Genomic DNA, 141,092 nt, shown 5'->3' with positions numbered 1-141,092 from the left:
ATTTATAATGAGGTAAGAGCTCTACATGCCATATGCTTGGCAAGAGGGGCTGTTCTGTGTTCTGCTGCAGCCTGCTAGAGAGCGAGAAAGAAGCTGATGGGCAGTACAGTAAAAGGGAAAAATGTCTGTCTGCTTAAATGTCTGTCCTTCTGTAGAAATGATGTGGTGATAGCTCCATATTAATATTGATTCTTCTCTAAAAATAAACTGGGATGTTATTTGAGCTTGTCCAAAACATAACATGCAGAAACTACGAGAAGCATTAGGACAGAGCAGCGAAGGAGAGAGAGAAAGATCAACACACTGGTCACGTTTGGAGCTACAGTTGCTCAGATTGTTCAGTAATTCTTCTTAGAGCAAGACCTCTGTTTTGTCTAGCTGGAAAGTAACAAGCATCCATCTCTGAAGAGCAACAGATTGACCTTTTTGATGATTAGGGTTTTTCAGCACTCGAACAAAACTGTGAGCGGGAGGGACATAACCAGCTGGAGGATAAGGAATGAATCAGGACTATTACTCAACACTCCCAAACAAAAGTAGTTTCCCTCAGTTTTTCCAGCTTCCTCAAGTTTCTTTGGATTTGTGTCTTACATATGGCAAAGTATTGATCTTTCTGGAGTGCCCTGAGAGCATAATGCGTTTCCCCAATTTTAGGTATTAAGGTTTGGGCCTCACGTCATAGAAACTTGCAACAGTAATTTGTAAAATCTGGATGTGATTCTCCTTGATGGCTAGCAGCACTGGAGCAAGCGATTAAATATGTAATCTGAATGACATGCTGAACTCGAATGGGCAGGAACCTGACTTGGGCAGTAAAATCGAAAGGTGCATATTTCGCGGGGGCCGCGAGATGGCAGTAACGTAACTCTCACCACTGCAGCTGCTTGGAGCTCCTGGAGGAGATGCCGGGCGCTTCGCAGCCTTCCGGGAACCAAAATGTTTCACTGAAACTTCGCACTCACCTGACAGCTCGCCTGAACGTCCTCATCACCCAGAAGGCGTGCAAGCGTGCCCTGAACTGTCAGACTTCGGGGTTGGTGCAAATTGGGCTGGAGCGCTGCTGCGGGAGCACTGGATGTTTTCTGTTCGGCGGGACAGCCACATGGGCTGGCTCTGCTCCCTGTTTGCAGCTGGTATATATCACTGAAAGCCATCTGAAAAATAATTAAACACTTTCCTGAAGTTACTTTGCCATGAAAGCAATTAAGGTAGTTGCAGCAAAGGTACTACATAGCCATAGTCTCCAGCCTGACAAATTTAAGAACTGGTGAGAGCACAATCTCTGTGCTAGGATTCGACCAAGTCATGAATTTCTTTACGCCAGCATGTCCTTGAGAATTGTATTATGAAGCGAGAGGGGTGGGGGAGGAAAGAATTCTGCAGAAGTTCAGTCTCGGTTTCTCCTGGGCTGGTGAATTTGCCAGAGCAGGAAGGAAGATCAGCTTCTGAAATGATAAGTGGTCTGCAGAGAATACCACCCAGATGATGACTTCAATTTTGCATATTTTAACTGCTAGCTCTTCTTCTGAGGAGACAAATTTTCCTGGCCTGTTGATATTGTCTGGTGTTAGTGATGTGCAATCCATGTGATAATGACTTTACTACACAGTCAACATTTTTCTTTTTTTTTTTTTATTAGAATATTTCCTGTTTGAAAATTTTCAATTTCCAGCACCATAAAATATCATTCTTCCTAAGAAGAGTTCCTCGAAATACTGTTCCTCATTTGAGGAGTTTCTTTGTTTGTGCTAGCAGTTATGCTTTATAGACACTTTGCTTCAGTGGGTCAATTTAAAACATAAACATGGGGTCATGATCACAGGCTGACATGATATGCTACAGCAGAAAAATTACTGAAGAGGAAGAAAAGAAAAATAGGTTTAAAACACTCAGGAAAAATATATATATGAGTGTGCATGCTGAGAAGATGAAGAAGACAAGAGCAAAGATAAGAGTATTAAACAATGATAAAAGGAAACATTATCTAGTAGCTAAGCCATGAGTCTGTAAGTCAGAAGCCTCATGCTTTTCGAGCTGTTTTCTCACAAGCCCAGGCTATGGAACTTCAGACAAAGTCTCTTAAAACTTTGCCTGAAGAGTTGTCACTTTTGCCAAGGGACCTGTACCAAAACATGCATTTATAAGATGATAGACGATAACAGTGTTGACTCACATTTGTTTCTTGTACTTTTAAAACATGCTTGAAACACAGCTGGGGGCTTACCATCGTAGCAAAATGCAATTGTTTTGTAATGGTGTTACAATAGAAATAGGTCAGAGCTGAGTCATTTGGCACTGGATCATGTAAAGGCTAGACATGTCACTAATTTCACCCATTTAAAATGTCAGTTCTGAGGCACTACAGAAAAACAAGGTTATGCCACAGTACCGAAGGAAGATAAAAGGGGAATGAAATAGACCCAGTGCTGTATTAAACATTTAATTTATCATGTGGTTTTAAAATGCTAGAAAATGAAAGAATTATGTTTTAGTCTTCATTTATTTATTTATTTATTTGGGTGGGGGGTTAAGACATAAATTGGTTTCAAAGTTAGGTCAAATGTCTAGGCAACCCAGAAAAATTTCTCCAATAACTGATTTTTAGATAACATTTTTTCTTTCTGTTGTGAAATCCTAAAGCAAATACACTCAGCTCTCTGACCAACTAATATTTTGGTTAATTAGATCATCTGTAAACCATAAAACTTCAGCTTTCTGAGGTGAAAAAGATGATCTGTGGTTGGTTCTTTTGTAACTTTGTCCATTTTACCAGCAGTCAAGTCATTGTTCATTGCTTGTTACAAATCATCCTCAGCAAAGAGATTAAAATATTAATATTAAATACTATTTTCTCAGTCCTTTTGTGTTATTATAATTTCTTGGGTGTTTGTGTTCACCCTTAGGTGACTTCTCCATGTCTTTCCTTGCTTTTGGAAACCATAAAATACATATTACCTGTTATCCTACCCTATATCAATAACAGAGACATGATTTGACCAAATTTTTATAGTTAATTTCCCCAAATGACAGCATTTTAAATCCTTACTATTTCTGGCTAGTAGGACCTTTTCCTGGGGAGAATATCTTATTTCTGTGTTAATAAAAACACCTTCTATGTAGTGCTGTTGCAGTTTGCCAAAATATAAGTGTATTTTTTTCATGATTTTTTTTTTTTTTTCAAAAACAGGAGGTAAGGAAGGAACAGCAAAACAAACTTCTATTTTTCTAAAACTTCTTTTCTTTTGCTTTGCTCATCCATACTAGGAAAAGTGAAAGTCAGAATGGCAAACCCTAGCAACCGAGGAAAGAATCCCTTTACTCACACAGGGAACAATGCATAAGCAACAAGAATGTCAACTACAAAATGAAGATGCATCTTCCCACTAATGTTGTCAATTGGCCCAGAAAGAATACTACTAGGCAACAGAGCTGATTTATTTTATCTAGATCAGACGTCAGTTTTACTCTTAAGTCTGCAAACACCACTGTAATACAGGGCGTGGATAAGAAGTTGGTAGGTAGGTGGGTGGCAATGTTCAGTTTAGTTTTGCTCTCCTCTCTGCTCCTCTTCCCAGTTCCTCTTCTCTGTTATTTCTCAAGAATGATGGTGGCTGTGGAGCAAAAGTGGCTTCCATCCAACAAGTCAATCTGCAACGGTCTTAATATGAAATTCATCCAAGATTCTGGATGCCAAAATTTTATTCCACCAATCTCCCATCTAGATCCCAGGCACTGAAATGATTTGGGTAAATAGGGCCTGAAGAAGATCACAATCTGTCTCATTTTTCAGAAAATGTAGGGAGGCTTTGGACTGCATGAAAAGAAGCATGGACAGCAGTTTGAGGAAGGTGATTCTCCCCCTCTTCTCTGCTCTTACGAACCCTCACCTGGAGTACTGCGTCCAGCTCTGGGACCCCCAGCACAAGAAGGACATGGACATGTTGGAGTGAGTCCAGAGGAAGGCTGTGAGGATGATCAAAGGGTTGGAGCACCTCTCCTGTGAAGACAAGAGGGCTGGAGATGTTCATCCTGGAGAAAGCTCCAGAGAGACCTTATAATGGTGTTCTGGTACGTAAAGGGGGCCTGTATGAAAGATGGAGAGGGACTCTGTAGCAGGAAGTGTAGTGATAGGACAACGGGTAGCAGTTTTAAACTAAAAGAGGATAGATTTAGATTAAATATTTGGGAGCAAATTCTTCACTCAGAGGGTGGTGAGGCACTGGAAGAGGTTGCCCAGAGAAGTTGTAGATGTCCCTGCCTATGGCAGGGGGGTTGGAACCGGATGATCTTTAGGGTCTCTTCCAACCCAAACTATTCTACGACTTGTATCACACAAGACCAGGTTGGCTCCAGTTGTTGTGGAAGTCTACAAATGTGCCTATATCACCCACTTTTTTGCCTTGTGATCTGCCGGTCTGGAACAGTTGTTTTGAAACCAGCCCTCTCTCTGCTGCTGATCACTGAGAAAATATGATTTGGCTTCCAAGACTTTTAACCAAAACTTGTACTAAAGCATAATTTACCCACTACTGATACTACAAGCAAAGTCCTGTTGTCGATTAGTGTTCTTATTTTAGTTGATAGAACAAGTCTGAACATCAGCAAATATTGTGTCTTTTGAAACCTAATAAACTTAGTCAAGCTTCTTGTCCTAGAATCATGAGATTACGTGAAAATCAGTGTTTAAGATGAAAGCCACCCAATTATAATTGTAAAGTAAGAATATGTGCATTGAGACCTTAAATGATGTTTCAGACAGTATATGTCTTCAATTTAATTGTTATGGGGATTTGTTAAGAAGAAATATTCTACATCCGTAGCATTTTAAGGCCTGGTTGGCACAGCCCACGCCTCCGCTAGATGATGCACCTGCTGCCTGTAGAGCAGCCGTTCCCCTCAAACACACTTTCTCCTGCCAAACACAGGTTGAGCCCGCGTCTAACCCCACAGTCCCTGACAAACAGTAAGGTGATGAGCGTGCTGGGGCTCCCAACGTATTCCAAGAGGTGGAAAAAGCTCGTGGCTGAGGCACGAAACTGTGCCTCGGTGGCGCTTCTCCTTGCGGCGGGTTGTTGGAATGGAGGCAGAGGAGGTTTTGGAGGCAGAGAAGTTTTTGAGGAAAAAAAAGTTCGTATAGAAAGTGTATTTTTTAGAAAGTGTCTTTTTTTTTGGGGGGGGGGGGGGGGTAGGCTTTTGTTTATTGATTGATTGTTAAATTTATTTATTGATTGATAGATTTAGTGAAACGAGCCGAAGGCTTCCCTCAGGAGCCACCTTCCCGTTCCGCGCACCTCAGCAGGAGGTGGAGGAGGAGGAGGAGGAGCAATGGCGGCTGCCGCCCCGTGACGTCACCGCCGGGCGCCGCAGTGCGGGCCCCGGCAGCCGGCGTGGTGGTGGCGGTCCGTCATGGTTCGCTTCGGGCTGACCGTTGTCCGGCAGTGAGTACCGCCGCCTCCTCCTCCTCCTCTTTCTCCTCCTCCTCCCTCAGGGAAACAAAGCCTTCGTTTCCGCCGCCAGCCCTTCTCCGGGCGGGAGCTCCGTTAGCCCCACGGCCCTCACCCGCAGCCGGGGGGGTGGGGGTGGTGGCGGGGGGGGCTCTGCTTCAGGCAGGCGGTGTCAGGGTGGTTCGGGATCGGCCGAGGTCCGGTGTTAGACGTAAATTTAGTAAGGGCTATTTATGAGCTCCTGGGTCTTGTGACCGTCCTCCTGCCAGAAGCTCTCTGGTGGGGTGGCGGGTTCGCTCCAGAAGGGTAGGGTAACCTTTCTGCTGCGAAATGTTACGGAACTGGCATTTGTGGCTTCTTCAAAAGCGCTGAGGCGAGCTGCACTTTCAGGCTGTAGTGGATATGGACCGAGACCAGTGGTTAATGGGACTAAGCTGCTCCAGCTCCCTCCAAATGAAAGTCAACTTAATTTAAGTTAGCAGTTAGCAAGCTAGCTACAGCTCCCTCCAACTCACAGTAGTTCGCTGCCTAACTTTATGAAAACCAAACTTTCATTTCATCTTCAGCATAATATGGCTTAATACTTGATTAGTGCAATTAGAGCAACAATTTCCTGTTTCTAATTTTCCTCTTAAACAGAGTTATTCTTCCCTTCCAGACCTATCTCCCATGACTCGGTGCTCTAGTTGCAGCATTATTTTTACGTCATTTAGAAAGCATCAAAGCCAGAAACAGTTTGTTAAACTATCTTCAGGTGGGACTGTAGGAGGCACTTCGGAAAGATACAAGTCATTCATCAGGAAATGGGTTGGTGTTAACTTAGGCTGTGCTCGTGTGCGCTGCACTAAGTCAGTGTTACTTGGAAATTGGGGATGCTGCTGTTCCCCACCCCCAAGATGATGACCAGCTGGATGGACTCCATCCACCCTGATGTGTTTTCCTCAGGAGGCTGAAAACAGCTGTCAGGGTGTGGATAGAGTGTGAAGGATTAAATTGTTGCCCTGGGCGCAGGGATGTTTAAAGTGTGCTGTAAAATAGTGTTCTCTCTTAAAATACTTGCTTTCTGTCATTGGTTACCTATTTGGGGCTCATCTTAAGGACTTCTGCCCAGCAGTGTTGATAGCTATTTAAAAAGCAAGCAGCACATTTGGCCCTCAGTATTGCAAAAAGTTAAGCATGTGATATTTCAGTCAGGTGAGGCGTCTCAACAAACCATGCTTAAATTTGTTCATATTAAGTTTTTCCTCCAAAATATATCTTCTTGTGGTTTTAGTTGTTCTTTTCTTGCGATACCCCCAGTTATGATTTTCAAGATTAAATATTCTAATTTAAAAAGCAGGTTATGTTAATTCTAGTAGTTTTTCTACAGCTCCAGCATCTTATACTGTGCTTCTTCAAGGTGTGCAAGCAGCTCTGCTGTCAACGTTGATAATTGCTTGAGTTGGCTTCATTCTAAAGCACAGGGGTCCAGTTGAGTAGTAAATACCTCTCTTAAGAGGACTACAGAGTCTTCCTACTTCTCTCTCTCCAATATGACACTGTAATAGATAAATTATGCAGCATTTATGATGAATTTAAGAGATTGCTTTCCTTCTCTTTGTTCCAGGTAGGTTTGTCTTAGTAAATATTGATAGTGTGATTGAGGCTGATTACTTGAAAATGGTTTTGTTCTATAGTAAAATCTTCAAATACATCTGTTTTTGAAAGTAAGCTGTGCTGTACTGTGCTGTACATTGCTTTTGATATTCAGACTCTTCTTTTCCGTTTTGTTTATAATATAATAATGTTATTGAACTTTGACTAAATTATTGAGTCACTTTTTTTGTCTAATGTCTTTCAGTGGAGAAACAAGATACAACAAAGACAAGATACTGCAAGGTTAGTGTCAGTTATTCTACTAGCTTCTTGGAGATTGAGAACTACTTTTCCCTACAAAATGAAAAATCCCAGAATCAACTGCTAAATATTACTACAGAATAATATTGAATACCTTAGGCTATTAAAATATTTTTATTTGTAGATGGGAATGTTAGCTTGATAACCGTAGAAGACTACAAAGATTCTAAGTCAGTCTCTGAATAATGCCACCAAATAGTGGTACTTTTCTGGTATTGACAGAAGCGTTACATTTCCTTTTGCTAAACAAGAAAAAAAAAAAGTTACCTGTAATTGAATAAAGTGATAGCAGCACCTGTTAAGACAGTGGTCTGTGACATTCTGGCATCCTTAAGTCTCAGGAGTTAGTATCAAGACTGAGAAAAGGGCTTATGGGACTTGCATGCGTAGTGAGAGCAGCAGCTCTGATGAAGAAGCAGCTAGGTACACCTTCATGCAACGTCTGGAGTTAGTAAGGAACCACAGAGGCAGGAATAAGGGTTATGTTGTAAAGGATGTTGTTGCCTTCAGGTGGTAATCTGTCACCTGCAAGGAAAAAAGAAAAGTGAAGATTGCTTAAATGTGCTTGAATTGTTCAATCCCGGCTCTTTCTATGACGACAGTTTTTAGAAAAAGCATTTAATTAGCGCTGGCTGACTCATGCACCCAGAACTGAAAACTGTGAGCTGTTTAGATGCCAGTTGTAGGAAAACTGAGGCTTACAGCTACAAAGAACCTTGGAGGCTTTTACTCTGAGTAAATATGTTTTTTTTCAGTGCTATGTGTTGCAAAGAAGAATCGTGCTTCTGGATTTTCCTATCTCAATTTTGACATTGCAGCTTAAAGTAGGCAATACAAGCACGGACACAACAATTTCTTACAGGTTGGTCCCTCTGCCACACTTTTGGGTGTATGAGTCAGCCAGCACAAAGGAGCACACCTTTGTCATTAATGTTGGGTCGCCAAAGTGCTTGTTCTCTCAGCATTGTCCTAGTGCTCTGTGGCCAGTTAGCTTCACAGACTATTCCATCTGAAAACCATTTTTGTAAGGATTACTTTTCAGCTAGATTTGTTGCTGTGCACACACTTGCTGTGCAGCTGTATGAGTGTTAGTGTCAATATGCGAGGTGGAGCAGGGGAGAGGAATAGACCACAACAGATTGTGTTTACATCAACTCTAAAATTCTTGTGAAACTGTGTCTTTGGCAAAGAGTGTGTGCTGCTTTCCACATTACACAAAATCCCATCTTGTTGCATCATTTCTTCAGGGCATTGTCGATATTAGGGAATGGGGAGGAACTACCATTTCATATTTGTTAGGACTTGCCTCTCCTGATGTGCATGTTTTTCCGTGTGTGTATTTTAGTATCAACAGCTGTATCTCAATTGTATTGTCTGTTTTTTATAATTTACAATGAAGAAACATTTTCAGTTTTAATTTCACTTGAGACTGACCCCTCTAGCAAGGAGCCTACCAGAGTCTACTCTAAAAAGGACAAGTGAGTTGAAATGACCACTCATGTTTAGAAAATTTAGGCTTCTGTCTTATGTTTAAAAGCTTTTAAAAAAATTTCTTATCTGAATACCTTAATTTCAATATCATCAGTAAATGATCCTTCTGCCTTTCTAGTGTGTGCTCCCTTTCTTTATACTGTGTGACTAAGTTTAAGAAAGACTAGAGTAATAGTCTCTTTTACAAATGGCTGGCTTTGCTGCAGGAGAGGCATTTTATAATGACTGAGTAGGTTCTGTCTGCCATGTTTGCAAAGCTGATAAATGATTTTAAATTTATTTGTCTTAATGGTGATGGGTTTTTGTTTTGTAGGTCAAGGAGTAGATGAGCCACTCTCTGCAACTGGTTTCAAACAAGCAGATGCTGCTGGTTTATTTCTCAGCAATGTAAAGTTTACACATGTCTTTTCAAGTGACCTCCTTCGAGCAAAGCAGGTAAATGCATCTTGAGGCTGAGTGTAAATATGAGCTTCAGATTTTGGTGTTTGTTATTGATGATACAAAAATAATACAGTGAAGGAAGGCCAAAGGCTATTTTAATGGATTTAAAACTGAAGTTTGAGTTGTGTAGAATTCCAGAAGGCCTCTGTGAATATGGGAATTTCAGTGCAAACAGCACACTGATGAAGGCCAGCTTGCAAGATGACATGTAGTGTTTTTCTTATGGATTTTCCATTATTTTGTGTGTGCATAGGTTCTTGTTAAAAGAGTGATTGGGATTCAGAGGTAACACAGACCAAAGTTGTTTTTTTTCTTTGAAGAAACAAAGCAAATTGCTGTATGCACTGTCTTATGCATTGTAACTACTTGCCTTTTTTTGAGAAAGGCAGACCAATAAAGGCAAGGTCAAGTTTTGCTGTAAAGTCAGTACGGGAACCATTAAATGTATAGAGCTGTTGGATTTTGGCAGGAATGTGATACCATACCTCTCACCTTATGTACTGTTTTAATAGATTATTTAAAGACGTAAAATAGATTATTTAAAGAGCAAACAATGTTAGTTACTGAGTGGGTTTACGTATGGCTTTGTATACAAGATTACAAAATGTTCAAAAAAGTTAGGGAAACAGAACTTTTATACATGTATGTAGAGGTGTCGAGCTGCTAGCTGTTCTAGGAAAGTCACATCTCCTATGGGAGTCCTACCCTTAATTCTGTTTCCTGTTACTGATTCTGTGATTTCAGGAGACATAAGACTTCACATGGTTGAAACTAAGAAATTTATGATAGCCCTAGTTTCTTGCTTTTTCCTTAGTTGTACTGCTACAAAAATCTTTAAAGCCTTGTAAACCAGATCAACGAAATCTAGATTAAAATTTCTTCATTTTAACACAGATAATCTTGCTCATCTGTTTTTGCAGCACATAAACTTGTGAGACCAGTGACTCATAGGCTTGTAGCAGGATAACTTAAGCAGAAAGCAAACTAGAGAGGTAGGGAGGATGCAGTAATTAAATATTTATAAAATGCATAATAGTGGCATCTTTTATTAGAGAAAGCCTTTTCCATGGGAAGCATTTGTGCAATTCTAAAGTAGAAAGCTGACCTGAATTTGTCATTTGCATAAGGGCAACATGTTTTACCATTCTTTTGAAAAGCTATCTAGACTTTGTGGAAGCTTTTCCGAAGACGTGAAGAGAGCTTCAATTTCTGTTTGCTTGTAACTCCCTTTTTTGGCAGCTGCAGATCTATGAAGGGTGCCCTTTACTACACTGTCACTTCACTGCTCAAGTATGAGAGGAATGTACAAGTTCCTTTGAAAAAGGGGTGGGGGTGGGGGAACACTCAAGCCTGAGCAGGGTAGGAGAAATTGGGTATGTATGCAAAAAGAATTGTACTAGCTGAGCAGGAATCTTGAGCGCTAGAAGAGATGCACAGTGAACAGGTATAGGACAGGCAGAGAGAGAGAGGCTTTGCAGAGGAGCATGTTTGACAGAGTTAGTCTAGTAGGGAGGGGTCAAAGACTAGCTCCAGAAATTAGCAGTGTGGAAGAGAGCAGACAGACCTGGAATGTGAAAATATAAAACTCAAGACATCAAGACATTGTTAAAAATCAAACTGAGCCCTTTGGGTTTTCTCTCTCTCTCTTTTTGGCCATGCTGTCAAAAAGCAGGTGAGTATCATCTGTTTTTTTTCCAAGTGTATAATCCAGTGTGCGTCTCCTTCCTGAGCATCAAGACTGACTTCTGTTTATTGCCAGCAAACACCCTTCTTCCTCTTAAGTGCTTCAAGAGTATTTGATTTCTGAGGTGTATTAAGTAGCTATTTGCCAGAAAGTTACTTCATTCAATAGATGATGGCAGTTGGAGTAACTGATCAGTTTTTAGGAATGCACTGCTTGCAAGCATGACCCACATACTACAAGCATGTGTTGGCATGATCACTTTGTGAATAGCAGTATACTCAAGAGGAGATGTGGTTTTTATCCCAATAAATTGTGCTGCTGATGTGCATCTAGCTGCCCACCTTTCATGGGTGCTAAATGTCTCTAGTTGTTATGGACTTTGAATTGGGAAATAAAAATCTGCCTTTTTAGGCATGACACAGGCCATATATGCAATTCTGACAGACGCTATTAGCTGGAAAATTCTTAATCTTGTGTACTTGGGTTTTTGGGTACTATTAATGCAATTCACTTAGACTGTGGTTTTGTAAGATCGTTTAGATATTGATGTGACTGTATATTCACTTTTTAGACTGCTGCCACAATTATAGGAAAAAATAAGTTTTGCAAAGATTTGGAAATCAAGTATGATGCAAGACTTCGAGAGAGAGTAAGTGCCAAAAGAATTTGTTTTAATATTGAACAATTTGAAAGTGCAACTTACTGCTAATCTTAACTTTATTTAATAGATTTAACAACGAAGAGCACTATGTGATGTATATTTAATAATTAAGAATTGATTTTTTATTTATTTTTTTTTTTTTACATTGGGTACTATAAATAGTTTGCCTGATTGCAGAATTCTGAAGCAAAGCCAAAAGCTAGTGATAGGGCTGTAACTGGTGTTCTGGTGATTTCAGTATTGAATGACTTGCATGTGGAGGGAGTTACCTTATATGTAATGAAAAGCTTAGCTATGCATTCTAGCCCCATATGTAAAACATTAAAGGTGCTCCCTTTGCTTCCCTTCTCTAGTCTGGTGGCACAATCTGATGTTGTTTTTTAACCTGTTTATACCTTCTCATTTGCATGAAGACTATTGGAAAACTTTCTGCTGGTCATGGAACAATCTGCTCTCCTGATTAGCCCCTTTATCTAATTACAGGCGTAATAGTACCTCCTGTCTGTTTTTAACTATGTCTTGATCAGAATAAGCTCAGATGCTGGCTGTTTCTGCTAGTATGAGTCACCCTTCAGATGCTACACTGACTGTGTCAGCTGAATTTTAAATACTGAAATGCTACAAAACCAAAAGTGGGACTGCATATTGCCTGCAGGCAAGTAAGTGTTTAAAGAGCAGAACTTGACTGTAGCATTTCCCATTTTGATCTCTTTCTCTGACAGAAACTCTGGTTCACCCCCTGAAATCAGCAAGTTACATGCCTCTCAGTCTTCTTTAATTGCTTAACTACCTGGTGTTTTCAAAAATATTGTGGGCTGTGATACAGTTTTTACAAAGAATAATCTTAATTGTACTTTTTTTTACTTTTCACGGTGTTTGTATTGCAGTATAAAACTGCCAGTATGGTTTCTGCAAGCCACAAGTTGTAAGGCACTTCTCTGGATAACTGAAATTTAAGTTTGAATAGTATGAGAAGAAACTTAAGCTTAAAGGAACATATGTCATCGATCCTATTAAGAAAGCTTTATTATCTTGTTACTTGCTTTCATGGGAGAAGTCTGGAAAAATCTTTTAAGATTAGGATTTCCTTTTTAGTAGTTTCAGAGCTTTTATTTCTTCACATTTTAATGTTCTTAAATTGCAAGTTTCCCTTTAGAGAAGGGAACTGACAGTAGACTTGTTTCAGTACACATAAATTCCTAAGACTATAATAAATTATTATGGCTGCAAATTCCATGTCCACAGCATAGAAATCAAAATATCAATGATAAGCATGTATCTGTTTTCCAGTTGTCAGTGTCTGGATCTATGGAACATGGGTAACTGAGAGTTTAACAGTACAGCACAAGTCCTTTCTCAAAATACGCATAACTCTACTGTTTTCACTGTCTTCAGTCCTTCTAAGAAAGGACCAAAGCTTTCTGGTTGAATGTATTTTTCATCTGTTAGTGGTAGTGAGGTATTAATCTTCAGTGGGAGAAGTATTAATCTGTTTTGCCACTGTTAAGAGATGTACTTTGGAAATATTTTCAAGGTAAAAAATGGTGGTAGACATCCACATGTATATCTTTTAAAATATATTATAGATGATAAATATTAATTTATAATGTGACCACTAGTGGTCCAGAATGACTAGTTGATATATACGTGTATATGGATTCTTTTTTCTGTTTCTCATATGGGCCTTGCCTTTGGAGGTCTCAGGAATAAGTGTGTCATTGAATATCATTAATTGCATGTTCTGAGTCCATTGTCATATGTTAAGATCATTTTCTCCTTCCTTGTTTTCTAAAAACTCTGTCCACAGCAATAATGTGTGCCCTGAAAAAATGGGGGTGGCCCTTGGGTTATTTTTTAATAGATGTAATACTTGTGGTGTTTTAGTTTACTCTTTGTCCTTTTCAAAAACTTTGTTTGTTTGTTTTAAATGGATTAATTCTGTCTTGTGACAGTTACAGAATTCTGTAGATTAAATATTTTTTGCTTGTGAAAAATAATTCCTTGTAGTATTTCTGCAAATGAAAAGTAAATGGAGTTTATCCTCCTATATCCTCCTATGAACAGGTATGTACAGAGGTATTTGCAATGCAACCTCAGTTATGAAGGCATTAATTTTGTATACTGAGTGTCAAGAATATAAGAAAAAAATCTCTAGTCAAAGATCAGGCTGAAAGTAGTGTTTTGAATGCTAGCCCTTTAAATGAGATGCTACTCTTAATGTATTTCTCTACCCAATGTATATATACTTCTAACCTAAATAGCAGATACATTTAATTCCAATGTTGGGGGAAAAGGTAAAAAGTAGTTAAATCTGCACATTACGCTTGAGAATCTAGAAAACAAAGCTGGTGGGAGATGTTTGCATTGGAAGTGATTGTGAAGATTTATCTTGCTAAACCTAGTCTTTGTAACTTGCCTCTCATAGAAATACGGAGTTGCAGAAGGAAGGCCATTGACTGACCTCAAAGCTATGGCAAAAGCTGCTGGAGAACAATGTCCTGCATTCACACCTTCTGGAGGAGAAACGCTAGATGAAGTATGGTATTTATGTATTTGTGCCCTGGTTTCTAGGCAATTTCACTAGTACAGATACAGACACTGCTTACTTAGGAACATCTTACTGAAAGTTTAGTCCAACCAAAGGACTTTTTCCAACCATTTTTCCAAGCTAAAAACACCACTTGACCTAATGGTTGTCCATTAGGGAGTCTCTTTAGAAGTAAAATATTCATTCTGGGATTGACTCTTCATTAAGCTCGGGATGGTGGCAATTGCTCTCAACCTTGGCTTTGAAGGGCAGAGCAGTTTTCACAGCATTCACTAACCAGTGCTTTCAGACTCTTGTCTGTGATAAATGTTTATATTTTATCTGAAGTAGTTGTATCTGTTTTCTGAAAGCTAAAATATCTTGCATTCTTCTCAATGTACTCTTCTGACCTTTAATTTCTTTTTAGGTAAGAGAACGTGCAAAGGATTTTTTTGAATTTCTATGTCAGCTAGCTGTTGAAGTGGAACAGAAGGAGCGAGAGATGCATGGTGCAGCAAGCAGAAGCTCAGGAACATCTGAAGAACAGTCTGTTTTTCCTTGGACAAATCACTGCAGTCAACCAGGACTTAGCTCTAACGGTGGAACTTCTAAAATATTAGATGCCAATATCTTAGTGGTGAGTCATGGAGCCTACATGAGGAACTGGATTGGTTATTTTGTTTCAGATCTCAAGTGTACTTTGCCAGAAAATTTAACAAAGTCTCAGTTGTCTTCTGTCAGTCCCAATACAGGAGTTAGTCACTTCATTATAGAACTTCAAAGTGGAAGTAGATTAGAACCTGAAATCAGGTGTGTTTGTCTTAATCAAGACTCTCACCTGGTGGATGTGGGAGCTGAATGTGTAGCTCAGAAAGTGTTTTAAGAGTTTTTATAGGGGGGAGTGGTTTTCAGTCACCATTATACTAAGCTTGGGAAAGGTATTTATACTGACTGGAGTTATTGGCACTAAACTGCAAGGTTGAAGACACACAACTGCCTACCATCTTAAAATAACATTCAGTTTGCATGCTCCTAGTACATGTAGAAGTTGGTGCTAGAGAAACAACACATGTTCTTTATGAACAGTAACATCCAACCACTTGCATGCCTGCTCCTACAATGAATATTTTTAAAAACTGCTTTTTGTTAGTCCATAAATATTTTAGTTATCTTCAGGTAAAGCAGTTGGGGTAGGGGAGAGTAACGGTACATAAAAAAAAAGAACTATACTGTATTCTTGTTTTATTACAAAATGCTATACTGTAGTATTAACATGTTTTGAAATAATTTTTTTGAATGCAATAGTATAACTTAAAAAGGGGTATTGCCTAGTCGAAAAGGTTGGTACAGAGTCAGATGACGTGTTCCTGGTTCTGTTACTAAATAACTGTGAGACTCTGGGCAAACCTCTTTTCCATTTTCCCAATGGGGATGATGATATACCTACCTCGCAGGAGTGTTTTGTAAGAAATTGTTAGTGTGGTTGAGACCTCTGTTGCAGAGCACTGTACACAAACATAAAGTACTTATTTTTAACTGTAAGCAGAATGAGAAACCTTACGCGCACATAATTGAAACAATGGCTTCTATTCCAAAAAGCAACCTTATCAATATGATAAATTGTACCTGACTGGAATCCTGTTATCCATTGCAGTCATACACTTAATGGATGAATATTTTTGCCTAGAATTAGGCAAGTTTGATTGCTTGATTGTTGATGACTGATTGCATATAGCTGCTGTTAGTGCTGCATACCTTCCCCACTGGGGTGTTTGTAGCGTTACTGTGTAAGCTTATCTGATTTATGTTATTTATAATCTCAACATACCTTTTCTTCATTTGCATATTTAAGCCTGTAAAAATGAATTAAAGGCTCCTGAACAGAACTCCATTTCTTTTGTATTTCCTTTGAAATAAATGTTCTTGTTAATAATACTCTATGAAGCCTTGCTCAGATAATATAGCTTCTGTTTTTTTCTGAAAAACTCCAGGCTACTTTTTTAATAATTAAATAGAGCTCTTGTTTACTCATGAAGGGCTGATGGATTAGTGCTAACCTAACTCTTCACAAGAAAAAAAACACTAATGTTAAAATGGTAAGGATACACTTAAACTACTTCCAAGTGTATGGAATTAACTGTTTGACTGCAGTTTTAATTTTTTTTTGTATTTTTTTTAATGTGCTGTCGTGTACTTTAACCAATTTGGCACCTTTGTCTTGAAGCAGACACTTGAATTTTAAGGAGCAAAGAGAGGTTGCCATTGTTTGGTTGAACAGGTCAGTACATATACTAAAATGCTGTCCTGCTGAAAACCAACAACGGAACTGTTTAATCTGACTCTCATGACTGTATTTTGCTTCTTAAATTCCTGTGACTGTGGTTCAATAGGTATGTTGTCTTGATTCCTATGTAAACACTGATTAGGGGTCTACTTCTGTTGTGTTGTTTGTCCAATGCTAATACTACTGAAATATGGAGGATAAAATGTGAAGTGTTCTGCCTTGTGATAATCGGAGTTAGCGTTGTATGGCAGAGTTCTCCAAGACAACCAAACCTAAGGCTTTTACTTGCAATGGGATTCATTTATCTAGTAAATGATGATGAAACCAGCTAGCTGCTGCTGTGTCTGACAGCTAAACCACAGAGAGGAAAGGCAGTGTGCCTGATGTGTGAAAATGGGTACTAGTAACACGTGTCAGCAGGGATTAGCCTTTTGTCCTGTAAGGCATTACATAAGAATTGGACTCTTAAAGTTGGGTTGACAAATTTAAATCAGAGGTGCGTATTGAACTTACGCATTGGTAAACCTTGTTACTGATTGATCAACTGCTTTACTTTATTTATAGATAGAGAAGAAAACCTCTTCCTTATGGCTCTTGTTTTCCAATTTGAGGCAGTTCACAAATGTACAAGTATATCTGGTCACAGTTTTATGAGTAAGGTTGTTCCAGCAAAAAAGAAGCCTTCATAATACATGATCGTGGCAAACTTAAGATTTCTCAATAACACAAAAACAAGCTGTAGTCAAAATGACTTTTATATAAGCAGTCTTTGTTCAAAACAAAGGTGTTCTTAAGTGTTTGGTTTCATGGTTTCAATGTTATTCAGAAGTAAAATTTTTTGAATTCAGATTGTCACAGTAAAATGTTTAGAAAATATATATATATATATTTTTTTTTTCCAGAGAGCCAGCCAACTGGAAAAACACTTGATTAGCTAGCCATTATTGACATTATACATGAATACCACTTGAATGGTAAATTTGTATTTGTGAAATTATAAAGGGCCTGTTTCAAAAAAAAAATAATAATAATACACATATGCCAGTGGTAGCTTGAGGAACTGTTCAAGACTCTTATTAAGTGCTCAAAGATTTTAAAAGAAATAGTTCCTGATTTCTTGACATATTAAATAAAATATGTGATGTACATATGATGGAAAAATGGGAATGTGGGCTTTTACACAAAAGCTTTTTGTGAAATGCATCTTACTAGATGGCTCCTGAATACTAGATCATCGCAACTGAAGAAGATGGGCAAGTTTTAATTATGTCTACTAACACAGTTTATGGAAGAGGGTAGAAGGAGAGTTCATTCTTAATTTGCTTGTCTCTGATAGTTCATGTTTATTTCATGGAAGCTAGTTACATAGTGAGAGGCTATCCTATTGGTACTTTAAATAGCTTGAGCTTTTCTGTAATTGCCATGTCCTGAATTTTGTCAGCCATTTCCATTAACACTTCTTTGAACCAAAGTAACCAAGTTAAAAGTGTATATCCTTCCACATCTAGGAAGTGATTGGGGACCCAATACACTTTCCTCCTGAAGTCAGTATGTTTTGTTGGATGTTTTAAAATATGCTGATGAGATGTGCTTTCCTTAGCCTAGAAAGTCTTCTTTTACTTTCTTCCTACCCCCAAACTTAATTACACTTTGCTTTTGTTGATGAGGTAAGTATCGGAAAATCTATTTACTGGTCAAATCCTTTGCTGCTACTTGTGAAATACTTTTCCCTTAGAGATTTTTGTCTCTATCTCTACAATATGTTTTACCATCTTGAATGTATTTGCAGGTGTTTAAAATGTAGTCCCATGCTGTTGTTGGAGACAGGATACCGGCCTAGGTGATCCTATAGCCTGTCCTAATTGTGGAACCGTAGAATCGTAGAATGGTTTGCCCTGGAAGGGACCTTAAGGACCATACAGTTCCAATCCCTCTTCCGTGGGCAGGGACACCTCCCACTAGATCAGGGTGCCCAAAGCCCCATCCAGCTGGGCTTTGAACACCACCAGGGATGGAGCATCCACATCCACAGCTTCTCTGGGCAACCTGTTTCAGTACTTCACCACCCTCTGAGTAAAGAGTTTCCTCCTAACATCTAATCTAAACATACCACCTCTTAGTTTAAAGCCATTGTTCCTTGTCCTATCACTACACCCCCTGACAAAGAGTCCCTCCTCAGCTTTCCTGTAGGTTGCCCTTAGGTGTTGTAAGGCTGCTACAAGGTCTCCCAGGAGCCTTCTCTTCTCCAGGCTGGACAACCCCAACTCCCTCTGTCTTCCTAGGAGAGCTGCTCCAGACTCTTAATCATCTTCATGGCTCTACTCTGGACTAGCTCTTTCTCATGCTAGGGGCCCCAGAGCTGAGTGCAGTGCTCCAGGTGAAGAGTAGAAGGGGAGAATCACCTCCCTCAACCTACTGGCCATGCTTCTTTTGATGCAGCCAAGAATACAGTTGGCTTTCTGGGGGTGCAAGTACACGTTACTGGCTTGTGTTGAACTTATCAACCAGCACCCTCAGGTCCTTCTCATCAGGGCAGCTTTCAATCCTTTCTCTGTCCAGTCTGTATCTGTGTATGTAATACCACAATACTTTTTCTTTCACTGTTGTTACATTGTATGCATGCATTAAAAAGTAAATCAGTAATTTTGATAGCTTCTGAAGTAAATCCTAAACCTTTTATCTTTACATCTGTGTATAGTATTGGTCTTTTAAGTCTTGAAATTGATGCGAAGATTAAATCTTCTTGTTTTTGTAAGCAAATCATTATCTTGTACATTTGTACAGTTACTGTACAGTTTATTAGGATAATGGGAAAGGAGAGTTGAAGTTACAGATAGTTCCATTAGGAATAGTAGCAGAACATAAATATTTGAGGGATTACTCAGTAGTGGAAAATGAATGTTTTGTCTTTGTGAAATGCCAGTCTCTAATTAGCAGTGGGAGACAATGCCTTAACTGCAGGTTGGATTTTCAGTAGTAGCTGCCAAGATGTAAGAGAGACTATGAAAACAGATTGCGCTGTTAAAGAGGTTACTAGGATGATGAGAATTTCAAGTGATAAGAAAAAGTCACATTTTTCCTACTTCTGTAGGAAAACAGAACTGAAATAAATGTCAGAAGTATCTCAGCTTGCCCATTTAATGGCCTTTAGTGAGCTCTGAGAGAACTGATGCTTATTTAAAATTTATCTTTTAAACTGGTGAAAATTAAAATAAAAGCTGTCTTGGCAGCCTTTCCCAGTTGAACAGGAGAAGGAAAGGGTGACTATGGCAGTTGCCAAGATCAAGAAACTTAGTCCCCTCCTTAAGCTAATGTTTTATTTTGCTGTTTATTTGTTCAATGATACTCTACTCCCAATAAAGTTGTGCTTCAAAATGTAGGGAGTCCCTTGTTCATGCTTAAGCATTGCTTTATGAGGCCAAGCTTGATTTGGAAAAGGTGACAGGAGAGACAAAGGTGAGTTCAAAGTTCCCTTATGAGTTCAAAGTTCCACTTATTCCTTAGTTTGGGCTCCAGCAACACAGTCTCCTAGCAGGTATGCTTAATGTCTAGCAGTCATCAGGCATGCACTTTAGCAGAGTGTGCTGATAGTATCACGGTTTCCTTCATCTAAAATAAAGACCTTTTTTCCAGACACTTGCTTTATTCCCACAGTTCTCTGTTAGTGTTGTTTTCCAGACGTAGCCCCATAGCAATAGTTTGGAATAGTTTGGTTCTCTCTCTCTCTCTCTCTCTCTCTCTCTCTCTCTCTCTCTCTCTCTCTCTCTCTCTCTTTTATTACAGAATTTAGATCAGATGCATTCTTCATCCAGGCTTTTGGTATTTCATGAAACTGCCTCGGATGCACAGCCCACATGCCTGGGCTTGAAATATGTCAAGTTTTCCCTAGATGTGTCCCTCTTGTGAGCGCATTGGCCATAAGCCTGAGGTTTTTGGATATATAGTAATCCCAAGCAAATAACAGCTGCATGAGCACAAATCAACTGTGCAGTATGTGAACTGATTCCCTGACATCTGTGGATATGACAAACCTGTGTGGATGATCTGTATGTGCGTGGTAAATCTAGCACTGTTCAGGCAGGTCTTATGCACTGAGATAGCTCTAATGTCACTTGTAAACATCTCTGGGATTCCCTAGCATGTAGAAGGCCATGTTTGAGTCTTAGTATGTCCTACCTGAACACCAGAAGCTTGTAGTGGGACCCCTGAGAGCACAATCAGAGGTTAATAGCACAGGCCTTGAGAATACAGGCAGAGAGGGTGATACCAGGAGCCCCAAGGATAAAAAGCATGCGTTTGGAATAGGTAATTACTTTCACTGAAGTAGCGTATTGGAGTCCAAGCAGAACCTATGTGGGAGCATGATGGGACATAGTCTTTTACTGTGGCACCAAGCTGCTTTATCAAGCCATAACTAAACAGCAGTGTGATGTGTTAGACTTAGCACAGTTAAGTCATGTTATGTAGCCTTGGAGAACTAACTGAATTCACTTAGAACCTTCCTTACCTTATCTTTTAATTTATTTCAAAAAGGGAGATGTCACAAAATTAGTGAGGTCAGCTTAATACTTAAGAGCCTTAAATGAACATAATATAAAAGAAATGGGGGAAAGTTCTGTTTAAATGAACTGAATGTAAAAATTACCTAGAACTTCTGTCCCAATTGGCAACAATTATGAGGAAGGTCTTCAGGCCCAATTAGATGAATAATCATTTCAGAAAGAGTTACTAGTAGTGGGAAGAGACCCTATAAAGTGTAGGAAGAAAGCTGTATTGTGCAGAAAGACGTATCTTAGATATGAAATTATGAGAATTGGCATAACGCAACAAGTAGCAAAAAGAGCTTGAAATACATATATATCTAAATATAGAGCAAGGGAAGGAGTTTCAGAACTGTTGCCATGTGTGGAATAGAGATTAGGTAGTTTTGAATTGTATCTCCAAAATGCATTGCTTCACTTGCAGTAGTGTTGAACACTAGGGTTAAAAAAAAAAAAAAAAAAGGGATAATGGAATTGAGGATAGGGAAAATACCACATTTAAAGCCAAAAACTAAAGAATTTAGCATGCTTCTGTCAGGGGAAATGACTAATCTTTATTCCAGAATTCTGAAAGCACATCTAAAATTACATGTCTGAAAGCAAGAATTTTAAATAGATCTGTCAAACTGGGTGTGGAACTGTATGACTAGAGAATAGGAAATAAAATATTTTTTATTAGAGAACAGAGGACAAAGTAATCCTACAGAACAGTTAGTTTGACCTTAACATCCAAAGCTTTAGAACAAATTCTGAAGGTGAATGTAATTACAAGCAGAGTGGTAAATGAAACCTGGGATATACTTAAATAAGGTTTTGCTATAGGTAATTAACATTAAACTGATAGTTCTTTGAAATAACTGATGTCTAGGCAAGGGAACAGTGATAGAATGTGATTCAGATGAATTTTAATTGATCACTTGATACAACACAATGGCGTGAACCCTCAGCTCAACTGGAAAAAAATAAGTGTTACTAGGGAAAGAAAGTGAAATAGGTATCCAAGCAGTTTCCAGACATATGATTAAGTAATAGCATTAGAGGTTGAGCACTGAGAGTAGGTTCCTCATGGGGCTTTTTTTTTTAACGACTTTGAGTAAAAATACTAAAGAATGTGGAAATGTGGGGAAGCATTATCAATAAGTGGATCAGAATATCATGTAGGGAAATAAACGATGAAATTGAGGCATGGGGTTAAATTGCTGAGACCAACAGAGGAGAATAATTTGTGTAATATAAATCTCTTACTTACTATGGGTAGTTGGTGTTGTTGTATTTAGAAAGATAAGCCTAATCCTGAAAGATGACTCCTTACCTTGACCAGAGACATTAATGCCATTGTATGAGCACTGATGAGATTGCACCTGCAATAATAATTTTTGTCACCTTTGAGGAGGAGCTGAGAAATGTAACTCTACCTTGAAAATGCAAGCCAATGACACAAGTTAAATCAAAGCCCTTCATTACTTAAATAAACACCAACAGCATTTTGTAAAAGTTTGCCTTTTATCAATAGGTCCAGGAGTTGGTGTTTAATGCATGTTTAGTTTTGGGAGGAGGGGGCAGACAATATTTTGCTCAATCAGATAATGACAGCACAAGGGGAATGGTTTTAAATTAAATGAGGGAAGATTTAGATGCAATGTTGGGAGGAAATTCTTCACTCAGAGGGCAGTGAGGCACTGGAACAGGTTGCCCATAGATGTTTTGAATACCCCATCCCTGGAGGTGTTCAAGACCAGGATGAGTCCCTGGGCAAACTGATCTAGTGGGTGGCATCCCTGCCTATGGCAGTGGGGTGGAATTAGATAATTTTTAAGGGCCCTTCCAACCCAAGCCATTCTATGATTTCACGTAAGAAAACTCCTCTTTCTAAACTGTACCTTCCTAGGTAAGTTGCTTACCCTGAAAGCTAAGACAAGAATGAAGTTCACTGATGTGCAGATGAATATTACAAGTCTTGCATCTTGTTTACATGCTCAGCGTAGGGTTGGAGGAGAGGCTTACTCTGCAGAAGAATTTCCAACAGTAAAGCATCAAAAATCATAGAAATTAAGGTTACCTTTAGTTATATTGCTGGTCTTACTACTTCTTAGGTCTTAAAATCAGTTCTGAAAACATTTGTGCCGTGTCTAGGATTGTTCCTTTGCCTCAGCAAGCAGTCTCCTGGCTTATGCACCAGAGGTTGTTCAAATGAAGTGAAGAACTGTTGGGGATGAAGTTTTGCCCAGAGTTCTGGAACAGGTTCGTGCTTACTCAGTCTGCTGCTTGCAGTCTGGAGTTTTCCCTTGCTTGGGGAAAACTTGGGATCTGGTAGGTCAGAGAAGACTTGGAAAATTAAAAGAATAAAGGAAATACAAAAGTTCTGGCTGGGATGTGAATCATCATGCTTTAGGATCTAAAATAAATGTCATCAGGGACAGGAGTCTGAACCAGTTGTGAACTTTCATGCTTCATCTTCCTCTGCTGGAAGGACAGTAACTCCAAGTAAAAAACTTCAGGGTTCTCATATTTGTTTGAGTAGCCTCATTACCTTCATTGGTATTGAATGAGGCCTGTGACTAGCAGGCTTTTTTATTTATGCTGCTTTTGTTTTTGAATAATAAAAATAAAACTTCGTTCATGCCTGTGAAAATCACATGTGCTTATGTGATAAGGCTACAGAAATGTTTTTTGTCTTCCAACTTCAGCATAAATCCTCCCAAAAGCCTCCTGACTGTGGACTTTCTCAGAGGGTCTGTGATCTTCTGAAAAGCACAGAATCAGGCAAGTAATCAAAAAAGAGTGAATCCCTGTTAAATCAAGGCAAGGGTGAAGACAAGGGTAGGGAAGACAACAGAATGGTGGGTGATGAAGAGAACTCAACCACAGCCTGCATAGCAGGCAGGAGAGTAGAAATAGTGGCTGCAAGAGCTTGTGTTTTATGCTCAGCAGGTGTGACTCATGCTAGGAGGTACTTAGTGCTTCTTTATTAGTCCAGTGCAGAGCCATGAGGACAATTAAGGGAGTGGAGCATCTCCCTTATGAGGAAAGGCGGAGGGAGCTGGGTCTCTTTAGCATGGAGAAGAGGAGACTGAGGGGTGACCTCATTAATGTTTATAAATATGTAAAGGGTGAGTGTCAGGAGTAAGGAACCAGGCTCTTTTTGGTGACAGCCAATGATAGGACAAGGGGCAATGGGTGCAAGCTGGAACATAGGAGGTTCCACTTAATTATGGGACAAAACCTTATAATGCTGAGGGTGACAGAACACTGGAACAGACATTAAGTTCCCAGGGTGCTTGTGGAGTTTCCTTCTTTGGACACTTTCAAATCCCATCTGGAGATGTTCCTGTGTGATATGATTTAAGTGTTCCTGCTCTGGCAGGGGGATTGGACTAGATGATCTTTCAAGGTCCCTTCCAATCCCTAACATTCTGTGATTATACCTAAAGCACTAACAGCCTTTGATCTTGTGCTGGCAAGTCCACCAACAGCCTAGCCCATACCAAAAGGAAACTGAGGGGCTTATCAACATTTTGCAAAAACTTTTGTTGGCTTTATGCTGTCTGTTATTATTATTAAACTAAGAATGAAGGAAAAATTTGTTGGAAGTCTTACAAGCTTGTTGCTGTATCCATTTTGAAAGTTTGGGAAGAGGAAAGGATTACAGGATTATTACAGAAGAGTAGTTTGTAAAATTACACAATTTACAATGAGATGAAATACAGCAATAGGCAGAATAGCTGGGGGCTGTGTAAGTGTCTAGCTTAATCCCTTCTTCTCCTTGTCCTTGCATCTGCATCTGCTCTGGAGAAGAGAGCACTGGCCAAAGGCAGTATGAGGACCTCTAGAGAGAAGGTATAAGAAGGTTACATCAAGCTACTATAATTCCAAAACCCCACCCAGGCAAACGAAGTAGGCCACTTTATTTTTTCCTTCATAAAAGGGTACTTTAATGCAATACCAAATGTGAGATTCTGCCTGCTTTTTTCTGGTATATCCATCTACTGGAAGCAGAGCCTGTACTGCAGACATTAATTTCATAACCCAATGCTGAGGTCACAACATGGATATTTGTGTATTTGTATTTCACTTTAAGTGGGTCCAGATTCATCCCAAACTCTATGGAACAGCTCAGAATATCATTATTTATTTATTTTTAACCAGCAGGTAATTACTTTTCCCTCTGATGTATCAACTTAATTTTTCTCTGTGTTTTAATGGTTTAGAAGAATTTTGCACCACACAGCACATCCACAACTATCCTGTGATTTCCATCTAAATATTGGTCGTCTATACTAAAAGGAGTCAAACCACAGACAACAGTATGGACTTCATCATGACTTGTATTTCATGCATTGTTCTCAACTGTGGTGATCTTCTATTGCGACAGATATTCCTGTCCATGTGCTCCTTATACCACAGTGCCTAACTACTGTACCCTTCTTGAACCTCTACAGCATGCTGGTACTGATGCTATGTGTTCCCTTCCTTGGATTTCCATGCTATTTCTCTCATTTCTGCTTTCCTGTCACACACTTACTTCATTCCTTCCTCCTCCTCTGCAAGGTTCCATGCTCTGAAGGCAAATCCAGCTTGAAATTGTCATGCTGCGACAAACTGCCAAGCTCTGGGTAATACCATGTAATCAGATGGTCACCTGCCATTTGTCAGCCACTCCCCTTACTTCTCCTTTTTCTCCTTGTCTTTCATCATCATGTCAGGTCTGTAAAGAAGCAAGAGGTAACTTCACACCAGGGTGATCACGCCCTGTGGTCGATATGGGGTCAGGCTCCTTGATCTCCTACTAAGCTGACAGTGTTTTTGCTGCAGGTGATAGTCTATGCAGCAGTGGTACGTGGGGTCTTGTCCTACCAATATGCCCTGAAAGCACCCAGAGTACTGTCAAACCTGTGAAAATACAATCAAGTATTTCAAGCATGTAACAAAACTGTTTTAACCGATTCGTACATGAGGAATAAAAACAGATGTAAACCACAGCCATAGGACATAGTCCTGAAGGAGCTGTTGACAAGAAACAGTATAAGCAACTGATGTCATCTATCTGGACTTGTGCAAAGGACTATCTGGACCACTCAGTAGAAAAGGAATTTGCTGAATAGCTGCACACAGGGAATTGCAGTCAACAGCTTTATGTCCAGGTAAAGACGAGTGATGAGTGGAATCATAGAACAGCTTGAGTTGGAAAGGACCATAAAGATCATCTAGTTCCAACCCCCCTCCTACTAGAATAGGTTGCTCAAAGCCCCATCCAGCTTGGGCTTGAACACCTCCAGGGATGGGGCAACCACCACTCTCTGGGCAACCTGTTCCAGTGCCTCACCACTCTCTGAGTGAAGAATTTCCTCCTGACATCAAATTTAAAATGGGGACTCATGAGGGCCGAGCAGAGGATGACAACCACCTCCCTCGACCTGCTGACCACTCCTCTCTTGATGCAGCCCAGGACGCAGTTGGCTTTCTGGGCTGCAAGCGTACGCTGCCAGCTCACATTGAGCTTTTTGTCCACCAGAGCCCCCAAGTCCTTCTCTGCAGGGCTGCTCTCGAGGAGCTCTTCACCCAGTTTGTACTCCTGTTGGGATTGCCCCACTTGCAGCACCTTGCACTTAGACTCATTGAACCTCATTAAGTTCACATGGGTGCACTTCTCAAGCTTGTCCAGGTCCCTTTTGATGGAATCCCTTCCTTCTGTTGCATTGACTGCACCACTCAGCTTGGTGTCATCTGCAAACTTGCTGAGGGTGCACTCAATCCCATTGTCTATGTCGTTGATAAAGATTTCAAGTGTACCAGTCCCAAGACAGGCCCCTGAGGGACACTACTTACCACTGGCCCCCTCCTGGACATAGAATCATTGACCACCACTCTCTGGGTGCAGCCTTCGAGCCTATCCTTATCCACTGAATGGTCCAACCATCAAATACATATCCCTCCAATCTGGAGATCAGGATGTCATGTGGGACTGTGTCAAAGGCCTTACAGAAGTCCATGTAGGTGATATAAATTGCTCTTCCCTTGTTATCTTATGCAGTCACTTCATCATAGAAGGCCATCAAACTAGTCAGGTTCTGCCTAGGATATGAAGATCTGAAAAACTGTGTTTCTTATACACTGGCACACTCCTGTCTAGAACATTTTAGTGCTCCCCAGAGTGGGCTGCCGAGATCCAGCCTAGATTCTGGGGGGCTCTGTATCAGCAGCAATGGTGTTCACAGGGGGTTTGTGTCTTGCTGTAGAACAACCCCATAATGAGAGGCAGGGAGGGTAAGCAGCAGGGCTCCATCCTTCCCCATGTTCTCACTGCCTTTATCATCTCTTTGCATCACCCCAGAGCCTAGGGGTCCTGTTCTGTGAACACTGTGTATTATATTTGATTTGAAGCTACTTGGGACAACATGATAATCCATGGCAAGCATGTGGCACATTGACTCATATGACCCAACATGAGGCATGTTCTCTATGCACATCTGTGTGACAGACGGGAGAGTCAGAAGAAATATAATTTAGATTCAAGCCACATTGGGTTAGATTTCCTTTCATCCTTACAGAAGTAAATAGATGCTCCATTCAATTCACAGTTGTATAGAAGAAGATAAATCCACAGCTGAATTTATGTGGGAGCTGTTGTTCTATGTGGGCTTGTGAGTAAGCAATAATGAACAGTGAGAAAAATGTTGTAAGACTAATTAGGTGATTATTGTGCCACATTATCCTTCTCTGACACATCAAGGCTGAATTCTGCTCAGATCCAGAAATAACCCAGGGGGAACAAAAGACTGGGAAGTGACAGATGCCGTAAACTACACAATAGACCAGTGAGATGGTAAGCCTGAGGTGGGATGGGTTTCCTTCTCTGTGTCTGGTTTTAGAAAGAAAGTATGCATGGTGCTGCAAAAGGAAGGAAGGAACCTCTCCCCATGATGCAGGAGATTGTGTGAAAGATAATCCTTTGAGAGCTGAAACAGTCACTGATGGGTGCCTGTGGGCATAGAATCACAGAATCCCTAGTCCTCTGCCATGCTATTTCTGATACACACCAAGATGCCATTGGCCTTCTTGGCCACCTGAGCATACTGCTGGCTCATGTTCAGCTGGCTATCGACCAGGGCAACTTTCTGCTGGAGTACATCAAGAATAGCTTTTTCAGAATCCCTCATCACCTGTGTGAAGAAGTTATCCTCCATACATTCCAGAAATCTCCTAGTCCATTTCTTCTTCATGGTATGGTTGCTCTTCAGCATGCTTCTTTTTATTTCCCTGTGCACACCTTACTGTGAATGAAGCTCAAAAGGTCCCAAGTCAGTATGGAGATTTCAAATGTGTGTAAAACTAAATGATACAAGCTGATTTTTTAATGAAGTTTCTATAAAGTTTTTCATGTGCTTCAATGCTTATTGAATATTTCTGCTGTGTTTCTTCCTCTTTCAAGTACACAGGTTTAAACTTACAGCAATGGGAGGAGAAAGGGGTCTTGGAGGAGAGAGGAGAGACCCCCACCTACCTGATACCTCTCTCCCACTGAAGACCACTCTCTTCCTGGTCACAAAGTGCAACTTTTGAACTTTTGTACTGTGGTACAATATATAATATATATATTATAATATTATACATATATATAATATATATATATTATATATAATATAATATATGTAACTAACAGTGAGTGTACAGTACAGAGAACCACAGAGTGTCTGTGGTGAGGGAGCACTACAAGGAGATAATTTATCAGACCCATGGGCCCTTTGCCATTTTGAGGGTGTCTGTTAGGTCTTTGTGGGCCTGGATACCATTGCAGAAAGGGAGTATCTGCAATTTTTTTCAATCTGTGACCTGTTTGCTGCAAAACAGCCTGATCATGGCCTTAGGAATGGAGAAAGAATACTTTGTATGAGCAGCAATAAGATAGAAGTAACAGTAATTTACCTAATGCCTTTTATTATAAGATCGAGTCAGGATCACAAGCATTTCCCAGTAGGACTGAACTGCTAGACCAGCAGTTTTCCATTACTTCTGTGTTGCACAAGCAGTTTCCCAGTAAAGGTGACAATCTCTTCACAGTCAGTTTAGACCCACTAAGGCTTTGTTTTTCTCATCATCTTTCACACAACTTTCGCAGGTGTGGTACATGAAAAACCCAGGAACCTGCAATCTATGAAGCTGAGAATCACAGAGGACAGTAGGACTCACTTATCAGACACAGGTAGTACCATTTGTCCATTCAGGTTTTTTCTGAAATGGGGGGCTTGAACAAACAATGCAAAATCCACCACTCTGAGAGAAAGAAAAGTTTATTGGTATTTTATAAAAGGAAATGGTCACTATAATACATTGATATAAATATTTATAAATATTATGTGGGATTTCAGACCCACTCCAATAAATAAATAAATATTGCAATATTAAAATATAAAGTAATGCTTTCTTACTAGCTGGTGATGGCCAGCATCTCCTTTGAACAACTAATTCTTTTGACACATTCACTACATTTCTTTGTAATTACAAATATGTTTTTGATGCAAAAATTACTGTGCATTCACTCTTAGCATAGGGACTAAATCTCCTGGCTACTCATGGAGTGAGCAACCCTTCTTACTTTGTTATGATGCATACATATAGAGATGGCATAGAGATATAACCCCACAGGATTTTGTCATCAAAGCTCGATATGGATTGAGACAGAATTTTTCACAATTAAAACTGTTGTAAATCTATTGACTCATAGTCCTGGAGCGCTCTCTGAAGCTTAGAACAATTTATGCAAAATTAAACTTTTGCTTGTGTGATTGCAGTCCAGAGGTGTCAAGGAGAAAAAGCCAAGAAGAATGGTAAAGAAATAAGTAAAAATATTAAACTGAAACACAAATAAAATGATACCTGTTCACCACATAAACAACAAGGTAAAGAGTCTTGTGATTTTGAATAAGCAAGAAAATACACAAACCCTGCTCTTCAATTCTCCCAGTCCATTATAATCTCTTATTTTCCTTAGAAGATAATTATAAACATGATGAATTTAGAGGATGAAAAATAATAAATTGTGAGACCCAATTCTTGATCTAATCCTAATCATTTGGATTGTCCTGTGCTCCTGGGTACTTGTATGAATTGAGAATCATGCCAAGTGGCAAAACTATTGTAGCAGCAGAATCAGGCCTTATGATTATCCTAACATAACTACCTGGAGGTTGTAAATAAATAAATATTTTGTATGTATATCACTATATATGCATATATAAATATGTTTTAAATGCTGTCAGCAGGACAGACCCTGTGCTAAATCCAGAATTTCCATGAAAAAAAAGAACTTAGTGGGTCTTACTTTGATCTTGTTACAGTGATGCAGTTCCAGTCACTTCAGTGAATTACTTCACCAGACAGTAGGAAGAACAGAACCAGAATCTAGCCTGACATATTTTGTGTTATTGCAAATAAAACTGGCCAAATGTACTATTTTCAGAATGGTGTCAGACTGTTAAATATACTAAGTAAACAAAACAGAAGGGTCTGCATCTTGATGGAAAGCACATGCACACCAAGATGTAAAACCCTTCTCATATATCCACCACACTGGATTTTTCTCCAGCTGTTGATTTCTGATGCTATTGATTTCTGCTGGAGTACATCAAGAATAGCTTTTTCAGAATTACTCAAATTTACTCCCAGGAAGATGGGATTAAAAGTAAAAGAAATAAAGGAGAAAAATAACTAAATATGTGTACAATTTTGAGTCCTGAATATAGCTTCATTAAAACCAGTGAAGCTATACTGAATTCTGCCAGTTAACAGTTTGACACCTAAATTACAATGAAAAGCTCTGCTCTGCACATATCTCATCTTAACTAAAGATTTGTAAATGTCAAATGTATATATTGAGGTTATATTTTGACAAAGAAACTTACCATAACATATTCCAATCTAGATGTCTAAGTTTTGTCAACATTTAGAGATTTGATCATATTAAGGTCATTTCATTCTTACAGACATAAATTATCTGATACCTGCTCAGAATTAGATAAAAACATTGATGCTAAACTTAGATTCTCCTTTTCTAAATACACAACTCATTTTCACTTATTAGATGAGAGTCTGCATTAACTGTTAATATTTTAATGTCTATGAGGCATAATTTGCGGAGACTTTTTTCCCCAAACACTGTGCAGAGTTAAGCACTGTGCAAAACAAACAAACAAACAAACAAAACAACCTATTTGACACATTATTGGTTATTAATATTTCTGTTACTTATGTCTCTGTTGGAAATATGCAAAATTAATGAATGTTTCCACATTATATTTCACATCATTACAACTAAGTGAATAGAGAGGTGTGACAGAAAAGGACTTAAGAAAATGGTGAAATCAGCTCCTCTGTTTCTAAACCTCAGCTTGGAATCAAGATGTGTCAGAAATGACTCTTCCTAAACAAAATTATTTGATCCTTGTTCTCCTGTCAGTTGTTACATTTTCCATGCATGCTGTGTGTTTTTTTTTGTTTTTTTTTTTTTTTGTTTTGTTTTGTTTTGTTTGTTTGTTTTTAACAGCAGAGTGGTCACTTTTCAACTCTTACAGGCATGAAAAGAGACAAAGTTCCAATCTTAACAGCTAAAAACATATATAATAAATTTTATATAATAATATAACACACCATTGGTTAGTTAGTCTGCTGTGCTTGCAAGTGAGCTGGTAAGAGGATTCTCTGCCTCTGCTGGAATATCAATTGCTCCAGGGCCCAAGTCTCTTCCAAGCTACATCAGTTTCCCATTCATTCCAGTGAATTTTGTTTCTCACTGATAGATACCAAGGGTAATTCAGACCCTAGAATATTTGGTTTGTATTATCCTTTTTGAAAATATCTTCTTTCCAGTAAAGCAGAGTGCAACTCTATTTTTTTTTCTTTTCTTTTTTTTTCAGTAAGCTGTCATCTGTAAGGACAGAATTTGAAATACAGGATTTTTTCCCAGTATCTTTCAGTTTTCTAATAGCCATCTTAAGGGTCAGAAATTGAGTGTGCTAGGCACCTCCTTTTGTCTATTATATTCACTCACGCATGTCATCAATTTGCAGGTGGCCCCAGTTATCTTGTAATATAAAAGCGAGGACTCGCATACCTCCTAGCATCCATCATGGCATGTGGGTCATCTGGGTTCACCACATCATTCTGATTGATTCTCATGGGTTCCCTGGGCATGTGGGAAAAGTCTGTTTGTAGCTGCAGCTGAGATCCTAATGCAGAGACCTTTCTCTGTGGGACCAGGATCTGGTGTGGATCCATTGGATCAATATCTGCACTTCTAGTGTTTCTGTGGGGCTCAGGTGTGTTGAATCGAAACAAAGGGATTTCATTTCTTCTGGACAAAAACTGGGAGTACGGTGGTGGATTCATACCAGGAAAGAAAGCTTGTTTAACTCTGCCTAAACTAACCAGAAAGTTGTGCTTGGGAGATTGGTACACATCATATCCATTTTCCAGTGTCCTATGGTTGAACACACAGTCCTCTTGACTGAAGTAATGCTTAAAAAAAAAAAAAAAAAAAAAAGACAACTGTGACAACTGTGATCAAAGGTAATTGGTAAAAGACAAGTACCAATTAAAGATGGAAAGAGGAATGAGCTCTTTCAGCAGGGTGTTTTCAGGCTCATTTAAACGCAAATCTATTATGGGTGCCTACATTTTCAACTTAGGTATTATTCAGATAGCACTGTTTTCTTTCAGAGGTCTGCATTGTTTGAGCTACTCCCAACCTGTGAATCTACACTACAGCAAGACTGTAAGATCTCATTGGATCTCCTTCTGCTCTCATTTATCCCAGCAGGAATTCAGCTCTACAATTTAACACAAACAAAAAAGAGAGGAAAGTTTAATTTAAATGGCAGGTTGTCAGCTTGCCTAAGCCTGAATCCGCCTGCTGTAGCTATACAGATTTGCCCTAAATGAGTCTTAGTAAAGGTGGCTCACCGATCCAAAGATGTTTCCTTTCATGTCCATGCATAGGTAGCGTCCACTCTTCACACCTGTGATTATTACACAGCCAGCACCCTCAGACTTGATCATTAAGGCACCTGTTTAAGAAAACAAAGATGTCAAATCCAGGACCCAGTTTGACACTGCACATTTGCCTTACTGGTCCACAGAAATGGTGACTGGAAGTGTCCTCTGAGGAGTCTGAACCCACTTACTGTGTGAATTGAGACTATTGTGCACCCTAGATCTAGCTGTGGCTTTGTCTGAGCTTTGGACAGCTCCCAGGGTGGAAATGCTACCAACTCTCTGGGTGCCCTGTACCAGTGCAGTAGTAGAATCTCAAAGACAATTTTTTTCTAACATCCTAAGTGAAGTCCCAAACCCCAATCTGGGGCTATTACCCTTTCTTCTGTCACTAGCCATGACAACGAGGAGTTTGGATCCTCATCTTTATGACTGCCCTATAGTGACTGCTATGTGGTATTAGATTATCTTTAACCTCCTTTTTGCTGTGTTAAAAAGATCACCTCCTTAAATCTTTTGCAAAAGTTTGTGCTCAAGGTGCCTGGGCAATCTGCAAACCCTCTGCTAGACCGTTTCCAGTTTCTCCACATGCATCTTGAACTGGGGTTGCTATAGTACTCCAAGTGCAGTTTCCCTCATGACAACTAAAGGGGGAAAACTAACTTCCCTTGATCCACTGATCACAGTAGATGGCTTATCATCTTCTAAAACTGAGTGTGCTGTATTTGATTTGGTGTATTCTGTAACCCTTAGGTCCTACCCAGGAGAGTTGTATACACCCAGCCTCTGCCCAGTCTGTGCAGCACTTTGGACTTATTTACCTGGTGTCTGAGTGGCACTGTGGCGACCTGGCAGAGATTCAGTCACCTTCCCTTTCATGACCTTTTTGTCTGATTTCCACCTTCCCTATTCTACCATTCCAAATATAGGTGGTTTTGTTTCAAGGCAGACATTGGCAAAACGTGATATTTTGCTGGCTGTTATTGTCGACAATTTCTCCCTGGTTCTTGACCAACATACTTAAAAGTGAATTTTATAAAACCTATCAATATGCAGGAAGAATAGCAGCAAGAGAGCACAGGCATTCCTAAAAGTGTTTCATCAGTAATTCCTTAAAAGAAAAAATAGTGAAACTTGATCCCTTTTTCTCCTTAACAAATTACAACTTTTCAAAATATCTTTTTTTTTTTTCTTTATATACTTCTACACAAATATCACAAGATGTGTTTACATTTTGCATTGTGTGGGTGAAGAACATGCTATGTGGTAATGATATAAAAGACTTTATAGTGCATAGCTACTTGTGATTTGAGTGATGCTAGAAGAGAAGTAATTTTGGAATCCTATGAAATAACCCCATGTCTTAAAAAAATAAAATGTAACAAACAAATAAACAACGAGAGCAACAACATTTTTTTAACTAGTTATGCTGTTTGGGCCGGCATTCAGCCAAGGATACCTGAATTTTCCATGAAAATAAACTATGATAGAAGATTTTAGTTACAAAAGTGGATGTTTACTTCTCATGAACTGCAAAAGCGTAGCTCTTCATTTATGACAGTCTGGCCTTCTGCAGTTTCCCCCCATTTAATCAAACATGTCATGCTTATTTACCTATGTTCTATGCATTGCTGAATTAGTGCCACACACCTTCTTCAGACATAAGAATTTGAAGGTTGCCTTACAAACCAATTTTAAATAAAGAGATCTACGGTTATATTTGAAAGGACATGACCTAGTTTTAGTATTTAGCAGCTCTCTACCCCAGAATAAAGATTCTGTGGACACAATCAGTTCCCCAACTGGTACTGCGATGACTTTCTTCAGTACAATGCTGTCACTGCAACATGAAGTAGCTCTTTGGGACATATCACCAAATTCTAATAGGAACTTCCACAAGAAACTGTAGGTAAAATCATGCAGTGAAGGATAATTCAGGTAGTTTTTGCTTGAAGAGGATTACAACAACCATAGAAATGTAGTGCTCTGAGACAAAGAAAGAAATTTCCCACCTGCTATATTTCTTTGAAGCAATTTTATTTGTTAATCAAAAGAAGCATTATAATTGTGTATGTTTTCCAACCCATAGCTATACTCCTCTGTCCCAGTGCCTAACAAGAGGATGGAATTTTCTGCAGGTAGCAAGAAAACAAAAGTCTTGTCCTCCCTCCCCTGTTCCCATAAAGACCGAGGGTCCGTAGTAAGCTACTTACTGTATATGGTTTGATGAGGAACACCATCAATGTAGCCATCAGCATTGATTTGGAGATGGAAGCTGTTCCTCTCTGAAGATGTATACAGGTGCATCAGGCGATCTCCATTCCCCCAGCTGGGATTCAGCAGTGGAGAGGAGTTGGGAAAGGCGACTGTAGCCTTCAGGCTACAGAGTACAAGCAGCATGTGCTCCAGGCAGCAGTAGGGACTAGTCTGTTGCATGGCTCTCTGCTCGTCGTGGCTGGTTGGTATCTGAAACTTGATACTCCTCTGTGCTTCTTGCTTTCCCTTGTTTGCATGTGCCTGGAGTGAGAATTCTCGGATAGGTTCCCTTCTTCTTTGCAGAGGCTTATAAAGGGCAGCAAAATGACATCACACAGGAAAAACTTCTCCACATCCTTGATTTTTGTCAAAGCAACATTTTAAGTGTCCCAAAACCTCAAGGGAAGGAAAGCACGTAGGATCTCTGGGTAAGGTGCGGGGGGGAAAAATGTAAGGTTTCTAAAGACAGCTCACAAAAGCTAATCATATGTTCAAATGTTATCTACAACCCTGTGACATCTGAGAGCTTCCCACGCCCCTACTGTTAAATCCAGGAAGAGCACTCCACTGTCCTTTCTGTGAAGAGAAGGGAATGACCCTTTAAACTTCAGTTATCTTTTTTTTTTTTTTTTTTCCTCATAGATGTTTATTTAGATTCCCACCTCCCTCTCAGTTTCCAAATGACATTCTGATTTGGTGAAAATACCAAATGCTACTAAAAATTTCCACAGCTGTATCAAAAGCTGACATTAGGTTGGTTTGGGCCTGATTCCCTCTTCATTATAGTATAAGTTTAGCAGTGACCTTGTTGGACTGATACTTGTGCTACCCCATTTAAGCAAGTGAAACTTGAAGCAAGTGCAGCCCATTTCAAATAAGCTCTCCCTTTTCTTTCTCCTATTTGAGTCACTAATTAATTTGAAGTTGGCCAAACATTAACTGCAAAACTAATTAAAATTAGAGGCAAAACACTTAGAATCTGCAAGAACCTGCACTGCAGATTTAGCTGACAGTCTTTTATAGAGCCATATTGGTTAGCATGGCCAGAAGATCTCAGATCTGAATCAAGACTAAAACATTCATATTGTCACATTTTTATTACTTTAGGTACAGCAAGAAAGCTTGGAAGAACTCCTTAGAGACATGACCAAACTGAAAAAGTAATAAACACGTAAAGCAATGTTAAAAAACACTCCAAGATATGAAACTTGCTTTTCAGTTGTCCTGCCGGTGTCCTGTGGTTTTACAAAAAAAAAAAAAAATTAAAAAAAAATGCTGTACTAATGGGAAATTGAGTATACAGGTAAAACGATGATAGGAATAACAGGTTACAAACTAGGCAGTGTTTAGATTTCTTTTTAAAATGAATATAGAACTGAAAAGAATACTAAACAATAAATTGGTCACTTTTTAAAAGGAAACACGAGGATTTTAAGTGTAGCAGTCTTAAGTTCACCAATTCCAAGCACAGATATCAGCGAGTTAGTCTTTAGTTAGACACAGTGTGCAAAATTTTTAATTCTATGAAGAACCTGTGGAGCAGTGCCATCATCACAGAATATGTTATAGCTTGACACAACTGTAAAGGTTGATGTGATTCTTTTTTTTTTTTTAAATCAGCAAAATATTTCTGCCAAATACTTCTGTCACACCTGTGTAAATCTAGAGGCTTGCGTCATTGTATATACACCTGTGTAAATGACAGCATTTTTTAGCCAAAGTGTATAAGGGTCATATCTTAAGCTGAGTAGATTGACAAAACTGTCTTCACTGAGAGACAATCTAGGCTACAAATCTTTCACTGGTTATAACATCTGAAATGCTTTGCCATCTTAATTGAAAAAAATAGCTTATAAATAAAGGAGTTCTTGTTTTGTTTTGTTTTAAGTGATGCATCTATTTACTGTTGAAATTATCTACTGAAGCTTTTTGGTCCAGCATTCAAACAAAAGTATTTTTTGTTTGTTCATTTGCCTTTTGCTCCCTTTCATTAGACTACCATGGAAATGTGGATATGGATACTTCAGAAGTAGTTGTAAAATTTTCCACAAGAGGCACGTATAGGGTACTGAGTCCTCTTGGAAATTTTTGTGATTTTTTTGTTAATGCATTTTTTCTGGTTTGATATTTCGTATTCATCATGAAGTCTTCCTACGCTTACCATTATGCATTCATTTGATCTCTCTTTGGTGTCTTAGCTACAAAGAAATGGTTCTCAGGTGTTTAAAAAATGCATTCAAGCCCTGTGGTAGCACACAGCAGTTGTGAGAACCTGATTTTTATTTTTATTTTTTTAATGTCTCAAAGAAGCAAAGAGTTCTTTAATATGCTTAAATTGTTAGGCATTTTCAGAAGCTTCTCAGAGAGTCAGCAAAACCCCTGACTTTGCTGAGTTGTGTATTAGCAACTGGGCTAAAGTGAATATATTAAACTCTCTACTTTTGAGGGTGATAATGTAGGTTTTGCCTTTTCATTTACATTTCTGTTTTAAACCTATCAATGTACACTGTTGGTAGTTTGTTTGTGTGTGTGCTTTTTCTTTTCTTTCTTTCCTTTTTTTTTTTTTTTTTTTTTTTTTAACAATACATTTCTTTTTTATTCCTGGTTGATCCATTTATTTTCTCTTTTGGTATGCCACTTAACTTTCCTACCCATTCAACTCTTTGCTTGATTTTTCAACTGCATCAGTTAGAAGTAGTAACCACCTTATTTCTCTTTTATCATTATGCTGTTATATCGGTAGTAACAATATTTTTGCAACTTCTACCACATATATTGATATTGCTTTTTTAGCTCTCTGTATTGTTCTGAGATGTTTGACCAACCAAGACAGCTTTTGTCAGTGCCGGGCTTGGCTTGCAGGTGCTTGAGAAAATTTCTGATGCTCAGCACCCTACTGGATCCTGTTCTCCTCCTTCCCTCTGCCATGCCTTCCTCCCAGGCCTACTCCTGCTGCCTCCTTCCTGCTGAGGCAGCACAGGTTTGACTGTGCTAGATGCCTCAGCTGTAATGCCTGAGTGCCTCACCAGTACAAAGTGTGATCTAAGTGTGACAACAGCACATGCAGCAAACAGTGGACAGAAAACACTAGATATCTGTAAATTAACAAGATAACTTTCTGTCCTGAGTAAAGTAAATGTATGGTGGAAAGTTCTGTAATTTAAGTAAATTATACACAAGACTGTAGACAAAGGGAAGTGTGTTAGGTTCATGGGAGCATCCTAAACTCTGACTTCCCCCTAGCTTAATGATGTTGTGTTTCAGCCTTAGTTTTTTTTTTTTTTTTTAAATCAAAATGTATATGTTCAACTCTATAAAACCCTGATCTCAGCAGCTGTGTGTCATTTCTTCTTCAGCTGCTAGCAAAGTAACTCCTTTCCTCTATTGTTTATCACTTTAGTCAACTGCAGAGGATTTTCAGGGGAAAGGCAAGCTTTTTATTACAAATTTAAGTTACTACAACTTATTTGCTCTCAGTTACCTTTTACAGACACCTTGGAAGTACTTTATGCACCATCAAAAAAATTCACATTAAAGAGAAGCTATTTAAAAAAATCAACATAATGTGGTTGCCTTCCAGGACTCTCCTATAAGTAAAGAGGCATGTTCCCTCACAGTGTTAGACCACCTTGATCACGTAGGAGCACCTGTAGCACTGTTGCTTAATAAAGCATATTGACCCTTATTTAAACAGGTGTGTGGCTTGTCCCTTTGCAGAACTCTGGCTATCTAGGGACAGAGGGATGTTCACCATCCCTGTTCACAGTCAGCCTGTCCCCCTGGCTAGGAGCCACGTGGTAAGTGTGTGAGGCTGGGCAGGAATTGCCCCTGCAGTTCCCAGGTATCTCAGATGGCCTCAGAAAGCCTTGTGCTCTCTACTGTTTCAAAGATTGCAAGGGAGTTTGAGTTGACAGATTTGAAACTACCTCTGCTTTTAACACTTTTATTTGCATTGCGTCACTTCAAAAACATGAGAGAAACTGGGGTCTTTTTTCCCTCCCTCCTCTTCCTAAAATCACTGTAATAACTGGCTCTGGGACAATCACATCTTCAGCATTGAAAGTACAAGGGTGGAGTGCCTCTCTAGTAGTTATTCTAGGAATAATGACGCACCAAGTCGACAGTATGTACAGTGGATGCTCTGTAAGTATGTGTGTGCATGAGCCTTCACCACAGACTTTACCCAGCAATGTTAAACACATCCTGAGGGACCTTATTTGGACATCCCATTCTTGTCACACAGCCCACGACTAAAGCAAACATCCTGGCCATCCTCACCTACGTGAAACAAATGAAGTAAGAACAGCCCACTGGGTTTGGGACCGCAGCGTGTACTAGCAGTTTCTGCCATGTACTTCCAAATATATTGTCTTGGCTCTTCTATTTTTTCCCCTCAACCTTTTCTCTACATAACAGACATTTTGGAAATCTGTTTCCAGTTGTAGAAGTGCTAAATCACATGTGTCTGAAGCTCTGGAGCAGCTTCTTTGATGCCTGTGTTCACATGATACAGGATATATGGTCTTCATGAGGAGTGCCTGTCTTTTCTTCTAGGCTCTTTTCTGTCCAGTCAGACAGAAGGCTGGCATAAGCTTTTAGCTCTCATTCACAATTCCCAAAGGGAGGTAGATTTTTACCAGTGGCTTTAGAGATTATGGGTTTTTAAAATGTAATGCTACAAAGATGGTCAGAAGCAGAAAGCCCCAGTACTTCACTATATTCTGAGGAGGAGGTTAATAAGAAATCAGACTTCCCGGTCTGCAAACATCCCACATGGGCATTTGTGATGCTGTTTGTGCTGTTTTACTCTAACTGACTGAAATGAAGGGCCTCATTCCTCCCCCAGCTGAAATCTTTGGCAGAGCTCCCAGTCAAAGCAGAACGAGTCCCTAAAAGGTTGTGTTTTCTGAACAGAGACTGTTTCTGTCATTTTAAAGGGTCTGAATTTTCTTAGGTATTGTGGAATAGAGAGTGGTCCCAGTCTGAAATGACAGCTGCTGATACTCTCCATTTCCAAAGAGATGCTTCCAGTTCCTGAAATGGAGTTTCTCAGGCTGTGGTATCTGTTCCTTTGGGGGTGGGAAAACCCTTCCATATGCAGAGACCTGCTTCTGAACCTCAGGTCAGCACCTGGGCACAACCAACCCAGCTAATATTCTTGGTGGTAGGTAGATGAGAGGATGGACTTCGCCTAGGGTGAGAGAAATGAGAAAAGTTGGGATTTGAGGGTGAGACCCAGAACGGGAGTATGTGGGAGGCAAGTGTTCAAAGTGAGCAGTACAAGTGTGAGGGGTACACCAAGAAGGAGAAGGCAGAGAGCACAAAGACAGACCTCTTTTCATACTTGGCTGCAGGACCTGCTGCTCTTTGTCCATGAGCAAACTCTGAGGTAATCTGCTTGAAGGACACAGGTGGCCAAACTAGGTCTAGGTGTCCTTTCCCAGTGTCTTGTGCTAGTAGCTTCTCCTGATAGTCTGTGGCTTGAAATACATATATATATATATAAAATATGTATTTACTAAAGATATGTATTTTGACTCCTCAGTCTGCACCTTGTAATTTCATATAAAGTACCACAGCAGTGAAAGTCTTTCAAGTTAATGCTGTTCTGACACACATACTTGTAGTAGCTCTTGGGTGTTTTTTCTCCTCAAAACTAGACAGCTGAGTCAATTTGAGCTCTCATGTGGAGATCTCTGCATGCTTCCACTGAGTGTCCTTGGATGGTTGCTCTTACTCACTTCCTAGTCTGAATACTTATCTTCAGTTCAGACCACCCTCTATAAAACAAAATGCTTGTGACCAGCAGTAAGAAAATGAAACATCTGTCCATCCATTGTTTCAATTCATGTTCATTTCTTCCCAGGATATGTCTCTGTTATTTCCTATATTCTCTACTTGTCCAGCTTAACTAAATACATGCTCTTGATTAGCTGATTACTCCAGGCAGTAATGCTCAGCCAGGAAAGCCTGAGCAGTCCAGAAGTCCCAAGCAAAGCCGGAGCAGAGCTTTGTACATGTGAGATGAGACAGCAGGGTGCTGCGGCCTGTGGGACCTGCACAGGTGGCCAAAAGAGCTCACCTGTGGCTGCAGACTGGACTGGATGTCGCTGGCAAGGAGGCTGCGAGGAGCTGAGGTGTGAGAGGTGGCTGGAGGAGTAACAAAGCTCTCTTTGTGATACGCAGTTTTTAAGCTTAATTATAATTCCCCCATCCCCCCCCCACCTCACCTCTCATAGGTAAGTACAATAGCTTCCCCTTCATCTACAGGGCTGGGGAGCAAAAATATACACTGCAGCCTCTAAAGGGCTCCTTTTGGATACACAATAGTTTAAACGCTGGCGCTGAGCTCTTTGTGAAATGTTTTGCCCCCAAAGGCTGTTGGCTTTCACTTCCATTCTTCTTAGTACTGGAAACAAAATCAGTATAAAAAGAAATGCGCCCATAGAAAATCCTCCTTTTCCTGTGCCATTTTCCATACTTGATACAAAAGCATTTGGGTGTTCAGGGCTAAAGGGAATGTTCGTTGCTTGATGCAGTTATCACATTTAGTGTTTGATTATGGGTGCTAAATTGAATTCAGATCCTCATAGCCAAATGCTACTGAAAGTGTTGTTATTAAACTGGTCAAGGATTTTTTTTTTCCTCCTGCATATCAGCACACATGAAGTAGATAACTCAGTTTTCTGGATACTTGCTTTGAGGTGTGAACTCATCTCTCTTGTAAAAACCTATTGGGGTTGTTGGCACTTAAATTGGAGTCCAATGTTGTAAAATGCAGTTTGCTAGCATGGCAAATATTTTCTGTCTTTGAAGAGCATTTCAGTTCTCAGCTGCAATACAAGTTTGCACTTGAGAAATGCATACTCTTGCACATGGGGCTAGGAAGGATGGAGATGGCAGCCTTATAAGCAGAAGCAAAAGGTTTAAAAGAGTTTGCTTTTTTTTTTAATGATTATTTCTTATTTTGTTTCCAAACCTGTTTTGGAGAAGAAATAAATTGGTACAGTATTCACAAGCCTTAAGATTTCAGCTTTACAGCAATGATATTAGATCTAGACATAGCTGAAGGTAGTGTCTGGGCAGCCCAAACTCACCACTTTATCTCTACAGATTTGCACCTGAGTTTTAGTGATTATGAAGGTTCTTATTTATTTATTTTTTTTCCTGAAGAACAGCTAACATTTTTTAAATGGACCTATCTAGCATCAGCTTGGTTTCAGATGTCAAGAAGCAAACAAGATCCTCTCAAAATTTTGAAGAAAAACTGGTATTACAAAAAATTTTTGAAATGCAACTATAAAGCATTTCTGAGTAGTGTTTGTGTTATAAATGAGGTCTCAAGTCAATCTGAATTTTGTAATATTTATAAAACAAATATTTCTAAAAGGTATAAAAGGCAAGTAAACAGCACTGGGTGTGCGGGGAGTCTACACTCCACCAACACGCACACACAAACATCGAACATTCTAAATATACAGAACATTGCTTGACATACTAAACCTGAGTATGCCTATACATACATACAATCAGGAAAGGTAACAAACAACTTACTAAAATCAAGTACGCCTATACATACGTAAAATCAGAAAAAGTAATAAACAATCCTTTAAGTTCCATGACTTAACAAGTCTCCATTTTCCATTCCTTCTGAACAATCTGTCTCGCTTTAAGTTGTCAAGCAACTCGGTCTTCAGGCCTTATGTATCCCGTTCTCCCTGGATCGAAGAAAAGCATATCCATCTTTTCAAGGCCAATAGGCCTGGGTCAAAAGGCACGTCCAGGTCAGCAGGGGGCGGAACAGCAAAAGCCTTCGATGGCTGTAGCAGCAGAGGGGCCGATGGCGTAGCAGTCGGATCAGTAAAGGAGCCCACAGCTCCCTCACTGTCTGGCAAACCATACATGTCTTACTGTGGTCCCACATGGCTCTTTAAGGCCTCAGAGACTGCTCACCAGGTGCCGAGCAATCCCACTGCAACCTTGTCATTTTTAGTTGCAGAGTCCCACACCTTGACCTCAGTTTGGTCCCATGTTTCAGGCTCATAAACTGTCCGATCGTTAATAAGGAGAATAAGCTGTAAGGTTACCAGGACAGTCTTTGTTCCTAAGGACGTATGAGCTGAAGGAGCTGGGCTTGTTCAGCCTAGAGAAGAGGAGGCTCAGGGGTGACCTTATTGCTCTGTATAAGTACATTAAAGGAGGCTGTAGCGGGGTGGGGGTTGGTCTGTTCTCCCACGTGCCTGGTGACAGGACGAGGGGGAATGGGCTAAAGTTACGCCAGGGGAGTTTTAGGTTAGATGTTAGGAAGAATTTCTTTACTGAAAGGGTTGTTAGGCACTGGAACGGGCTGCCCAGGGAGGTGGTGGAGTCACCATCCCTGGAAGTCTTCAAAAGACGTTTAGATGTAGAGCTTAGGGATATGGTTTAGTGGGGACTGTTAGTGTTAGGTCAGAGGTTGGACTCGATGATCTTGAGGTCTCTTCCAACCTAGAAATTCTGTGATTCTGTGATTCCCCATAATGCACAACTGCTTACCAGCAAGAGGCAGTTGTGTGCTCAGGTCCGCTTCTCTCAGCTCGAGCTTCTCTCCAGCTCCAGTGCGCCTGTTTCCAGCGCCTTTCAGTACGAGCTTCTCTGAGCAGTTTGCTGAGTCTGGCCGAACCTATCTTCATGAGGCGATCAAAGTGCCTGTTCCCGTCCTGGTCTCCATTCTGTCAGCCTGTTCCTCTTCACTTCTTTTTCATCGTGCTGCCTTTTTTTTTTTTTTTTTGAGGGCAGGCTCCCCTCTTATACCCTTCTCTCCACAGCAGTTCTTTTCAAAACAACTTTTCATTGGTCAAACAACTTTGAATGTAACAACAGCAAACACCCAGAAACATCCATGCCTTAACGACTGGAGAACAAGAAACCATATGGATAACAAGAAACTGGAGACTGCATGGAGTCTCCTGAATCACCCTTCTTTGTTCCCTCTAAACTCTTGTATAGTCCTGATGGCCTCGTCATTAAGAGCTTAATGTTATCTCAACCACGGGGCTTTCCAACCCCCATGGCTACATTACCAAATCTCCCCCTTCTTTATTAATATCAACCATTTTCTCGACACGAATTACCACTCCATATATAACAGTTTGCAAACCAAACTAAGTAGCATTAGGTGCTGAAAAGAGGAGGAATCAAAACTAAATAAACCAGGAACAGAACACACTATGTAATTTTTAATTTGGTCTGGAAAAAAAAAAAAAAGAAAAAAAAAAAAAGTTTGATCTCCATGGATAATGCTTTTTTTTTTTTTTTTTTCAAATGGTCTTCTCTAACAATCTTCTCTAACAGTCCTTTGTAATGAACAATTTCTGTACTAAAATCCATTCAGTTTCGGTCTATTATGGTAAAATATACTACACAAATTGCAAAAATGGAAATTTCACTTGGAGAAAAATTCAAAATTCTTCCCATAAGAGTGATGCAGCACTGGAGTAGATGCCCAGAGAGGCTGTAGCTCACAACCCTGGAGATATTCAAAAGCTGACGGGGCAAGGTCCTAAGTGACCTGATTCAGCTTGGCAACTTACCCTACTGTGATCTTGGGCTGGACTAGAAAGCTCCAGTGTCCCCTTCCCACCTAAATCTTTTTGTGATTCTGTGACATTGGGTATGGTAATGTATGCCATGACATTTGCTGGCAGCTTCAAATAATAGGATCATTTTCCCTTGTTAGAAAGAAGACAAGAATAGACAATAAATTGTGTTCTAACCTAGTTCTAAACTTACTTCAGTCTCTTTGGTTCAGACGTTTTACTCCATTGATTCTGCATTCTGGAAGAAGAGATGGAAAGGCTTAGGTCAAAGAAATGACTGGAAAATGCACAGAGGGAGGGGGGAGACCCTGAAACTGTCAAAAGACAAAATATGCAGACAACCTCATCGTCAGCCAAGGGCCCTACTGTTGTGTGACAGTGACGACATGGCATGCGACTGATTTGGTTAGAATTGCTTCAACACAGTTCCATGTGTTGTTCTTTAGCTCTGAGACATATTTTTAGTAGGATCCCTTTGAAACTAAATGCTTGTTTAAGAAACTTTTATATATATATATACATATACATATATATATATATATACATATACATATATATATATATATATATAAAATAAGTTTTAAGAGTTATTTCTGAATCTGAAAACCTGAGCAGTAACTGATGAAGGTCATGACTGAGCAAATCATTACTCTTGTACCCAGTATTTCTAATGCAGGGAAAATAGAAAAGCTTCGCAAGCTACTGCAAGACTAATATACAGTTCTGAACTCCTCTAAAGCAATATGAGGATCCAACTTCATGAATGGCATGGAAAGATGTATAATACTGACTTCATCTTTCCTCCAGGAAAGTGCACATCAGTAGCACATAGGCAAGGACTGATTAGGTTGAATGGAAATCTGTCAAAAATGTGTCTTGAATGCTGTCCTTATTTAGGCTTTAAATCATAGAATGACTTTACAGGTAGATTTACACATCTCTGCAACCACGATATTTCTTCATGTTGCCTTCTCATCATGCTGCTGGTGGGGAGGAACTTGGTGTCCTGGATGCAGAGGTTCATCAATTGCTGGGACACTGATCCTGCACCTGCCCCCTGCTGATCTTTAGCCATTTTTACAGCTGGCACAGTCTGGTGTCATGCCAGGGCTGGTTGGGAAATGCATTCTGTTTCAAAGAATAAAAGCAAGCTGGTTTTTATCATCTTTATTGAAGTTTTGGCCTCTCACCAAACTGCTCAGTTTTCCAAAAACAAAGATTTGCTGGCTGATATGTTTTTTAAACTTAGAAACATAATATGTATTTTTTATTAATTTTATTTGTTTATTATTATTATTATTTTTTATCTATTCCTTTGCCCCAGTGAACCTTTTTACATGTCAGAGGGTGAGTAGCCCACTTGCCTATCCCAAACATGACTGTATATCTGACACAGTGGTCCCTTCAAGACCCTTTGCTCCATGGTTCATTCACCTCTCTGACTTCACTTCTGGGGAAAGTGATGAAAATGAGCTTAAAGGATGGAAACTTAAAAAAGAATGAAAGTTAAGTTAGCACTTTGATGTCAGCTGATATCCAGCTCAACAAAAAATTGAAGTTGTGCAGAATACAAATATACATAAGAAATTTCAAACAAAAGAAATTTCACAATAACACAAGGGGCTTTTAGACCCGCATGTTGACTGTTATAGGGTTGTGAAAAATAAATTTTGTTCAATATTACTCTTGTCTTCTTTTGAAATCTTCAAGTTTTTCATTAAAATTCACAATACAGAACGTCTATAGATTTGGTCAATATTTAAAGAATGTGACACCCATACATGTCCCATACATGTCATTTTCTTTGCAAAGTGTTGTTTTTTGGTGAGTTGCCATGGAAAGGCTGCAGTTTCTCTCTCTGAATTCTCTGATTCTGAAGTTTGCCCTATAGTACAGTTTATTTAGCTGGCACATCCAGTATTGTTGACCTGCCTATCTAGGTAGTGTGTCTCATTTACAGAAGTATATTCATTCTTCTTGTGTGCTTGCTTCTATGTCCTCAGGAATACAGAAGATCCAGATATGCAGTCTCAACAAGAAAATCAGTTCAGGCATTCATCCCCTAATGTACTGTGCTGCATATAAGCTAAAGATAGGCTGACAAATTGTTTTGTTTTGGGAAAAAAAAAAATCTTTGGTTTACTTTAAGTTTCCTAACATTTCTGTTCATTTAGCTCTAGGATTTAACACTTTTGCATAGGGTTAGCTACATGGTTATATTAAAGTGCAGAAGTACTTAACATTTCACAGTAAGGGTCTCTGGATCAAGCCAGGCAAGATCATGAGGTTAGAGTCAAATAATCTGCTTGTGCTACTTGTTATTCCCATCACCTCAGCAAGAGGTCTGAAGGCCTGGCTGCATGGAAGCATTGCCAAGAGCCAAGGTAGTGTAAGGATTTGTCAAGTGCCCTGCTTGTATTTTGACCCTGGCGTAAATGTAAACTAACTTGTTCCTCACTGGATAACTGAGATAAAAGCACTAAAGTGCTTTTGAAAAAGGTGATGATCTCACTGAATGACACCTATGCTCGTTATCATAACTACCTTCTATATATTTTAGAAGCAGATCTCTTGTCCATTGAATAAACCGGAGGATTTTTATTGGCCTGGTAAGCTCTGGTTCAGGTCACAGATGGAATAACCCCAGAAAAAAATAGGCTCTGATCACCTGGAATAACTCAGAATATATCAGTTCTCCTAAGAAATATTTAAGAGAAAGTTAGGTGCTTTTATCCTGGCAACCCTGCAAAAATATAACCGCAAACAACTTCATTGTTTGATACATTATCCCTAATGATTTCTCATCTGACGTAAGTTGGTATGGTTGTATTGTCCTTGGAGGAGCTATTCTAGTGCTATGAGTTCTGGCCCATGAAATCACAAACACACAGTAAAACTGAGGACTGTAAACAGTTGAGTTAGGGGACAGAAATTTAGTCCCAATCAAGGCATTTTACTCTACACCTTGTAACAAAAAATAACCAATGATATGCATGCATGCAATAAAGGATTGAATTATATGTTCTTCTCATGATCCAAGGGCACAGCTTGTTCAGCTCATCTGGACTTATTCGCCCCTTGGATTTTGGCCAAACTCTTTTCAGCAGACTATGGCTTCCAAAACAAACATGCTTTTGGGTTGAGCTGGATGCAGAGGTTGGCTGCAGAGAAAAAAAGAACTCTCTGCTTGTGGCTGCATACTTAGTTGTTTGTTTTTAGGATTTTTTTTCCAGTGACAGCTATTTCATCAGTCAGGGTTGGTCACTGCAATTAAATGTACATCCAGTTTACATTACGTGTAATAAACCTAGAGATTCCCACACTGTCTTATCCTCAGTCTCTTCCTCAGTTACCCAACAACTAGAAGAGATTAGTGTTTCTTCCTTCAGTCTTGCATTATGGCAAGGAAACCAAATATCCTCTTTGCTTCTGCTGAGTCATTTGTGACTCTAAACCTGAGGCACAGGAGTTCGCACTTGGGTCATTTTCCCAAAGAACAAAGTCCTTCTTAGTTAAATACCTGGGACATAATTCTGTCCTTCTTTGATTAAACTGATGCAGAACATTCAGCAAATTACATAAGAAAAAGTAGGGGTGGGGGTGTGTATATATATGTATATATACATATATATATATATATATACATATATATATATATATACATATATATATATATACATATATATGTATATACATATATATATGTATATATATATATATATACATATATATATGTATATATATATATATAAAAAAAAAGGAAATGCAAACGAGATTTGAGGCTGTTTTTTTATTATTTTTTTTTCCTTTTATGAGCATAGCTTGTCACATGGCCATTACTGACCAGCATTCTTGAGTCACTGAAAGATTATGGCCTGCAAATTTCTGTCAAAGATCCTCTGCTTTCCTTAGCAACGGTGGGAGCAGAGCAGAGCATTGCTAACCCTCCTGGGGACTGGATTGTTTCACAACAGTTTAATTTCTCTTTGCAAATTGCCTTATGAAATCCAGACACTAACCTCACCCCATTGTCATGCTCCTGCACTGAACTGTATTAAATGAATGTCTGGTGATTCCCTTGAGAGGCTGGAGGGGGAATCCCCAGTTTATAGACTCTCTGCCTTTACCAACCCATACCCTCTGGGACTCCTTAGTTTAAGCAAGACTATCAACCCAACCATTAAAAAAACAATGGCATATTGGGTTGCATTCGAAAAAGCATAACCAACAGATTGAAGGAAGTATTTATTTCCCTTTTGTAAGGCCACATATAAAACAGTGTCTGATTTGGCGATCCACATTGCAAGAGAGATGTTAACAGATGGGAGCACATACAGTAAAGATCCACTAAAATTTATGTGGACTGGAGAATGATACACAAGGACAGGCTGTTAGAGCTGGATTGGTTTGGCCTGGAGAAGGCAAGGGGTAAAATCTAGTTGGAGTTTCAGTACTTGAGTGGCAATATACAGAAGACAGAAATAATATTGTTGTTATGTGAAAAATAGATGGCTGAGGTAGTTGTCACACACCATTTAGATCTCCCAAAGGCTAGTCCAGAATCCTATAAACCTTTCCCTGCTGCCTCTTCAACTACACATCTCCATGACAGACCTTTTCCCAGAGTTGTCTTTCTCCTCCATTTTTGGAAGCAGAAATGCAATTTGTACAGAGTTGCGAAAATTCATGGTAATCTCTCTAATACTGCTAATTTACAGAGAAACATTGTTCTTTAGAATGATGGTGATGTATCTCAATCCAGCTTTTACATTTGTGTCTCATATGTCTGTGCATGTGTGTGGAATGGAATATCTGGAAAATGCTTTTTCTGTTTTGTGAAACACTGGATGCTTTGCCAAATGCATCATCAGAAGATACTAAGACAGAAATTTATTTTCTCTGAAGCATCTGGCATAGAATCCTGCTAGGACACAACAACCAGTTTAAAAGAACAAAGCTCATCTCTTTCGGTGGATCACTCACTAGAAGTCACTGTAGTAAACAAGTGTCAGGGACCAGTGTGGGCTGGGTCTGCTCTCTAGGGGAAGAGGATCTGAGAGCTGAGAGGAAAAAATAAATAAATAAAATAAAATAAAATAAAATAAAATAAAATAAAATAAAATAAAATAAAATAAAATAATCAGAGGCATAGCAAATCAATCACCTCACCAGTCAGCAGCTGTCCCACAATACCCAAACTGGGGCATAGAGCAGACCCAGAGATGGTGGCAGGCCCAGACAAGAGCCCAGATCACAAGACAACATCATGGTGACAAGAAAGGTCTAGGACCTAGACCTGATCTTCCCATCAGAATCAGGTCCAGTGAAAGCCAGGCAGGTCCATGTGGTGACAGAGCTGTGTTAAAGCCAGTTTGGGAAATCAGACTGGGGTAAAGATCAGTGGGTTCCACGACAGAGCTGAAGATGAACACTCTGCTGAGGCAGCTCAGACATGCAGTGTGTTGATGCTTGTCTCTCATCCTGAGCTCTGCTGTTGTGACTAGGTAGGAGATGAAGACTGATCCTGCTGACCTCACCAGGCAGCAGGATCATTGAGTGGGCAGTCCTAACCTACTTCTGACAAGATAGGCCCAGAATCATAGAACCATTCAGGTTGGAAAACACCTCTGTCATGTAGTGCAACTTTTAATCTAGTAGTGAAAAGTCCACCATTAAATCATGTTACTAAGTTCTACATCTACATGTTTTTTGAAGATCTCCAGGGCTGGTGACTCAGCCATTTCCCTGTGCAGCATGTTCCAATGCCGCACAACCCTTCCAGTGAAGACATTTCTCCTAATATCCAACCTAAACCTCCCCTGGCAAAATGGGAGGCCATTTTGTCTTGTCCTATCACTTACTGCTTGGGAGAAGAGCCTGATCCCCACCTTGCTACACTCTTCTTTAAGATAATTATAAAGTGCAGTAAGTCTCCCCTGAGCCTCTATCATTTATTCTAGATCATTGCTAAAGATATTGAAGAGGACTGGCCCCAGTACTGAGCCCAGGGGGACACCACTAGTGACCAGCCTCCAACTGGATTTAACTCCATTCACCACGACTCTTTGGGCCTGGCTAGCCAGCCAGTTTTTAACCCAACAGAACGTACACAGACCCAAGCCTTGACCTGCCAGCTTCTTTAGGAGAATGCTATGGGAAATGATGTCAAAAGCCTTACTGAAGTATAAGTAGACCACAGCAATAGTTTTTCCCTCATCCTGGCACCCTGTGTGTGTTCTGTTGTCAGGAACATTTGCAAGGCTGAGTTTAGCTGACCTACAGCAGACTCGAGGAATCCTGCTGCCTGTGCAGGACTTTCTTGATCTGTGAGAAACTGGGTCTAGTTCTCACCTTTGCTTTGGTTTCTCATTGTGGTTCCTAAAAGACAGGCTCTTCTGAACAGCTAGAGACTCTGAGACTCCCTTGACTTGAGTCTCCCGACTTGTACACCAAGATTACAGAATCACAGAATCTCTAGGTTGGAAGAGACCTCAAGATCATCGAGTCCAACCTCTAACCTAACACTAACAGTACCCACTAAACCATATCCCTAAGTTCTACATCTAAACGTCTTTTGAAGACTTCCAGGGATGGTGACTCCACCACCTCCCTGGGCATCCCGTTCCAGTGCCTAACAACCCTTACAGTAAAGAAATTCTTCCTAACATCTAACCTAAAACTCCCCTGGCGTAACTTTAGCCCATTCCCCCTCGTCCTGTCACCAGGCACATGGGAGAACAGGCCAACCCCCACCTCGCTACAGCCTCCTTTAATGTACTTATACAGAGCAATAAGGTCACCCCTGAGCCTCCTCTTCTCTAGGCTGAACAAGCCCAGCTCCTTCAGCCGTTCCTCGTAGGACTTGTTCTCCAGGCCCCTCACCAGCTTCGTCGCCCTTCTTTGGACCCGCTCAAGCACCTCGATGTCCTTCTTGTAGCGAGGGGCCCAAAACTGAACACAGTACTCGAGGTGCGGCCTCACCAGAGCCGAGTACAGGGGGACGATCACCTCCCTAGCCCTGCTGGTCACACTGTTTCTGATACAAGCCAGGATGCCGTTGGCCTTCTTGGCCACCTGAGCACACTGCTGGCTCATATTCAGCTGACTGTCCACCATCGCTCCCAGGTCCTTCTCTGCCTGGCAGCTCTCCAACCATTCCTCTCCCAGCCTGTAGCTCTGCTTGGGGTTATTGCACCCCAGGTGCAGGACCCGGCACTTGGCCTTGTTGAACTTCATACAGTTGACCTCAGCCCATCGGTGCAGCCTATCCAGATCCTCCTGCAGAGCCTTCCTACCCTCGAGCAGATCGACACACGCACCTAGCTTGGTGTCATCTGCAAACTTACTGAGGGTGCACTCAATGCCCTCGTCCAGATCATTGATGAAGATGTTGAAGAGGACCGGCCCCAGCACCGAGCCGTGGGGGACGCCACTAGTGACTGGCCTCCAACTGGACTTGGCTCCATTTACCACGACTCTTTGGGCCCAGCTATCCAGCCAGTTTCTAACCCAACGAAGCGTGCGCCAGTCCAAGCCAAGAGCAGCCAGTTTCTTGAGGAGAATGCTGTGGGAGACGGTGTCAAAAGCCTTGCTGAAGTCAAGGTAGACCACATCCACAGCCTTTCCCTCGTCCACCCAGCGCGTCACTTTGTCGTAGAAGGAGATCAGGTTCGTCAAGCAGGATCTGCCTTCCATAAACCCATGCTGACTGGGCCTGATCGCCTGCTTGCCCTTCAAGTGCCGCATGATGACTCCCAAGAGGATCTGCTCCATGAGCTTCCCTGGTACCGAGGTCAAACTGACCGGCCTGTAGTTCCCCGGGTCTGCCCTCCGGCCCTTCTTGTAGATGGGCGTCATGTTTGCTAGCCGCCAGTCAGCTGGGACCTCCCCCGATAGCCAGGACTGCTGATAAATGATGGATAGGGGCTTGGCCAGCTCCTCTGCCAGTTCTCTCAGTACCCTTGGGTGGATCCCATCCGGCCCCATCGATTTGTGCACATCCAAGTGCCGTAGCAGGTCACCAACCAGTTCTTCGTGGATGGTGAGGGCCACATCCTGCTCCCCGTCCCCTTCCACCAGTTCTGGGTACTGGGTATCCAGAGAGCAACCGGTTTTGCCGCTAAAGACTGAGGCAAAGAAGGCATTAAGCACCTCCGCCTTTTCCTCATCTCTTGTAACTAAGTTTCCCCCTGCATCCAGTAAAGGATGGAGATTCTCCCTAGTCCTCCTTTTTGTGTTGATGTATTTATAAAAGCGTTTTTTGTTATCTTTAACAGCAGTAGCCAGATTGAGCTCCAGATGAGCTTTGGCCTTCCTAATCTTGTCCCTGCACAGCCTCGCTACATCCTTATAGTCCTCCCTAGTGGCCTGCCCAATTTTCCAAAGATTATAAACCCTCTTTTTTCTCCTAAGCTCAAGCCACAATTCTCTGTTGAGCCAGGCTGGTCTTCTTCCCCGCTGGCTCATCTTTGGGCGCATGGGGATAGACCGCTCCTGTGCCATTAGGATTTGCCTCTTAAAGAGCGCCCAGCCTTTCTGGACCCCTCTGCCCTTCAGAACCGCCTCCCATGGGACTCCACCAACTAGTGTCCTGAGCAGCCCAGAGTCAGCCCTCCAAAAGTCCAATACAGTGGTTTTACTGGTTCCCTTCCTGGCCCCGCCAAGAATAGTGAACTCCACCATTTCGTGGTCACTCTGCCCAAGACAGCACCCGACAATCACATCCTCCACCAGTCCTTCTCTGTTTGTGAAGAGAAGGTCTAGCAGGGCACCACCCCTGGTAGGTTCACTAATCAGCTGCGTCAGGAAGCTATCTTCCACGCTCTCCAGAAACGTCCTAGACTGCTTCCTCTGGGCTGTGTTGTGCTTCCAGGATATGTCAGGGAAGTTGAAGTCCCCCACGAGTACAAGCGCTGACGATTTCGCAACTTCTGTCAGCTGCCTGTAGAACTCCTCATCCGTCTCCTCATCCTGGTTCGGCGGTCTATAGCAGACCCCGACCAGGACACTAGCCTTGTTGTCCCTGCCGATCCTAACCCAAGGGGACTCGATCTTGTCATTCCTAGCCTCGAGTTCTACAACATCGAAAGACTCTCTAATATAGAGAGCCACACCGCCACCCCTTCTGTGCTGCCTGTCCCTTCTGAAGAGCCTATAGCCAGGCATCGCAGCACTCCAGTCATGAGACTGGTCCCACCACGTTTCCGTGATGGCAGCCAAGTCGTAGCCTGACTGCTGCACGATGGCTTCCAGCTCCTCCTGTTTGTTACCCATGCTGCGTGCATTGGTGTAGATGCACTTCAGCTGGGCCTTTACCTTATCCTCCGGCCTTGCCATTGCTCCCCCTGGCACAGCTCCAACAATCCTTGCTTCAGCCCCATCCCCCTTCTTACCTAGTTTAAAGCCCTATCAATGAGCCCCGCCAGCTCCTGGCTCAGGATCCTTTTTCCCCTAAAGGATAGGGACCCGTCTACAGCCATCAGACCAGGTGCTGAGTAAACTGCCCCATGGTCGAAAAACCCAAGATTTCTGCGTAGGCACCAGCCCCGGAGCCACGTGTTTAACAGGTGGGCTTTCCTTGTCCTCTCCGTACCCCTCCCTGTCAACGTAGGGATGGACGAAAATACTACCTGCACTCCCGCTCCGTCCACTAACCGTCCCAGCCCCCTAAAGTCTCTTTTGATAGCCTTCAGGCTTCTGTCATCAATGTCGTCACTGCCCGCCTGGACTATCAGGAGAGGATAATAATCAGAGGGGCGTACCAGGTTGGGAAGCTTCCTGGCAACGTCCCTGACCCTGGCCCCAGGGAGGCAGCAGACTTCCCTACGGGTAGGGTCAGGCCGACAAATAGGGCCCTCTGTCCCCCTAAGGATAGAGTCTCCCACGACAATCACCCTTCTTTCTTTCTTGGTGGAGGCAGTCCTGATGCGTGGAGTCGACCTCCTTGCCCTAGGCATCCTCCTGGGAACCCTTTCTATCTCTTCCTCAGTTGCTGGTCTCTCAATCTCCAGGGCCTCAAATCTGTTGTGTAGGGGCACCTGGGAAGGTGGGGCCGGAAGGGGAGGGCATCGCCTGCCATGTCGCGCAGGGACCTGTCTCCACTCCTCCTCAACTCCCAGATCCCCTCCCTCTGTCCAACGGCGACAGGGCAGGGGGTCCACCCCCGTTTGGGGTGTCTCACCCTGGTACCTCTCCTTGAGGCCCTGCAGGGAGTTGCTCCAGAAGTCTATCTCCCGCTCACACTCCCTGATGGCCCTCAGCCTCTCCACCTCCTCCTTGAGCTCCGCCACCATGCGGATCAGGTCATCCACCTGCTCGCACCTGGTAGCAGAGGATGGTTTAAGATTAAGTGAGAAGGAAAAGAGGACCAGGAAGCAATTAGGCAGGTCCCATGGGATTTCAAGATTGCATTCTAACCTCTTATCCTGCTCCTAGGATCAGTGTTGGGATCCTGTGCAGAAACTCACAGAGGCCGTACTGTAGGCTTAGATTAAGTACACCAGGCAAGCCTGAACCTGCTTCCTACCTTGATTATAGCAGCATAGATAAGCTCAGGTAAGAGAGTTCATCCTGGCCCTTTCCTCTCAGACTGTCACAGACTTACAGAATCACACAATGGCTGAGGTTGGCAGGGACCCCTGAAGTTCATCTGGGCCAACTCCTGCTCAAGCAGTCAGCTAGAGCAGGGTGCACAGGACCATGTCCTGGTCGCTTTTGAAAATCTCCAAGGGGAGAAATTCCACAACCTCTCTGAGGAAGTTGCAAGCCTTTCACTTCCTATTGGATTCACTTTTAAAACAACAACAACCAAAACAAAACAAAAAGTGTAAGCACTAAAATATCTCACGTATCTATGGTTTAAACTTGGTGGGATTTTTTTATTTTTGTACAACAGAGAAAAATATAAAACTATTAAATGAACTTTTTTTTTCTTTTTTCTTTTTTTTCTTTTTTTTTTTTTTTTCTGCCATTTCTGCCACTTTCTTAATCTGAAAAAGAAATATCTGTAAATTTTTGAAAATGTTTTCAGGTATCATCTTTCCACTCATGTGTTCTAAGGAAACTAAATATCTTATTGGAAAGTTTAAATTAAAAGTCTATTTTTATTCCTTGAGCAAAAGATCTGGTTACATATTTTTGTGAAACTCTACAGTATGAAACTACAGTATGAAACTCTACTGGACTCTATAGTGTGAAACTACAGTACCTGCCACTATTCTAGGAAAAAAAAACCTGGGCTGGCTCAGTAGTTGGTAGAGAAGTGGCTAACTTGTCAATGATATTAGATATTTTACTGGCAAGCTAAATCTCTGCTTGGTATATTTCTTAACAGAATACTTCAAAATAATTGTTTCTAAGTGTGTGAGTGACCCCTCCTTGTTTTTGTTTTTTGTTTTTTGTTTTTTTTGTTTTGTTTTGTTTTGTTTTTTTTTTTTTTTTGTTTTGTTTTTTGTTTTTTGTTTTTTTTTGCCTAAAGTTGTCGTTTCTGCAGGTGGCACACTGCCCCCTGGCAGTCAGAGCACCAACAGAGCATCTCTGGTAGCAGATGGACATTGTATCAACTGTGAACACTTATGGCCCCACAGCACTATGTAAAATAATGTGCTCAGTGAGATAATGTAAGGAAATGTTTTCTTAATATGCTTTCAAATTTCTGCTTTCAATATAATTTGGGAAACGATGATATATTATTGTGCTTTTCTCCTGAAGGTGCTCCATGCTGCTAAATGGTATTTCCTGTCACAGGTGTCTTCTGGGACAGCAGGGGTGTACAATCAACCTTGTCATTTTGTCTTTTAAACTGTACCTTCTGGCATTGCTTTTGATGTGTAAGATCAGGCTTCACATTTGCAAAAACCTTGGTAAATCATCATGTTAGAAAAAAATGAGGAAAGGTAGTTTTCATGATAAATTTACATGCCTTGTGTTATGAAAAGTCATTAATCAATAAGATACCTGAATCCCAAATACCGTGTTTAGTTGCATCCCAGTTAAAATTTTGACTTTCCTGTACATGGATGCAACTGATGTTGATACGCTGAAGGCCAGTCCAGGAGGTCTTAGCTTCCTTTTCTCCTTGTGTCCAGGCTTGTGTCCAGGCTTGTGTCCAGAACATACATGTATGTCTAGTCTTTGACATCTCACTGCTAAATAACAGAATAGCCACCAGAGGGCAATAATAATAACCACCAATAAAAAAAAAAATGCAGTAATCAGCCTCAGGAGGTCAGACTTTCTGCCTGTCTCCGTAGGTGTTACATGACGCACATATATTACAACAGCACTGCTGCTGCTATTTTCGCCGAAAGTGATTTGGAGGTGTGCTGAAGCCAGGCAGTTGATGTACCTGTGTCCTCCTCTAAATCTTGTGTACCTACAACTGAGGTAACTTTGCATCCCTGAGTTGTCAGAAAGCACTGAATTTTTTTATCTTCAGGGGACTGAAGCCTTCAGACGATTTCTGCAGCAAAGTGTGTTGGTAAGAATGAGTTCCAGTAGGAAACTAGAAAAAGTTCTTGATGCACAGACCAGATGTGGCTTGTGTCAAGAACTGATAGGGAGATGCTGCTAGCTCTGAGTGTGGCTTCCAGCAAAGCGTGAGCAGCACTGATGACCCCTTTGAGACATTTCTCTATGATTGAACCCTGTAGATGTGCTACCCAGAGGCTAATGAATAATGAGGCTATCACACAGGCTGTTGGAGGTGGTGGATGGAGGGTACTCTTCCTGATGAACCCTCCTCTAGCTTTGAAGTTGGTCTTGCTTTGAGCTAGAGGTTGAGTGGAGTCCTCTAGCAGTTCCTTCCAGTTTAAATATCTCTGATTCAATGACCAGGATGTTTCCAGGGCAACAGCTATATAAACCTTAGCTTTCATAGAGTGGGAAATAATTCCTGCTCTTTCATATATATTTACATCTATCTGTTTACTTTTAGATATCGCTACCATGGTTGAGCAAATTTTGCTGGCTTCAGGAAGGTGCAGTGCTCTCTGTTCTCACCTGTGCTGCTCAGAGTGTGAACTTCTGTCAGTCAGGAACTACTGACAACACAGGGTCATGAAGCTAATGAAAACAGCACCTGCTGCCTCGTATAGAGGGTGGGACATCAGAGAAGACAAAGTCCAAATAAATGAACAGATTATGGGCCTCTACCAGTGGCTTCAGGCCAGGGGACACTGAAGGCAGCGTGACTTGACGGACAGGGAGAGAGAAAAGACATACTAGGAAACTGCTCTGCCTGCAGAAAAAGACATTTCAGATAAGCAGTCATATTTTCAGTGACAGGTCAAAGAAAAAGAACTGGAGAGAAGAAGAGGCTGGTGGGCCAGGATTAGTGCAAGAAGCTCAGAGAGGCATCCTTTATAAGCCATTTGATTAATTTTTCTGTTTAAATTACATTTGTCCTTCTCTGTTAAAACGTCTTTTTCCCTGACAAACATTCAGTGTCATAGGTGTACCCACAGGAACAGATACACAAAGACATTTCAAATTATCTGGAGAAGGAAGAAAATTATGTAATTGGAGTAAAAAGCAGCTTTTTTTTCTGCAAAAAATTCCCTGTGGATTTTTTGGCACCTGAGCTGACAGCACACAAGGATATGGGACCACCAAACCCATCTCTGCCTTCCAGGGCACCAAGGCACTCATCTAGGTGTTTTTAACCAGCTTCACATTTCAAAAGGTAAACTGTGATACAGGAGTGAGAACTAGCCTATTTATGAGGTGCTGTCTCATGAGCTGGCCATATGTAGCTCTTTCCTAGCCTCTGCAGGTGAACTTCTTACCAGGTCATTGAAGTTTTTGTTTTGCTGGGGCTAGGTTGGTTTGTCCTTTTGTTTTCAGTCACTTCATGTCAGCTTTGTAGATTTTTCTGTTCCAAATTCTGCCTACAGCAACTGGCATTCAGAGCTGTTAAAAAGGCACTACTGTAGCAGACAGAAGTGTTGCTTAATCCACCTGTGAAATGTAGTCCTCCCACAGGTGAAATTTAGCACATGCACTAAGCAACAATATGCAACGAATTTATGACTATTTGTATGCAAAGGGATCTATTGCAGGGGAGTTTATACAGCCAAAATACAAACGCAGGAATACCATTTAGTGAGAGTGTTGGTGCTGAACCTTGAAGACTTGGCCACTCTGTGATACCTTCAGTGGCCTTCTATGATGGAGTGACTGCATCAGATAACAAAGGAAGATCAACTGATGTCATCTACATGGACTTCTGTAAGGCCTTTGACATGGTCCCACATAACATCCTCATCTCTAAATTGAAGAGAGATGGATTTGATGGGGGGACCATTCAGTGGATAAGGAATTGGTTGAAGGCTATACCCAGAGAGTGGTTGTCAATTGCTCTATGTCCAGGTGGAATTTGGTGATGAGCAGTATTCCGTCAGGGGTCTGTCCTGGGACCAGTGCTGTTTAATATCTTCATCAGTGACATAGATGAAGGGATTGAGCACACCCTCAGCAAGTTTGCAGACAACACCAAGCTAGTGGTGTAGTTGATACAACAGAAGGAAGGGATGCCATCCCTTCCTTCTTCCCAAGGGACATGGACAAGCTTGAGAAGTGGGATCACATGAACATTCAAGTCCAAGTTCAAGGTGCTGCACGTGGATTGGGGCAATCCCAACATGAGTACAAACTGGTAGAAGATCTCGTTGAGAGCAGCCTTGCAGAGAAGGACTTGGTGGTTCTGGTGGACAAAAAGCTCAACATGAGCCAGCAGCGTGCACTTGCAGCCCAGAAAGCCAACTGCGTCCTGGGTTGCATCAAGAGAGAAGTGGTCAGCAAGTCAAAGGAGGTGATTGTCATCCTCTGCTCTGCACTTGTGAGGCCCCACTTGGGAGTACTGCATCCAGGGGGTCCCAGCACAAGAAAGATGTAGAGCTGTTAGAATGGGTCCAGAGGAGGGACGCAAACATGGTCAGAGAGCTGGGGCACCTCTGCTGTGAAGAAAGGTTGAGAGAGCTGGAGCTGTTCTGCCTGGAGAAGAAAAGGCTCCAGGATGACCACATTGCAGCGTTTCGGTACTCAAAGGGGGCTTATAAAGAAGGTGGAGAGCAAAATTTTTTGATTGAGCATTGACAGGACAAGGGAGAGTGGTTTTAAACTAAAAGAGGGAAGATTTATATTTGATGTTCAGAGGAAATTTTTCACTCAGAGAGTGGTGAGGCACTGAAACAGGTTGCCCAGAGAGGTTGTGTATGTCCCATCCCTGGAGGTGTTCAAGGTCAGGCTGGATGGGGCTTTGAGCAACCTGGTCTAGTGGGAGGTGTCCTTGCCCATAGCAGTGGGATTGGAACTAGATGATCTTTAAGGTCCTTCCAACCCAAACCATTCTGTGATCCTATGATTCTATACCATGCAGGTTGAGGACTAAACAGTGCATTTGAACTAAAAAGTAGGCAGCAGATTCACATCTATTGATTTCTAATATCTTAGTGCCAGTTCCCGGATTGGGAAATGTATGCAGTCATTTAACCAACTGAAAAGCTGATTAAACGACAACATGGGAAGGTAGGGAGGGAGAGTAATCTTAGCAAATAATTGAAACTTCCCAAATCACTGAAACATGCCCCCAATTTTGAGGGATACTGAGGCAAAAACCTTCAGAGGTGGCTACAGGAAGTTGCCCTCCCAAGTTAGTTCCAAGCAAGAAGTAAAAATAAATAAATAAATAAATAAATAAAAATTCTTTTTTATTTAATGAAGTAAAGGATATACTGAAGAGCTTTAACAACAAGAGAGTAACACTAGACCCTCCCTAGGAAAAAAAGCATGGGAATTTAGACAGGTGAATATGATAGCTCATCTTTAGACAGATTAGAGTTTTATTTTCCTTCTCTTCTGTGAAACTTCTCAACAATAATGATTTTCTTATGCCTTTCCAGGGAAGAAGTCTGAATAATACAAAATTTTAACACAATTTTAAGTATACAGATATGTTCTCTGGTTCTAGAGGTGAATTAAAACTGTGTGTTTTGTTTCTCTGTTTGAATATGGCAGCTCTGAAGCAAGGGGGGAAAAAAGAAACACACACACACAAACAAAACAAAACAGAGCAAATAAATAAAAATTACAACAACAACAAAACCCACATATGTTAGGAGGGATTTGGAGTCAAAACACTTCCAAAAATGTATAAAACTTTATTTTATGAATACATTAAACTATTGTGCGCAGCACATACATATAAAAATAGAAGCAATTTCACAAACAATTAATTGAAAAAGTTTTGTGTTCTTTTGCAAATTTACAGTCTCAATTATGAGTCCATACTGAGTCAGAATATGAGGTATATTTTTGTGACAAAAAATAATGTGAGAACTTTGGCACCATTTTACTGTGCAAATAAAATTTTGGAATTGCAATAGTTAGTGAGGTATACATAAATTACTCTGCTTTTCCACTGTGTATGAATGTCCATATTTCTGCCTGTTTATGGAAAAATGGATTATTTAAGAACATGATGCAGTGGCAGTAAAGGCTATTTTCTAACAGAGGTGGATTAGGTCTTAAATTATCATGGACTTTGCCTATGGAGGAAGAAACTTCAAAAATAGGTTTCAGGTCATTGGGAGAATATCATTTGCAAAATCTAAGCCACAAAGACCGATGCGGTGAATTCATAGCAATACTTTCAAAGTTTGCAGCTCATTTCATGGCTTTGTGCTAATGCAGAATGAGATGACATATGCTTTGAAAGGGACCACCAAAAAATATGTCAAAAATTGGTTTCTTAGCTCTGACTTGGGAAATTGTTTTACTTTCCTGCGTTTGTCTTTACATAGTTACATATCCATGGAACTGTTCTTTTCAAGATGGCCGTGCTTGAGAGTTTGCCAGATCATGCCCGTATTCCCTCTATAACTTCCATATGATGCAAATTCAGCTTATGATTTTTTTTCTTCTGTACCAGCTCAATAAACTTATCCTGAAGTGTCTAAAGTGAGTGGTGGTCTTTCTAAGCCCTCCTTCTTCCATGAAAATGACAACAGAGGAAGGAGGAGGAATTTAGCTAATCGAGCAAGAGGAAGAACAGGGTCCGGCTTTTTTTGAGTCTGTGTAACTTCTTGAATCCTACCACAGTGAATTCTGCTATTGTGGGCTGCCCCTAGACTGCTTGCACATGCACAGCAATGTGTCAGCACACACCTTAACTCCTCTAGTGAAAGTAGACAAGCATTCACTGAAGAAGAACCTCTGTCAAAGTTGCATTCAACCAACCTAAAACTGCACAATGCTGCGATACTGCACTAGTTGTGCTGGAGGGTCTTCCTGCCAGTTACCACACCTGACAATGTCATTGTTCATTTTTGTATTAATCATGGCTCCTGGCACTGCAGAAATTTTTATGTTTTCAGTGTTGACTTCATAGTTGATCTGGCTGGCATTGATATGTAATATGGACAAAGCAGTGGTGTAAAGAGTAACTCAGCAGAGTGAATGGTGGGAATTTCCAAATGCCGACCAAAACTGCATCCATGGGGGTCTGCAGTTCTTAAGAACAAGTTCAGCTCAGCTTGCTGCATCGAAACAGACTTCTTGTGACCTGGTCTATGGTTTTCTTGTTGTTGACCAGTATGCATAAAATGGAGTCAGTGAGTCTGATTCTCATCTTTTTATGCCAGTTATCCCATTACTTATCAGTACCGCCAACAACAAATTAATTTAATCTATGTTGGTTTAAGAGGGAACAGACTTCATCCTAACCTAATGACACTGGTGTAAGCTGTAATCAGAAACAAACGTGTCAGCATTCAAACTATTTCTTCTATGTCCATGCACTCTTCCACCCTTCTTCAAATTTCATTTCAAAAGACAATTAGAAATATAACACAAGAATACAGATTGTCAGCTAATGTATTTCAACACAGCTGTGCTCTGCCTATCAGCACTATTAGGGACTCTATGTCAGTGTAACTGTCTGATATCAACCGAACTTTTCTTTGGGGCAATCTCCCCACTCAAAACATCCTACTTTTTCTCTTAAAATGCATTTTTTTCCCAAAGTAAACTGCTGCACACGTTGTAGATGAACAACGGTTGCCAACTTGGCTTCTTTCTACATACTGCAAGACCAGAAAATTAAGAATAACTCCTATCCTTTGCCATATCCAAAATGTCCCCTTAATGTAATGTAAGCAATGTTCCATTCTTTTTACTCTTCCTTTACATTGTGATCACCACTTACATTTAAGAAAAATAAATTCAAGTATAAATTACACAAAAGTAGTGGAAAACTGTATTATGTCCAGAAAACAATTGTCTTGACAGTAAGTCAGAAAGCATGGCTGCAGATGCACCCTTGTAGGCACTCTCTTTGGGCCAAATCTTCTGCAGCTATAAACTGATAGTCCAGTTTGGCTGCTTTACTCCATCTGAGGATCTGGCCCTGAACAGTGTTTTTCTTACATGTCAGAAGGCTCAAATTCATTATGAATAGACACCCCCTGCAAATAGAATGGCATGTCAAGGCTGGACATAGTCACATTTTGGCTGCACATGGGAGATTATCTTGCACTCAGATGTTCACTTCTGCAGCAGCACAGTCCATCTATGCTGAAAATGCTCATGCTCTGACATTGCATTGAATCTAGTTTCAAATTTAGGAGCACGCCATCAATGCAGGAATCCCAAGACTTCTGGTAACTGACATTTATAGTGACTATTGACTTTGGACCTCTTAAAATACTCTTTCAAAGTCACAGAGAATTGTGATATGGAAAAAAGATTGTCAAAATAGTAAGGCAAGGTTATGCACCATTTGTATGGTTTCTAGGAGAGATCTGGAGAATATTTCATATAGCTTGCCGTGATGTCTTTGAATGTGATGCTTTGCAATTGACAGAAATTCTAATTATAGTTAAAATTCCTCTGCACCAACCCGGGAAGGTGTGCTTACATAAATTCCTTCTTCCTCTGTACTTGATACCTCAGTGAGGTGTCATAGAAAAGAACCAAATATACTTAAAGCAGTAAATAGAATTGAATTCAAAACAGAGACATTTTCTACAATAACCATTAGATGGAAGTTTTCATGAATTCCATACATCTTATATTATATAATTAAATAATGCATCCCACAGACCAGTTTCAGTTCTTAGAGATAAATATGCTTCAGCTAAAACTGAATACATTTCTGTTAAATATTTATAATTGTATGTGTGTATGCATATCAGAGCACCTGGGCATCTAGAGACTGGGATGACTGATGCATTAAAAGTATGTAACTACTTAGATGCACAAACACACATACCATGTCTCTCTATATATTTATATTAAAGATATACATTTCTATATTAGAGGTAGGTCTAAACTTAAGTAGCTCACAAAATGCCACGTGGGTGGCATTCAACATCCTAATCTCCTGATGCATTTTGTATTTGGGACCCATCTCTGATACACCCCATGGCCCTTCCTGAGGGAAATTGATTGTAGGTCTTTATTTTGCCAACAAGCCCATGTGAGGAGGACCTGCAGAATCCCTTCAGAGAAAGAGGGACTCTGGGGGTAGGCAATTTGCTTGTGTGGAAACAGTTGCGGAATGGGCACTATCATGGTCAAAATAGTCTGAGGACTTCACAAGACAAGACACAAGTGTACATGTGTAGGAGGGGAGGTGCAGACAGATATTCAGATGGAGTAAACTGCTCAACGTTCTGGTGAAGCAAAGTCATCTGATGATTTGGCCCATGATATGTAAACAGCTCACCATGTAGGGTTTTTATCTGAGGTAATTAATATTAACTAGTAAATAATAAATGGTTGATTAGATATTTATCACAGCCATTCTACATCTTCCTAATATTTTTTTCTCTTTGCACTTCAACTTGCATTGTTCTCTGTTCAGCACCAAAGGAGGCACACAGCCATGTAAAATTTGTACAGAGTAGAAGAGAAGCAGCATAATATTGCATATGCTATATGATGAACCTAGTACAAATAATTTTATCCAAATATACACATATAGATTACTTTTTTCAATGAACAGTATAAATACTTTACCTGGGAGATTATTCCCATGTGCAAAATGAAAGAGTTTTTCCTGGGATTAAGTCTTCTGCTTTGTTCATGTTCATATTCTTGGTAAAAAGTGGGTCACTGTCATAGCTGGAGAAACTTTATTTCCTCTCTTCACTCTCCCGTGTTTGCTGAGTGCTATGTAAGCACCGTGGTAAGCATTTGATTCATATGCATTGTAGTTATTGGGCAGCAAGGTTTCTTTGAATTTGCATTCGTCTTGGAAAACAGCCTATAGAATAGGAAGGGCCGGGGGGGGAGGGGCGGAGGGAGGAAGGAGAGAGCAAAGCACTTGCAATAAGTATTTCAGGAAGACCCAAGTCACTTTTCTTACTAGCATTTTTACTGAAGAAGAACATGTTACAGTGTGCAACAGGTGGTGCCGTAGTGTCTGCATCCAACAATAAATCTCCCTCTGCAGTGCTAATTTGGTGTCAGATGAACTTAGATACCACCTGTCCAGATAATGAACTGTGGACTTCCTGTGACAGATCAAGTTAATTCATCATAAATCATGGATGTCACCATTTTCTTTGTAAGCAATAATTTGTCATCATCATGCCCTTTTGCCCAATTGATGTAGCTTTATTTCATACCTCCCCTCTGCAAGAGGTCCTGTCATTTATGAAATAATTATATGCTGCCTGTCAAATCATTCAGTTCTCTCACAAACATCAGTGTTCAGGGAGAACAGGTTGTTTGAATAAGGCGTTTGAATAAAACCTTTGATTAGCACCAAACCTTCTTTTTTGTTACATCATTAGTGATGCTATATTTTGTTACATCATTACTGATGTTGTATATATCTGTTAGTGAGATATGATGTTCCAGCTTCTAAGCCAGGAAAACAGTTTTAGTTATCTTCATATGGTGTCACTTCAGTCCAAGGAAATAGAGTTATCTGGGAGAGAAGGTGACAGGATAAGCAGGATACAAATGCAGAGCACCAAGGAAATCAAAAAAGAAAGCTGAATAATTCTCTGACATCAAATGTCTGGCATATGAGACACCACCAGTGCAATTCTACTGGAGCATCTTTGTAATAAAACAATTCAAAGTTTATAAGAGTTTAACTCAGAGCATTGCATTGTGCAAGGGAGAATGAATGTCTATTTCAGCATTTTAAAATGTCTTTGAAAATAAGCAAGATTGAATAGACACTGTAAAATATAATCCGAAGGAGCCCTGGATTTCTTTAGAAAGACCTAGGCTGAGCAAAACATTTGGGTTTCTGGCAATTCTAGGTACTTGAAATCAGACATGAGTGAACTAATATTCCAAGAGTGGAACCTTAAGATGCCCCATTACTATTATCTGTGTGAGCAGGAAACAGCCAGATTAGTAATGGCTACGAGTCCTTCACAACATTTGGTATTTTATTAAGCAGTGAAATGCTTCGTTTAAAAAAAAAAAAAAAAAAAAAAAAAAAAAAAGGTGAGTTCTGTCAGTATAATTCATTATTGTGAGATGAGCAGGTTTGCTTATTGCCCAGAGTCAGACTCTTTCAAATGAGCTTCCTGACAGGTGCCTTTTCTACTCCGTGTTGAGACTGAGGATGCCTTGCTCAGGTCTCAGAGATTAAATTGCATTTAAAAAGCATAGCTAGCACTTGCTGGAGGAAGATGATTGTGATGATGTTTCAGTATGACTTGCATACCATTATTAATAGCTATTACTGTTTCTTCGCTCTTTGGGATTGATCCCACAAAACCAATCCTTAAAATAGCCCCAGTCACATATGTGGGATTTGTAGGGTAGACTTCCTATTTATTCTCCATGCTGTGTTTGTTTTTAGTAGGGAGAGGCATGTTGTCATGATTTTACTAACAGCAGCTAGCACTGATATAGCTCTAATTCTCTCTCTCTTACACGCTTATGTATGCACATGATCACACACACACACTTTAGGTTCTAGCAGTTTTTCCAAAGCACACCCTTTCATTTTAAGTGTAATGAAGTGTTGGCATCAGCAGGATTCACTCTTACGACAATGTTTGCAGTGCTGAGCCCTTAGAAGAAGGTATCTAATTAATCTGTACTATTTGCAAAATGCATTCATTTTCCTGGGGTGCTTTCTGTACAGTGTTATTGGAAAGCTTTAAAATAACAGTCCACCAACAGACACAACACTTGTCGCACTGAATAACGCTGATGACTTCAGGCCAGGTACATTCCCTGTAATTGAAAGTCTGTTTTCTCTGCTTGAAAGTAGAGCTTTTCAAGAGGAAAAAATAAAACAAACAAATAAACAAAACACCAAAACTCAGGACCTTTGAAGTTTTTGTTTAAGTCTTGAATTATTTAATTTATTTTAATTATTAAAATTATTTGCACTTGTACTCACCGTTCCATACAGCTTCCCCTTGTTGTTCATTGCAATGAAGAGAGCACTTTTCACACCAAACAGGCTAACAACACCTCTCTCTACAGTGGATATTTCAAAGAGACCTAAAAAATAAGAAGTTAATAGAAACATTATCACAGAATTTGTAGCTAATCAAAGGCAAATCAGATATGACTATTTTAAAACCTTAATGAACATACCATAATTTTTATTAGAACTATGTCCCTAGTTGGACATAATAAAAGTACACAGAGAAAATGATGTTTTTTCTATATGCCAAAAGATCTTATAATAATTCTTCCAGAATCATATACACATCATATAGAATCCTTTTGCTCTTGTATCTATCAAATTCTCTTAGACTTTTTAATATGCAACTTATTTTTACGTTACTGTTACTGTCTTCTGTGAAAAAAATCAAGTCCAAAGGACTAAAGCTTTTCCTTTAATCTTATAGTTAAAGAACAGCAGCCATAAGAGCAACTACACCAGGAACAGCAAGCCCCTTCCAGTACTGAGTGTCCCAAATGTAGGATTCCAAAATCATTCTTTGGCTCTGTGAGCTCGGTGACAACCTCCCAGATTCAAAAGGTAAATGAGAAGGTGAGGAGTGAGCAAATGCAGCAGAGAGAAAGTTTTCAACTTGTTTTGTCTTTTCTCATCTGTTCAGTAAAGCAAAGTAAAAATAAATTGTATCTAAATTTGTCTAAGCATTTGTGACATGTTTCAGCCTGTAGGTTTCTAATATGTATTGATCCCAGAGACTTTTAAAAGGCAACAGATGTAGCACAGTTAACAATAACAAGTAATAACATTTGCATTCTATGAAGGGTAATTACTAGAGTTCACAGCAATTAAGTGACATCTATTTCATTTCTGGATGCAACTCACTGTATTGGTTTTCATTGTGAACTCCGCTTATCCTTCCGTCTGGGAGGATTTGAAGGTGAAACCCGATGCCCACGTTGCAATAAAGCCTCCGCTGCCTCTTGATTCCTAGCAAATAGTCACTCTCCCAGTTCACATCTGACTTCTCCCCTGACATCCCAGCAATGGACCTGGACAACAGGGATTGCCATCCTCTTTCCAGCAATGTGCCATTAGTTCTGCTTACAACTGGATATGTTGAAGCAATCCCAGCTAAAAAAAACAGGAGAATGAAAGCAGACAACGTCCGATGAATGCTGGCTTTGGAGAACATAGTGATGAGAAGTCTTTGTGCAGTGGTCATCCGGTTCACCTCCTGGGCACGTGGTCAGAATTAATGGCCCTAAAAATACCGCCCTTCTTGTTTTTCTCCCTTCAGCATGGTGGCAGAAGCTTATTTTTGGAAAGCAAATAGAGATTGCTGACATGAAACTAAAGCCTGAGAGCAGTTGAGTTGGAAGCAGAGACAGGCCAACAGGACTCAAACTGGTGGGGACCATGTTTTGGAGGTCCTGCTCTCTGGTGGGCAGCCTCGGTTGTATTTGATTGACCCATCTTTATAGTGCAGAGGCTGTCCCTCCCCACATCATCACTCTGACATCAACAGCTTGCCAGAGGTAAGCTTGCCATGGCTGTAACACTAACCTGCCGTCCTCCCAGGCTGGCTGGGGTTTGATGAGTGCTGTCATCCAAGACCAGAGGCAGGAGTGAGGTTTCATTGGCTGCGCAAAGCAAAGGAATCAAATTGGTTGGGCAGTCAGAGGCCTCGCAGGCAGCTTCCTTATTTAGAGAAGAAGATGTAAAAACAGTCATGGACCTCATCAGAGAGCAATGAAAACTTTGCAGTCACTTCCTTAGCTGCATGATCGCTGGGTGTATATCAGGGTAGCTCAGCATTTGGGGAGAATTGGCTTGAAGTGGCTGTTTCTCTTTTAGTGCATGCCCAGCAAATCCAGGGCACCTCTTATGATAGCGGCCCATGCGCTAACAGCTTTTCTGTGCCTCTAAAAGGAGTACTCCTGGTCTGTTAACACAGAGGTAAGCAATGTGAAAGGTGGGGCTTGTTCCTACAGTTTTTACTCAAACATGATTCTGCTGTTTGCAGTTACAGTTCTGCTAAGCCAGGCATGCAGGCACAAGCATTGAGCTTGCTGTTGCTGGTACCAAGGGGACGTTGCTAATGTTCTTAAGTGTTTGTGGTTTTCACTGAGGTGACTGCCAAGTGATCCCATTTATTTGGGAAGGACATGTCTTAATACAGTGAACAAACCTGGGATCTGTGATGCTCTAGAATACATTTACAGGTGTGCAATTGTATTTGCAAGACAAGGGCTTTGGCAATGCATTAAAGAGAGAGGGAAATGGCCACTCCTCCCTACCTTTTCACTGTCTCTTTTCCTCAAGCCCAAGTGCTCCTTTACTTTTATTATTTACTTTTGTAAATGACAAGCATCTTCATTTTCCCCTTCTTCCTCAGACTGTCTTACTTATTTCCCCTCACTTTGCACTATTGTTGTTTTCTTCTTTTCTTTCTTCTTTCAAGTCTAGCACATCATTTTTTTATCTTAATTAGTTTCATGGAGCTTATTAATACACTAGGTGGTGGAAAATGGCTGAGATATCTGCAAATATTTTTGCCAATATGCCTGGCAGCTTTTCACAGCACAGAACTTGTGTTGTCCGTGTCATTTGAGATGCCTGCACGCTAGTAAGGAGAGTACCTGGAAGCGCAGTGGAACTGAGCACATCAGGCATGACATACAGTTTCACATTCACAGGGCTGTAATATGAGGCCATGGACACAGCAGACACTCAAGCAGAGGCACTGTGAGCGATGGGGAGGAGATGGTAGCCTTGAAGCAGGTGAGCAGATAGATTCAGTGACGTGTGAAATACTGATTACTCTCTTGAGAGGGGCTCAGCTATAAAAAGACTGGGAATCACTGGACTAGTCCCCCAGCTTGTGCCAGGTGGCATTTCAGAAGCTCTTGGTCTTGGTCAAAGCAACATTCAGGGTATCTTCTGCCTTTTGTTCATGATGAAAAAAGTTTTTGTCAATTTCTCTGCTGCTGTCTACTTTATCTCATGATTTTCCGCAGTGTGAACTGCATATATAATTTTTAGCAATTACCTGCATTTTTCACCCTCTCGGCACAGCTGCAGTGTCTCTGTGGGAGGCCAGTGCTGACAGGAAAAAAGGCTCATAGTTATAGGGATGTTACAGGGATGAAGCAGCGACTTCCTAGATTGTTTTGTAGTGCAGTCTGAAGTCCTCCTGCTCATTCCCAATGCGTGTGACTCCAAGAGAAAAGCTGAATCTCTCAGAACCATCCTTGTCTCTAAAATAAGCATTGTAATATTCACTTCCCAAGTGTAGTTTTCTTCTCCCTAATAAATTTTTGAAGCGTAATTTTGCAGTTTGCTTGTGATCAGTGTCCTAAGAGGAAAAACAGAATACAGCTGTCAATCATCAGGCAAAACAGCAGTTGGTGGTTTCACGGGTTGAGGGAGAAGGATGCAGAGCTGGCTTTCCATCACCAGCTTTCAGTCACTTTTGTCTTATTTGTCAGTTTTCTCACAGCAGGGCCAAGGCATGGGCTAAAACAGCTTCTCTAATTTTTCCTGGCATGTCTGCTACTGCCACTTTTGCTTGATCTGGAAACTAAAACAACAGCTAAAAATTGACACTTCACGGGGATGTCTGACAGTCCTCAGAGACAGAGTTTTGGTACCCAGCCTAAGACCAAATAGTGAATGGTGTGCAGCTGAGAGATGAGGTGTATACTATAGTCTTGTAGTACTCGGCAGTTCTGCATCAGAGCTGAAACGAGTCTTGAACCACCTCTCAGTCTGATCATAGCCAGCAGGTTGCTGAGTTTTGGTGTATTGGGAAAGGTGTCTGAAGACAAACCTTTGTGTAAGTTCTAGAGTTTCTGATTCAAATAACCCTTTTCTCCTTTACAATGTATTTTGTTGGGTTAAACTTGTCTTCTTGGCCTGTGAATTAACTGTCTCCAGAAAACTGACTGAAATCTTTTTGATTTTTCAGATAGCACGTTGTTCTGGCATCATGTGTCCTGCAGAATTTGCAAGGTGTCAAGGGAGGTAGCAGTAAAAAAATGTAAAATAGAAATTTACAGTAAAATAAATCCCATGAACTCCATAATGGTAAAAATTTATCTCAGCAATCAACCTCTTCTTACTCAAAGTCGTAAGACCCAGGATGATGGGGGTTACCACCTAATTAAAGTAACAGGTTTTCATTGTCAGTATTTCAGTGCAATATTAAAATAAGGCCCCTCTGGAACACAGCAATACAGATCCACTTTCAGATAGTCTAGGAAAAGCCAGGCAGCTGAGCAGTAACGTGATACAGATTCAGAGCAAGTCTTTCAAAAATGCACGATGACCTAGGCTCCAGGGTTCCATTTTCAAATCTCTTAAAAGTCTCTCCCTATTTTAAGGCACGGAAGGAGCCGTCCCTCATTCGGAAACAGAAAGTCAAACTAAAATTGTTCACCTTGCCTGTGCTGAAGATCCAGGCTGGTGGTGGAACAGAGGAGGAAGGAGATTGCTGGGTCACAGATCAGACTGCTATGGCAGGGCATTGCAGGCTCTGGATATCTCACACAGGACTGTTAGCCCCAGTATGAACATAGAGCCCCATCAGACCATCTTCAGGCACAGGGGGTTTGCTGTAATGAGTTGGCCAGCATGGAGAGAATTGTAACAGAAATGCTATTATGAATGAAAGACATAAATCACAGAATGTGTGTATGAAAGCAAAACCAAAAGAAAATATAGCAAGGGTTATGAAAATGACTTGTATTGATGCCCAAGGACCCAGCTAACAAAAATAAAACTGGTAAACTCTGGGTGTGTTGCTGACATTAAGATCAGACAACCCACATTGGATAGGGCTACAGCACATGTGACTAATCAATAGAAGACCAGAATGCTGGTGGCAGGACAATGACAAAAAGGGCTATAGCACTTTGCATTTCTTCCCATTATCCCACTGGGAAGGCAGATGTGTAGCCATTTATACCCAGAGTGAATAAGCAAGAAAATAGACAGCAGCCTTGCATAAGACACTTAGAGGCTGAAGCAAACAAGCTTCTGAAACAAAACTATCACCTTGTTACAGCTGCTGACTTCCAAAGCATGTAAAAGGCATATTCAAAAACCAGCTTATCATCACCAGTCAAAGTGAAACCAAGACATAGACTGAGGATGTAACAGCTAGCCTCCCTCATCTTCCATGTCACAAGCAGTGATCCTGGCCAGGACACTTGGACACATATGTCTTGGTGCATGTGAACATGTGGGTAGGAGAAAACTTAGAGATTTGTTTATAATAAATATCACCTTCCCATTCCACCACAAGGCCTCTCATTGAGGTTTTACATGCTAGTTTCGTATAGACAGGTACATTCAAGATCATTCAAGATAAATTCATATAAATCCAAAGAGGGCATGTCAAACATAGATATGCCAAGCCGATTAGTCTTTTTCTCTCAAGGCATTAGCCATGAACACATGAACTTCATTAGACATGAACACAAATTCCTTCTTGCAACAGAGTTGTTCTTCATGTACCATGATGTAACTTGCATCTTACCTTTATAGTTTTCCACACAAGAGCTGTCCTAGGCTTATCCCAGTTTAAAGCTTGGCATGGAAACCCAGAGTCTGGAAGACTTCTGGGAAAAGAAATTGTATTTCAACTTCTCCTCTGTTCTAGGGGCTGTGAGGAGAAGGTAGCCCACATAAGCTGCAGATGTGGTTGGTGTTGAGTAGGAAATGGAGTGGCCAAAGCAGCTGGTGATTGCACTGGATCCCCTGTAGACCTCTTGCTGGTACCGCTTGGAGGACACTTGAAGATTTGTGACTGCTCTCTGGAAGCACAGGAAAAGACTTGTGCAGAGTTGTGATGCAGAGTTGTCAGTAAGAGACGTATTTTTGTGCAGCTGGCCTAGTCCTTCTCTACATTCCTGGGCACAATAAAATCCTACCAACAACAGTTTTGAGGTGGCTAAATCTGCCTTGCCATATCTTATAGAGATTGAAATGACTTTCAGAAGACAGACCAGTGAATCTATGGTGAACCTTTTGCTTCCCAAGCCAGTGCTCTGAACACCAACCCACTGCCTCTCTCATCACCTCCTCAGCTGTTCCCACTCTGCAAGTACAGGCAGTCCGAGGGCAAAATGCTGAGCTTAAAAAAAGTGACAGCCACCAGCCCGCACAGAGATCTCTTCAGTGTTATTTATTAGAAGAGTAGAATGATGTGGGACATGTTTAATTTGGTTTTAGTTTATTACACACAGGGTTTTATCATTACAGCAGGAACAAGGACAGTGCAGGGATAGGGACACTAAATGGACCGTTCAGGTAGCATCATCAATAGGAAAGCAAAAATAACAATTTTTTGTTGATGGTAGTGTTGATATTTTGTACAAGAGGCCAAGTGACAAAGTCTTTGGGCTATTCCTGGCTGTGGAAGCCATTCAGATGATTTGAAGTAATCCAGTTTTGAAGGTTGAAGGCAATTTCTTCCACGTGCCAGGTAAATGTGTCTTCCTTGTTTTGTGTTCCATTAGTTCAGGTGAGGGCTTTCTCTTGCATGTCAATTCTGTATCTCTTGGTCTTGATCCCTCAGGTTTCAGAGAAGAAATATGAATCATGGGGCCTTTGTGGGGCCATCTGAACTCTTTCCTGGTTTCTTGCAAGCTGGGCAACACTGAAGGTCTAAAGCTTGGAACCTAACTTTAATAATAGTTACAATTTGTTGCTGAATTTCACCAGGAAAGGAACCTGCCTTTGAGTTCTCCTCCTGCCCTCTTCCCTTTTTTTCCATTGTCATTGCCGTGTTGTTGGGGGAAGAAAAGGTACTCACCACATCTGAGGATTTCAAAATCCTGTAAGAAATACAGGTGTGTAACCCTTGTCATGTTGCTCATTCACAGGGGAAGGCTGAATTAGTTAGAGTGAGTCCTGGAAGGGGTCAAAATCCAGGGCATCACACTGCAAGAGGAGAGCAGAAGAGAAACCCATTCTGGCAAGAGTTCCTGGGCCATTTTGGGTGAGCAACTGCTCTGTGTTCATATGTGGGTGTAAAGGTACCTACACTACAGTGAGTCCATGTGCTCCAAGGGTCTAAGCTTGCAGTACATTCTGGGGGTGTCTAGTTAACACAGTCAAGGAGTGCAGAAACAGCTCAGCAGCCAGGAGGTGTCTTCTCCAGGGTGAGCTGAAGCCTTCTCAGGACTCCACTACCTTCATTGACAAGGTCTTCATGTAACAGGAGCTGAGGCATGCACACATTGACACTTAAATGGAAGTTTTTAAATCTGGAGATGAATCCCCTCCCTGGTGCCCAGCAACCAGCCCAGGAACAGAGCAGCAGACAGACTGCAAGTAAACGTGCGTGAGCTGGTCACAACCAGGATATGTTGTGTTTGATCCAGCAGCATTTGCAGTGATGGTGTCTGCTTGGAAATCTTTTGCACTTTTCTCCCAACAGCACAGACATGTTTCTTCACTGAGCTCTGAAAAGCTATCTCAAGCCTATTATCTGAAGTCCTACAGAGTCTTCACACATACTTGTGTCAGGAGTGTGTCTCAGCCACACGCTGCAGTGTACAGGATGCTCTGGGTATATTCAAAGACCACAGGACTTTGTTTTGTGCTACAATATTTGCACATTCCCAGCTACATAAGAGTGGGTGGAGAGTTGCTGCACAGAGTGTCCCTTTAACTTCCTTCTTTCTTCCTGATCTACACTTGTGTGAAATTTTCTAAGGGCATCAAAACTCCAGACTGATCTAAGTGACTCAGGCAGGGTTTCAGAAACCCCTGGCTTCTGGTGTCAGCTGCATGTGCTTTCCACATGATTAGGCCTCCTAGAGCTACCTAGCTATAAGGAGGTCAGGGACACAAGTCTCACCAGCCAGCTCACAAATGCTGGCTCATGCTCTGAATATGTTGTGGAATAAGAGCAAGAAAAACAGATTCTCCAAATTCTTTATGCTTCTGAAATTAAATCACAGCAGCCATGGGATGCCAGTTCCCTTTCACTGCCCCTCTTATGCCCTTGGCAGACTTTTCAGACTAAGCCTTACCCCACCCATGGAAGAAACTCCTTGTTTCTTCCTTAGGTGTTTCTTTTATTTGGTCTCAATGTTGTTCCACAGTGTTCCTATCATGTTATTGCATGTACAAAAAGAACAATAATTTAATACCTCACATAAGGAGGAAATCTGGTGTGCCAGTGATATTACTAAGATCTTAACAAGTCTTCTCCTGCCCTTTCTCACTAAACTTTTCTCTGTTTCTCTGACCCCCTGAGTGAGTCACAGAGTCATTGAAACATGTATATTAGAAGGGATCTAAGGAGTCCGAGTTCAGCTTCCTGCTCTAAGTAGTACAAACTCCAATGCAAGAGCAGCCTGACCAGTCAAATACTTAACATTATTAGGCAGCAGCAAGAAGGGAAGGGAAGGCAGCAGCTGAGGAAGGCTGCAGCATGGGCTTGGTCTGTGCCTTCAGTGTTGTGCCAAGGATAAATAATTTTTCCTTATGACACACTGTCCTCAAAAATGTCCAAAAGATAGTAGATAGAATGCTCCGCCTTCAAGCTCTGGGAATATAAATCAGACAGCTGTCATCTTGAACTATTTGATTGCTTGAAAACGTCATTTGTGCTGAAAGATGGAGCTAGTATTTTCCTTTCATGTTGTTCTTTATGTGAAGCTCTAAGAAATAAGAAAATGAAGGTAAGAGATCAAGGGATTTGTCCTTCTTTTTATTTCTTTGTTATTTAATATAAATTAATCAGTTCCTGGGACTAATTGAAAGGGGCCTGCACTTGAACTAGATCTATAGGAGTAACTGAAGATTTTTCATTCACTCTTTAAAAATGTGCATCTAAAACTATATCTTGCTCTCCTCATCAGGGGTCTAGTAAAGCTCAAGGCTGCATTCTCAGACAGCTATCTAGACGGGTAGCCAAAATTCAGCCACCAGAAATTCATCCAAACAGAAAGTTCATCAGCTAAATTGGGACATTTTGGAAGTGATCTATGCTTTATCTGGTCAGATTTGCAGACTAAAACAAGCCAAATGAATTTTTCATGCACAATTGCAATAATTCAGTTTTTGTTCCTATAGCTCTTTTTCTGAACAGGAGATAGTGAACAGGATATCCTTTGGCTTCTCAACACAGGACAAATGGTACAGAAAAGAGGGTTCAAACTATATCAGAGTCTGCTGAGAAGCTCAAAATTTGTATAGAACTTGAAAGGGATCGGGAACGCACAATGGGAGAGTTGGTATGAGCCCTCACTGAGTTCAACTACGCAGATCAATATGATTGTAACAGAGATGCTTTCATTGCCAAGGGTGAAGAAAGAAAAAGATCGATTTCATTGACGGGTGAAGAAAAAAAGACAAATCATCCTATGGTTTTGTAGAGAGAAGAGTGCTTTTGGTTGGCACTGCATGGGAAGTGCTCTGTGATAAGTAGGCCACTGTTTCTGTGAGATTTTCATTTTAGCTTCTTCCCAAGGCTCAAGCCAGTTGTTTGTTATAGAATTGCTAGCTATTCATTTAGGCCTATGACTAGATTCTAACTTGAACAATAAATTAGTCTGGTAAAGGTAAAGCTTTATTCTAGGCAGAAGCATGAGTGCTTGCACACAAAAAACAAGGAGCAGGAAAAGTAAGCAAGGTCTCACTACTCATCCATTTGGTTAGCATGTGGCAGAACATTTGTTTATCTCATCTGAATTATTGTCCAGCAGAGCTCTTTATCCAGAGAACAGCTAAATGAAATGATGTTACTGAACTTTAAACAGGACTTACAAAAGAAGGAGTGGAAGACACTGAATTAGAATACAAGAATAGATTAAAAAATGAGCTACTCTAACACAGATTTTTTGTACATTTTGCATCATTAATAAAGAGTCAGATATACAGAACTTGCTATTATAGTCTTTGTAGGAATGGGATAATCAGTTTCTACTCTGAATAAATCCTTACCCAATTATTACAGAGAATACCGAAGTTGGAAGGAACCCACAATCAGAAGATTGATCTCTGAGAACAGGATCCATACAGCTCTCAGTGAAGGACAAAAAAGAGAGAAAGAGAGAGAGGGAGTATTAAAATTGTTGACTAGTAAGGAACAGGTAAAAGTTGTTATAATTTTGGAGATACCATGATGTAATCTCCAGGGACTCCCTTTCTACTGTTTAAGGCCCTATAATTGGTAAGATTTAGTTCTACAAGGACACTTTGGTAGGAAAGATGAGAAGGTGGAAATAATTCTCTCCAGGAAGTGGAGAAGAAAGGAAAAGAGCAAAATCACATCAGTTTGAGACAGAAAGGTGATGAAGTGATATTTAAATATACCAACATATCTGGAATGAATTTTGCGTGTATATGTGGATATTTGTCTTAGAAATAGTGGGAAGCGTATCAGATCTGCAGGGGCATACAGGAAAAAAATATAAAAGAATGGAAGGTGGAGCAAACACTAATAAAACATTAGGCTGAACAGGTAGCTAGTAGGTGTTGTGGCTTACATCATTAAGGACGAAAGATATGCAGCAGGTGGCTGGTATCAGCCAGTAGATAACTCTGAGCAAGTTTCAATTCTTAAGTCTGTGGTCTTTGTTTCCTGTAGACCCTTGGACTGTTCATGCACTCAAAATTAGGCATATGCTACTGCAGATGGCTGAACTGGCCTGATTTACAGTAGTAAATGTAGATACATGTAGAAGTAGTTTGAAGATCAGAGCATTAATGAGCAGAGGGTGCAAAATAAGCACAGTCAGTGAACATTTCTTCAGTATTAGATAAGAGGTGATAGATATGGAGTGGCCTGTACCTCCATGGTATAAGAGGTTATAAAAGTAACATGGAAAAAAAAATAATATGGAATTCAAAAAAGTAGAATTGGACCAGAATTTGAGCTCTGGTCATTCTCTGAGACCTATACCTCTCCTGTGGAGAGCTACTAGAATTGGATTCCATTGGTTTATTCTTTGCTTGAGACAAACATTTATTACACGCACGCAGCATTCAAATTTTGTGAATTCTCCATAGGATGACAGAATGATTTCATGGATAATATCCAGGACCCTATTCAAAAAGCATCTTTCCTAGAAAAATGGAAACATTTTTACTTTGCTAGAAGGCTAAGGCTCAAAAAAGCTACAGATAGCTGAGCAGTTACCTTGATCCTTGGTATGTTGCCGACAGCACCTTCAGCCTCTCCTTGAACATCAAGTGCTTCAGCCCCCTGCGAATCCTAGTGGTTTCCCATTGTACTCTCTCTAATCTGTTTACCTCTCTTTTGTGCTCAGACACCCCAAACTGGATTTAGCACACCAGATGTGGCCTCACCAGTGCCAGTTACAGGGAAATAATTGTTTCCCTTGAACTCTAGGCTACATTCTTGCTAATGCAGTGGGATATAGCTGTCCTTCCTCACCACAACTGCTGCCTCAAATTCGTTTTGCTCTCTACCAGGATCCCCAGCCCCTTCTAAAAGTGAAGCTGCACCCCCATCAGTCAGTGCCCAGCCTATACTGTTGTGAGAAATTAGGTCTTGCCAGGGGCCAGGTCTTTTCATTTGTTAATGTTGAACTGCATGAGAGACCTGTCAATCCACTCCTCCACCTTTTCAGGGTCCTATCCTATTTGTATCAACACTTACCATGCTTTGTTGTCAACTGCAAACATCTGAGTCAGTGAAAAGAAACTAACATGGTGCTAGTGGTGGATTCTTCTATTGATGTGTCATGTTGTTTATTTTCTCCAAATTAATGCATCGTGATTGAACACTATGTAGTACCCACAGGAAAGGAAAGGAAAGGAAAGGAAAGGAAAGGAAAGGAAAGGAAAGGAAAGGAAAGGAAAGGAAAGGAAAGGAAAGGAAAGGAAAGGAAAGGAAAGGAAAGGAAAGGAAAGGAAAGGAAAGGAAAGGAAAGGAAAGGAAAGGAAAGGAAAGGAAAGGAGTTTTTTTTGTGGTTTTTTTTTTTTTTTTTTTTTTTTTTTTTTTTTTTTTTTTTTTTTGCATATAGGGCAGCCAGTAAGGCTGCTTTTTCTTTTATTTTTTTTTCTCTTACTTTTAACATGTTATTTTTAATGTTCATTATTCTAGATGTATTGCTACTAAACCATGACTGTACTATACAGTTAGACTGACTGAAGCACAACCCAATGACAAGCTGAGATTAGTAAACCCAGAGTTTTAATCTGGTTGATTACCATAATCATCATGTAATATTCTTAAAGTCTACAAGTCCCATTTTTCAGAAAGGAAACCATTTATTTTTGTCAAAATATCCTCTGCTCCCAGTGCATTGAGGGTCCTAAATACAAGTACCATTTTTCACAGTGAAGCCTCAGAGTTTTTGAAGAGCTGGCTGTGAGTAATGGGAACATTGGTGCCCTCTCTCCAAACAACATGCATGTTTGCAAGGTTATCTGGCTCAAGACTGCCTCCTTGCTTACCTTGAAATGATCATTTCTGATACCTACTCTGAGATACCTACTCTGATAAGAGTAGCAAATCTGAACATAAAATAAACGCTTTGTATTTCAGGCTGCAGCCACCTTGTTATATCTTTCTCAGGAGCCACAATGCAAGGTATTTGTTGTGATGGTTTTTAACATATGGAAGATCAAGATCAGATTCCTAAAATATTCTGAAAACCAGTTATAGCTTTAACACTGACTGTGGTTAAATATAAAACCCAAGCAATTTGTTCTATTAAAAAGCCAGAGTCTTATTTTTATCAAGCGATGTTATGAGGGCATGTTCTAAATCAGCCAGAAGCTCTTGAAGTTATAAGGGTTTCACTTTTGAAATTTTTAACAGCCCAGTTAAGTTGGTGTAGGTTCTTAGTGCATTTTTTCAGCACAGGATTCTTCCTCTGACACTGACCAGATCAGAGTAGCTCCAGAAGATTAAACATTTAAAGACACAGACAAGGGAAATACAAGAACTGAATTTAATTTTCCTCTGCAAAGATGATTCTCATTTAGACAGGGTCAGGTTATGGTGGGAACACAGGACTAAGAAATAAAAACACACATTTAATGCATTCATACAACACCTCTCCTCATGACATCCCTCTTCCTGCTATCATGCACTTTTCCATATGCAAGAGCCCAGTTTAAGATTGCTCTACTAATGATGATATGCAACTATTCCAAGCATCTTTTAACAGAATGTGTATTCCATGCAGGATTAGAGAACAGTTTGTCTGATGCACACTAGACAGGCGGTATGGAGCAGGGTCAAGGCAAGCATGTAGCAGAGCTCTGAAATTTCCTTTTTGATCAAGCAAGTAGTCAGCATATGTTCACAGCTGGAATGTGTGCTCAACTTACTTTAGTGAAGTTTCAGCACTGACCTTTTGCTGCATTCCTCCAGCAGCAGTAAAATGGTTCTGCTTAAGTAAACTGACATATACCAAGTGCAAGTCCAGCTGTCTCCTCCAGCCCACCATTTCTCCTACTGTTACAAAAAGCTTGAAGGCATGGGAATGCTGTCATATAATGTGTAATAACTAATCATGAAAATAGTGTTGTGTAAAATAATTGTGTTGATGGCACAATGAAAGCCTCTTATACATCTCCTGCTGAATCATGTTGCTGTGTCCAGCTTGACTGATCCCTAACTCTCTTTGGTTGTGTTTGCCACCTTTGTTCTTGTTCTGCTTGTTTTTCAGTGTCTAGAAGGTCTGGCTTGTGTATGACTCTAAAGTAAAAATTAAGATAGTTTATGCAGCAAGTAGGTAATCAAGCAGGCACATACTACTCTGCAAAATGCTTCTTACAGAGAACAATTTCGTTCACAGAGCTTCTCATGACAGCAAGCACTGCCACTGGTGTGAGCACTGCACAGGTGACAGCCAGATTTTGTTCTCTTGTTTCATTTGCACTGTGTGCAGGCCAAGACTTTTCCAGATGACTTGTTATTCCAATTACCCCTATTTTTGAGACATATTAAACTTTAGATGCATGGGCTTGGCTTTCAGAAGGTGCTGAATATCCCATTTGAAAGCCAGCCTGTTCAATCTGCTTCAGTTTGTGTACTCAAAAATGAAGACATTACCTGGCATTTGGATAGACAGGGAAGAGCTTTCCTTTATGTGCATTGGCTGAGGTTCCTGAAAGTCACATCTGAATGTGTCTTTCCCTATAAAAATGCAGCAAATTTAAAGGTGATAAGGAGCCAGCATGTACTGTATACAGCCTGCATTGTCACATTCTTGCTGACTTCTTCCTTTTCTTGCTGATTTATTTCTTTTGGAAGCTGGTGAAAAATACTGATGAACAGCACTAGCAGTCAGGAAATATTCAAAGATCTCTTTTTTCCCCCCTTCTCATAGGAATTAAGGTGCTGTCTCCATTACCCTCCTTAAATAAATATCTCAGCCTTGATCGAGTTTTCTTCCCACTGCCATGACATCAGCTGACAGATTATCACCTCCTGCTGCTCCTTGCTGCTGCCTTTCACTCAAACTGTGGTGGGTCAGTTAACACAGGGCAACCAAGGGCTCTTCTGACCCAATTCTTTCTGCCTACAGAGCTCAAATTGCATTTTGAGGAGCATTTCACCCAGCGGAGGTAGAGATGGGGGTGGTGACCTTCAGCAGGGCAGGATGGCCAGCTGGTGGAAGTTACCCTTTCAGTGAGCAGGCAGAGAATGGAGAGAGTCCTGAGCTCCTCCAGTTTTCCAGCCTCCCTGGATCAAGCCTCCTTTCCTCCTGATGCATTCACTCAGGCCTGTGTCCACAAACCCTAAATTTGCTGCTGCAGCTCCTTGCCCCCAGGTCCAGCAGGGCTGAGTGTGTATTTCCAGCAGGCACACATGCACACAATTCAAACATACATCTCTACATGGCTGATCCTACAGACCAGCTCAGACAGAAAACACAGCAGGCAAGGAAACACAATCAGTGCCAATGGGTTCATCCTGTTACCTTCTCAGACTGATTGGAGAGTGGAAAATATGTCATTATCAGGGGGTGTAGTGATAGGACAAGAAGTAATGGTTCTAAACTAAAAGAGGGTAAATTTAGATTAAACATTAGGAAGAAATTCTTCACTCAGAGAGTGGTGAGGCACTGGAACAGGTTGCCTAAAGAAGTTGTGGATGCCTCATCCCTGGAAGTGTTCAAAGCCAGGTTGAATCGGACTTTGAGCAACCTTGGTGTGGTCAGAGGTGTCCCTGCCTATGGCAGCGGGGTTGGAATTATGTGATCTTTGAGGTCCCTTCCAACCAAAACTAATCTATGATTTTACATGTATGTATGTATATGTATGCATGTATATGTACATAATACAATATGTATCCTTCCAGTGGCTGATGTGCTCTTATACACACTATCTGTCCTGTAACTTCCCCACAATCTTCCATCTCTCCAGTGGCTGGCATTTGGACATATAAGCCCCACAGGCCTGCAAACCCACTTCAGCTACTTCCTTGCACACGTACACAAACACATGCCTTATGGACATTGTTTCCCTTCAAATTATTTCCCACTGCCAGCCAGAAGTAAAATACATGTATGCTGTTGTCTAAAGCATGATGTACAAAGATAAAGAATCAACATGATGGAAACTTCCGTCCTTCAAGCTCTTTCTATAGGAATAGTTGAAATGAACTCTGCACATCTCAAATATTAAAAAATAAATAAGATGGTCCCTTTAATTGCAATATAGGCATGAGATCATACTATCATAGAAATGTTTGTTGGAAGGGAACTCTGGAAGTCATCTAGTTTAACCTCCCACTTCAAGTGGGAGTGTTGCCAGCTCTAGAAAAGATCAAGTCATGGCTGACCTTCATGCCATATTTCTAGCTGTAGAAAGATACCCATCTAACTTAACGTTTGAAGATTACTATAGGGCTAAGAATAATTCTCTGACTAAGGTGCTCTTTTGAATAAACTGGATGGTATCTGACCTTTTGCAGTAGATTTTTTTCTTCTATTTTTTTCCCTTTTTAATAACTGCACTTTCAGAGTTTAAATATTCATAGCTTTCCCTTTTTCTTCAAGGGACTAGATTTCATGAAAACTTGAATAGCATCTGAATAGCATTACTGATGTGAATGCAACGTGTAAAAGTTTATTAATTTTTTTGCTTTTTCATGAGGTTTACACTACCTACACCAATACACCATAAAAGGGAACATTGTGAAGTATATACTTGAATGGTGAGGAGCTGTATATATTGTTACCAGAAAACCATGTGTCTACGTGACCTTTAAGTATATTATGACATTCATCCAGCAAGCTTTTGCTGTGTATCTCCGTTTTGCATTGCTGAGTTTCATAACTCATAGTTTTCAAATGAAGGAGTTGAAAGCGGATATGTTCGCAAAATATGCCATGAGGCACTGGTGACACTGAGGTCTCCAGTCCGGATTTTGAGCTGTTAGATTTGGCTTCTAGACATCTTTTGTTTAGAAGAGTCACAAATATTTGATGTATTACACATTTTGCACCCATTCCTCTTACTTAACCACTGTGTGTTTCTAGAGCTATATTGGGAAGTGATATCCTGGCCTTACTGAAGTCAATACCAAAACTTTGTCAAAGTTCATCAAGGCAAGGATTTAACATTACTGTTGCATATGAAAGCCCTAAATTTGACTTGAGCATGCAACTGAGTGGAGAAGACTAACTGCAAACTCAGCATGTACAATGCATCCAGCAAAGATCCATCATGTGAAGGCTTTGTGCTTTAGCTTTCCAAATTCTGTGGTTTCAGTGTAAACAGCTTTGATAGTGCTCTTTACAGAGGAATGAAATTTAAACAGATTTTCTAGGAATAGTCGGGTAAGATTGTTCTCTGACTTCATCACCCCACATTAAGTAAAGGCTACTTGAAAGTCTTCCCTTAGCATTTTGAGTCATCCTCTTGAACATAGTATTTTATTTTTTATATGCATTATTCAGCTGATCAGCAATCAGCAGAGAATTTTCATGTCTTCACAAGGTTTTTTTATTTTTTATTTGTGCGTGTGAGAGGGAAATTAATCTTAAATTAAACTCCCCTTTTAAATTCCCCTAGATTGTATTTCATGTATGTCAGAATTAAGACAGGCTCATGAACTGAACTGTAGTTAATCTGGTAGGTCAGAGATAATAGTCATGACAGACAAAATAAGCAATTCAGGTTCAAATCTTGCTCCTTCTAGGGGGAGATAGAATGGCTACTTAAGTACATGGTTTGACTGGAAGTCTCTTGCAAAGGTCTTGCTTCTGGTATGGGACTGCAATTATATGTAATTAGCTTAATTTGTCCTGTAGGTGCTACTATTCTTTTCTGAGGCCTTATCAGAGTTTGGATATGTTACTTACTCCACTGCAGGCCACAATGGTCTAAACACCAGTGATAGCTGTTGCTTTTTGCTACACAGGCATAAAGGCCAAGGTTGCGAGGAAAGTTTGGCTAGACTGAAATGTATTTATTAATAAAGGTATGCTATTTCTCTACTAAGAATTTTGATTTTGCTCTGGAGTCATTGGCTTTTCATTTCCACTAATTCCAGTGCCCTTTGAGTGAGTACTTTGGTGTCCCAGAACATGTAATGGACTCTACTGTCACAGAATGTGGTGTCCAGCAGACAGTGAATTAAACATTAGAAACAATCAACTAACCAACCAACCAACCAATCCAGAAGCAACAAGCAAACTTCCTTCCTGCTCAGAGTACCTGCGGTGTGGTTGACATGAATATAAGGCTCATGAGAAGGCTGTGGAAATGAGGAATGGCCTCTAAGTTTCACAGAGAGGAAAATGCTCGTATCTCTGTATGACATCTAGTCCATTGGCTATGTGATTTTTAATGCCCAGGTGATTTTAAATAATTTTAACTTTTCTATAGCCTGATAATATTCCCAGGCAGTAAAGTTTTCCTGGTAGGCTACATTTTGTCCTCAAATAATTTATTCTACCATTATCTGGCACACAGTATGTAGTTTCAGTGCCAAAAATGAACCTTTAAAGTCTGCTGCCCGTCTTCTATGTGACTGTCAACTAAATATCATTCAATCACTTGAGTCCTCATTTAAAAAAAAATAAAATCAATTTAGTAGAATAATTTGCTTGACCCAAGTTTTACAAGGAGTAGATAATTTGACATGTAGGGAATTTGACTTCCCTGGGTCTACATCCATCACTTAGCTTTGCTTACACACCATCATCTTGGTTGAGATTCATGATAACTTCCAGCTATCAAGTGATTCTCAGGCAGGAAGGACACAGGACTTTGCCTTTCCTGAGGACTCCAGGTAGTGCCCGTTATTAAAGGCAGAAATGAAGAATCAGTAGACTGATCTGCACAGCAATTCCATCTGCTGAAGCACAGCAGAAACTGACACTAGTAAAAGCATGTGCACCAAGGAAAGTTAAATATCCTGTATTTTTAGGTGGCACTTCCCTGAATTATTGTGAAGGTTTAGAAATCAAGTGAATCTTGGAGAGATGCAGCAATTGTCAACAATTTTTATCTGCATATTTTATCTCTTAACGGGAAGGTTCAGTAAACAGAGCTGAACAGGGCTACCTATCAACACAAGAGTGGTATGTACCATTTTCTATTTAGTAACATCAGCTTGCAAGACTTGCCCATGATTTATGGACTGCTTAAAAGAAAGAACAACTTCCACAGGCAGGGAGAATTGCCCAAAATTGCTAAAAACATATCCAAGATAACAACTGGTTGTCAGACAGCGGTTTCCAAACAACTACTCAACAGAAGCACTCACATCCTCTTGTATAGCTTGTCAAGCTTGAGGGAAAGCTCATGTCATTGACCCACTGCAATTTCCACCTTATATTGTTGAATGAGGAAAGATTCATTTCTCAAAAAGGGAGGCTTGGCTGGCTTGTGCTGGTAGGGTTTCCGCTTTGGAAATAGGCATGCAGAAGACTGGTAATGTGGATGTTGCACACAAAGCATGGCGGAAGGAAGCAGGCCCCTGTTTGTGGAGTGATGCTATTTCTGCCTGGATTTAAAAGTGTTCATTGGAACAAAGTCGAAACAGTCACTATAAATTACTTGTATGAGTGAGTACAGAGCATTTTGGAGGATTATAATTTATGCCGGGCAGATGCTGTTATGGTTCAGTTTAAGGCACTTAAAATAAGACTTTTGGGAGCCAACCAAACCAGCTTCAAGTCTGGTAACTTCCCAGTTCAAGACACTAAATTTATATGTACAGGGTCCATTCCTGCACAAGGGCCATCAGCCCTGAACTCCTATTGAAACTACCAGGTTTCAAAGATGCTCTGACAATATTTGACACAAATGAACCAATGCCCATTAGGAAAGAGCCAACAACATCATGTAGCATATGACTTTTCTTGTCTGAACCTGAATTAATCCAACTAAGTGATTTGCTCTCAGCGTTTTGTCTTTCACAGGAAGTATGTCTTGAAAGAGTGGGGAATTTTTCTCCATGGCATGCTTCTTCACGCACATTTGAAATGGGCTGGCATATTCAGCCAACTGGGACCAGACCATATCTGCTGGATCCAGATGGTTATGCATGTGTTTCCCAAAGATGGAATGGCAGGAGGAAGAAATCGGTTTCATCTGAGCTGTAAGAAAGGCAGATATGAAGCCCCATTTTGGCCTCTCACAGGCAGCTTAAGAGCACATTTTAACATAACAGCATAGCTGCAGCCTCACGTCATTTTGTAAATTATAGTGGATGTCACTCCATTCACTGACAAATTTTTATAAATTATGAGACTGATCTCTAAGTTTTTTAGAAATATTACTTCCACAATTCTTATGTATTTTTCTTTGCTCAATTTTATCCCTGTAGGCTAAGTTAAAACCCTTCTTGGAATACGTAGTACAACCCCGCCTCCTCTTTAATCTTTGCACCCGTTAAATATTTACAGATGGTTTTCATATTCCCCTTCAGTTGTCATTTAGACAGTGTTACTCTGTATCTGCTCAAACTTAGCACCCTTGGAAGGGCACACAAGGCCAAATTCTGCTCTCAGTTGCATCTGTGTAATTTTGGAGTAAGTCAGTGAACTTTAGTACACTTAATTTACACCAGGAAAACACAGAGCAGAGGGAGACTCCTAAATAAAGGTGACTGCTAAATAAAAACTAGGAAGAATATTAAAGTTAACATCATATCCAGGCCCTCCCTGGACTGCAGCAGCTTTTGTATGACAATACCTTTTGCTGTATTTCCAGTGACTGGAATGAAGATTTAGGAGACATGAACTGCAACAGCCATCTGAAAGATGTCAGTACCAACTATAGTTCTTCAAAGTGCAGATATAGTGCATTAGTAGTCTGTTTTGAGTTATTTCATGATTTAGTGCTGCTAGCTTTTTTTTTTTTTTGTGTGTGTGTGTGTTGCAGATAATATTTAATACTAGTTATATTCATAGCTATATGTTACAAATATGACACAAGAACCTTGTTTTGTTCTGGGACTTATTTTCCCCAGGGGGTATTGATACTTATGCACACTGGAGAAAATTTATCAGACTTTTCTCAAAATTGTATAAGACTCGTTGAATGCACTGTTCCAGGTCTATTCTGAAAGTCAAGAAACTGATGACACAAAACCCATGTATCACATAGTCATTTTCTGATTTAAAATAAATAAATATTAAAATATTATATTAAAATAAATAAATGAACATATATATAAATCCACATGGGGAGAATGTACCCGGAGGAAGATTGGCTTGCTAATGTGTGTTTTGTTTGTTTGTTTTTCATCTGTAGCTTATATAGGTAATATCTGTAGGTTCACCTTTCTTTTCCCAGAATCTGGACTAATCTCCAGGAAGTAATCTTGGAAAGAGCTTTGGAGGCTTCTTATGGGTTCCTCTGTAACCTTAAGTCACCAGGGCAGCCTGGACCACGTGCAAAGTTAGTACATTCCAACTTGGAAATAAGTTGTAATTTATATGCCTGCTTCAGAAGATGAGACTCTACCATCCATGCTTAGCTGCTACCCATCTACAGAAATATTTTGGAATGTAAATTTTACCAGGAACTTAAAAGCACCGCTTATGAGTATTCATAAATCAATCTTAATTTCAAGAATAACAAGCTCGTAGTCTATTGGTTATCTCTGAGCTGATCCACATCATCAGATGGGTTGTCTTCACGACACATGCTCTCTGGGGCCCAATCTGGTTCATGTGGTGAGACTTTGACAAAGATCCTGACAAACATGGTCACTGTTTAAAGATTCCCACAAAATATAAAAGCACTTGCTTGGCCTGTTCAAGACTCAATTCATTTTTTGTTTATTAATATTATTTATTTATTATCTGTAGGAATTCAAAGTCACATTTCCTATCAAGCTACAGACTTCACCAATCTAGGGGTATTACCCCATTCTTATTGTTGGAACTGTTTGTTGCTAAAAATGAGTGAGGTTCTTTTGCCAACAGAACGCAGCTGATGACAGATGAACTGAACCCACCTGCCTGATTCTGCTAACTGTAATTACAATGCTTCTTTGCCTTCAGGGTAGTTGAGCTTTCCAAAGTATTGAACTACTGTAGAAGGAAAGACCTCTGATGTAATTCTTATCCCTCTGGGCAGTACCAACACTTACATCTCTAGCAGTGTAAAAAATATATATATTTTACAGCAGTGTAAACGAAGTCTGGTCTGAATTACAACTCTAAATCTGTTCCTCAACTGCCTGCATTCTTTGCCTTGATTGGCATCAGTGATCTTGTAAGCAAACTGCCCCAGATTGTATAGCTGAAGACAATGGATATGAAAGTCAGCTAGGGATGTTCTTGACAAACTAAGACTTTAAACCTCGGTTCAGATTTTGCTAAGGGTATCTGCAGTTTATTTCAACCACCATAAGCACATTCAAATACCTGTACAATGTCATGTCTTCCACATTTCTCTTCAAAGCAATTTACTTAATACAAGCACAGCCACATACACAATTTTACACAACATCTTAAAGGTATTCAGCACTGTCATCCTTCCAAGGAATGCTGCTGTGCATATACAAATAGAAAACCTCATGCCGATTGAGTCATTTTCCTTTTAATCTCAAATAGCTTCTCACAGCCCCAGTAGGATTTCTTAGATGGCTTTATTTCATAAATTGCAGTCTGTATACTACTGGTCTGTACAGTTGCCAGGTACAGATAAAATAGAAAGGACAGCTGAGGTCATCTCAGCTCTGTATTCTGTTTTTCTACAAAGAATGACAGCTAAAACTTGCTGTTAACACTACTTCCTGGAAACAGATATGAAAAGCAGGAATAATAGATGATGTATCAAGAATTCTTTTGACAAAGTCTGGCAAGCCTTTTCAGTGCTTATAAGGGCCAAGCTTCAGAACAAGTTAAGCATAAATAATAGTTTAGTACCATTTCTTCCCTTTATACTTTCCAAAACCTCACCCCTGGAGTTTATTTGCTCATTTTTGTATCAAAGAGGAACTGGTTATTAGGGTGAAAAGCTCATATATAATCCACTTTCTGAGGACTGAATAAACACAGCCTCAAAAAATGAAAGGCAGCAGGACTTACCACAAAAAGTAAATAATTTTTTTTTTGACATTATTTGCAGTTTTACACAAGTGTTACTAAATTAGATATGTCCTGAAGTTTTGTCATAATAAAAGTATTTGTGTGGAATTTTTATTAAAAGTCTGAAAGTATCAGACAGATAACTTGCTCAAGGATTTTTGGTGTTCCACGGGTTACTTCGTGGTAGATGTACTGACTGGGGGGGGCAGGGGGAGGAGGCAATTATGTAACACACATCTCTCTTTTAAAACAGATGAAGTCTTACAACTTACAACAAGGAGTACTTGTGCTACCACATCTTTCACAAACAGAATCTTGGTTAGAGCACTTGATTTTCTAGGACTAGAGTTTGACTCCATCTTATGAGTAGCAATGAGCTTTAACAGGATTAATCCAGATCATTCTAGATTAATTTACATCCTTCTATTCTGGAACACCAAACAAGGTCACATTACTTTCATGATTCTTCTTTAGAAGCTGCTGGCACAGGAAAAGAAAGCATTTGACAGTTCAGCAATAGATAGTTGCTGTGTCACTTAGGTGGATTCTGTACAGCATGAAGGATTCAGTAAAAGTATTAACTTCAGAGTTTATGCCATTTATAAACATCACATGCTTATTAATATTGACTCTCCAAGAATTTTAAATTAGTTATAATTCATATTTAATTTTTATATAAATTATAGATATATTTTTTAAATTAGAGTTTCCCCAATACAGAGCTTTACACTCTTCACATTCATCAAACTAAATAAAACAATAATAAAGTCACAATGAAGCTAGTAAATCATCTAATTTTTAGCTGGTTTTCAAGTGCAGAACTTGGGCAATCTCTCGAAAGACAGAGTCAAACCCATCTCTGCCAGGATCCCAGTGTATCCTACAGAACAGAACTGTGGGCTTCAAAAAGCTCCCTGGGACTTTCACTACCTCAGCTACTTTCTCGTGAGCCTAACTCTTTTGGGAACACCGAGAATACCAGCTTCAGACACGACTTTCCCTGTGACTGGTCTCTACACTGATTGCTTACAGCCTCTTGTGCCCACAGACATGTTCAAAAAGCTTGACTGTCCAAGACGGGATAAAAGCAGTTTCTTTCCTAGTTTCTTATCAGTAGGAGGCAGAAGGTTATGAGATTTGAGTGAATTCAAGTTTGGCCTAAGAAATTTCACACAAGCATCTTGATTACTGATAAAGAACCTTCAGTGATAAAACAGTTTGACAATAAGCAGCAAAATATTCCTGTGCAACAGATTTCAGAACATTATAATGTTCCTACTAAGTTGTACATGAGACTTGTCAATGTGAAATCTTCAAAGAAAGCAGAAAGATAACATAGTAAAAAGGTAGTAATTAAAAGAACACCTAATCATTTTCACAGATACATTAGCTTGATTCTTTTTTAATACTTCCAGTGGTTTACAAAATGCAATATGCTAAAGGATTCTCTCATGTTTTTCATTTTATAACAGTTAATTGGTAAAACGAGGCATTATTACATTTTATTTTGCAGTCATTGTGAGCTTGGAAAGACAACTGAGAATAATTTTGATATAATTTGTCAAAGGAGACATGTAACATCTTTTTCTTTTTTCCTTTAAATGTCACCAAGCCAATTCAGAAAATGTTTCTAAAACTAAGCAATCTGAAGGCCCTCACTCCCCCTGATCCTAATTCTACCGTAAGTCTTATTCCTACCAAACTATGTGAATCATTTCTGTGGATTACATAAGACTAGTTACATTTCATGTCTTTCAGAAAAAAGATGAGGAATTCAACATAAATGCTGTGCTGAAACAGAGAGAGACAAAAATAAAATGCTAACAACCAAATGCAGACAGCATCTTTTATTAAGATGACATTATTCTTGAAATTGCAACAAATGCCAACTCAGGGTCATCAGGCCTTGGAAAAGAGACATTTCCATAAAGAATCTCCATAGCTTCTTCCTTTGTCAACAGGGTATGTCTTACTGCTGCACAGAATTCAGTGCTTAGAGGTTAGAGTCAATGTAGAGGACACTCGGAAGATTTGGGGAAGCATGTTACTCAGTTGGTAAAACATTTCCTCAGAAATTGTCTGGGGGGAGGAGAGAAAAAGAAAACAATAAAGAGATACACCAGTAAGCTTTAGCTTTTTGCTGTAGTTTGGAAGAACTAGATCTGTTTAAACTATGTTTTTTAACATTTAAAAGTGTTGCAGTTTTTCAGAAGGCCAAGAAGATTGTTTTCAAAATGGACATTATAATTCTATTTAATTCAATCAAAAGAAAAAGATTGACCTTAAAATCATGTTCGTATATTTATGAGATATATCTCTTTCCAGTACATTTCCTGTTCTAATAATTGATCAGTTCTGGTAAGCAGAATCAGGACAGTGCTGTTCATTATCTACAGGACTTCTGCTGTCTGAATTCCAACGTTAGAGTCATCTTCAGTTTATTTATTCTTTGCTTCCTCCTTGCTCAGCAGTTTAGTACTTTGTCAACAAGTATTTGCTATTTCTTTCATACAACAATTCTGATTTTTTACAGAACTTCTAGCACCACTTTTTAGAATAAAAACAAACCAAAAAAATAACAACACAAAAAACACCTCAGTGTTGGTCACATTTGCAAAATTTCCTGTTTCTGCAAATCAGTTAGAACTCCAAGTTAAATCGTTCCAGAATCTTTATTACAATTAACTTGAAAAATCTAGAGTAATCAATCGCTTTGTGGAAGCATGACTGAACTCAGTACATTGCAATTTTCCAAGATGCTCAACAGTATGACTAACAAAAAACTAACGTTATATAATGCAATGTTAGTCCCAACTCTTCAGAAAAAATAGGAGAAAAAAAAAAAGAGTATCTTCTTTTAAGGTTACGTATTAACCATTGATAAAGGTGAACTTCCCAGTTTGCATTTTCAGCATCCTCAAAAGGTATTACAGGATACCCAAAAATATAAAACCCTTTCATTCCTGTTTTGTAAGCAAGGGATGAAACTAACAGCAATTAGGTTTAAGCTCAAACTAAAAAACAGGGCATAAATCTAGATCTGCTGGCATTTAACTTCTTGTTCCCAGTCTCCCAGTTTAGACACAAACTTGATTTAACGTACCTGCGGTACCAAGAATTGTACAGTCCGAGAAATTCCTCCATCCCATGAAGCCATTTCCATCATGAAACCTAAAAAACAGCACTCATATTATATTCATTATATATGTACACTCCTCCCTCAATTACACTGTTATCAAGCAATGAGGAAGTTTTCACATACAATTAGGATTTTAACCGCCTTAACTAGGGATATCGTTAGTCACATTTAAATCAGACTTGACTGATCAACTGACTGAAATCTGATTTAACTGGAAAATCTAATGAGGAATTATTGAGAAAATTGGAATACCTTTAAAGAGCAAAATAACCAGGTCTATGGTACAGCAGAATACTAGCCAGCAGAAGTGAGAACTTTCTCAGAATATGATTATTAGGAGTTTTTTCAATAGCTTGCTTTCATTGAGAAGCAGCTTTTTTCTTTAGCTCTGATGTGATCACATCCAGATGAATGAGTGCAAGACAATATCCAGTTGCCAAAAGGGTTTTGGCCATCTGGCAAGAACAGAAACTACTTGGACTTACTTACATAGAAAATGCTTAATGCTCAGTGCTCAACTTATCATCATTTGGCATTTTTATGCTAGCATTTCCTAACTATAACCAACGAACTACAAGGTCCACAGAAATACATTAGTGACAAATAAAGATGCTTGGAAAAATACTTGTATAATGAAAATGGTTACATGGATGATATTTCATTGTGAACCGCTGAAGTTCACAACAGCAAGAGATTTCTTAAGTAGGTGGTAGAAAGAACATAACTATTAGCATTTTAAATACTCTAAATGACTGCTGCGAGTGTTTAAGTGCAGGACACAAGAATGCAGTAAGCAGTAACACAGTTGGGAAATATAGGAAATGACAGTCAAATCATGATGACTTTCAAGCAAAAAGGCGAATTAGCGTATAAACCAGTCTTGAAAAAGTATAGGTAATTGTCACTGGGGAAATTAAAATACAACAGACACTGGGAAGTATACTGTAGAGAACCACCTTCTCCTGCCCTCCTTCAGAGATTGCTCAAATGCAGTAAGGGCTTTTTCTTTCACTGTCTTTGTAACAGTTTGAAGATATTTTCAAAACACTTTTAGTTTCCATTCTAGTGTGAGATTATTTCCTGATGCTTAAAATAGTCCCACAATAATAGTTAATATTTTTAAAGAGAAAGCATAAGTGTTTTAACAAGTAGTAAGTTACTAAAATGACTTGTTTTGGGGAAAACATACAGCTTGATTTAAGACTGGATGTCATCAAATGCAACCCTGGAAATGAGCTGAAGCATTTACTAACATACCTTTAACACACTTGAACACAAGCTCTGCTCTCTTTAAGCACCATGGAATAGTCATTTCCTAAAAATAAATAAATAAATGAAAAAGGTCCAATGCCCATGGATCTACCATCAAGAGAAAAAAGGAAAATTGTTAAAAATAATAAGTTATTACCATAAAACCATATTTTTCCACCAGGTATCCAAGCAGCATTACAGGCCATGATGAGGGATTCAGTTTTCTGAAGTACTCTACACAGGTGGTGTGTGTATATGTGTATGGATACATAAACACACATGACCCATATATACAAATAGATTATATATATATATATTTATATATGTATATATATATATATTTATATTTATATACATGTATATGAGACCATAAAAGCATAGCCACTGCTTATTGGTATGAGAGCCTAGTGTCTGAACAGCCTATATATTTTTAAGATCTTGAAAAACAAACACACACCACCATACTGTTGATAATAATCCTATTAATGTCACTGGAAAATGGGTCTACTTAATTCCTCTGTGGAACTTCAGAAAAACGTGCAATAACCAATTGTGACTATCAGATTTGTGCTTCAGTTAGCTGAAGAGAGGCTCCTGACCATGTCTTAACAGCAGTAGCTGATGATTAACAGCTATTTTTGATGACTCTGATTTAGGCTTATTGGCATACCCATACACCTTCAGTAAAATATCTCTAATACTGAAATTGGTAGAAATAATTTTATCCTAAAGGTGCGTTTTTATTAAGAGCTAAAACAAACAAAATCCGGCTTCATCCGATGGGACGGGTTTCAGATATGACCAGACAGCAAATTCTTACCTGAAGTTAAACACCAAGATGGTATATGAAAAGCACCTGTATAAGCTACCTTACTGTATGGCAAACAGGCCCTGGTCTAAAGAATTTAAGTAACAGTTCAAATGCATTAGTACATCAAGCATTCTTCAGCTGTAAACTATAAAATCAATTATATTAAGATGAACATTCCTAGTTAGAGGCAGAAGGAATGTCACTGTAAACACTTCTCAGGAAGAAAATAATACTTATTTGTTCTGATGTGCCCTCCAACATCAAAAAGTGCACTTTCTAGTATGAACATAGGAATATACACATGGAATCAAATTTATCATTCCATGTACCTTTTAAAATTTATGCTTTACATAATTTTGTATTCAGTAAAGCCAGCATTTATTTTGCTATGTCAAGCAGTGTGCAAGCTGTCATTTTCAAAAAGCTTAATTTCAGGATTTAAAAAGATTATTTGAGAAGCAAGGTTGTCCAAGAATGCTGACTGATAATGTTGAGTCAATATATTGAATGTCTCTACACTAAGCAACAACTAAAAGCTTCATTTTTTTCTTAGGTGGGAGCATCTCCCTATATTCTCCCATACCTGAAATAGTAACAGCCTTATAGTAACATAAAAACAGCCTAAGTTAGAATAACTTTACAGACCTTTTTTTTTTCACGAGGTAAATTCTTGCATCAATAGATGCTGCTTTTAGACTATACAACATGTGAATCAGAAACAACAATATTGGACAATTTATTTTTTTTCTTTTCTAACCTTTCTGGAAGAAATAGCTGGTCTTTGTTATAATTTATCTGCCCACATTTGCATTCTGTCACAAGCAATGTAGGAGTTTATTGCTACTTTTGATCACTGTTTTGGCTTAGGTTAAAAATGAATACCTAAAAAGAAAGGTCCTGTTGCTCTGAAGGCAACTTACGAGCACATTATATAATCAATAAAAGAAACTAGCCTTAAAAGGACTGATTGAGACTGCAGGATATGACTCTACTCCTCAGACTATTTCAGAGAAACATAGATGTTAAATCTTGTGGTCACTCAAGGAAATAACAGGTTGAATCTACAATGTCAGTGCATGCAAGCCACAAGAACAGAGAATGACGCAGTAATGATTTGATTTTAATTCATCTTTAAAAACTTAAGTTATCATGATCTTGACACATTGTCAGGACTTTTCCCTATATGTAAATTAAGTAACAATTGTGGAAATTAATAGCCAGATAAGTGCCAATTCAAAACACAGCACAGGAGACAGGAAAATAACAAACACCCCATCACATACGGTAAGTTTTCGTTAACAGCATTCTAGCAAGTAAAAAAAGCGTCTGGGACTTTTGGTTTCATTCACTACAGAAAGCACACACTATTCCTTTTCAGGATGAATAGATCTTTTGTTAGATTAACATTCCTTTAGCTGATAAAAGTAAAAAAGGCCAATTGCACTGATTAGAAAGATATGCTGCAAACTTTCTCAACACTGAAATTTGTGACAGAGTCACTGCATGGAGTTGCTGCTTTTTTGTATCTAGAAGACCATCTTTAAGTCTCTGCAGAAGTCTGTGCAGAACCAGGTAATGAAAACACTAAGTCCATACACTTCTTATGAGACAAAGATTTCAAACCGAAATTCAATGGTTAATTTCAGTTAAGTTAAGAATTATCGAGGTGTTTATTTAAAGTATATCTATGCATGTTTCATGGTATGAAACAGTAAGAGAAAAACTGAAGGTTAATACACTCTTTGATAATCTCTCTACATGTATAAATGACATTCACAAATATTTACTGCACACCTTATATTCCCTTAATATCAACTTTTTTCAAACATTTTTTTCTTAACTTATCATCACATAGGCAGCTGCCTGAGAGCCCTCAAGAGGTCTGTTTTCTTCCACATTGCTATATGGATGGCAGCATACGATACCCCTTATGTTGAAACTACCAAGGAAGTATGCCAACTCCAGCATTTTTAATGATTCCATGTAACCATTTCATTCCCCAGTTCAGTTTATGTTAGATTCAGTGCAATGATCAGACATTAGGACCTCAGTTGTCCTAAATTTGAACTTGTCTATTTTTGTCTTTCTCAAATATCAAACACAGTTTCCTTCCTTTACTGAAATTAATGATCAGAACAGGAAAAAAGAAAAAAGAAAAAAAAAAAAAAAAACAACACAAAACTGTTGTTGTTGTTGTTGAAGTAACAAGAAAAAACAAGGAAAACAGAATTCTTAATTTTTTTTTTTTCTTGGGGGAGAGGGCCAGGAGGAAAGAGTAGCTTAATACCCTTCGTTATCATTTAGCCTTCGTAACAGCTTCACTGAGACTGATACACTCATCATTTTTGTGGGGTTATAAACACTACTCTTCCATCCATAAAAGAAAACATTTGGGAAATACACAAAGCAAACTCATGATGAATGCTTGCCACAGCGAAGCACGCAAACATCTCTGCAGCTGTGCTCCTGGTTAACCACTTTACAAAAATGTTTTTTATGTAGGTGGTAAACGCAGATTCAAAACTGGAGCTGCTGAAGGCACCAAGTTCAGGTTAACCTTCGGAAATCTGTTGTTATTCACTCTTCCCTCAACAACAAGTTACAGACTTGTGTGTTTCAAATGAGGTCAGCCAGCTGCAAAACACCGTAATAAACGATGCTGCTAATGCAATTCATGCAGTTCAGTTTTGGCTCAGCCTATGCTTATCATACAGGTCACTTTCCACAGATACGTAAAAAACTTAATATTAAAGATGAATCATTTTACCAGGACTTTTAAGAATCCAGCATCAGACAAGTAGACGGTTCTTCAGTTTCACACATTTCAGCAACAACACCTTCCTAAAAGCATGGTGAACACCTGGTCTTGTGCTCTATTTGTATTTTAAACACGTTATTTTTAGCTTTCATTGTATGTATGCATTTCAAAGGAAAAAAAAAAAAAAGGTTAATGGGGTCACTTGCCAACTTGATTAAGAGAAGAGCTCTATAAACTTCTGAAACACAGTAATTGGGTCCCATTAATAACTCAGGTTGCTGTCCTGCAAGTTGATTACTTGCATTTGCATACAAAAAGTGTTAATACCAAAGATGTAAAAATATATTTCTGAAATAAAATCTATTACTAAAAGTTCACATTTTGAGGCACATCCTTTAGAATCTTCATTATTGGATATTTTTAACATTGCTTGAACTTTATAGACCCCTATCTTGCAAAAGGGATCCAGTTCTACATGGTGTTCAGATAAAATTATGTAAAAAAAAAAAAAAATTAGTTATTCCACCTATTAAAAGCAATCCAATGATGAGCGTCTTTCTTGCTATGATTCAGGCACTTTCAAAGGAGAGGCAGTCTTGAAATTGGTGCCAATTTTTTTAAAAGAAAGACAACAACATAACAGATTGCAAGCAAACATACGCAAAGATATAATTAATAGCAGTGATATCTTATTCTCCTAATTTCTTTTAGTTTGTAAGTTTGTCACCTAAGGAAGTGCGGCATGTGGCTGTACTTTCTGTCTGCTGGATCTCTCCCCACCTCCATTTTCTTCCCTGACAGTTATCTTTTGAAGCTGATCTGACAGAGGAAAGATTGTAAATGGTATTAAATTATAAGTTTACTATGCACGGAAAAAAAAAAATACAGTTGAGTAAGAGAAAAGTTCTACACACTAGTGTCCCACTGAAGAAAAAAATACAGCAGTTCTGCAGAATAAGCACACTTATGTCACCAATGGATGTGACATATCACTTGAGTCTCAGCAGCATGCTACTTCTTCTCCAGCTTGTATGTGGGGGGCTCTGGGGCAGAAACTAAACATGCAAGTAATTAGGGCATGAAGAAGGAGACCATTCAGAGCAAAGGTGAAATTTTGTTACTGCTGCACAGGGCTGAGGTGATAAAGAATGGTGTTTAGGGGTACAGAATTCAAATTTTCTAAGAAAACAGGCTTTGCTAGTTCTGCTGCTCATAAAATGTTAGTTTTATTTTTTTCTATCTAGAAGCAATTATAACTTGCATCTGCTATTACTATTATATCAGCATCTTACAAACTATAGTTTCTAAGCAAGAACTGCTGCCACAAAACATCTTTTTAACATCTAAATATGTAGTCCTATCACCTCTTTCATTAATACCTCTGTAACTGTGCACTGAGCTGGATCAAGGAGAGATGGAAATAAAAATGAAGAGGTTCAGCTGACTGAAAAGCTTATAACTGATTCAGTTCCTTAACTCACGTCACTATACAGATACCAATGGTAGCACAATGATGTGGCAGGAGCATGTGACTGGGATAAATTGCTCCATTTGTCTTAAACAAGAATGAGACATATCCTTTCCAGAAAGAAAAATAATAAAAAATAATATTGTTGCACCTTAGAAGCTAAGAAGAAAACAAAACTTTAAATTTACTTACTTCTGACATATCATGTACCAACAGGAGAGGAATGCTAATGGTAGTAATGTCATGTGTGCAGCAAACTTTGAGAATGTTTCTGAGTCCCATGATCGCAGGATCCCGAGCAGTTATGTTTCCAGATCTTACATTATCATCCACACAAAGGTGAAACGCAACATGAATTTCAGAAAGATTTGAATGGCGTGTTATGTAGAATTCCCCTACAGAATTACATAAACCAAAAAGGCAAGGTATCACAGTAGTGACCTATACTGAAACACAATTGTTATGAAATGTAAGAATAGGGTCAGTAAGTTAAGACAAAAGGTAATACAAGCAGACAACAGATCAGAACACATACATAAGGAGATACATAAAAGTTAGAAACTAACTGATCTAGAATCTCTTGGAGTATGATTGTTTTACATTCATCCTACACACACTTCCCTGCTTTGATGAGTTTCACAAGCATCAGGGACACCTGGTGTAATAAGATGTAACAGTGCCAGAACAAGCGGATACGATCTATATATAGCATGAAACAAAAAAGCAAACACAGAGGAGGTGTAATACTCAAAATATATAATGTAAGCACTGAATTGCAGACAGATGTGGGAGGCGGAAATACCAAAAATGGATGCATTAAAATAAAGTATGCAAAAAGTCTGTGGAAAAGGATAGTGGGTTATGCAATAACAGATACATTCTAGAAGACAGAGGTATAAATGACCTTAGAATTTAAAACAATTCATAACAATGGGAAGATTAGTTACAAAGCTGCTTTCAAGAAGACATCTTGCCAGGGAGATTTTTAGGCTTGGTTTTCATTTATCAAAGATAAAGAAGCAGTAAATGGGCAGTGAAATGCAGGTCTCTGCACCTTACCTTTCTGCTGGAGAGCAAAACATCTATACTGGAGTCAACAAAAAAGCAGGTATACAATACCACTACTGTTCCAGTCAATAGATAAGCATCTTCCTTCAAACCTATTTTCACTGGCAATTCCAGTTAAGACTTCCTTTGCACTGGATTATCTGAAGAATGGGTACGTACTCCTTCCTGATGATGGCTAAGGTAATCCCCAGCAATGTCCATCTAATAGTAATGATACGCTTCCCACTGCAGCAAGATTTTACTGGGATTTATCTATTAAGGATCAAAGCGGATTTATAATCCACTTATATGACCAAGATCTAAGACAATCTTGAAAGCAATTTTAAGAAGCCCTCCTATTACCCATGGGTTGTATGGATTTGTCTTCTTCCCCTACACCTCCAACTGTGCATTCATCTTCAAACTCCACAGCAGCTTTCCATGGTAAAAATCACAGATTCCCTCTTTTAGAGAAATGCATTCTTACATTCTCAAAGTTAAAATACATTCCAAAATGCTTTACTGGATCAGAACAGTGACATATATAGTTATTTTCACAAAGTCATTTGATATTATCTGTGTTTCATTTTTTTTTCCAGAATCCTCAGAGATCTTTTTATCTCCCCTCAAATTCTGAAGAGAAATTTTAGGCATAGAGAAGTGATTTGCCCCACAGTCATATGACGTGGTGGCAAAGCTGGGAATAGAAACCAGATGTCCTGACACCCAGTTCTCTGCCTTAGCCACAAGAACATCCTTCTCCTCTGATTGAGGTCAACTTAGGTTTAGTTTATAATTTATGTTCTGAATTTAGAGCTAAAAATGTGCATCCATAAAACAAAATTTGTTCTAAGAAGAGGGGGGGAAACCTCTTCAATGGAACTCACCTGGTAAAATATTTGACTGGTTTCGTTCAATATTCTTGGATTTATCTTCAGTTCCACTTTCTTTATTTCCTGTATATAAACAAATACCACAAATATGAAACATAACATGTATTAATCATGCTTTGTCATATAAAATGTACTGAGATGATATCCAGCTTGAATTTTCACCATAAAGTTGGATAAATGTGAGGGTTGGACAAGAATTGCTTCTGCCGACTTCAATAAATGCTGAACTGATTATGAAATTATAAATGAACTTATCAAATTATAAGCTTTCTTTTTTAATCATCCTATGATACCTCTTTATTCAGACAAATGGAAACACAATGTTCTCAAATGGAATGCTAAACCTTCTGAATTACCCTCACAACTGCATAGTACCTTGCTATTGCTTTTTAAATAATGCATATATTTAAAACAAGTTTGTTCCCAATATTGCAAGGAAACTTTTAACAGAAATTTACATAAATCACCAATATAAAAACATCTTTCAGAATTCTCCTTAAGACTACAGCAATATGCAGATTCCTAAGAAAACTTGTTTCACCATGTACTCTTATGAATCTATTCATGTTACTGACGTATTTAAACCACACAAGTAGTTCTCTACAAGAAAAACAAAGCTTCATGATGTACAAGTACTGCCTTAACACCATGTGGTCAGAAAATTTCTATGCCATTTGTAAAAATAACTGCGAAGTAAACCATTCACAAGGATTTGGTCAATACTAAAGAGTATACACATATAGTCAATTTATTACTCCATTTTTAGTACTTATTTATATGGAGGGGAATAAGTTGTAACACATCTGCAACTTTTAAGGCTTTGACTTTCATTTTCTATATAAATACAAGTCAGGTAAGTCCATGTTGTCACCAGCAGTTTAAGCTGCAGAGGAAAGTATAATTACCCTACATATTTCCCATGCTGCTAAAGTGTGATCAGAACTTAAGGACTTTTTTTTCTCTAAATTTATGTCTATTATGGAATCAAAGACATCATGTGGACATACTGTCAGTGAACACAGGATTTCATGCAGACCTCTCTGAGTTAACTGACAAACCAGAACATCACATGTTATTGATTTGTAGATATGAAGAAGAGTGAAATCAAGTCACCCCTAACCATAAACATTCTACTGACCACTATGCTATTTCAAGGAAAGTAATTTTGGTTGTCACTGACCATGATGTCTTTTCGACTTACTGCTACGCTGTGCTCTGGCCTTAAGTACAACCTTCTGGACAATTTCAAGTTGTTCTTGAATTCCAGGAAAATGAAAATCCGTGCATTCTTGGCAAACAGTTGCAAAATCTAGGAAAAAAATAAAGATTTAAATCCACGTCATAAGGATGTGCTTAGTAACATTACATAATGCTGTTATACAGTTTAAGCAAAGACAGATACAACAGCAAAACTAAAACAAAACAAACAAAAAAGCCCTGCTGCATTTCACCTTAAGTCCTAAAAAAAGCATTACATCAGAAACAAAGTTGTTTTTTTTTTTTTTTTTAAATAAATGAATTCCTTGGAAAAAAACAACTTGAAACAGTGCTGTTATTCTTCAGACAAAATAATCCATGCAAAAAATAAACCTGAAAATAACAGCAAGAATCACAGGATCACAGAATTCTAGGTGTTGTAAAGGACCTCGAGAGATCATTGGGTCCACACCCCCCTGCCAAAGCAGGTAAAACATACATGCATTAAATGTTACCATCCTTAAAGTGTTGATGCCTTATTAATAACAGTCCCTTGATCTGTGATGCTTTATTGAAGCATATATAGTAGATATTTCCAAGAGCAGCTATGGCACCCCAGTGTGTTTTGCAAAACAAGAGCTATTACATTCATAAACAGCATATCTGGAAAGTTGGGATTACAGTTGTTTCCTCTTAGTTCTCAAAACAGAGATATGAAAGCTAAAGAAAAGTGCCATCAGCTGAAAAGAGCTGCCAGTTTCTTTTCCTGATAAGCAATGTCAGACTTGGAAAAATTAAATTAATAATTAGGATCATAACATACTGCCCCTGTAATGGATATTCTAAGCGCAGTATCCTGATGTCCAGCCTTTTCTCCATTTTTAAAAAAATGCACGGTTATCACTGCCAATGTTAAGTTAATGGCTGCCAAAACAAGCAATTATCAAGAAGATGAACTATACCAAGCAATCGTGACTTACTTCTGAGGAACCTACTTGGATTAGATCCCAAAGTACTTAATGTATTTTGATTATCTGAGGATCACCATGCAATCCTGTGAACAGGCTATAACAGGAATAGGCAGGATATAAAGAAAACCTTAATATCCTTTATCTTTTTACATCCTCTGTATCATAAAGTCTATTTTCAAAATGCTTTATTAAGTTCTGGTGTCCAAAATCTAGGAAAGAAGCAGCTCATATTCTAAAAGATTGTGTTTTCTGTGTTTATCAAGATAAACTAAGGCCAGGAAATGTTTTATTTGAAACAACAAAAAAAAAAAAAAGGAAAAGTCTCTTATTTAAATCAAAATTAAAGTTAGTTTTAGTTTACCATTTGAGTGTGCTATACCTACTTAAAATCTGAGTCATAGTAGCCCTACAAAGTCCTAATGTAAGAGGCTCATGCTAGGTAATGCATAAATACAAAATACATGAGAAGACTATTCCTCTAGCTTACAAAAAGGAACCCGAATTAAATCTGGACATTGGAAGATCATAAAAAGTTCAACTTCCTGTTAAAAGCTGTTTTCCAGAGATGGGTCCAAGTCCAATTTCAAAGGTATATTTTACTAGTCGTTGTTTAGATATCGTAAGAGATAGTGTACCCAGAAAACACTGCAGTCATGTTTTTCAGTCTTGCAAATATCTCACATATATCCTGAACTTTGAGGCAAACTGAACCATCTTTGGATAATAGATTCACCAAAGACACAACATCAAAATGTTTGTAAGACAACTGAACTAGCAAAATATATACTAAACAAGAAGGACATTCACTAGGGTCCTCAAGATGGATCTAAACAAATTAGGTCAAACAAGTAAGTTGCAAGACTTTGTAGGACTGTATGCACTTTCCATTTAGCGTTTGCTGAGCGATTGGTCTTGCTCAAAACAACGCAAAATACTTGAATAAACAGCATACTCACATGAAGCTCATCTATATCAACCTTTGCTAATCTCGAGATTAGAGAGTGATTCTAGTCCATTGCCAATCAACAGCTATTAGGTTTGTGTTTTTCCATTTTAGGACAGAAGCAGAACATTTTCTACACTTTTGTAACCCAGAAATTTAGACTACACATGACATTACCTCCCTATTTAAACACCAACATAAACGTATTATTTAAATGTCTTCTATTATAACATTTTTTGCAAATGTTATGAACCTTTGAAGCCCCTAGCACATTTACATGTATTTTTCTTTAACAGGCCTTTTTGTATGGAGAATGGTTTCTGTGTAGTGCTCTTGCAACAAACAGATTTAACAATTTTAAAGCAAATTTTCTTCTCAAAGGTATTTAGTACCTTTGCCAGAAGGTATCACTCTCACCAGACAGTAGATATAAAGAAACGTACCCAAACCTCTGTTGCTGCCTCTAGTAGTTTGAGGTCTTAGCACAACCAGATGTTCATTGGTGGTTTAAAGTAGCATATTTGATTCAGTTGGAAGAACAGAGACAATTTAAATGCAACATTTTAAAAAAGAATGGAGATGCAGACAGCTGTGGAAAGTGCTTACAGTTAAGTTTGCCAAAGTCTGTTTGGAATTAAGAGGAATCAAAATTTACTAAGGATTATATTTTATAGATTATCCTATAGTCCCGTATTTCCCCCCTCTACTTTCCCCTTTGCTGAGGCTGCAGTATCTAATTTTGTGTTTAGTGGTATTATCTATATGTCCATTTTCTCTTGATCATCTAAGATTTATGCACAAATTTTCACCGTTAATTTAAATATTTAAGCAGTAATAACAAAAAGCAATGGAAAATGAGTACAAGAGTGAAATAATACTGTGAGAATTAAACTTGGAAACCATATACAAAACAAATAGAACTGGAATTTTAATAGATACACTTCCCTCTCCTTATTACAAGCCTGATTCCACACTATTTTCAGAGTGCACCAAAGCCTACTTTCCTCCCCTTTCCAAGAAAATGCATATTAGAATTATGAAAAGTAATACTGTCTCTAGTCAAAAAGACATTTCATATGTAAATATTTAGGTATTAAATTTCAAGAGGAAGATGGCAAAGTCTACAAAGTTGTTCATAGAGAGCCTGGGTGGCCAAAATTTGAACAAGAACAAACACACGTGTCATTGGTTAGGCTTAGAACACCATCATCAATAACAGAGACCAGTTAATCAAAAGATGTGCGCTTAAAATGTCTATTAATTAAACTTTCCAAGAGTAGGTAATTAATACTCCTATTTTACTCCCATTGTTCCCTGTTAATGGAAGTTATGGTGATACAGATATTTAAAGTAAATGTATAAATATGCTACATGCTTATCAATTTTAAAACTTCAGTTTGAGTATTTCATTGCATGGCAAATTAACATTAGAGAGAAGACCCTACTGATTATCAGCTTGTGTAAGGCAGGCAAATTAACATTAAAGTGCCCACCCTAACACCTTACTTACTCAAATGCAAAACCTAGTACAGAGATACAAAAGTTAACAGCATATCAGAGTTCAAGTTACTTAGCACAGCTCTGTCCCCCATTCTTATCCATTTCTTTTTGCTTTTCCTACCCTTTTGTAATACCACTTGCAAAACATTTACTCTAGTAAATTCTAATTTTACTGTGAATACTTTTTGTGAGAGAAGACAGCAAGTCTCAAAGAGCGATGCTGGCTTTCACTGACCCGATATACTCCATCAGAGGACTCACCTCTTTTGATGCCACTGTATGAACTGATACGATTATCTACCAGTAATACCAGGCCACAGAGGGAAGTTGAGTAGAGGGACATTGCGGTTTGAAGCCTGTGAAGCTTTACTCCACTTCGATGATTACGCTTATGTTTACAAAAATCCAGCATATCAGCTCTCAGCAATCTCAAGTTATGCATGGTCTTCAACTGAGCTCCTGTACCAAATATAAACGATACAAACAGTATCATTAAATACAGTGGTATTTAATACAAACAGCAAAAGATGAAACTCATGATTATTATTAAACTGACCAAAATGTTCCCCTAAGCTTTGTGAAAAAAGATATAAGGAAAGTATAACCAATAATACAAAGTAAGTTCTTAACCACGTATGCAATTTATATGCATATCAGCAAATTACAAAATAAAGACTACTTGAGTGCAGTCAAAACAGACAGCATAAGAAATCTCTACTACCTAAACAATACTAAAAGAAAAAAAAAAATCAAGCATCCATTTTTCTGTTAATTTTTTTTGGGAACTAAATAAACACTCACATTTTAATTTATTAATCGCTATGTGTATTGATGTTAACATGTTCTTCTATACTAGTCACCTTGCTAAAGTGGATACAAATTTGTTTTTAAAATGTTTTCCATTGAGTATTTTTCAGGTAGGTAGACACTGATACAGTTTATGCTGTATTGTACTTCTCTCCCAAACTGGGAATAATAAATATATTAATAGTTAAGTACTGTAAATAAAACACGGTTAGATGCATAATTTATTAGTTACTATCTTTGGATTTACTGTCAGTTTATTTTACTTACCCAAGTGAATAGTAAAACTTTCTTCTAAAAGTCTTTGCTCTTCATAAATTCTTCCATTTCCTTCCACAGATTCTCTCAATTGACTGGGCTGAACCTTAATTTCATCACTAAAATAATGAGAAACCTACTGATAGGTTTATACTAGCTTTTGCTGACAATGAACAACGTATTGCAAACTCTATCCAAAATTTCCTCAGCTAGTCTGTGGAAGCCAAGAAACTAAACCTATTTGAACGAACTCTACTCATCTGAAGTTCTGCCCTTCTGGTACGTAACACTTCATCCTTATACCAGCAGGAAGAGTAAACTTCACTATTAGATTTATATCATCAGGCTTCTTTGTAAAGCATTTTGCGATTGAGCAATAAGAATCACAATACCTAGTTATAATGAAATGAACATATAAATAAATGGGAAAAAATCTCAGTCTATTTAGAAAACAAAACTTTATTTATGAAGGTCCTGGATATGATATTCTTTCTACCTGCCTCCCCACACACAAAATGGGAGGTTAAAAAACCAGTCAAGCCAAGTTTGCCACACTGTACAAGCTTGGAAGCTATGCAGTCCTAGGAACATATTCTGGGACTAACATGAAAACTGCAAAAGACTTCCAAAACACAGAAATTTAGACACAATCGTGAGGAAAATAGTGAGAAATCTACACGTATATTATCTTCTAACATATTTCCCCTCCTCTCTCTCTCTTCCCTCATGTTCCATACACTCTGCTTTCTTATACCAAAAGTGAACACTTAAGAGGAAGTGAAGTATTTCATACTTTATGTTCCATGCTATTTTCATCTTATCACTCACATCCATTTTAAGCAAAGGTGTCATTTTCCCCATAAATCCTTTCTGTATACATCTAAACAATCTACTCAGGTTCTTCTACTAATGAGACATGAAAAAGCACCAGGTTTTACTCCTTTCATTTTCCAAATAGTAACGAAGGTGGTAGACACTAATGATACAGCATAGGGCTCTCCTCAAGTTACAGATTTCAGTTTCCCTACTATATCCTCAACAAGAAAACAACTCTCACTATAAGTGGACAGACTGAAAGACTCCAAATATTTTAGCTGTACAGCGACGCCTATATAAAACATTAAAAAAAAGGCTTGTTATTCAAAATGTGTGACACTTCTACCACTTATTAAACTCTAATTATTCTGTGTAATATAATTATGTGATAACAGAAAGCATTACGAAAAAGCATTCAAAAAAAGACAATGTAAATAAGGCAAAACAGGAGGAAGCTCTATACAGCTCAGACTCTAATTCAGTGTATGAGAACATTTCTTTGTACAGGATGGTTGTAAAATGTTACGCAAAGAAGAAAGGTCTAAAAATGTAGATATTTAATTATGATGGTTTATTTGCCTTTGATTCTCTTGGATTATGTTATTTAAGCAGCTATTTTGAAAGAAAGAGTACATAAAACCACGTCTTTTGAATTAATAGAGACAGCAATAAATGTCACCATGGAACTAAATACCTGATTGAGCTGTTGTTGGGATTCTTAAGGTCCTGGTGAAGTTTTATCACCCATTCCTGATATTCCTGCTTCTGGATAGCACTGGACTGTTTTAATTCATTGGTCCATTTGTTCTCCAAATCCTAACAAGAAGACAGACATAATTTGAGTGTTTTGGGTTCTCTTTTTAAGCAATTATTTGCATGATGTGTTCTAGTTCAACACATTAAGATTACCTGCTGAGATTCAAAATGCTGAGCCGCTAATGAATTTACATCTTGGTCTGTTAGAGATTTCCCTAGCTCCTGCATCACCTTATCCATTTCTGCTCCTTGTCTGAAAGGAAAGGAAATGCAGATTTACAAATAACATTTTCAATAAACTGGCAGAGGATGTGCCGTCAATGTGCGCTTGCAACCCAGAAAGCCAACAGTACCCTGGGCTTCCTCAAAAGAAGCATGGTCAGCGGGCTGAGGAAGGTGATTCTTCCCTTCTACTCTGCTGTCATGAGACCCCACCTGGAGCACTGTGCTTAGCTCTGGGACTTCCACCACAAGAAAGATATGGACCTGTTGGAGAGAGTCCAGAGGAGGGCCAAAGATAATCAGAGGGCTAGAACACCTCCCTTATGAAGGCAGACTGAGGGTGTTGGGGTTGTTCAGCCCAGAGAAGAGAAGGCTCCAGGGAGATAATACAGAGGCCTTCCAGTACTTTAAGGGGGCCTACAGGAAAGCTGGGGAGGGACTCTTTATCAGAAAATGCACTGGTAAGACAAGAAGCAATGGTTCTAAACTAAAAGAGGGTACATTTAGCTTAAACATTAGGATGAAATTCTTTACTTTGCAGGTGGCGAGGCATTGGAACAGGTTGCCCAGAGTTTGTGGATTCCCCATCCCTGGAAGGGTTCAAGGCCAGTTTGGATGGGGCTTTGAGCAACCTGGTCTACTGGAAGTTGCCCCTGCCCATAGTGGGGAGGTTGGAACTAGGTGATCTTTAAGGTCCCTTCCAACCCAAACCATTCCATAGTTCTATAGAAAATTCTGCAAATAGCTAAAAGATATGTCACGCAGTACTTTATCTTTCTGCTTTTTTTTTTTTTTTTTGAATCAGAATCCATATATTTCAAGTCTTCCTGCAGAGATGTCCACAAGATAAGACAGTTTCTCTAGATACTCTAATCTGGATCACTCCACTGTCCTTATTATTTGAAGAATTTTAACTAATACGTGGTCTGAACTGTCCTTGCTGAAATTCAATTACTGTGTTTTTTGTCTATTTTTCTACCAGGACACAGAAAAATCAACAGCTCTTCTCAACAGAAGCATCCCTTTACGCAGGATGGACTGGGGGAGGGATCTAGAAGACCTTACAAGGGGAACATTCTGAAGAGTCTGATAGGAAGTAAAGTATATAACAGTGCAATGGATGAACTGCATTTTACAACAGCTATTTAGTCAGACACTTAATGCTGCCAATGTTAGAGAGGAGTTATTTATTTTACTCCTTTGAGTTAACAATTTGATCCAAAAATAATGGAAAAGTCACCGAACAAAGTAAAAAACCAGTAAGTTTTCAGTCCCAGAACATGAAGAATAGTTTTCTTTTACTGAAAGCAATTAGAAACTAGATCTCTCAACTTTTATGCTAAAACCATACATATTTTCAATTTAAAATAGCTATTATTTTTAAAAAGCAAGTCCTGTTTGTTTTTTTTCCTTTCAATTAAGAATAAATTAGAGTCCATACAATGTATCAAATAAAATTTCTAGATACTAAAGCCTGTTAAAAACAAAAAGACCAATACAATTTTTTAACTCTTGCCCAGGCTAGATACCATAATCCAGAGACAACTGTTATTTTGAAATGGACTTACTCGATTCCTTGTGTTGTTTTTTGCCACCAAGCACAAATGATGCAGACATGGTAAACACCAGGAAGTAGGCTAAACACACTTATTTTTAACAGCCAGATGAGTTTCCAACTCTAGCTACATTCAAAAAGGGGAGCTATAATTGCTAGGCTGTACTGCTATCATCAATTCACCCAAATATCTCGTCTCTCCTTTGTCTTCCTCAGTGTCCCTGGCTTCATTTGTCTTTTTGTATTCACCCCATCTTTAACAATGAATCGATTTACTTTAACAAAGACTTAGTAATGAATATCCACTACACAAATTTGAGGGTCAGGGATTCCAAATCAACTCCTGTGTAAGTAGGACATTATCTTCACTCAAGTGGGATAGTCTCAGCTGTCATCAAAATACAAACTTTCACAATTACAGCAAGCAGATACAATAAATTCCACTGAAGTCAATACACAGCTCTATCACACTGGAGCTGTACAAGATTACTGCTCTTAATACTAAGTGCTCTTTTTTCTATATATGTAGTTGAGAAGAGTCAGTAAGCAGTAAAAACCATTATGCTTACACTACTGCAACTTTTATCCCCAGATTAGAAATATATAAGATATTCAGAAGTGTTAGAAAGAAACTACAAATATGTAAAATTAATTCTGGAAGTTCTGGAAGTACACTAGAAAGAACCTATATAAACAGGTGTATACTGTGAGCTTAAAAACGAAGGGTACTACCCCTTAGAAAACATACCTACTAAGGATATTTTGGCATCTCACAAGCATTGCCAGGATTCGTTGCTAGTACCTATACTATATATTTGTGTCCATTCATTTCTTGGAACCTATTTAGTTCACGGGGGGGGGGGGGGGGGGGGGGGGGGGGAGAAAATAAAACACACAATGCACTTGCTCCTCCTCGTGGACAAAGCAGCCACCTGCAGCTTTGCAAGCTTACTGGGGAGACCACAAGGACTTTTACAAACTTCCTCTTTCTAGAGTTTCTGAATTAAAGTTTGTTCAAACCTTTTCCTCATCTTTTCATCTTGTGGAACTTCCAATTTCTTATTTGAATTATATTACAATAATGGCAAAGCATGATACATACTTAACCTAAGCACTTAAAACACCGATAGGAATGGAAATGAAACAGCAGTGGAAATTAAGTTTAAAAAAAAAAAATCAAACCTTGTACTAATCAGATGACCTTTGCTTGTGTAATTTTCAGTGCCTGAGGAGAGTGGAAGATAGCTGAGCCTAACAATATAAACGAAGCATTATATGACTAAGTTTAAAGAGGGAAATACAAAACTAAAATAGGGCTTACATTGGCAAATATAAATTGACAAGCATTATCATATGAGTTGTATACATCCATTAGTATGCACCTGTATTTTGTAGGACAACTGAAGAAAAGAATGCAGAATACCTTTCCCGAAGCTTTTTCAATTCCACATCTCTTTCACTTATTAATTCCGAGATGCTAACAAAATAATTGTGTTCCAGGTTTAACAGTGTTTCAGAAGCTGGAGAATGTATCAGATCATGATAAACATCTGCAAAATCTTCATCCCAGCTGGTTTCTTCAGGTTTTGCATATTCTAATGTTGTCTAAAAATTATAAGAGAGAAGTCTTTAAAGTCACCACATAATATAAAACAATGATCTCTCATAATGGGGAGGCAAAACCAACTGGGCATTCACACTGATGCATGTCCTTCAACGTACATGAATTATCTCCTTGATTTGAGCTGTCTGTATTCTGCTTTAGCTTTTATCATTTTCTCTCTTCTCATATTCTCTTTCAAAGCAACTAGCAGCAGAAGTATTATGGTTTTGCCAACAGTGAAGAATCATCAATTTTCACCATCAGCGTGAAAAGAAGAATAATTTAGCACTTACTATCTTAAGTATTTAAGGTCAAAAAAATAAATCTGCACAACATCATTTGCATTTGATGAAGTTTAGATAGGGTCCAAAACATCATCTGCGCAAAGAAAAACATCTTACTAGAAAGGAGGACCAAACTCTGATGTCACTACAATGTGATCAACAATAATGACTTAAGAAAAGCAATTTTTCATTAACAAGAGATAATCAGATAGATGCCAGTTCAGCAGGCTCTTCTATACTGATACGATCCTTGTATTTGCTGTGATTCCCACCAGATTCAGATGATAAATTTAGATGGTAACATTGAAGAAATGTCAAGAGATGATAAAATCATAATCCTTGCACTGAGGCAAGATTTTAAATAAATTTTTAAAGAGTTTGCCTAACCTATTCATAGTAACCTTCAGAGCAGAAGAGGGTAAACTCTTTCAATTATTTGAAACATTCCTGTGCTCACCCAATGCAGATTTTTCCTTCTTAAAGGTTAAGCTAATTTCATTTTATTCATGTTCATCAAGGCATACAATTTGTTCACAGTTTTCTTTAGGAGACTTCATTGGTATGTTTGACATTCTGGATGGGATCAACGCAAATCTTGTTCTTTGATTCTAATGTATCATAACTCCTAGATCTAATTTTGTTTGACAGTCACTATCTATTTTACTTCTCCGTTTTGTTTTTTTAACTCTACTAAATTTTTGCCAGTAATGAGTTAAATTCAGGAAAAAACTGACTAATAAGTTCCAGGGTGAATACCTAATAATCACTTTGGAATAAAAGGAAAAAAATCGTAAGAATTGTAAAAATGAAATTTCCATGTAATTTTGTACCTTCACAGAAGTGATTACATCTGCATACATGTGCACACACATACACACAAATCAAATTCTGAACATTAATTTTTCAGCCTTAGTCTTACCTCTTTATAAGCTTTAGACCAAGCATCTGCCAGCTGGTTTATGTCTACTTTTCCTGATTTCACTGCTTCCAGAGCCATTTCAGCTTCTCTATCATAATCTTTTATAGTTTCCTCTTCTATGAACTTACTAAGAGATTGCTTCAGGTCTATTATAACAAACAGAGAATGGCCCATCAACAAAACCATCTAAGTGGAAGTATCAGCAATCAACTAGGAAACATAGAAAGATTTTTTTTTTCTGAAAACCTTTTACTTAGGCACTTTCCTTCTAGTACTGATAGCCATTTTCTTAAATGTTTAGCTATTAAAAAAAAAATAAAACATTTCTACTAAGTACCTTTCTTTTGGTTTCTTCAAGTGTGGTGTAAGGGATTTATGGGCATGAATACGTGACACTAAAAATTCAAAATTTAAAAATTCAAGTCTTACCATTCTCTATAAAACATGGCAGGTTGTGCAGAAGCATTAGGCGTCCATGCAGATGACTGACATTTTCTTGCACAGGAAATTTAAGGGGCACTGTCAGCACTAGGTGCTGATTTCCAGCATTGAATTCGTACACATAGTCTCTCTCCCTAATGCAGACGTTTCCTTTATTAGGCTTCATCCTCGAGCTGGTTTCCTGAACTAGCAATAAAACGTTCATGAGTTAGATTCTAGTAAAACCATACACAAATACGCTAACAAAAAGCGTGTTTTGTTAACAATTAACAACTTCTGGTTTTTAAAACTTTAAAACCTGCATTTTTCATAAATGTTAATCTCATTTTTGACAAACCCAGCCCCAGCCATTCTGCGATGTTAAACCAAGCCCCAGCCGCTTACCCCCACCACCACCTACCCCAAACCCGAGCCGAGGCCGGGCCGCGCGGCCTCCCTCCCCGAGCCGCCCCCCGCCCGCCCCGGCCTCACCTCCGCGCCCCGCCGCCCCCCGCTGCCGAGCGGGCGGCGCCAGCTTCGCGTCCGCAGGCGCAGATTCGCCACCAGCCGCCCCGTGGCGAATGTGCGGGGCGAGGCGCGGGTGGTGTCGTCATGGCCGCGGGAACGGCGCGGCCGGTGCGGAGGTGAGGGATGGGGGGGGCGGGCGTTTCCTAGAAAGCCGGCGGCCGTTGGCGGCCGTTACCCGGCCGTTACCCGCCCTCGGCTGAGGGGGCCCGGCCAGGACCCCGACCCTTTGCTATAAGGGCAGCAAGGCCCTGGATCGGGTTGCCCCGAGAAGCTGTGGGTGCCCCATCCGTGGAGGTGTTGAGGGCCAGGCTGGGGAACCTGGTCTGGTGGGAGGTGTCCCTGCAGGGGAGTGGGGCTGGGTGGCTTTGAGGCAGAGCTCAAACCCTTCTGTGGCTCTTAATAACCTTACAGTAAAACATCTGGACGTGCGTTATTGTTTTCCTTAAAATCTTGAGTTACCCGAAGTCAAGTATTAGCAAGTCAGGGTTCTCACTCCCAAATGATTAACGCTGTGCGGTTTTGCCACAGGAGCAAGAAGGTTGTTGATTATTCGGAATTCGGGGAAGATGATGGTAAGTGATGTATTTCTGTATGTAACAAAAATGCCAAACGCTAATGCCACTACCCAAAGCATCAGTGGAGTGTTTGTAATGAATCACTTCAGCAACAAGACTTACTGCTTTTAGTGGAAGTAAACTGTGCACACTGTTAAAAGTCCTGATTCAACAGGAATATGATGACTGTAAGCCAGGGTATGCTAACAGTTTATTAGGGAACTAGTGAATACACTGTGTTATTGCAAGAAAATTGTTTCTTTCCCTGCCTTAGTTTTCAGAGAGAATTGCTTGTTCCATGTCCTCCTGAAGATCAGTTCGCAGGACTGTAAACCAGAATATTGTCAGGAATTGTGGATTGTCTGTACGTAGACCTAACATTCCTATTGCAGCTCTGTACCTTGATGGGTTCTGGGTAAGAACTTAACAGTCAAATGTTGAGATTCATTGATAAGAAAAATAGATTGCAGGCTATTTATTTTCATGACAGTCCTTCTTTCCTCTGAACCCCAATTGGTGTCACATGTTTTCGGTACTGAATTTGGGTTTCCTTACTTTCATGGATTTGGACTATGGATTTTTTGTTGCTCTTGGTTGGTTGTTTTCCTGCTTGCTCTTCATCTGTTTGTGAGATGAATTTAATAGTGTGAAGTGATGGGAAGGAGAAGGTGAAGTAAATAATGTTGATGGTCCCTTGCAAGTCCTGCAGGTTAGTGCAGAGCTTTAGTTTCATGAGTTTAAATGTGGTGCATTACTTTTCTTAGTCTTTAAGTGACCGTTTGTAATATTTAAACAAAAGTTAAGTCACTTTTCTTCTGTCCCTCATGGTTTGTTTGTGTTTGTTTGTTTGTTTCCTCAGAATTGATCATATATATATATGTATATGTTCTCTGGCATTTAGAGAGCACTGAAGACCATTGTACTTTTTTCCTTATTTTGTACTGTGAACTGCAGTGTCTTCAGTTGGAAGAAAGGTGGTTTCTATGCCTTCTAATTTTCTTGGAAAACTCAAGAAAATACATTGTATTTGCTAAGAGGCAATATGAGAAAGCTAGAAAAAGGGAAGCAGGAACATTTCTAATGAACAGGAGTCATTAATGGGAACAATTCACAAAACCTCAAGACTCTAAAACTGATTAATGACAATGATTGATATTATAAAAATTATTGTTCTGTATATGAAAAGGTGAAACTTTAGTTATTGAAATTCTGGTAACAAATGATCACCATTAAAACAGATGTGAAAGAAGTCATGTTAAATTTTCATTAAAAATACTTTTAAGAACAGTACTGTTACACTTTTTCTTTTTCTTTTTCTTTTTTTTTCTAATAGTGTTGATGTCAAAAAGGCTATGTTTGGTGTTATTTTCAGTGTATGATGAAATTGGGTTGAGTGACTTCTTTTTGGCCACATGGAAGAATATATTGGAGGAAACCTAATTACTATTTGTTGTTATTTCTTAAATAGATGAAGACTTTGCATGTATAGCTGCACCTTTAAGCAAAAAATCCAGAACACAGCTGAAAGAACCAAAGAAGGAGAAAAAAGAGAAGCAAAAAATAACACACAAAGAATTAACTCCATTTCAAAAGCAGGCACCTAGTAAAAGGTGAGAAGTGTTGAAACGTGGTTAACTGTGTTTGAAGAAAGAAGCTGTATTTCAATAGTAGTATTTGTGGTGGTTTTTGTTGTTGTGTTAGTTTTTTTTCTAGAGTTTTAAACAGCTGAGAGTAAAAATATGACATATTAGCGTGGTAATTATTTTCAGCTTTAATGGTGTAGTTGCAAAACAAGGGTATAATAACTTTACATAGGGTCAGAAAAAGTTGCCTGAGGTCAGTAGTGAACTATGCCTATTGTTTTTGACAGCTTTAAACTACAGCAATCTACCTGCATAGATGCAGAAACAGATTTAGGTGTCTGATCTTGTCTTGATATTTCTACAGTGCAAATTAATTGTAAGAATTCTATATTACTGAAGGACTTGAATAACTGATAACTACAAAGACAAGTTTGACTCCTTAGAAAAAAACATATTTAAAGTTTAATAGAAAATAGAGAGCCAGTGTCAATAAAAAAAACTGATTATTTTGATGGTAAAGTATTGTATCAATATTCTGTTTCAATGCGGTATTTCAAGCAAATGTTATTAGCCTTTCCTGTGATAATACCAGTTATTAGGTCTTATACATACAATGTTCCAACACCATCGTACTTGTAAGTATAGTGTGCTTTAAATATTAGTTTCTACTTTATTGAAGTCTCTTCAAGAAGTAATTCATAGTATGATGATAATTTCTTGACAAACACTGGAACTCAAAGTTTAGTAAGTCAGAGATAGATCTGTAACACTCATTTCATTGTATTATTACTTAGCCTGTTTGTTTTTTCAGAATATCCTTGGATGACAAACTCTATCAAAGAGATCTGGAAGTTGCCTTAGCCTTATCTGTCAAAGAAAAACCAACAAATATCCTTGAGGTGCAAAATTCAGAAGAACAAGGTTATTTTACAGTTCAATGCAACACTCTATTTATATGTAGTGAATTTTGACATGACTGAATTTATTTTGCAACGAAATAGCTTGAAAGTCATGTTTTATTTCAAGATGTCATTATGAAGAAATGAGAATTTCTAGCTTGTGCCTGTCTTCTTACATTCAAGTTTTTTTTCTGTGAGAAAAGTAACTTTTCTATAAGACTTTTCAAATAGATTGTTTACAGACAGATAAAAATGCTCTTTTCACTTCTTAATATCTTCACTTTTTAAAACATCATTTTCAAATATTAGTGTTCAATGTATTTTTTTAATTTTATTTTCTGGATCCTAAACAGGTAAGAAAATTGAATCAGAAAATAGGAGACCTGTTTTTACCAACTGCAGTGTAGACAGTGAACTTTTAGGTAAGTTGTTCTCATATTATATCTTTCCAAAAATAGCATTTAAATTTACATTTAAATATGTTTTTCTCTTATTTCTGATGGATTTTATTTTTCACCTATGTGGAAAAAAAGCTTACTTATTTTAAAATATTCTTAACTTTGAGGGATGCATTCATTTTTTTTGTTAAAATGTCCTAAAATTGGAAAAACGCTGCCCCTTAATGTGTCCAAAATGTCAAAGCAACAGGTAGATGAGACCAAAACATATGCTGTGCCACTGGCAGCTTTTTCATATTCCTGATTTTATTTTTGTGCTTCTCTACTTTCATTAGTTTGATTACAGATAAATACTGATAACTTTCATTCCTAGATAGAACAGTTTTGCCAGTTAAGTGGCATTGAGTACACCTCTGTACTTTACACCTCTGTACACCTCTGATGTTTAAGGTCCCTTCCAACGCAAACCATTCTATTATGCTGTGATTCTATAAAATGAGAATCACATGAAAACATGTGCAGATAACGTGCTAGTCTAACAGTGTACTTCAAAAAACAAAAATGAGCTCATGGCCCTAAGACTCAAAACCTGCTTCTTTTTGACAGAGAGAGAGAGCAGAGTTACTGTGAATTTGGATTAATTAGATCACCTTCTGTTTTTTAGGTCTTGATCAGGTTCTAGATGATGACATACCTAGGAGTGGCTGTAGGCAAGGGTTGGCAGCATCTAAAGCTCTGTCGCATCAGAAGAAGTCACTGACCATTGACAGTGATGACAGAGAGCATGATACTGACTCTGAGCGAGAGTCTGTACCAGGTAGGCTGTAGAAACCATATGCTTAAGAGTTCTTTTAATGTGATTACTTGTGATTACTTACACTGAGGTTGTATATGCAGGAAAGTGTGTACTGCTTCTAATGTATCTTTCCTCCCCTCTTACCAAAGCATTATATTTTAATTGTAGTGCTTGTTTTTGCAGTTGTATTCTGAGGTTTGCATCAAAACTGAATCTGGAGAACTGTCAGGTGTTAAGTGCTTTCAGTACTGGCTTTTTTTAAGCTTAGTAAAGACATAGCCTACCTTCTTTCCTTCTTCCAATTCTGATCTGTCTGAAAACCTTTCTGTGTCTGATTGGATGCCAGTCTAGCCCATCGCTGTAATTCTGGTAGGAGCCAACTATTGAATGCCTAGAAAACATGGTAGACACCTCTCTTTGTTATCCCCCAGTTGTTAACATGTCTGTATCCAATCTTTTGTCCTGTCCTGCAAGTCTTATTGGAAAATACTTCTGCAAGTCTTATTGGAAAATACTTCCAAAATTACCAGTGAAAATATCTGGGGGATAGTCTAGATATTGCTGTTAGAAAGTTATTTCTAAGACTTGCCAGTGTCTGTTACTTTCTTAAATAGTAAAGCTATAAGACTTGTGCAGCTGAATTTTGACAAAGTGTTTTTCCATTTTTTCCATATCTTCATATTTCCATTTTTTCCAAATTTCCATATTGCTTTCTACAACTACCTGAAAGGAAGCTGTGGGGAGCTGGGGGTTGGCCTCTTCTCACAGGTAACTTGTGACAGGACTAGAGGGAATGGCCTCAAATTGTGCTGGGGGTGGGGGTTAGGTTGGAAATGAGGAGGCATTTCTTGGAATGGGTTTGCTTAAGGAAAGGTTGAATGTGGTGCTTAGGGACTGGTTTAGTGGGTGACAATGGTGGTAGGTGATGGTTGGACCAGATGATCTTGAAGATCTTTTCCAACCTTAATGATTCTATGATTCCACATTAGAGCAAGAATATGTAAAAATTCAAAGAACTATCAAATAATTTTAACTCTTTCATCTTGCACATGTGGGATATTTTTACTTTTTTACTTGATAATTAAACAGTTTAAAGCATTATTATTTGCAGTTTCTATCAGGGTGTGCTGACTTCCAAAAAAAAAAAAAAAAAAAAGATAAATCTGTAAATACTGAATATATTATGACAGCTATTTCTTTCTCAGTTCATCATATAATTATGTGCAAAACTGTGTGCTTAAAATACACTGGTTCTTTACATTCAGAGTGAGATTAGAAGATCCTGGAGTAATAATAAATTATATTTCCTGTAAAGAGATGAAATCCCTTTTCGTTGCTATAGATGAGGAATCAGAAGACGATTCAGATTATAATGAAGATGATGATGAAGACTTTGCTATGGAAAAGAAGAAAACCAGAGGAAATAAAAAAGAAACCAAACAAAAGAGGCAGGGTGAAAAAGAAAAAAAGACTCCAACATCCAAGATTAATATTACAGGTAAGTTTCTACTAGGAATTTGAAATGAAACGTTCCTTTTGTGTACAAGAAACAACGTCTGTACGTTTGACAGGGTTTTTGTTTGATGCTTATCGTTGTTTTTCTTATTTAAAAACAAGTATTTTTAAAGACCTGAAGGAACAAATATGATTAGCTGACAAACTGATGTCAGAGTTATGATGAATAAGGCTATATGCAGAGTAAAAGGGAAACGGCGATGAGAAAAAAATCCTGAAAGAAAAAAGGCTTTATAGTAAACAAACATTGCTTACTATAAAAAAGTTTTTCTTTTTAAAACTAGCTTTTAATAAAAGGTTAAATAATATTACGTGATCTGAGGATTTAAAAAAATAAATATATGTATGTATATAATATCAGGGCATGTTCTTGCATTTACATATATGAATCTTTAATTCAAGGTTAGCCAAACAATGCTAGTACTAATAACTGTTGGGTGAAAGTGTTAAATATGCAACTTTTTCAGACTTAAGTTGTTCACTGTATTTACTTCATCTAAATAGCTTAAGAAAATTTTTACCCTTGTGTTCATCTTGTGTCTGACTTGATAATGTCTTTTAATTTCAATACTGAGTTTGCAATACATAATTTAGTTTATCTTTAGTTTTATTTATGACAGGGAATAGTTTGCTATGAATAGGTGACTGAAGAATCTTAGCTCTTAGCAATCTAGCATCTGGAACATCTTTAACAAGAAATTCTTATAGTGCTTATTTACAAACTAGTATTGAAATTCCAGCATGTAACAGGACTGACTGTTTAAATATATATTGTTGTTTGGAAGATAAGGCATTACTAACATATTCGTTTCACTCAATTCACAGAAGTCTTGCTGTAAAGGGATCTATCTATCATCTTATATAGTGTGACAATTTCTCTGTAAAAGTATTGTTCTAAGGCTGCTTTTATTTTCTAAGTATCGCCTGTAGTTCCTTCTTCACTGGTAACGGAACTAAAATCTGAGCCAACACAGATGTCCAGTTCTTCAGAACCAATTGGAAGACCTTTACATGCATCAAGTCCTGTAACAGAGAAGAAGCCTAAATGGATACCACCAGGTACCTGTGAGATTGTAACTGTAAAAAGATACATTGGTTGTTTTTAGTAAAGAATTACAGACACTTAAAGCAGACAAACAAACAAACAGCATTTTGGAACAACTACTGCCCTCTTAAAATGCAAGGTATTCTTTTAACCTTAGGTTAAAAAAGGGAAAAAAAAAAAAAAAAAAAAAGCTGTCTTCGTGCTTCTTTTCCTCTTACAGCATTATCCTTAACTCCTTTATGTGGGAAGGATAATGAAATATTTTCCAGTGTGAAGCAGATCTTAATCAAGAGATTGTCTTGTGGCCTCGTCTCTCTTATACCAGAGATAAAGAAAGCTCTTGATATGCTGTATTGTTATATATTCTGAACAAATAATAATAATGTGCTGAAGCATTCTAACTGCCTTAGTAAAGCAAATACTTAGAAGCTTTACGTTATCAGAATGTTTAAGGTGCTGCTGCTGAGTCTTAACTATTACTTTGTTTTTCCTTAATAGTTAATTTCCTTTAATGCACACATTAATGTTCTGTTTGACTCGTTTCTCTCAAGCCTTCTTTTGTCACTTGATTTTGTGTTTGATTCTGTGATTGTTGTGGTGCACCTGAAAATGCACAGTAGACCAGGAACAATGTTTTTGTGCTTGTCCAGTGCCACGTGGTGGTGTTTCTCTGTTGTGTTGCTTGTTACTTAAAACTGTGCCATACCTGCTGCACTGGCTCCCAAATAGATTGATTCCCTGCAAGTATGCTGATTTTTATGTGCTTTTGTGGTATGTTGTTCTATCCTTATTACAATGTCTTTATAATACTTTTTTGTTCTGCTCTGAATGCTATAAAAAGACAGGAGTTAGGCTTTCTTTTCTTAAAACTGCTTACACCTTCTTTTTGTTTTAAAATTATTTTCAGCTGCATCGGGAAGCACTAATAACATTGGGAAATATGCTTCGGTTAAGTCACCTACTCATGGTCTTAGACTTGGCCTCTCCAGACTAGCAAGAGTCAAACCACTGCATCCCAGCGCTACCAGTGGTTAACTGGTCGTTGACAAGGTATCACGTGAAGAACTGTGTTCACAAAAGACTTTGGAAAGCGTTTTGCTTATAAGTAGAGAGTAAAAAACCAGTGAGCAGCAAAAGCTTCATGGCATCATCTGTTTTGCGGGACAGTTATTATGTACATTTCTAATACTACAGAGTTTTTATTCTGTAAAACGCAAGGCATCCCTAGGTGCTATTGAATAATATTATTTAATCATGGTGACATCTGATCTGGTCACCAGTTCTTTTATGGGTTATACTCTGAGATAGTTTATAATAATTGTCATTCTCTTATCTGAATGTGGCAATAGTCAGAAATACTATGTCAATTATGGATTTTTATATCTCAAATGGATTCTTAACACAAGTGAAAGTTACAGTTTAAAAAATTTATGGGAAGAGACATTACTTCTACCCCTTTGTTCTTGGAAAGTTTCTCTTCACTCAAAATCTGTTAGTGTTTGCATAATTTATGTGTTTCTATTAATTATTTTTTTTAAAATGTAATATAGATATGAATGGTATTTAGAATGCTATAATAAAAAAAAGGTAAAATAAAATACTTTAATAAAATCAATTACTAAGATTACATTATATAATTTTGAAGTTCATTTCCAAATTTTGGCTACAGTCCTGCAAATATTTTTGCGTGTGAAAAATGTACTTGAAGTCAATAACATCACTTAGATTCAGACAATAAGGTTTTTGCTTTGGGCTCCTTGATCTTTGGTGAAGACTGTGATATCCTGCATATTTATTGAATTTTATAAAACTTGAAGTGACAGTTACTTCGTTATAAGACTGAGCTTTTAGACATAAATAGTCCACAAATATAAATAATTTCCAGTGTAAGCATATTGGTTATTCCAGATGCCACAGTAGATGCTTTTGGTTCTGTATTACTTAAAGGATTTGGTCATGAACGAGTGAGTTGTATTCACATAACTGAAGATTCCAGGTTGTTTAACATACAAGATATTGTTAAAAGAATATATGGGCCTGTTGTTCACAGTAATTATGCAGGTAAAACCATGATGTTGCTTAGAGTAAAAATACGGTATGATACTAATTTTTAACTGTATAGTATTTAAATGATTAAAACAAGATACTAACAAATACTTATGTATTAAAAATAATAGGCACGTTGCCTTATGGAAGGACTTAAAAAGAATCTGTGGATCAAAGCGTGTCTCTCAGAAACAAGGAAACCATTGTTGTGACTTATGATTGCACTTTATCCACATTTTGGATGCCTGACTCCTGGCATGAAATCACATAGCTATGAGTGAGTTAGGGCCTGGTAAACTGGACTAAGGGAGTTTAGGGATGGCATTTGCCTGATGTCTCTGGTGCCTGTCTGCCTCATTTGTGAGTTGTCTTTACTTGCTAAAATGGTGCATCAGAAAAATAGAGCTTTACAGCATATTATCAGCAGATGAGCTTGAGACTGCTTCCAAAGTTGAAAAAGAAGTACCCACAGGAAAAGGTAGGTATCTAAGAATAATGCTTGTGACAACTAGGAGGTGAACGTTGTGTTATTCCTCTCTTTGATTGACTTTTTGTGCTTATTTAACTAGCCCCCTTCTGAGATGTATGGTGGATAAGCAGCTGCAGCAGAACAGAGGAAGCATGGGGAGCCCAGGGCCCCAGGGTGGTTCAATGCAGCATCCCAATCTGCTACCCTCCACTCATGCTTCAGTCATTTTCTTTCCAGAAGAAAGAAATGGTCACGCAAAAGAACATCTGTATGGTCCCTCACTGCATCACAGTCACCAGGTTTCTTTTTATTGAAATTAAACTATCATGAATTGTTTTGCTTTTATGTTTGTTTTTTTTTTTCAGGATAAATTAAGATCTCATGATGTTATGTTTTCCTGCTATGCAGGGAAATGTACATAACAATGGAAAATACTTCCTCAATATTAATGCTTTCAAAAGATATTCCTGCAATTAGTAGATTTAGGAATCCCAGGTTTCACTGACCTTCCATTCATCCTGTTTTGGTATCTTTTGTTATTTTTTTCCATTAAACATACAGTTGAGACTTGCATAGCTCAGGTCTCAGTGTTGGCGTTTTCATACTTTCAGAAATGACATAGCAGTCTGCCTTGGGTCCTTGGGACTGTTGGGTTTGTATGTGTTTCCAGTTCATGAGGATTTTCCAGTTGTTTCTATGCTTTTTTATATATATATTTTTTTTCACTGAATGCAGGTTGGTCAAGTTCCATATAGGCAATTAGAGGGAAAAAAAAGTGCCTGTGCAAGGTAAAAGTTAAATGTTCCTATTTGTGTTTCAAGGCCACTCTGTACCCAACCTGAATAAAACAGGTCTTGCCAGTAGGTGGGGTTATTTACGTAAGACTTTCTTTTCTGTCCTGAGTTATTAAAGAGCATGGTCAGAAGTGGTCACATTGATTTGGATGCTGTAATTGTTACAATAACTAGTTTGGTCTTTTATTTGTTTGTACTCCTGGTAGTAACAGGAGTTGTTTGTGTTATTCCAGCTAGTTTCAGTCTTGGGAAACTTGCTTTTTTTTTTCTCTGAAAAGTACATTTAATTTACAGTTTTCTTACTACTCTAAATATTAAACAGCATTACACAGAAATCTCTATGTATCATTCCTCCAGCGGTTGCATGGTGGTGTGATGTGGAATGCATATGATTTCAGTTTGTAAAGCAATCAGAAAGATAGTGCATCCTTTAACAAGTCAGAGTCTAGTTTTCACATATCTGCTCTTTCTGAAGTGAATCTGTATTAGTAACAGAGTGACAACATGGTTGTTAAAGAATAGATCACTACTTTTAGATGTAAACTTTGCTGCCAAGTCCTTCCAGTTGCAACTGACTTCAGTAGATAATCTGCCTGATCTAGAGATCACCTCTTACTTCAGAACAACAGTTCCTTTCAAGTGTTGATGGCAGCTCCAGATGTACTGTGTTCCTAGAGGTGGAATCAACAATAACATAGGTGAAAGCTGTCTTTGCGTTGCTGTGTGGTTCAGTTGCTATGACCACAGGAATGCAGGTTGGTCATGCAGAACAGGGCTGCATCACAGACACACTTCAGAATTCTGGCAGCCTGGAGACACTATGCTCCAAGACTGATAAATAAGCTTATTCTGAAAAAAGCATTAAAAAAGTTAAAAATGCCTAAAATTCAGGGACATAAAAGTGTGAAATTGCTTTGAATATTTATAAAGCATTTTTATGTACCTACAGACCTTCTATGTCATCAGTGCATTTCTCACTTCCTACTCTCTTTGAGAGTAGTGATAATGCCAGAAAAAAAGAGGAAGAAATTGCCAGGCAAGCAAGACCAGAATGAACCTACAAAGCAGCAGTTAAAGTTAAGTACTGCTGATTGGTGGTATAAATCTGTGTTGGGGTACAACTATTGCACCCGCTCATGCTTTGAGCCTCAAACTTTTGAGTCCTGTAAATCCTGTTTTTAGACGATGGTGGTTCACATGGAAGACATGTCTTGCTGTGTTAAGATCTATCAACAACAACATGACAATTAACATTGATGCTTTGGAGCAGAGCTCAGCCTTCCTGATGTGGATGAACACAGCATTTCAGAAGATGCTGAACAGGCTTGTTCATGGGTGTTTGAAAACTCCAGCATCATAATGGAAACTGAGCTCTTAGATATAGGCTCCTCATCTATGTTCACTGACTTATGCTTGCTCAAGAGCTCTCCATTTGCAATCTGTAAAGTACTTTCATCTGTTTTCTGTAAGAGTTTTGCTTTAATTAGATTAAAAGTGTGCTAAAGTAATCTTTACTGTGTATGTGAGGCCTGGATTTTGCAATGAATTTGAATTTGTGGCATACAGAGAACAGTTGATGTAATGTGGTCATAGGTAACTATTTCTATGGTGTTGAAATACCACAGTACAGAAAAGGAGTTAGACATTTTGATTTGGAAGAATAACATGTCTTCATTAAAACACTTTATTTGGTTTTGAGAACATGTTTTTTCTTCATAGTGATTTTCTAGTCTGTGTAATTTAATGATATAAAATAATGAACAGCATTAAGAAAAATATAATTGTATACAATGACTTTGTTTTATTTATAATTGAGGATGTTGGGGTTAGATAAAATAGTTGTAACTGATGAATAGTAAATTAAAGGAATAGTTTGAGTAATCTTTGTGAGAAAAGTTACATAGTTTTGGATATGCTTAGAGAAAATATTTTTCTACTGGGAAGTTCTTGAAAATAATGTGTTTAGGGTTTGTTTCTATGCTTAAACTCAGCCCTGCACTGGACTTTTTGTATGTCTGATTTCACCAAAAGATACCTAAGAACTTGTAACAGAAACTACCCGTGAAATTTCACTTCCTGGGGGTAAGAGGAGATTGTGGAAGAGATTCCGAGCAATGAATCCCCAGCATGGAAGCAGAATTCATTAATCCTATCCTGAGAGAGGCTTTCATTATTTCTGGGGGGGAAAAAAAAAAGATTCAGAAGTTCTCAACTTGTGGATAATTCATTATATGATTCATTTCTGAAATTCAGCCCTCATTCTGCCTTGTCTGTATTGGCTATACTTAGAACATTTCACACATTATCTTCTGAGTAGATCAACAAGAAGGGTGGGTGAGCCATGGAATATAATAGGGAAACAACCCTTGTCTCATTAATTTTGTAATACGAACAAAAATGCCAAAATGTCATTTCCTGAGACCAATTATATCAGGAATTCCATGCAATTCTAAAGGTTGCTGTTGGTTAAACTGCTCTTGAATTTTAGGCAGGGGCTTTGAATGTAATTTAGAAGATGCCCTATCTCTAAGGAGTTAAATATCACCTGTCTTTCACATTTGATCACTTCTATTGTTTCATCTTTCTTTTACCAAGTATATCAGTGCAAACCACAAAGATGAAAAACCAATGTTACCACTTCCTGTGATCCCCTATGCAGAAACCTGCTCTTTACATTATAAAATAGTTTGTCCGACAGTTTCAAAGAACTGTTTGTTGGTCTGTCTCCACTCATGTGTGACATCATTCTTGTGAGAGGAAGTGAGAAGCTGTAAAAAAAAAAAAAAAAAAAAAAAAAAAAAAAAAAAAAAAAAAACAGATCTTATTTGAATTAAGATTATTTTCAGCTGTGCTGAATGTTTCCACTCCCCATACACCGAATATTCAGGATGTGTGTACACGTTTTAAACAAAGACTTTGGGCACATTTTTCCACACACGCTTGGTTAGTGGGATAATGAAAATCTAAAATTATATTTTCTTCTCTTTTTTCCTCCCTGTTTTTTCTTTAATTAGTTTTGGATATGAGTCTAATTTTTTAAAAGCTAAAGATTATTTTTTTCTGGATTAACTGAATAATACCCTAAAAAGACTTACAAGCTTTACTAACTGGCAGTCTACAAAATCTGTATCTTCCTTAGTATATATAAAATTCTCTCTACATAGTGTCCAGGTATCTCAATCACCCAACCTCTTTTCCATGATTGTAGTCCTTGGGGCCAAGGTAATCATATTTATGGTGTCATTAAAAATTCCTAGACTCTTAAAGAAATCATCTGAATATGAGGCAATAGAACTGATCAAACATGAAAGATGCATAATGTTTATCTGCATGAAGCATCTTATAAAGTAGAACCAAAGATAACAATTATCTTTCTCTTTCCTTTCGTGAACAGATGAGAGAATTTACCTGGGTATCCCATAGCTTTTTACATCCAACAAATCTGTATGAATCTTGCTTTAATTATGGTAATTTTGAAGGATTTTAGAAAAATTGTTTAAATCCTGTTTCAACAGAAACTGTAAGACATAAGTACATAGTCCTTAGCATACAAACAGAAGTTTGTAACAGCATACAGGAAATCAACATTAGAGGGCAGTACATTGTTATTATTTTAGCGTACAGTAGGGTTAACATCTGTATTTCCAAAGCATATACTTATTTAACAGTCAAGACATGTGAACACCAGAAGACATGAATGGAAATAGTGCATTACATTAAATTTTTAAAAAGGGATATAACTAGACAGTCAGTGAGACTGAGGTAATTGTTGCCAGTGTAGTTAACTGTTCTTTAGATCTGCTGTAGATTTATTGACTGTAGTATTTCAGCAGAAGGCACAACAAGCATGAGAACGTTCAGATAAACACATCGTACTTGCATCGGCAGTGACTGGCACCCCTCAGTTATCAACAGCCTACAATTAGATTTTTCCAGACTGGAGTCTTAGCAAAGTGGGATTCTAATGTAATTCCTGTAGTAAACATCAATGCACTGACTTGATGATGATCAATAAATCATTCCTCTATTTGATGTCTATGATTCTTTGAAAATAATTGTTTTATATATATATTTAAAAAAAACCCACTATTATCACTAATTAAATAAAATATTACAGTACAGTATTGGTGCCATAACGTGTAGTGCAGCCCTTTAAATGCATAATAGGTTTTACTGAACAGGAAAAAAAAGCAGCAATTGGCAGGCATTCTAAGGTTATATTGTACAACTATTTCTTTTAAATCCAAAATGTCTAGAATAGAAAAACAAATACAAATTTAATAAGTGTTAATCATTTTAACTTTCATCGAAGTATATCAAGAATTCAATTTTAGTCTAATATTTTTCATAGATAAATTAATTCAGGAAATACCTACAATTACTAATAACTGAATGAAACAATTATATAAGTTTTAAATGTAATTATTTTCCAAATGTTTGGTATAATTTTCTGAAGCATAATAATTCAACCACTACCTGGGTAGAAACATGGTGTGATTTATGAGTGGGGTCTGACTGATGCAGTTTCTGTCACCGTTTTGTAGGAACAAACTTATCACCTACAAGTCAAAAAATGTAAGAAAAAGCAGATCTGTCATCTTCCCCAACATAGTTACATCAAGAAAAGGAATGCAGCCAACACATCCACAGGTAAGAAAACTGTAGAACTCAGAAATCAGAGGCATTAACTTACCAATAGTTCAAAATGCTATAGTGCTTCACTGTATTAAAATTAGGTAACAATAGGCAGCAATCGATCAGGGCTAGATGGTATATAATCAACCAAACCCTCCTTCTTTTTCTGTGTTCCTTATGAAGGCCAGTACAAATACGATCTTGTACTTGAAGCAGCGCAGGAAAATCTGACTTCCTGCACATTAAACCAAACCTTCCTCTAAGGAGTGGGAGAGCATCCCCAAGGTTGCAGGGTGTGCAGTACCAGCTTGGTTTGCTCAGTTTCTATTACATATTTGATTGCTGCGACAAGAAGTTGCTTCTTTCCTGACTTTGCCTGCATAGGCTGTTCAGGAGAGAAAAGCAGCTGGATCCCACCTTCTTCTGCAGCCTGGTACCTCATATTCAGTGAGGTACCATCTTCCTCTAACAGGAGGAGCTGCTGTTGTTACTCAGCCCTAATGTTAAAAAAAGGCATAACTTCTGTGACATAGCCAACATACTCTCGACCACCTACTGCTGTTGTTGCCAAAGATTGTCCAAACATTTCTGAGGTGTGTTGGTCTGTCTCCTTGATGGCTGAAGGAGACCCTAAGGTTTATTGACTGGGGACCTGCTACTGTGGGTTTTCTGAGTGGAAACAAAAATTCATAGTCATAATGCAAGATTTTTAATCCTGATTCTCAAATAATCCTCTCTTCTCCTCCTGTTGGTTTTTTTTTTTTCTTTTTTTTTTTTCCCTGATCCAGGCTTATACAAATAATACAAAACAAAGTTGTCGTTCTGTGTAATCGTTCATATATTTTAAACACCACTAGTAGGTAAACTGTGTTGTGCTGCATTACACATCTTGAATTACAAAGCAGATTGGAAGGATTTTGGTGAAGGACCAGGAGAACAGTGATGATCCAACGTGATGGAAGTAGGGTTTTTTTTGTTTTGTTTTGTTTGTTTTGCTAAATGGCATTGAAAGTGAAGGAATCAGTGGTTGAGAGAATTGTAGAGGTGGCAATAGGATATGAGTGAGAGAAAAATTCAAAATGGTATAAATTTTGTACTAAATTTGACATGAAGGACAACTTCCTCATATCAATAGTTTCACAGGTGTCTAGAATCCTGAGAGTGCAGAATGGAGGCTTCGATCTTAAATGAGCTTTTAGTTAATGGCAGTATTCCTGATATTGTCAATACAATGTTCATAAGTCTTTAAATACAGAATTCATAGCTGATTTCACAATACCGTTGATCTCTGTTGAGTGATACTTGTGATTTTCACTTTTGCCAGATTAGTCAAGCTCTCCTGAATTATCCAAATTGTGATCATGATCATTCTAAGCAGTAAAAATCTCTGCTTCACTGTTGACAATTATTCTTTTACTTATTGTCAGGGTTTTGGTATTGTTTTTAATCTGCTGTTCTCATGTTCCTGGGGGAAATCAGTGATCCAATGAATTGGCTGCTGGAAGTATTAATGCTTGTTGAACCTTCCTATTGAATAGCTGCACCCTGTGGAATGTGAAAAGAACAGGATGTAAACTAGAGGTTAAACAAGTTCCTGCTACTTACAACAAGTTCTCTTGTGCCTTGTCTGGCTGCCCCCATCCATTTCATCTGCCTCTGTGACAGAGCCATACAGTGAGTGTTATGCAAACAGGATGGACTTACGGAAGAAGGTTCAGGTGTGGTCGTAAAGCAAAGGCAGAATTTACTAAGAGCTGGCTGAATTTAGGCCATCTGCAAAGGAACTGTAAATGTGAAGTGGGAAGTTTCTGGGAACGTTTAAGTCAGTACGATACAGATTTAGCACTGAATAGTTTTGAAACCATCATTTAAAGAAAAAAACATGATCTGTATGGGATATATTTTCCATCTTTAATTTATATGCTTGTATACAGAAAGTCTGATTCTCCTCATTCATCAGCTTTGTGCACTGTATCTTCATTAGCCCCAGTGAAGCTATAATAAAAAATAAGTGATTATAGTTTTCACATTCTCTCCTGATCTATGTATGCTTTGGAACATGAGTGAGCTCATCTCCTCTGAGATCAGATCCTGCTCCCCTTTTTGGTTTGCTTTGATTCATAGTTCTTGCCAAAGAAATCTGGAGGCAGATTTTTCCAGCTGCTCTTGAAAGGGTGGGGATGTATGTTATTAAAGAGATGTGAAGCATTCTGTCCTTCACTTATCACAGCCAGCCTGTTCCAAAGTGGGAGCTGTGCCTAGCTCCCAAATTTTGATCTGTATAATTCCTGAGCTGTATTACCCATCATATACTGCAGTAACTCCTCTGTACACTCTTCATGTTTTCTGTGCTTCTCCCTGTAAGGGGAAAAAGAGTTTATGACCAAATTTTGGTTTTGCTAACATGTAATATGACATCACTGTTCTGATTATCATATTGTTACTCTGTTGTTGAATTTGCAGGGGATATCTTTGACAGAGGGTAAGAAAATGAGTGTTATTGTCCAAAAACTGAGACAACTGTGGTAATACCAGTAAAAAGATAGATAAGCACAACCTCTGTGTATATCATAGAATCATAGAATGGCTCAGGTAGGAAGGGATCTTAAATATCATCTAGTGCCAGCCCCCCTGCCATGGGCAGGGACACCTCTCACTAAACCAGGCTGCTCAAAGCCCCATCCAACTTGCCTTGAACACTTTCAGGGATGGGGCATCCACAACCTCTCTGAGCAACCCATTTCAGTGCCTCACCACCCTCTGAATTAAAAATTTCCTCCTGACCTCTAATTTAAATCTATCCTCTTTTAGTTTAAAGTTATTCCATCTTGTTCTGTCATTATCTGACAGAGCAAAAAGTTGTTCTCTGTCTTTTTCATAAGCCCCCTTTTAGTATTGAAAAGCTGCAATGAAGTCACCCTAGAACCTTCTCTTCTTCAGGCTGAACAGCCCCAGCTCTCTCAGTCTTTCTTTATAGGAGAGGCGCACCAGCCCTTTGATCATCTTTGTGGCCCTCCTCTGGACCTGTTCTAACAGATCCACATCCTTCTTGTGCTGGGTGCTCCGTACCGGGATGCAGCACTTGGAGTGAGGCCTCAAAAGGGCAGAGCAGAGGATGACAATCACCTCCCTCGACCTGCTGACCACTCCTCTCTTGATGCAGCCCAGGATGCAGTTGGCTTTCTGGGCTGTAAGTGCACACTGTAGGCTCATGTTGAGCTTTTTGTCCACCAGAACCCCCAAGTCCTTCTCTGCAGGGCTGCCCACAATGAGATCGTCTTCCAGTCTGTACTCATTTTGGGATTGCCCCAATTCACGTGCAGCACCTTGAACTTGGACCTGTTGAATGTCCACGTGATCCCACTTCTCAAGCCTGTCCAGGTCCCTTTGGATGGCATCCCTTCCTTCTGTTGTATCAACTACACCACTCAGCTTGGTGTCATCTGCAGACTTACTGAGGGTGCGCTCAATCCCTTCATGTATGTCATTGATAAAGATATTAAACAGTACTGGTCCCAGGACAGACTCCTGAGGGACACCACTCATCACTGGCCTCCACCTGGACATGGAGCCATTGACCACCACTCTCTGGGTGCAGCCTTCAAGCTAATTCCTCATCCAATGAATGGTCCCCCCATCAAATCCATCTCTCTCCAGTTTGGAGATGAGGATGTCTTGTGAGACTATGTCAAAGACCTTGCAGAAGTCCAGTCCAGGTAGATGATATCAGTCAGTCTTTCCCTGTCAACTGATGCAGTTGTAAGCAGTGATATTGCAGTTGTGATACAGAAGTGTTTAGGTTGGAAGAAACCTCCTGAAATCATCTAGTTCAAATTAAAGTATTCATTGCACAGCAACATGTAACAGCTAATTTAATAGTTCTTCTTAGAAATCTCCCTAATATTCTGTGTCTTGATAATGTGCATTAAGATGGTATTACTAAAATATTTCCTCTAAATCATAGGGAAGCTTCTTAATTGGATATATATTTCTCCTGAAATACCACTGGGACATAGTTTCTAGCATATTCCTCGTTTCCAAGAAAAAGTGAGGCAAAATGTGTACTTAATTTTTTCTTAAATTTAAACTAACAGTAGAAATACATATGTGCTAGGTATGGACTTCTTGGCACACCATCTTTAGTACAGTGAGATTGATGTATTAAAACTGAGCATGTGTACTGAGATACAGTACACATACTGGGAGGTAGCAGTCAACTGGTGGCTAGCAAACGTGGCGCCCATCTACAAGAGGGGCCAGAGGGTGGAACTGGGAAACTACAGTCAGTCTGATTTTGGTGCTGGGGAAGCTCGTGGAGCAGATTATCTTGAGTGTCATCACGCAATGCTTGCAGGGCAAGCAGGCGATCAGGCCCAGTCAGTATGGGTTTATGAAAGTCAGGTCCGGCTTGATGAACCTGATCTCTTTCTGTGACAAAGTGACGTGCTTAGTGGATGTGGGAAAGGCTGTGGATGTGGTCTACCTTGACTTCAGTAAGGCTTTTGACACTGTTTCCCCCAGAATTCTCCTGAAGGAACTGGCTGCTCATGGCTTGGATTGGTATACTATTTGTTCGGTTAAAAACTGGCTGGATAGCCGGGCACAAAGAGTTGTGGTGAATGGAGTCAAATCCAGTTGGAGGCTGGTCACTAGTGGCGTTCCCCAGGGCTCTTTAGTATCTTTATCAATGACCTGGATGAAGGGATTGAGTGAGAATTTGATAACAGCACACAAAATGCAGGCAGCAGCCTGAATCCCAGGGGTTTCCTGTGGTATCCAGGTACTGAAAAATCTCTCTCTAGGCTGGTGGTTGCCAGCTGATGACACACATCAACATCAGGGGTGAATCAATATGGTCTCCCAGGCTTGCTCACTTTTCCCTTTTGTCAAACGTTGCCAGGAGCTGTTATCACCCTGAGGAGATGCAGCAGGGATGGTAGTGCTGCTACTATCGGAAACAGTTCAGACCCTTCTTGTGCCTTATGCCCCTTCATCCTCACACTACATTACCTATGTACGTCTGGCTGTAATCGTAGTGCTGTGCCTCCTTAGAGGCTCAGTGCTACTGCTGATCTGGGGAAGGAGTTGGACATGGACTCCTAAACGATACACTGGCTGCAGGAGGGACTGGATAGCAACAAACCACCCTGCTTACCGTGCACCAGCATTTCTGAAATGCCGAAGTGTCTTCATCATGTACGAAAATAGGTTTTTGCCTCTAAATTCTGTAGCTAAATGTAGATACCTTGCAACATCTGAATGCAGATACCAGCAGTAGGTAGTCTAGCTTTCCTAAATTAGATCCCTGGGCTTCATGTACAGCCCTTGCAGGAAGGCAGAACGACTCGAAACATCCAGAGGGAGCAACTCAGAGCTAGTCAAAAGCAAACTGTAGGCAGAGGGATGTCCCCAGAAGCTGCATCTTGACTTTACATACTTCCGCATAATTATTAGATCTGCTTAGGAAGATCATCTTCTAAGGACGAACAGCATTTACAGTACACATATACAGTGTACCCTGTTTCCTCCTTCCATACAATTGCACCTTGTATTGCACCTTTATCTGCCTGCCTAACAGAATGAGAAATTTTATACAATTCCTGACTATATAACCTGTGTGCGTTTATTTCATTGTTTTTGTATATACAGTTCCTTGACCAGCAGGAAATCCATCCACTGAGGCACAACTCTCTCAATTATGGCAAGTAAGAACTTGCAGGAAATATTCAAAGTTAATGCCCAAGTGAAGTGCCCAGCTGTAAAGAAGTGTTGCAGCTGCTTGTCTGTATATAGGCTTGTCTATATATAGCCAAGGGTTTTGCTCCGTACAGGTAGCCAGAAGAAGCAGAGGTGTAGTGAATGATACATACTAGCAGCGTGCAAGCAAAGAGGGGGGAAGAGGTAAGGGAGTGGAGGCCTTAAATTGTTGGATGTATGCTTTTAATCAACAAATGATTTAATTGTAACCAACCATATCCTGGGCTGTATCAAAAGAAGCATGACGGCTGATTGAGGGAGGTAAAGCTCCTCCTCTACTCTGCTCTTGTGATACCCCACCTGGAGTACTGCATTCAGTTCTGGGGTGCCTGGCACAAGAAGGATGTGGACATATTAGAGCTAGTCCAGAGGAAGGCCATGGCGATAATCAAAGGGCTGAAGCACCTTTCCTATGAAGGCAGGCTGAGGGAGTTGGGGGCAGGCTGAGGGAGTTGGGGTTGTTCAGCCTGGAGAAGAGAAGGCTCCAGGGAGAACTTATAGTGGACTTCCAGTATCTAAAGGGGGCCTACAGATAGGGAGGGACTCTTTGTCAGGGAGTGTAGGGATAGGACAAGGGGGGAATGGCTTTAAACTAAAAGAGGGAAGATTTAGATTCAGTGTTAGGAAGAAATACGTCACTCAGAGGGTGGCGAGGCACTGGAAGAGGTTGCCTAAAGAAGCTGTGGATGTCCCATCCCTGAAAGTGTTCAAGGCCAGGTTGGATGGGGCTTTGGGCAACCTGGTCTACTGGAAGGTGTCCCTGACTGTGGCAGGGGGCTGGAACTAGATGATGTTTAAGGTCCCTTCCAACGCAAACCATTCTATTATTCTGTGATTCTATGATCTTACTTCAGGCACCATCTGTATGAAGAAATTGTGTCTGATAGCAGTGGAAGAGGCGTGGCCTATGATTAGCAACAGGGTCCTAGAAACTTCTAGGGAGATAAATAAATTCATGATAAATAAATTGCAAGACTGACATTAAAATATTAGTCTAATGTATATTGGAAAGATATGGGAGAGCATGCAGTATCAGTGGCATTGTTGCTTGAATAGGCCTGAGGTCTATTCAGTGGATATTATATCCATTATAAAGTGGGCAAACGTGTAAACACTGAAGGAGATGCTGTAACAGCAGAGAGCTCTGTGACTTAATTTCTAGGAAGGTGGTACTGTTCTCAAGGGACTGTGACACACATGGTTAGTCAGCAAATTGGGAAATGTGGACCGCAGCCTGCTCAGACTTCCGTTTGCTATATATACCCATTCAGTTATTCAGAACTGCAAATCAAATTATGCCCTTGCAGGAGGTAAAAATTAAATTTACATGCAGACTCAGCGCCTCTTAACATCTGTTATTTTCCTGCTGGCGTATTTGCTCTAGCAGTGTACTGATGTCAGGCCACTGCCATGCACCATGTATGTGCTGAGCAATAATAGGAGATGGTGTAGATTCACTTACTTGTCTCTACTCTCCTCCCAGATCAGTATGACTTTTTCAAGTGTTGAATGAGAGCCAATCTGACCTCTCCTAGAGAGAGGACAAATCATCAACCTATCATAACCTATACAGAAGTGATCAGTTATTTGGCATCTTTTGATTGCGAGGTTCGTAAGTGTTTGTGAAAACTAGGAGGAGCCATAACAAGTTTCTCAGTGCCTGAATGAAAGCTCACTTTTCTGTTTGCCTAGTTCATAGTGACTGTGGTTCAGGATCTGAGGAATCATCCATCTTTCTCTAGACTTCACAAAAACTTATTTGGTTTGATTTCATACAGTTGCTCCATTTCCCATCCCTTTTTCTTGTCTGATTGGAAAGCTCTAAATTTGACTCCTAGAAGCAGAACACTTCACTGATGGGAACGGTAGCAGAATATGAAGGCAAAGGCAGAATTTGTTCATTATTGTCTTCATAGTGCAAGCTGTTCCTTTTTTTATTTTTATTGCAGAATCTCCCAAAACAAAACCTTTGCTGTTTCTCTGAAATCTTTCACAAGCTTTGAGATTGTTTTTGAGGAAGAGGTATGGTGTTTCGATCTTTATTTTTAATATTAAAACAGTTTGGGTTTTTGACTTCTTGGCATTTAGATTTTCTTTTCCACTTGTCTTTATTTAATCCCTCTCTTTCTCCTCCTCCCATGTTTTGTGTTTTGTTTTGCTGTGTTTTGTGTTTGTTTTTTTTTCAAATTTACAAAGAAAATAAAAATTGATTAAGAAGAAAATGTAACTTCAGTGTCTCTGGAGTTCTGAATCTTATTTTCCATGAATAAACGTGGAAACAAGGATCAAATAATATATAAAATTATAAACTTATAAGAAATGTAAATGGTTTTAAATTTCAGTGTTTTCCAAAAGGAGACTTGGAGTTTTCTCAACTTTATTCCAAACCCACTGTGGCTTTATTGTAATAAGTTTGTGTTGTTCTTCTGCTTTTTTAAATCTTTCTTTCACTTTGACAAAGATTTTGTTTGCATTTTTTGCTCTTTATGAAATACAAATTGCTTTATCATTCCTCAAGAAAAGTACAGAAAATAATGAATTGAGATTAAGTGTTAGTTATTCCCCCATGGAACCTGTCAGGAGTACAAAACTAGATAACAGCATGCTGAATAAAAGATCACTGAAGTATTTTCCCTTTGTATTCCAAGCAAAACCCGCTCCTTCTGCAAGCGTTTGTTTTGCTGATGGAGTATCTAAAAGGTTGTTAGAGCCCACAGAGGATTAAAGCCTAAGCAGAAACAGAGCTACCTAGAAATAGTCACTCCAAGATCACAAGTATTTTTGAGGGCTAAGAGGAAACCATGAGTGAAATGCATGGGGACACTCTTTGGACTTACAGTAAAACTCTATGAATTATACAAACTACTTTTGAATTACCTTCATTATAGAGTTTGTTTTTAGCAGAACTAAATCTGTGTCTGAGTCTTTGCGAAAGGAATTAAAAAAAAAAAAGAAAGAAAAAAAAAGAAAATGATGCACCTTGTGGTGCCTCAAGGGACAGTTTTGCAATCATGCTGAGCCTAATTGATGAACATGTTGTGCTTGTGCTAGGTCCTCAAAGGTTTCATAGCACGTCAGCAAATATGCTAATATTCTCAGTTTGGTTTAATATTACTTGGTTTGTGACAATGCTGTGGAACTGTGGTAAAACAACATGTGATTTAATTTCAGCGAGCTCACCCATGGAAATCATCAAACAGCCCATGCTATTACTGACACAGGGGCACCTGTATGGCAAGGTTGGATTAGACAAACAGTAACATCAGGTTTAAGGTACAAGAGAACAATGTAATGGAGACAGATTTAAAACATGGAGCTTTGTCATTATGGGGAGAGAAAGAAGCAGTGAAAACTGCTGTGATTTCAGCTTCTTCAATAATTCTTGTTTACGAATGAGAAGAAATAGAAGAATCCAGCCTAAGGTAATAATGGTTAGCATTTGCTTTTATTCTTTAAAGTATGTACATTTGTGTGATATACCTCTTGTGTGGAATGATAAACAAATACTAGAAAACAGAAGACAGTTTGATCAATTATACTGTCTACTATCAATTCCATATATTTTTTCAGGATTAATCATAATTTAATTTGTATGGAAAAGGGTAATTAACATGTCACTTTTTAATGAAAACATTAACATCATTAATGATGTGAAGTTAGTTAATGCTTACGTTTTTAAGTTGCAGGAGTATCTTACAGGTTTCTGCATAAATGTTAAGCAAGTGATTAACTTGTAGAATCTCAGAGTACTTAGGGTTCTGCAAAAGATTTCATACTGATCTTCTCATTTACATGAGAGGCTTTGTAGTTTATTACAAATTTTAACTTATATCCTATAAACAGCTAGTCTGTTTCTTATTTTAGAGAGGAAAAAAAGTGCTCTATAGAAAACTCCACTGATGGCACCATTTAGGAAGCCATCTAAATGTACAAGTGCGTACTTGAAATCAATGGCATTTGGGAAGGTGTTTAGTAAGTGCAATTATGAACTATACAAGGACTGGGAGATCTTGATTCCTCCACGCTACCATGCTAGCTTCTGCTTCACAAGAATAGACAGGTGTTTCCTGAACATTACCTGCAGACTGGTAGAAATAGCTGATGATCTTTCTTGAAAGAAAGATCTTGCAGGTCTTTCAGGGCTTCATAGGAAAGTGAAAAATACTTTTCCATCATGATAACGATCTTATTTTCATATTATATATATATATATATATATATATATATATATATTTTCCCCTGTGACTGCTCAATGTGTTTAGGAGCTACGTTTTGTCTGTGTACCCCACTTGATTTAAATGAGCTTATCTGGTACATATCCAATTCCTGCTTCTCATGTGATTCCTCTTCGGCTTGTGAGTCCAGGAATAACCATATTTTCTGTTCTTGGAATAGTCCTAAGAACAGATTGGTGCTTTAGGAAAAAAAAATGTTTGAGCACTGATTTCTAGGCTAAGTTCTTTATTTGCCCAGCCTGTTTCCTAGAAATTATAATGTTGCTACAGTCCTGGTGGCTTTAGACAGCCAAACAGTTGTTTGGAAAATCCCCATGTACCCAGATTCTATGTAAATTTGGTCATGGACCCTTGCTCTGATGTTAGAAATTATCTTTCAAAGTTTTGATAATTATGTTCTTAGCTACACAGTGCTTAATTTCCTCATATGTGATTGTTATTTATCTTCAGAGCTTTTTTACACCTGAATAGCATTATGAATTTGTTTCTCCTGTTTGCTAATAGCAGGAGCATATCCCAACCATGACAGGAATTGTTAATAAGCTTTAGAGAAGCATCTTCATGGCAAATAGTTTAAATGTTAAAAAGGTGAATTTATCATTCACCAAGCTTTTGCACTCTCCTGTGGAAGACATACACTAAAGAAGTCAGAAATTGTGCAACTGTTTTTTCCATTTCCAGTAAACTTGCCCGCGTTGGTTCATCTGGTGCAATCTTTGCCCGAGTTTATGCACACAAATCTTAAATCACCCATTCCCTTTTCACTGGTTAAGCAGTAGTGTTATTGACATAGTTTATATGCTTTATTACAACAAATAAAACAGGAATGATTTAGGAAACATTAACTGTGTTTTCTGGCAACTCCAGTCACTTCAGGGACTTGTATTCACCATACTTGCTTCAGTCTGCAGTGGCAGCATTTCACTTTCTCCATTGCAATGGTCAAGCGTTTATGTAAGCCACTGCATGGACCTGGACACAAAGGGTTCAGTTTGTTGCCCCCTTGTATCTTCTGTCTTTAGTCAAATCAGTGGAATGACTGTAGGCAAGTAAAATGTTTTCAAATCAAATTTAGGATTTGGTATCTCTTTTGTTTAGTGGTACTAGTTCTACAAGGTGCATTGCAGTGCAGGAGGTGCACAGTAAAGTGTATAAAGAGCAGAATTTATAAGATCTAATTTTAGTGATATAAAATTTGAGATACCTGATCTACATTACTTGCATAATCTCCTTCTCAAGCCGAGCGAACAAAAAGTCAGAGGCACTTCCGCAGGGATCTTTGTTTAACTTGAACATTTAGGCTAAGTTGGAATGAATCTTCTTCCCACTCCAAAATGCCTAGTCCACCACAGGGCAAGTTCTTTAATTACTTTACCTTTAATATTATTCTATTTCACAGAGATGTTGCTGAACTTAATAGGATTGTAGTTAAGGGTTTGCCTATGTGATGATCACAGCCAGTGATGGCATCCACGAGGACTTTATCTACTATTGAACTTAAGCACTCTAGTAAACTATCTGTCAGAAATGGGTATTTTGTTAATAGTTACACAGACAAAGACCATAAATATTTCCTTCAAACTTAACAAAAATGCTTTGTAATTTATAGCTGAAACATTTTATGCGTATTTTTTTTACTTCAGATGACTGCACTTTTAACTTTACTACCAAGTTCCGGTCATGAGAATCCTGGCAGGTTTCTCTCACTTTGACAGTGTTGTTGAGAAATGTAAGAGAAAACCTTACAGTAGTTTCTTGTGTTGAAAAATTATTTGGTCCTCTTCAGGCATGAGAAAGAATGATCCTAAAATTTGTTTTTATTCCTCTATGACTTGACACACACCCAAAAATAATTGAATATACTTACAAGAATGTTATAAAATAAAATAAGGAAAATAGAAACATTATGAGGAACAAAAATAAAGAAAATAGAGGACATTCTTAATGACCGGATACATCCTTTGCTCCCTTGTATGTAAATTATCCTAGGAATGTTAATAATTTCTTAATGAGTTAAGAGTCAAAACCTGAGATGGGACAATAAGGCCCAGAAGGTTGTTGAGCTATGCAAAGCTGTCTTACACATCTTTTAATAAAAAACATGGCTGCACTGCAAACAAACCAGAGGGAATATGGTGTACAGCTTTCTCTTACATACCCTGCCTCTTATATCTCCTCTTATATCTCTTATATCTGGTCGTAAGAGCAGAGTGCTGTGAGTGTCATTAGTGGTACTTCCCACCTGTGTAGTACATGTACTTGATATCCACAGTGGACTGGACTGATAACTTCCAGCATCACAAATTTATATTTTCACACCACATTAGTTAAATCCCTTCTTGTGAACCTTTGTGAAAGCTACTCAGAAATGGTTGATATACCTGTGGGAGACAATAGCTGGAGTGTAGCTAGCTGTATGTGCACACATATGCCTGCTTGTCTGTGTATGTTTGTGTGGGAGTGATTTAGCTTGAACACACTTGATGCATATTCGTGCTGTTTCATTTGTATTCCAGCACATGGCATCTCCATGCATTCCTAGGGCTAAACCT

General features: G+C 39.0%; 5 protein-coding genes across 13 annotated transcripts; 2 read left to right on the top strand and 3 right to left on the bottom strand.

Moving 5' to 3' along the window:
- Positions 1–5,290: 5,290 nt before the first annotated feature.
- Positions 5,291–16,030, top strand: TIGAR (TP53 induced glycolysis regulatory phosphatase). The gene is made up of 6 exons (XM_068654183.1): positions 5,291–5,438; positions 7,285–7,322; positions 9,145–9,266; positions 11,528–11,605; positions 14,043–14,153; positions 14,572–16,030. Exons 1-6 carry the CDS (start codon positions 5,407–5,409, stop codon positions 15,025–15,027), a joined length of 837 nt encoding a protein of 278 aa, XP_068510284.1. The 5' UTR covers positions 5,291–5,406; the 3' UTR covers positions 15,028–16,030.
- Positions 16,031–31,188: 15,158 nt separating this feature from the next.
- On the bottom strand, positions 31,189–35,783 carry FGF23 (fibroblast growth factor 23). Its single transcript, XM_068654196.1, has 3 exons — positions 35,168–35,783; positions 32,925–33,028; positions 31,189–32,480 (listed from the first exon to the last, which is right to left on the bottom strand). The coding sequence occupies exons 1-3, from the start codon at positions 35,388–35,390 to the stop codon at positions 32,043–32,045; spliced, it is 765 nt and encodes a 254-aa protein (XP_068510297.1). The 5' UTR covers positions 35,391–35,783; the 3' UTR covers positions 31,189–32,042.
- A 25,142-nt stretch (positions 35,784–60,925) lies between these two features.
- On the bottom strand, positions 60,926–68,760 carry FGF6 (fibroblast growth factor 6). 2 transcript variants are annotated; one of them, XM_068654167.1, is made up of 3 exons: positions 68,055–68,756; positions 67,164–67,267; positions 60,926–65,051 (listed from the first exon to the last, which is right to left on the bottom strand). In XM_068654167.1, the coding sequence occupies exons 1-3, from the start codon at positions 68,392–68,394 to the stop codon at positions 64,875–64,877; spliced, it is 621 nt and encodes a 206-aa protein (XP_068510268.1). In that variant the 5' UTR covers positions 68,395–68,756; the 3' UTR covers positions 60,926–64,874. The 2 variants fall into 2 exon arrangements, with proteins under 2 accessions (XP_068510268.1, XP_068510272.1); XM_068654171.1 differs by lacking the exon at positions 60,926–65,051 and adding an exon at positions 65,090–65,720 and having other exon boundaries at positions 68,055–68,760.
- Positions 68,761–89,527: 20,767 nt separating this feature from the next.
- On the bottom strand, positions 89,528–113,915 carry FERRY3 (FERRY endosomal RAB5 effector complex subunit 3). Of its 7 annotated transcripts, none has more exons than XM_068654095.1 (14): positions 113,779–113,915; positions 113,296–113,493; positions 112,867–113,012; positions 111,484–111,665; positions 108,437–108,536; positions 108,222–108,343; positions 106,724–106,830; positions 105,911–106,108; positions 102,219–102,347; positions 101,033–101,101; positions 99,291–99,493; positions 94,068–94,125; positions 92,775–92,842; positions 89,528–91,750 (listed from the first exon to the last, which is right to left on the bottom strand). In XM_068654095.1, exons 2-14 carry the CDS (start codon positions 113,471–113,473, stop codon positions 91,658–91,660), a joined length of 1,653 nt encoding a protein of 550 aa, XP_068510196.1. In that variant the 5' UTR covers positions 113,474–113,493; positions 113,779–113,915; the 3' UTR covers positions 89,528–91,657. The 7 variants fall into 7 exon arrangements, 6 of the variants coding, with proteins under 6 accessions (XP_068510196.1, XP_068510234.1, XP_068510191.1 ...); XM_068654133.1 differs by having other exon boundaries at positions 113,296–113,488; positions 113,779–113,911; XM_068654090.1 differs by having other exon boundaries at positions 113,708–113,811.
- RAD51AP1 (RAD51 associated protein 1) lies at positions 113,780–122,231 on the top strand. Of its 2 annotated transcripts, none has more exons than XM_068654152.1 (9): positions 113,780–113,930; positions 114,270–114,386; positions 115,837–115,978; positions 116,763–116,872; positions 117,204–117,272; positions 117,913–118,065; positions 119,387–119,542; positions 120,478–120,618; positions 121,512–122,231. In XM_068654152.1, the coding sequence occupies exons 2-9, from the start codon at positions 114,314–114,316 to the stop codon at positions 121,637–121,639; spliced, it is 972 nt and encodes a 323-aa protein (XP_068510253.1). In that variant the 5' UTR covers positions 113,780–113,930; positions 114,270–114,313; the 3' UTR covers positions 121,640–122,231. The 2 variants fall into 2 exon arrangements, with proteins under 2 accessions (XP_068510253.1, XP_068510245.1); XM_068654144.1 differs by having other exon boundaries at positions 113,855–113,930; positions 114,343–114,386.
- The last annotated feature ends 18,861 nt before the right edge of the window (positions 122,232–141,092 follow it).

Source organism: Anas acuta, chromosome 1 (genome assembly GCF_963932015.1).
Source record: "Anas acuta chromosome 1, bAnaAcu1.1, whole genome shotgun sequence".
NCBI lineage: Eukaryota > Metazoa > Chordata > Aves > Anseriformes > Anatidae > Anas > Anas acuta.
The sequence above is the reverse complement of the archived record's forward strand: the minus strand, read 5'-3'. Positions and strand labels throughout refer to the sequence as shown.

Excerpts from the sequence above, each read along its gene's own strand:
- FGF6 (XM_068654167.1), bottom strand. The coding sequence starts at position 68,394 with ATGACCACTGCACAAAGACTTCTCATCACTATGTTCTCCAAAGCCAGC. Across the intron at positions 67,268-68,054 it reads TCACAATGAAAACCAATACA|GTCTCTTTGAAATATCCACT; the intron begins GTGAGTTGCATC and ends CTTATTTTTTAG. Across the intron at positions 65,052-67,163 it reads AGGGGAAGCTGTATGGAACG|GCTGTTTTCCAAGACGAATG; the intron begins GTGAGTACAAGT and ends CCTATTCTATAG.
- RAD51AP1 (XM_068654144.1), top strand. The coding sequence starts at position 113,899 with ATGGCCGCGGGAACGGCGCGGCCGGTGCGGAG. Across the intron at positions 116,873-117,203 it reads GCAAAATTCAGAAGAACAAG|GTAAGAAAATTGAATCAGAA; the intron begins GTTATTTTACAG and ends GATCCTAAACAG. Across the intron at positions 117,273-117,912 it reads TGTAGACAGTGAACTTTTAG|GTCTTGATCAGGTTCTAGAT; the intron begins GTAAGTTGTTCT and ends TCTGTTTTTTAG.
- FERRY3 (XM_068654095.1), bottom strand. The coding sequence starts at position 113,473 with ATGAAGCCTAATAAAGGAAACGTCTGCATTAGGGAGAGAGACTATGTG. Across the intron at positions 106,109-106,723 it reads AAGTTTTACTATTCACTTGG|GAGCTCAGTTGAAGACCATG; the intron begins GTAAGTAAAATA and ends TATTTGGTACAG. Across the intron at positions 92,843-94,067 it reads TGTGTTCAAGTGTGTTAAAG|GTTTCATGATGGAAATGGCT; the intron begins GTATGTTAGTAA and ends GCTGTTTTTTAG.
- FGF23 (XM_068654196.1), bottom strand. The coding sequence starts at position 35,390 with ATGCAACAGACTAGTCCCTACTGCTGCCTGGAGCACATGCTGCTTGTA. Across the intron at positions 33,029-35,167 it reads TCCTCATCAAACCATATACA|GTGCCTTAATGATCAAGTCT; the intron begins GTAAGTAGCTTA and ends TTTCTTAAACAG. Across the intron at positions 32,481-32,924 it reads AAGGAAACATCTTTGGATCG|CATTACTTCAGTCAAGAGGA; the intron begins GTGAGCCACCTT and ends TTTTTTTTTAAG.
- TIGAR (XM_068654183.1), top strand. The coding sequence starts at position 5,407 with ATGGTTCGCTTCGGGCTGACCGTTGTCCGGCA. Across the intron at positions 7,323-9,144 it reads CAAAGACAAGATACTGCAAG|GTCAAGGAGTAGATGAGCCA; the intron begins GTTAGTGTCAGT and ends TTTGTTTTGTAG. Across the intron at positions 9,267-11,527 it reads ACCTCCTTCGAGCAAAGCAG|ACTGCTGCCACAATTATAGG; the intron begins GTAAATGCATCT and ends TTCACTTTTTAG.